The following is a 108892-nucleotide window of genomic DNA, read 5'->3' on the forward strand; positions in this document are numbered from 1 at the left end:
TGTAATTTGTGGGCCACAACAACACATACGCTGCGCAGCTGAAGCAAGTCTCCAGTCATGCATGGCCTGCTTCCTGCCTTAGTGTCTCTTTACCGCTTGGCTGGCTCGCCGCCCGGTGCCACAGGGCGCTATTTACCACCACGACCAACGTAAACCATTCATATTCACACAAACGGCCATGTCCCATCTATGCTGCCTTAGCTGATTTTCCTTGAGCTTTCTCTGTCAAATTCCTTTGTAGGAGTTGAGAGGCATGGGAGAGGCGGTACACTGCAAAAACATTATGCTGCTTTGCATTTCTAGCTATATCTGAATATTTTTGGGTCCATTTATGAGCGAGCCATTGAACCAGTTGAGCCATGTTAGTTATATAGCCTATAGCCTATAGCACCATTTCTTCTAACAGAAGGCTGTACTGTATTTGAGGGACGTGTTTTCTACTAACACCTCATAGGAACGGGTCATGGCAGTCCCAGTCCCAGTCCCAGTCCCAGTCCCAGTCCCAGTCTCCCCAGTCCCAGGGCCACATCTGTGGATCCTGGCCCACTCCCCTTGTTGTGGCTGAATGTTGACGGACATGAGTCGCACACAATCTGCGCTGGCTATGTTAATTCCCTCCTTCTTCCTTCACATATGCTACATTTGATCTGTCGGTTAGTGGGAACGTTTAGTCTGACCATCCTGCTGCTCCCAGTCTGTTCCTACAGCTAACAATAAGAACATTGCAGTAAGTTACGTTACACTGTTGCAAATGTTACCAAGTTTGTTGGACAGCCTGGACAGCTTAGACAGCTTGGCTTGCAGTGCAAAGGGCTGTTTTCACAGCTCTTTCTCACATATTCCCATAAACTCTGATGACCCACACATATTCTATTTAAAATTAAACTGCTCAAATGCCATAAGCTTCTGTCTGTTGAGTGAAAGTGCACAGGATCATTGGTAGGTCTACTTACTGTTCAACCTATTGTTTTATGTTTGTTCCTCTGTGTTTCTCCTTTCAGTAATAAAGCTCTGTGACGACCCTGTTCCTCATTCTTGTCAAACATTATAAAGCAAAACATAATGAGTCCCCTCCTCTCTCTCTCTCTCTCGCTCTCTCTCTCTCTCTCTCTCTCTCTCTCTCTCTCTCTCTCTCTTTCTTTCTCTCTCTCTTTCACTCCATCTCTCTCTCCCTCTCTCTCTCTCTCTCTCTCTCTCTCTCTCTCTCTCTCTCTCTCTCTCTCTCTCTCTCTCTCCCCATCTCTCTCTCTTTCTCTCTCTTTCACTCCATCTCTCTCTCTCTCTTGCATCTGTGAGGGTCATTGGCAGGAATAGAGGTCCTCACACAGTCATTCTAATGTTGTTCAATGTGCTGATCAAATGTGACCCAAACTGGTAACCCAAACATTGCTTGAGTCCCAAATGGAGCCTTATTCCCTTCATAGTGCACTACTTTTGATTGGGGACCATAGGGCTCTGGTCTGAAGTAGTGCTCTATATAGGGAATAGGGTGCCATTGCGCTGGGATACAATGAGGATAGGAAACTACCTGAATACCACGTGACACTCTTCATTTGACATGATCAACATGACAGCAAAAATACATTGGCAGTTGGTACATGCAGTACCAAATTCAAAGGTAGAAGGTACAATTGCATGGTGTGTGCATTGATTGTAAATGAGTAACTGACACCCTCTGCTGGACAACAACAGAAGCACAGGAGGAGTCATTACGTCACAACCACCACAACCCATTTATGCTCTGTTTGTTTGGGCTGCATAATGGTTCTAATAAAGATTTGATTCAGGCATCCATGTAGAGCTAATGTATATTTTTACCGACATTCATCCACCACTATCTTTAATCCTGGTTATGGAATGGGTGGAATTGGAAATAACTGGGTCTGATGTTATAATGTGGATTTCGCTAATTATTTCTGCTGCCTTGTTATCACTGACACATACATTGTCTCTACAGCTCTGGCAGTGTGGTGTGTAGAGGTGTGTAAAGTTGAATATCCTACTACAGAACCATTATATAGTATGTTTAGGGAGGTCATCCCAGCACCTGTGATCTTCCATTGGACCTTTTCTCAATCCAACTGCTCCAGCTGTTGGTCAAATCATGTCTTCAATCAATCATGTATCCCACAGCTAAGCTGGAGCAGGTGACAGGTGTCTCCATAACAACCCCTGTTCTATCACACCACAGTGACAGTTGGGACTCTGGGAGACTGGGACAGATCAAGAGCAATGTGGAGCATAGTGACGTCACCATCACTGTGTCTGTGTAATCCGGGGCGAGGATGACAAATTCATCAGTGGTTTTCTTACAGTAATTCACAAATCTTCTGATGCTGCCTGCTACTTCTAGAGATAGTTACATTGATTTAGCCCCTGTGAGGTTGTCTTTTACAGCTGCAATCTTGTGGCTCTGACAGAGACAATCCTTTGTTTAGAGGACTTATAAGGGGAGACGTACAGATGCAGTCTTTCCAGGACCGGCCTTCTCTCTGCTCTTACATGTGGACAACAGATAAATCATCGGATGTCACTGGATATCAAATACTGTGTCAAAGGACAAGCAGGAAAAGGTATGTGTTATTCCCTTTACACTGACTGTTGCTTTCCTCTACATACAATATGTGTTTGATTTTTTGGCTTTCTCTGTATTGAAATCATTCAAAACATCTTGTTGATGCAAATGAAGTTGATCTACAAACAGAAAAGCCATAGGGAAAATTAGAGTAATGTGATGTTGTTTCAGTAAGATTGATAGTAAAACATTTATTCGAAAAGTAAAGATATCCAAACATGATCAGGGTAGTATATTACTTAGTAAAAAGTTTACAGTAGAAGTCGGAAGTTTCATTAAAGAGTCATTAAAACTTGTTTTTCAACCACTCCACAAATTTCTTGTTAACAAACTATAGTTTTGGCAAGTCAGTTAGGACATCTACTTTGTGCATGACACAAGTAATTTTTCCAACAATTGTTTACAGACAAATTATTTCACTTATAATTCACAATTCCAGTGGGTCAGAAGTTTACATACACTAAGTTGACTGTGCCTTTAAACAGCTTGGAAAATTCCAGAAAATGATGTCATGGCTTTAGAAGCTTCTGATAGGCTAATTGACATCATTTGAGTCAATTGGAGGTGTACCTGTGGATGTATATCAAGACATACCTTCAAACTCAGTGCCTCTTTGCTTGACATCATGGGAAAATCAAAAGAAATCAGCCAAGACCTCAGAAAAAAAACTGTAGACGTCCACAAGTCTGGTTCATCCTTGGGAGCAATTTCCAAATGCCTGAAGGTACCACGTTCATCTGTACAAAGAATTGTACGCAAGTATAAACACCATGGGACCACACAGCCGTCCTACCGCTCAGGAATGAGACGAGTTCTGTCTCCTAGAGATTAAAGTACTTTGGTGCGAAAAGTGCAAATCAATCCCAGAACAACAGAAAAGGACCTTGTGAAGATGCTGGAGGAAACAGGGACGAAAGTATCTATATCCACAGTAAAACGAGTCCTAGATTGACATAACCTGAAAGGCCGCTCAGCAAGGAAGAAGCCACTGCTCCAAAACCGCCATAAAAAAGACAGACTACGGTTTGCAACTGCACATGGGGACGAAGATCGCACTTTTTGGAGAAATGTCCTCTGGTCTAATGAAACAAAAACGTATTGTGGGAAGCTTGTGGAAGGCTACCCGAAACATTTGACCCAAGTTAAACAATTTAAAGCCAATGCTACCAAATACTAATTGAGTGTATGTAAACTTCTGACCCACTGGGAATGTGATGAAATAAATAAAAGCTGAAATAAATCATTCTCTCTACTATTATTCTGACATTTCACATTCTTACAATAAAGTGGTGATCCTAACTGACCTAAGACAAGGAATTTTTACTAGGATTAAATTTCAGGAATTGTGAAAAACTGAGTTTAAATGTATTTGGCTAAGGTGTATGTAAACTTCAACTGTATATTTTATGGACTGTTACAATAATGTATATATTTTTATTGTCATTTAGCGGGGGAATCGAACCCACAACCCTGGCGTTGCAAACGCCATGCTCTACCAACTGAGCTACACGGGACTATGTACAGTGGGGAGAACAAATATTTGATACACTGCCGATTTTGCAGGTTTTCCTACTTACAAAGCATGTAGAGGTCTGTATCATAGGTGCACTTCAACTGTGAGAGACAGAATCTGAAACAAAAATCCAGAAAATCACATTGTATGATTTTTAAGTAATTAATTAGCATTTTATTGCATGACATAAGTATTTGATACATCAGAAAAGCAGAACTTAATATTTGGTACAGAAACCTATGTTTGCAATTACAGAGCTCATACGTTTCCTGTAGGTCTTGACCAGGTTTGCACACACTGCAGCAGGGATTTTGGCCCACTCCTCCATACAGACCTTCTCCAGATCCTTCAGGTTTCGGGGCTGTCGCTGGGCAATACGGACTTTCAGCTCCCTCCAAAGATTTTCTATTGGGTTCAGGTCTGGAGACTGGCTAGGCCACTCCAGGACCTTGAGATGCTTCTTACGGAGCCACTCCTTAGTTGCCCTGGCTGTGTGTTTTGGGTCGTTGCCATGCTGGAAGACCCAGCCACGACCCATCTTCAATGATCTTACTGAGGGAAGGAGGTTGTTGGCCAAGATCTCGCGATACATGGCGCCATCCATCCTCCCCTCAATACGGTGCAGTCGTCCTGTCCCCTTCGCAGAAAAGCATCCCCAAAGAATGATGTTTCCACCTCCATGCTTCACAGTTGTGATGGTGTTCTTGGGGCTGTACTCATCCTTCTTCTTCCTCCAAACACGGCGAGTGGAGTTTAGACCAAAAAGCTCTATTTTTGTCTCATCAGACCACATGACCTTCTCCCATTCCTCCTCTGGATCATCCAGATGGTCATTGGCAAACTTCAGATGGGCCTGGACATGCGCTGGCTTGAGCAGGGGGACCTTGCGTGCGCTGCAGGATTTTAATCCATGACGGCGTAATGTATTACTAATGGTTTTCTTTGAGACTGTGGTCCCAGCTCTCTTCAGGTCATTGACCAGGTCCTGCCATGTAGTTCTGGGCTGATCCCTCATGATCATTGATGCCCCACGAGGTGAGATCTTGCATGGAGCCCCAGACCGAGGGTGATTGATCGTCATCTTGAACTTCTTCCATTTTCTAATAATTGCGCCAACAGTTGTTGCCTTCTCACCAAGCTGCTTGCCTATTGTCCTGTAGCCCATCCCAGCCTTGTGCAGGTCTACAATTTTATCCCTGATGTCCTTACACAGCTCTCTGGTCTTGGCCATTGTGGAGAGGTTGGAGTCTGTTTGATTGAGTGTGTGGACAGGTGTCTTTTATACATGTAACGAGTTCAAACAGGTGCAGTTAATACAGGTAATGAGTGGAGAACAGGAGAGCTTCTTAAAGAAAAACTAACAGGTCTGTGAGAGCCGGAATTCTTACTGGTTGGTAGGTGATCAAATACTTATGTCATGCAATAAAATGCAAATGAATTACTTAAAAATCATACAATGTGATTTTCTGGATTTTTGTTTTAGATTCCGTCTCTCACAGTTGAAGTGTACCTATGATAAAAATGACAGAACTCTACATGCTTTGTAAGTAGGAAAACCTGCAAAATCGGCAGTGTATCAAATACTTGTTCTCCCCACTGTATATCAATTGAACACACTTACTTTGCATTAGGCATGTAACTAAATATGATCTATAATCTGTCCAGTCAGTCTTCTATAAGTATAGTGAACAAAAATATAAACGCAACATGTAAAGTGTTGGTCCCATGTTTCATGAGCTGAAATAAAAGATCCCAGAAATGTTCCATACACACAAAAAGCTTATTTATTTCAAATGTATTTCAAATTTGTTTACATCCCAGTTAGTGAGCATTTCTCCTTAGCCAAGATAATCCATCCACCTGACAAGTGTGGCATATCAAGAAGCTGTTTAAACAGCATGATCATTACACAGGTGCACCTTGTGCTGGGGACAATAAAAGGCCACTCTAAAATGTGTAATTTTGTCACACAACATAATGCCACAGATGTCTCAAGTTTTGAGGGAGCGTGAAATTGGCATGCTGACTGCAGGGCTGTCCATCAGAGCTGTTGCCAGAGAATTTAATGTTAATTTCTCTACCATATGCCGCCTCCCATGTTGTTTTAGAGAATTTGGCAGTATGTCCAACCGGCCTCACAACTGCAGACCACGTGTAACCACGCCAGCCCAGGACCTCCATATCTGGCTTCTTAATCTGCAGGATGGTCTGAGATCAGCCACCCAGACAGCTGATGAAACTGTGTGTTTGCACAACCGAATAATTTCTGCAGAAACCGTCTCAGGGAAGCTCATCTGCGTGCTCGTCGTCCTCGCCAGGGTCTTGACCTGACTGTAGTTCGGCGTCGTAACCGACTTCAATGGGCAAATGCTCTACTTCGATGGCCACTGGCACACTGGAGAAGTGTGCTCTTCATGGACGGATGAATCCCGATTTCAACTGTATTGGGCAGATGGCAGACAGCGTGTATGGCGTAGTGTGGGCAAGCGGTTTGCTGATGTCAACTTTGTGAACAGAGTGCCTCATGGTGGCGTTGGCGTATGGTATAGGCATGCATAAACTACGGACAACGTAAGGCATGCATAAGCCTGATCAACTCCATGCGAAGGAGGTGTCGCGCTGCATGAGGCAAACGTTGGTCACACCAGAAACTGACTTGTTTTCTGATCCACGCCCCTACCTTTTTTTAAAAGGTATTTGTAACCAACAGATGCATATCTGTATTCCCAGTCATGTGAAATCCATAGATTATGTCCTAATGATTTTATTTCAATTGACTGATTTCCTTATATGAACTGTAACTCAGAAATTGTTGCATGTTGCGTTTATATTTTTGTTCAGTGTACAATTTGTGGGGCGCTGCAGACTAAAGATCTGTTATATTGAAATATCAGGACTTTGTTTCCAGTCACAGACAGAATTATCCAGGTCAGGTCTTGCTGGAAAGTAAACTAGGGGCCAGAATGAAACTCAAACCCCTACACAACTCTGTCTAAATTCTCTTTCATAGCAGACACCTGATCTACAGTCATTAGATTATGTATGCCACTGAGCACTTGAGCAGACGCTATTATCTAAAGCAGGGTTTCCCAAACTCGGTCCTGGGTCCTGGTTATTTGAATCAGCTGTGTAGTACAGGGGCAAAAACCAAAACATCCACCCAGGGAGGGCCCTAGGACCGAGTTTGGGAAACCCTGATCTAAAGCAACTTACAGTTCAGTGAATACATACCTTTTTAGTAGGCTATGTGTGTATTTGATACACCCAGGAATTGAACCCACAGCCTTGTGGATGCTAGCGCCATGCACTTGCCAACTGAGGTACACAGGACAACAGATAAGTAGAGGAGAAGCTAGCTATCCACAAGCATCCATCATGAAGTAACAATTTCTGTCCTTCACATGGTGATCAGGAAAAGGCTTATGTGGATAAACTGAGATGTCAGATTAATGTAGATGGATGATTGATTGAAGGATAGATAATCAAACTAGGTTAGGGATTGGGTTGGAATTACTATAATCTTTCTCACTGCAGTTCAACAGGTTAATATCTGATTAATCAACTAGGCTACATAAAGTGAATATCATCTCACTCCCCTCCACCTCTGTAGACACCTGCTGTCCTTAAATCACATAACCCACACACTCATGCTTCGAAGAAGGAAGTGTCGCCTTATTCTCAGATGTTGCCCCAGTTTACAAGCAATCTCTTTAAAACCCCTCTCCTCTCCAGCCCCCTCTTCATCGGAGATGTGAATTATTGACAAGCTCCCCTTCTCACTCTCCTTCTCTCTCTCTCTCTCTCTCTCTCTCTCTCTCTCTCTCTCTCTCTCTCTCTCTCTCTCTCTCTCTCTCTCTCTCTCTCTCTCTCTCTCTCTCTCTCTCTCTCTCTCTCTCTCTCTCTCTCTCTCTCTCTCTCTCTCTCTCTCTCTCTCTCTCTCTCTCTCTCTCTGTCAACAGCAACAGCCCTGAACAATAGGGCCACCCGTCTGTCTGCCTTCTGAGGGGCATCTGGTCCTCTCTGTACGTTTTCCACCTGCCTCAGACAGGTTATTGATATAACAACAGTGGGGTGAATAAAGACAGATCTGCTGCTCCTCACACAGGTAAGGCATTCATGTTTTCTCTTTATTTTATTATGGCGAAATTGCCATATTTGGTCAAAATGGATGCTTTGTTGTAGACCGTTGTGTCAGGGGTAGCCTACCATCTGAACGTTAAGGGCTAAATTGCTGAACTCCATTACTCCAGTTCAAAAATGACTACATAAATAGACTGTCGTTGCTAGTGTACTTACAGCCTTACTACACAGGTACAACAACTTTATGTAAAGTGTTACCACACTTTCTCTGTCTCTTTTTTCCAGGTCTAAGGGGCCAAAATGCAGTACCTCTTTCATCTCCTTCTGTTGATGGAGATTTACTCCAAGTCTCACAGCACCCCGTGCGAGAAAGGCTGCGACTGTCGCGAGGAACTGAAACTCACCACTTGCACTAACGCCCTCTTAACCCAACTGCCCAACCACATCCCTCCTTACACAGAACACCTGGACCTATCTATGAACCTCCTAACCTTTATTCCGGAGAGTTCCTTCCAAATGGAACGCAAACTGAGGGTTCTGCTTATAAACGACAACAACATTAGCGCTGTGGCTGATGGGGCCTTCACCCAGCTAGAGTTCCTTCAAAAGTTGGACCTGAGTTGGAACAGGTAGTGGAGAGTTTTTCCTGGCCACTGTGCTCTTGTTGCTGTTTTTCTCTTCGAGGTCTTGGCCGGGTTACTGTAAAGCACTTTGTGACAACTGTTCATGTCAAAAGGGCTTTATCAATTCAATTTGATGGATGGATGGAGAGATTAATTGATTGATTTATTGATTGATTAAACAGGATCTCGTCCCTGAGCGAGAGCTTCTCCCTGGGCCTGAATGCTCTGAGGGAGCTGCAGCTGAGCCACAACCACCTGCACACCCTGGACAGCAGGAGCTTCATGCACTTGGATGGCCTACAGAGGCTCAACCTTACCGGCAACGCCATCCATAACATCCAGGTGAGGTTGTTTTTACTTTTATTGAACATCTAATAAGGTGATACATGACTTATACAATTATATTATTTTCTATTGTGTTCTATTTTGTTTTATTCTGTTGTGTTTTATTTTATTATATTCTATTGTGTTCTATTCTATTCCGTCCAGGTGAGGTCCTTCGGCTCCATGTCCACCTTGCGGCAGCTCCACCTGGAGGCCAACCATCTCATCTCCCTAAACAACGGGATGTTCTCCATGCTGAAGTCCCTGGAGGTCCTCAACCTGCAGGGGAACCAGATCAACAAGACCCAAGAGGGTGTCTTCACCCCCATGACCTCCCTGGCCCTGCTCAACCTGGCCCACAACCAGATGAGCACCATCTACTTCAAGACCTTCCTAAGCATCCACACCTATAGTACCCATATCCTGTTGGAAGGAAACCCCTGGAGCTGCAATTGTGACCTACAGAGAGTGTTCCATAAACTTAGAAGTGTTCAAAGACTGTTCTTGGATGATTACTATAATCTTAGCTGTAATGCTCCGACAGAACTAGCGAACTACAGGTTGATGGATGTGGATACGGAGCTGTGTATCGCCGAGATGGTTATTGTGCTGATTATCACGATCACCGTGGTGATAACAGTGTTGGTGGCCATCGTCATGGCGGAGAGGAAGAGAAAGAAGAAGAAGAAGAGGGGAAAACATTGGACGGAGCAAGGCAACTTGTCTGACTCAGATCACTAGGGATTGACTTCTTCTCGGCAACACAATCCTTTGATACACTTGTACAGTAACATTAAGAAAATATCTCTCAGAGACAGTTATTGACATATTTTAAAGGATATTTAGTAGGCTATTGTACAATTTCACCATGTATTTATTGTACACAAATGTATTTATCAATTACTCAATATGCACACTTTTTGCATTTGTAATAATACCAGAGTTTGTAGTGTTCTATTAGATACTTTGACATACAATATGAACAATACTACAGGTGTGAAACATGTTCAATTAAACGAATTTGAAAGGTGCACTAGCTGCATTGTATTCTGTCTATTTCCTTTATGATGTAGGAAATATAAATGTTATAGATTTTATAGATTTTTAGAAAGAATAACAATTGCACATCTTGCCTTTACACTTTGTTATAAACATGCTCTTATGCATTTACGGTAGTTGGTGTATGTTGAAGGGCAGCGGGACACTATTTGGGAGGTTGGGTTCACTTTAACAGATAGCAGAGACGTCACACGAAGCCCATCCTCTCGGCGTACCGAGTTCGGAGTTACCTTCTAGGCGAAATGGCCTGAACTAGGGTGTGGTTGTGGATCGGAATATTTGCACGAGTCTTTAAGGATATTACTTATGGTATATCATCTGTATCATGCATGCATAGGATAACAACGGAATAAGCTGTATTGTAAGCAATGCAGAAAGCGTTCGATTTCAGACTGAGAGACACAACTGCCACCGCCGAACCTGCGTAGTCATAGTTGAAAGAATAGGAACACCGACCGGTGACTTTTGCAGGTAAGATTGATGAGAAGAACATGGGCGTCCAAGCTCATATTCTCCAAGTTAAAGAGAAACTGCGCTAATTCACATTTTTGACGATTTTTGAAATGTTATCTAAAAATCTACAATCTAGATTTTTATGATCTACAATATTATGATTTAAGTGCGCTGTTTACCACTGCGTAAAGTAAACGTTGTACTTTTATGTCTTCAATTTGATGTGAACTGTTCAATATTTGTCAGTGAAACATACGTTTCGTTCATACTTCCGCATTGGACGGTGAAATGTATTTTTGTACGGGTTTCACCGGTTCTTCTGATTTTGACACACCCCACTCACGAGCAACATGAGTTCTTAGGTTGTAACAATGTTACTATATTTGTTACACACCGTGTGCAACTTGTTGACAGCCTAATCTTTATTGTAGCCAATTCTAGCCATGCTAAACATATTTACTGTAGAGCATAGTGTTTCAATATGCTTTGTGTTGTAGTCACGTCAGACAAAGATATATAGTTAAGCAAACTTTACTATGCATATTGTTAACCAGCACATCAAATACATGAAGTCAGTAAGTAACAAGTGGTTTCTGTTTCCTGTGTAACATCAATATGAGTAACATCAATATTGCTACACATAGACTGTATGTTTTCGATTATCATTGAAGCCTACTGTTAAGGTTACAGGAAACATGAATCTAACTTCCTGTCTTCCAGAGATGGCCGCAGACGACAAAGTGTTCATCCTGTCGGATGATGAAGAAGATCAGAAGAGGAAGTACGTCCAGGACGAACCCTTCAACACTCTTTCCCTGGAGCTTCAGAACGACCGAGAGCCAGGCTCCACTTCAGTGTCTGCTGCAGCATCAGCCACACAGTCTGCTCCAGAGACACCCATGGCCTCACCACTGAAAGACCTAGGCTGCTGTGAGAGGATGTGCCTTAGAGTCAACTCCCAGCTCCTCACCTCCAAGATTTTCTACTTCTTCTTCTATGCAGCCTACGGTTCCCTGCACCCACTCCTAGCCGTCTACTACAAGCAGCTAGGGATGTCGCCAAGCCGTAGTGGACTGTTGGTTGGGATCCGGTACTTTATAGAGTTCTGCAGTGCGCCATTCTGGGGAGTGGTGGCCGATCGTTTTAAGAAAGGGAAGCCATTGTTGCTTTTCTCTGTGCTGTGTTGGTTGGTGTTCAACTGTGGCATCGGCTTTGTCAAACCAGCTGCCATGATCTGTAAGGAGAAGGTGGGCGTCACCACTGTGGCCCCACCAATACTGCCCTTGACGACTATGACACCAATTAACGGCTCGCTACCGGACGTTTCCACCAATCTCACGAGGAGAAGTCGTCGGGATTTATTTCGAGGTTACTTTCCTAGCTTCCCTTTTGTTTTGAATGGCCTTGATTCTGGCTATAGCGTACGCCGCAGGTATAGGAGAGGTGCTGACAGCAATAGCACCCAATCCACAGTGGTGCCTTACAAGCAGAATAAAACAACAACCACTCGCACCCCCACCCGTGCCCAACCCAGTGTGGTGCCTAATGAGCAAGCCAATACCACTCAGCTTTTACCGAATACCACAACTATGCCACTGACCACTAAAAACCCCACCCATGTCCCTACCCATGCCCCCACCACCAATTCCACATTGGTGCCTCACGAGCAGGGCAATACCACTCAAGCTACACCAAATACTACAACAACAACTATGGCAACCACTACCACCACCCCTGCCCCCACCCAACCCAAAGAGTACATCATTGAGTACAACGAGGATCAGGTCGAGAGCATCTTTCTCCTGATCCTCTTGGTCATCATCGTGGGGGAGTTCTTCAGCGCGCCGGCGGTCACCATTGTGGACACGGTGACGTTACAGTACCTGGGGAAGCACCGGGACCGCTATGGCCTGCAGAGAATGTGGGGGTCCCTTGGCTGGGGCGTGACCATGCTGCTAGTGGGTATCTGGATAGACCACACCCACCTGACGCTGCTCATCGATGGCGTAGTCGGCTGCATCCTGCCCGAGTATAAGAACTATCAGGTAATGTATGACATTGAAAATGTGACAAATAATAAGCAATGGCTCGCTAAGGGCGACTTAGTTGATACGTAAATAGAAATATAGTTCATTAATTTGTTCATTTATTCACTCACTCATTCATACATTCACTCATTCTCTCTTTCATTCATTCCTTCCCCAGGTGGCCTTCATAGTGTTTGGAGTGATGATGGGTCTGGCTCTGGTGGTAGCAACACAATTCTACTTTGACCGGTAATAGGGGCAGACACAATTTAAATTATGTTTGAAACCCCATTTTAGCTTTATCTTAAATCAATGATTTTGTTAATTTACACTTCCTTTTAGTTTTTTTCTTTTATTCATCTATTTTATAGAATTGCTGTTTGTTTTTATTATCTTTCATTTAATTATTTTAATGTAAAGTGTGTGGTGATTTTAAATGATCTTTAAATGAAGTTGGATTTGATTTGACAGTGGGGACTACAGACAGGATGTGCCTCAGAGGCCCCAAGAGGTAGAGATACCGCAGGTAAATCAACTGGAAAATTAAAACTCACACTAACTGGAAATAGTATTTCTAATTTCTTTAGTAAATACTGCTTTAATATATTTTTTTATGATCATTTTTTATTTATTTTACACCTTTTTCACACAGGTAGACGGGAACGTGGCATCTCCAGAGGGGAGCGAGAGCTCCACCTCAGACCAGACCCCCATCACCCCAGAGTCCACCACCACCGAACAGCCTTTCTACTACAGTGACCTCCTCAGGCTGCTGTGTAGTGTCCAGTACAGCACGGTGCTGTTCGTGGCCTGGTTCATGGGCTTCGGTTACGGCTTTGTGTTCACCTTCCTGTATTGGCATCTAGAGGACCTGAAGGGGACCACCACGCTGTTTGGTGTGTGTTCGGTTCTGAGTCATGTGTCGGAGCTGGCTGCTTACTTCACCAGTCATAAGTTTATCGAACTGGTGGGACACATCAGGTAAGGATGGGGTTCTTGGTGGTGTTCTTGTTTTTGGGAGGGTGGTGGTGGAAGGGATATTGCATTATCCATCAATCTTCTAAAACAATATTTTACCAAAAACAGCAGCAACAACAACAACCGAAGCACACAGTATTTTCTGAAACTGAGGATTTCCACATTTGCTATCCCGTTTCACCACAACTAGACCTGCCGCATGTAAACAATCGTGTTCATTTAGAGTGCCTCTTGAACGTCACACAGACCTTGAGCGTATACTATAGTCAGACAAACAGACAGACCTAGCACAGAGCAGGGACATTTGAGAGTGTGGTGTTATGTTTAAGGAGAGACGCCCATCCCTCTGGCAGCTCTGTGTGACCTATGTCATTTTGACGCACAATTTTCAAACATTCTTCTCTAACATCTTGGGTGGTTATAACCCCGCAAGTAATACATTTACCTATTAGTGCAAAGGTCTCAGGAAGAATTTGTGCCAGTGCTTTTTGCCTCACCAGTTCAATGGGCACTGTACGCAAAGAGTCATACTAACTATGCCTAGTAGGGCATCTCTTTAGACCTTGGATGAGTGTTCTGCGATGGAATCCTAATTAACGCAACAAAAGACGCTCTAAGCCTGAAAAGCCTATACATTCTATACATCACCCTATTTTATCAGTTTGCCTCTTCTTAATAACCTTTGCTCAGAGTACCTAACCTCTGAAAATCTCATCACTAATTTCTTTCTTTCCTCCCTGTTTTCCTAACTTAGGGTCTTGTACATTGGCTTGGCATGTAACACAGCACGCTACCTGTACATTTCTTACTTGGAGAATGCATGGATAGTTCTGCCTATGGAGGTCTTACAAGGTAAGAAAGAGCAGGTCAGACAGTGACATTACTTCCTGTTGACATCTGACTGAGGAAGGTTCAAGTTTGAGTCTGTAGTTAAGGGTTGTGATATTGAGCCTCAGTAAAGTACATCTTAGGACAGGAATCTCTGTTATTTCAAGCAATCGCTACCTTATAAAACACCTTTTCCCATGCCAACTAAACAAGAATGGGATAAGATATCATTTTATAGGAATGTTAATATTGATTTAAAGTGAAAAGGCCATTAAAGTATCACATCAAAAACAATCATATTAAAAGACAGTATCACCAGAAGGAAATTGAATAAGGATATCCTGGTAATGTCATATGACTTGTTATCCCTGTTTGTCTTTCTGTGGTTACAGATGAGATATTATTTAAGAGCAGGTTGGATGGGTCTTGTCAAATACTGATTACATTGAGACACGATCACATGTATTTTTTTCTTTTTTTGTGGGAACACTTGGGAACAGACTTCCTAAATTAAACACATTTTTATTAAACACATTTTTAGTTGAATTCCTGGTGATTTTACAGTCTTTTTTTAACCAAAAACAATGCATAGTGCCAACTGTAGAGTTTGGTGGAGGAGGAATAATGGTCTTGGGCTGTTTTTCATGGTTCGGGCTAGGCCCCTTAGTTCCAGTGAAGGGAAATCTTAACGCTACAACATACAGTGACATTCTAGACGATTCTGTGATTCCAACTTTGTGGCAACAGTTTGGGTAAGGCCCTTTCCTGTTTCAGCATGACAATGCCCCCGTGCACAAAGCGAGGTCCATACAGAAATGGTTTGTCAAGATCGGTGTGGAAGAATTAGACTGGCCTGCACAGAGCCCTGACCTCAACCCCATCGAACACCTTTGGTATGAATTGGAACGCCGACTGCGAGCCAGGTCTACTCGTCCAACATCAGTGCCCGACCTCAGTAATGCTCTTGTGGCTGAATGGAAGCAAGTCCCCACAGCAATGTTCCAACATCTAGTGGAAAGCCATTACAGAAGAGTGGAGGCTGTTATGGCAGCAAAGGGGGGACCAACTCCATATTAATGCCCATGATCTTGGAATGAGATGTTCGACGAGCAGGTGTCCACATACTTTTGGTCATGTAGTGTATATAATGATTATCTTTATTTTGTTTACTAAAAACGCTTCATGACAATTTTTCTAGTAATAACTGATAATACCCTCAATAAATAAGTAAGAATAAGCTTGTTATTACTGGTCATAAATGATAAGCACTGTTAGCTTTGGTGCTATATATTCTTGCTGAGCTCTGTGTCTTAGGAGGGTTTTGCAGCCCACAAAGCAAAGTAAGATGACCATCACATGACTTCAGCATAAGGATTTGTATATCTATCTGACGTTTGAGTCTGTGGTCACGGAATGAGAAGTCTGACTGCCTGAATGATGATGAATGGAAGTCTAAGTGTCAACACCTCCTTATCCATAGGACTCAAATAAAAGAGGCAAGGTTTCCTGTTAGATTGTTTTTCAAATTTGTGCTAATATTACAAGACAGACTGCTTTTTCTTCTGTATGACATTAGTATCGAAAATAATGTATAACATTTAACATTTTTTGTCATTTTGCAGACACTCTCCAGAGACATTATCCAGAGCAACTTACAGGATCAATTAGGGTTGAGTGCCTTGCTCAAGGGCACAGATCTTTCACCTAGTCGACTCTGGGCTACAAACCAGCAACCTTTCGGTTACTTGCCCAATTCCCTTAACCGCTAGAAACTACACCACAATGCCCTACTTTGAAGAATAGTATTTATCCTTATAAACTGTGTAATGTTTAACACCTCCATCAATGTTTGTCCTCTGGCATCATTTACATTTTAGTCATTTAGCAGACACTCTTATCCAGAGTGACTTACAGTCGTGAGTGTAGACATTTTTTGACTTTTTTGTACTGGTCCCCCGTGGAAATCGAATCTACAACCCTGGCTTTGCAAGCGCCATGCTCTACCAACTGAGCAGCACACAGTATTTAAATGTTCTAACATTTGTTTTGTCTGTCTGTCTCTTTGTAATGTAGGTGTGACCCATGCGTCGGTTTGGGCTGCCTGTATCTCCTACCTGAGTGCCGCGGTGCCCCCAGCTCTGAGGACCTCTGCCCAGGGTATCCTCCAGGGTCTACACTTGGGACTGGGACGGGGCTGTGGGGCCATGGTGGGGGGCGTCTTCGTCAACTACTTTGGTACGGATGCAACAACAACAGCCCCTTTTGACAGTCCCATTTGAGTAGTGAAATTTAGCAACTCCTGCCATATAGCCATGTTTTTATATGTTAACATGATTTTGAGAACCAATGAGTTATACTGTTTATTACATATTTATAAACTACATACTGTATCCACTAATAATGAACTGTTTAAAAATTATGTATAAACCATTCATAACCCCATTAAATGACACCTTAATATAAAGTGCTACTATTTGGTTTGTTCTGTATCTGTAACGTGCATCTTTCTTTTTCCAGGAGCTGCAGAGACCTTCAGAGGGATTGGAATGGCTTCCCTGGTTATACTCCTCATCTTCTCCTTCATTCAATGTCTGACCGGACAGAACGAGGAAAAGGGTGAGGGAGGGGAGAGCACCTCAGTCCATATTTATTTAATAAACCCTGCATCAGTGCACTGTTTTAGGAATTTGTTCTGTATAGAACCAAAAAGGGTTTAATGGATTGCTCCATATGTTGCACAAAAAATTGTCTTTATAGAACTGCAAAGCACCATTATACTTAACAGTGTACCATACAATAATAACCTAAATTGTATTCCCCTCACTAGAGGACAGGATGCTAGCAGAGAACATTCCGGTTCCTTCCAGTCCGGTTCCCATCGCTACCATAGACTTGATGCAGAACCAGAGCCAGGTCAAAACAAAATTGTTGTGCTCATATGCTGCTTCTTTCAGCAAACCAGTTTCCCATTGTGGGACAATGAAGTGTACTATTAATACTACTAATTAATACTACTACTACCAGGTGGGTGTGACGGTGTCCCGCCCGGACCCTAGACCCCCGGCTAAGAAGACCAAGCACCAGGAGGAGCAGGAGGATGTTAACAGACCGGCCTGGGTGCTGAGTGGATCCCCCTGGGTCACCATAGCCTTCGCTGTCTGCCAGATCAGAGAGATGTACTGCATGACCAAGAATAGTCTACCCTCTGAGACACAGCCACTGCAGGTAGGATGATGAATGATAGTCCTCTTATAAAGATGTGTAAAATCTCAATGAGAACTCTTGTCCTCAGATGTGCGAATCGAAAGTTTATGAATTTCAAGCCAATTCATGTTTAAAAAATGTATAACCTTTAAAATATTTTATTTCAATGGGATTTATGTTTATGTCATATGATTAACAGTGACAATATGTGAATGATTTTTCCCACGCCTTCCTGTGAACTAAAGAAAGGTGAGGCCGTGTTTGTTCTTTGTGTGCACTGTAGAGGTGAATTCGACAGTGGTGAATGTGGTCAAATGTCCTATGTGCCTGTGTTTGGTCTCCTAGTTTAGTGCATGGTTTGGTTATATCTTTAGTGTATCCAAAACATTTTGTCATGATGGATTAGCCAATTATGTTATATTATCTTGTCTGTTGCCAGGAGCAAAATGATCAGAACTCTTCTGAATACCAGGCAGTGGAGACTGAACACAGCACAGAGCAACAGGAGTTCCCACACCACCATAACGGTTCCCCCAGCAGCGTACCTAGCAAGGCCCACCCCGCAGAGCACCCAGAATCCCAGCCCTCTTCCCTACCAGACCAGGGGAACTCTGTGGAGCACCCTGCCTTTTTACCTGTTAACTTTGAGGCTTCACATCAACTGTCTAGTACAAACCCTTTCCGGCAGTAGATTAAAGGCTTGAGTTGTTGAGTTTAGAAACGGAGCAGGTACTTAGTAGCGAAAGGGTAAGGGGCAGTAAGTACTACTCAACATCGATGACTGTGCTGTAAAAAGTACCAAATGATAAGCTTTCTGTGTGTGTGTCATCTGACATTGTGTAAATAGAATTTGATCTAGAAAGGGTCAAAAGGGATTGTTGCCTTCTAGAATGTAATGTATTTATTTCATCTGTCTTCCTGCACGAGCTTCTGACAATCATGTTATTATTTTGACTCTTGGGATGAAATTATATGTGTATACAATAAAAATTTATTTGTAGAGAAATCATTAACTTTCACTGCTTTTCTGGTGTTTCAATTATATTATAGCTGTCTATTCTTGCATGTTTTTAAAATTCCAAGAGTAGACACTTGGTGGCAGTAGTGTACCGTATTCAAGGACTAACCCTAAGCGTGTGTGTTGTGTGGAGGTTGAGGTCAGGGTGTGTTTGCTTTTGCTGCTGATGGGAGTGTATGGGAGGACAGTAATAGTGTTCTCCTCAGAAACTACACCACAATGCCATCTGCAACTTCCTTTGTCTCGGCAGAGAATAAGCTAATATCGGTGTTGATGGAAAAAGATGAACGAAATTAATTAATTGGACTGTTTCCCCCGAATCGTCTTTGTTTTGAACACAGCAAATAATGTCCTTCATTATTAGTGTAGGCCTACTCTAAATAAAGTGATTATACTACAAGTCTCAAGAGACAAGACTGACCGTGGCAGCTGTCTTATCCAATATTGTTAAGCCTGTTGTCTACATCTAAGGAATTAATCATTTGTACATTTTACCTTAAGGTTTTTCCATCAGCTGCACTCTATGAATCAGTTCATTTGAAAGTACTCTATGAATCAGTTCATTTCAAAGTACTCTATGAATCAGTTCATTTCAAAGTACTCTATGAATCAGTTCATTTCAAAGTACTCTATGAATCAGTTCATTTCAAAGTACTCTATAAATCGGTTCATTTCAAAGTCTAATAAAAAATGATGACATTCCCCTGTTCCTCAACGATCTTATTGAGGCATCACAAGTATAATACTTGTTTACTCTTGACCACACAGACTCGCACATACATTAGTCCGCTGCAATGCCTTATGGGTATGTATGGCTTTGCTGAAAGTGTTGAGTCATGGACTGGTCCTATTTATCCCTGTGGTGTGGACACTCCAACATGCTAGGACATGACAGGACCAGACAGCTGCCATGTTCAGTAGGGCATCATGGGATTGTTGTAGTACTGTAGCAGCATCCTTTTATTTATTTGCACAGTACACTGATAATGCTGCACTGATGAAATAGCTACACATGGTAATAATCATGCTGATCATTGGAATGATAGGTGTGATATTGTGTAGGCCTATGTGATATTTTAAAAACACTCCAGGATAGTACAACATGTGCTACATGCTATAGTGGAGAGGCAGTTAATTGATTATTGAAATATTCAGACTGTGTTGGTTTCTCTCTGGCTGTACCATTGATGCCCCCTCCCGCCGCTGAAGCTACACTGCCTCAACTCCTAGCCTTTCATCCGAAGCCAAATAGAGCGATTCAACATCCATCTCTACCATCAATTTAAATGTGTTGCTTGTTTTTAAGATTATTTTATTTAATGAAAAGCGCTATACAAGTTAAATAAATTATTATTTTTATTATTATTGTTATGTGTTTTGTGTATATTGTAGGCCTAGGACCTTTTGACAACATCTAGTAAATTAAAATGCCTGATGTCCAATGCATCTATACATAAGAGCACATACAGTCACCAGGGTCATCTTGTTAAGTTGATGGAAAACATTGTTTAAACGCAGTGAAAGAGATAGCCTAGGCCTACTAACTGAATGTGTCAAATTAGAGCACAGATTGTTGTTTCCCATTGCAAACAGTTTTGCTACGGTGTCTGTGTGCCCTACTGAGCACGACCCAGGATGTCCTGCAGAGTGAGAAAAAGTGCCTTGTATGACACAGTGAGAGGCTTTGTCTCTACCGTCATCAATACAACCATACATGACGCCTACAGGGCCAGCCTCTCCGTGGGCTGATCAGTACGGCCCACAGCCCACACCAGCCCCAGCCTTAGCCTGCAGGAGGCACAGCAGGGGAGCTCAGAGCCATGCTTACTCCCACCAATACCTTGTTGGGCTGCAAAGCCATAGGATCCAAGGAGCAAGGACAGTGTGGAAGAGTAGAATGACTCCCCAACCCACAGCCATTTAGGCCTAAGTAGTGGTTCATTGAGGTCTAAGCAGTTGATCTTTGACTTAACATTTCAGCACTTAAATAATTAGTACGTCAGTTTCTTGTCAAGTGCAGAGAGAGAGAAACGGACCCATCCCTTTGGATAAGTACTGTAAAGTACATATAAGGCAAACTAAGTTGCTGAGGTTTTGTGATTGAGTCAGGGACTTGTTTTGCGGGTGGGCGTGTGAGTGGGGGGATCCCTAATCCCTAGCGTCTGCAGTTGTTTTTCATGCCTGTTGGGTTGAGATCAAAAACTTAACGGCAATAATCATGCAAAATTGTCTGGCTTTCGCTTCAAAGAGAATATCAACATTAGTTTTACTAATTTTCTTGTTTGTATAGTTTGTTTCATCAGTTCTACTAGTTTTTATAAAGGGAACTGGGTTATATTTGATAGACTGAGGATACAATACAATGTCTCTGAAATAAATGATCATATTAAACTGTCATTTAAGAGCACAAGTCTAGATTTGGCATCTACGTGAGGTGATAGTTAGAAATGTCCCCCTGCGTTAGCAGATTGAGCTCCAACACCATCAGAGCTGGTGCACAGAAGGGGAAGATGGCGGAAGACCGCCAGAAGTGGAGAGCCTTTGTTGCTGCCCTATGAGCCAGCCCAGTCGTGATGGGGATAAGTGAGTGAGTGAGTACATTGGAGGATCATTTGACACACATTAGCATGGCTAGGGGTGGGTGGTGAGGGGGTCTCTGGAATCTGAGTGATCGTAGGCCCACCCACATGGGTAAAAACCCCTGGGTTTAGAAATGTAATCTCCTTTCATTATGACTCTGAGAAGCCCACAACGGACCCTGAGTGTGGGCCGATCAATCCTAGCCTGCCTCTGTGTTCGTCATTAGGTACTAGTTTGGCGCATCTGTGTTGTATCGACAGACCACTATTTACTGGGAAAACTCACAGTGAATTTTCAGCTGCTGCATTTATGAACATATAGCTGCACAAACAACATAGTGACATTGATTAAAAAATGTCCTGAAGATTATTGTACTAATACTACCACATCATTTCTAAGATTGCAGTACTTATCTATTTTTTTTCGGACAACCCCCACCCACACAAAAACACCCACACACATACTTCCTCCCACACACACAGCACACTCTGCCGCCCACACACACACTTCCGCCCACACTTAGCTCGCACACACATAAGACATAAGATGCTCATGGAGTCGAACACAAAAACACACACAAAGTAATGGGCTATACATTACATACTGCTTAGGGTTCACCTACAAATGTTATTTTTCACTCACTCACTAACACAAGTATGAAAGTAAACTATTCATTTTTATAGTGTAATAGTGTGAAATGCATAATGTCTTATAACGCCTGCATAATTGTTCATGTCTGTCAATATTGAATGTATCATATTCTAATTTATGCATAACAATTTCTGTGTTATTCATGTCCTTCATCTTAACCATTTTGAGACCAGGAAGCTTCCTTTGGTGTGTGGGGGGGTGTTATTACAGGGTAGGGTGAGGGGCTGACAAGCTCACACGTGCATGGGTGTCGGTGAAACGTGTTTGTAATTGGTACAACAGTGAAAATGTACAGAACACTTTTAAAAAGAACACTTATAGAAATCTGAAATACAGTACCGATAAAACTATTAGAGGCAAATGGAAAATATATATGTTATCTCATCTCTGAATGTGGACATATTCAATGGAAAATATATATGTTATCTCATCTCTAAAAGTGGACATATTCAATGGAAAATATATATGTTATCTCATCTTTAAAGTGGACATATTTCATGGAAAATGTAGCCCTGTAACAGGATGCATGGCAGCAATGCCGGGTGTATTCAGAGAGAGAGAGAGTGTGTGTGTGTGTGTGTGTGTGTGTGTGTGTGTGTGTGTGTGTGTGTACGTGTGTGTGCATGTGTGTGTATGTGTGTGCATGCTGCGTGGGCTGTGGCAGGTCAGAGCCGTCCACAGACAGGATTAAAGGAGTGGGTGTGCTGCTGGAAACTATCTGTTCTGAACTTACCTGTTCCCTGTTACCCTGGCCCTGCCTGGCTGTGTGGAAAACACATCATTAAAACCACACAACAGCTGCTCCTCTACTCTATCTGTGTCCCAAATGGCAACCTATTCCATATTCCCCATAGGGCTCTGGTCAAACGTAGTGCACTATATGGGGAATAGGGTGCCATTTGGGACGTATAATCTGACTCAATTACCTATCCTCATCATTAATCTTCTTCATAAAAGATAATGTAGTAAAGTACTGTAAATAGTATCTAGTCAGCTCTTTTCTCTGTTCTCTGGTCTCATAGCTTCACAAGGACGGGAAATACAGTGTATGCTCCTCTACTCAATTATCCTGATAATTCATATTCTTGGTTTAAAAAATGTAGCAGCTAAAGTAGTAGCCTAGCTCTGTAAATAGATACTCGTAATTATATTTTTTTGCAGCTGAAAAAAGTAGCTCTGCAAACATAGATAGTAGTTAGTTAGTGTACCATGCTTCTGAGTCTCTTTTCTCATGAGTACAAGAAATGTGCGCTGAGAGTTTGTTCAGGAGCAGTGTGTGTAGATTCTAGATATTCTAGATCTATTTTCCAGGATAAAAACAAAGGCTCATCATCTCCCTAAGGCTGTACTGTGTGCTGTGGCTGCATGGCCTACTTGCCAGAAATAGCTAATTGATACAGAAGCAGATTGAGTTATTTTAACAGTAAGCAGGAAGCTTTCTGTTGTGTCTCTAGAGAGAATAAGCCTTCCTCCTTTCTATAATTTTTGATAATAATGTGAAAATAAGAGTTCATATTCGCATGACAGTGAAGGACACAGAATGAACATCTTATTCTGTGAGTTGATTATGTGTATTGTAGACAGTCCACGCCCAATGTGAAATGGGCAATGCACACGTCTGAGAGTATATTTGGAAAGGGAGGAAAAAGGGCTGGTGCCAGCCGAAGATTTGTGTGGGTGTGTGTAAGTCCTTAGAGAAGGGTTTGTGGTTCCCATGCACACATAGGACAAAGTCCCCCTTCTCTCTCTGCCTATATTCCCCCTCACTGCCTCAATTCGGAGAGTAATCTGCTGGGTAAGACACAAGGAGACACTTAAGTGTCATGGCAAGAGACTGAAAATAAATGTTTGCATAGAAACACAAATTTGCATATACTAAAGTGTTTTATCCAAAGAGTGAAGAAATTAAAAGATCAAAGAACATAATTACATCATAGATGATTTGAGCCAATCCTTATTAGTCTATCTGAATGTCAATAGTTTCACTTCTGTACAGGCATATAGCCTATAGGACGTTTTAGGGTCTACTCTACTCGACTCACACAGTCCCAGTTGACCGACGCTGCCTGCCTCTGCCGCTGCTGAGATATGGTGCTTGGTATTCCATGCAGAAGCCTCCCACGCCCCTGTCCGCCCACGCCAGGATTTGCGTCACGCAGGCGCGTGGGAGTGAGCACTGTAGCAACCGCGGAATATCCCAATTGCAATAGCCGCCTCACACTCATCTAGTCTAGAGACGTTCAACACAATCGTATTTCTATTCAAGGAGGCGAAGAAGGGAAGGTAAACGTTGTCGAAGAACGCGAGGACTTTTTAGGCCAGAGAGCGCGTTTATTAGGAAATTAGAGCGCGTCTTTGGGATCTACGGATTTTTGTAAACAGTTTCTTCAGTTACAGTTTATGGCAGTTCAGGCTTAACTGTAGCTGATACATTGTAACAACTAGAAAAAGGAAACGAAAGGGGACCAACGTTCACCAGGTATGTAACAATTATAATACATCGTTGGAAGAAGTTATTGGGCTATGACAATAATGTAACAAGTTGTAGCCTTGATACAATGTTGCAGCACTGTTCTATTATTGCCGACAATTGGTATGTTTACTCATCTTCCTGATGTGGATTTACTTGCAAGACCGGTTTTGAGTTACATTGAATCTGGTGCTGTTTTACTGCATTTTGCATTTACCTTTTTACTTTTTGTGTGTTTTAAAACGAATGTATTTTATTTTCTATTTAGCTTGGTTGATTTGTGCAAATATTCCATGATCATATTGACTTGATTTGCCTATGTGATTGTGATGTCTTGAGTGCCTCTTGATTTGCACTGTTCTGTGGAAGGTTGAGTTTAATCAAGTTGCTTTGCATTTTGCCCTGAGGTTTTGACAGCAGTGGTTATAAAGTAGTTGTAGGACTGCAAGTGCAGACCTATCATGAACTGAGGAATAGTGGATTAGCAGGTGGTGTTTGTGCAGTTGTTTGCAAACACTCTCTGAATGCACATTGATGATAAACAATCAAATTATATTATTCACATAACTAAAGGTCGTTCAGCAATATTGAATTATTTGTGACATAGTCCTCTAACTTGCAAGAAATGGGTAGTTAACAATCCCATGGCTAAAGCAAGTGGAGCCTGTGTGTGTGAGAGAGAGAGGCCAGCTACACATGCTGCAAAGGAGGAGTGAGCCATGTGGTCCCATCAGCAACTAACAGGACTCTAACTGCTAACCGCCACTCTTCCTTCTGCAGCCCTAGTACTGCAGAACTTACAAAGGAAACTCAGACAGAGTGGAGGGAGTGCCTCTTCCTCTCTCAGTCAGTCAGCCAGTCAGTCAGTCACACACACAAACACACACACACACGCACACATACACACACACAGACAGACACACACACACCCCCACACCCCAAAACACACGCATGCACACACACACACACCAACACTCTCTGGTCGGGCAGAACCTCTTGCCTAACCCGTCTTGTGTTCTCTCTCCCAGGCATGGCGGCGGCGTTGCCCAGAACTCTGGGGGAGCTGCAGCTCTACCGAATCCTCCAGAGGGCCAACCTGCTGTATTACTACGAGGCCTTCATCCAGCAGGGAGGAGACGACGTGCAGCAGCTCTGTGAGGCCGGGGAGGAGGAATTCCTAGAGATTATGGCTTTGGTGGGCATGGCCAGCAAGCCCCTGCACGTCCGGAGGCTCCAGAAATCCCTGCGAGACTGGGTCACCAATCCAACGTTGTTTAATCAGCCCCTGACATCTGTACCGGTGTGTAGTATACCAGTCTATAAGTTACCCGAGGGGTCACCTACACCAGTCAGCGCGGAGCGAGGGGGTAACAGCAGCGCCCGTGGCGAGACCCATGGCAAGGTACCCAAAATCATGGCTGCGACATGTCTGGAACCAGGAAAGCTGGAAGTGGCCAAGGACAGAGTGTCAGGGGGATCTCCGCTGCAGAGCGGCAGCGAGGGGCGCTTCTGGTCGGGTCACAGTAACGACAGCGAACAGAGCCTCTCTCCGTCCGACCGGGGGTCTCCGTCATCCCCCCGAGAGGGTCTGGAGGCACTTGACGCTGCAGCTTTGCAGTCTGTCCTGGAGTGTGTGGACCGGATGACCCCGGCCCTGCCAAAGAGCGACCCCGCGGAGGTCAAAGAGCAGCTGAAGACCAATAAGAAACTTGCCAAGATGATTAGCCACATCTTTGATATGAGTGATGATGATCCAAGGAGAGAGGAGGAGATCAGGAAGTATAGCGCCATCTACGGACGCTTCGACTCGAAGAGGAGGGACGGCAAACAACTGACGCTTCATGAGGTAGGGATAAGAGATGGGATCCTTTTGCAGTACTAGGCTAGTATGCTCAGTGGCAGTGCAATACTAGTGACAAACCTCAGTTCCACAAATAAGAGGCGAAAACTACAAAAGGTAAATCACCTGAAGAAAATGTGTGTGCTTGCTTCAGCTGTCTAAAAGTAGGTCGGTAGTGGTAGACGTTACAACTGAAGAGTTCACTGACAGAATTGTGTATCTCCAGTTATAGTTGACAACATGACTTATTATCATCTGTGTTCTGTCTTTCAGCTGACAGTGAACGAAGCAGCAGCCCAGCTGTGTATGAGAGACATGGTACTACTGACCCGTAGAGACGAGCTGTTTGGTCTGGCCAGGCAGATCTCCAGAGAGGTGACCTACAAATACACCTACAGGACCAGCAAGTAAGAGCCACTGCACCTCACGCAACCTTGCTTGTTAGAGTTAGTAATGCTAAAGGAAGTTGGTAAGCATGGGTGACTTATTTACATGCTAAATACATTTTCTCCTCATGGTTATTACTATGTAACGAATGACTGTAATGTGTTCAATTTTTACGGAGACATATTTTTAAGTTATGTAAATTATCGTATGGTATCATTAATGTAATGTTCAGACTATGCTTTCCATATCTTTCAATGTTTCTCTGCAAACAAACTGAAGATAATGTATTGTCTTCTCCACTCTAGGTCTCGCTGCGGAGACAGAGATGAGCCGTCTCCTAAAAGAATAAAGACAGAGGAGAACTTCTTTGACATCCAGGAGGCTCTGCAGGCCATCCACATGAGACAGGGCATACTGAGGGAACAGCTAGCTTGCGCCAAGTCCAAAGGAGAGGAGATAGTTGGGAGAAACCTTCAGGTAACATGCTTGAAAAGTGGATTATAATATGTGAACATTACAGGAGACACGTTTATTTGACACTGTCATTTTTGGAGGCATGTTTTTGACACTACAATGTTACGTTACTGTAGCTAGCAGAAAAGAGTAGGAGCAGTTGCTAACGAACTGTAAATGTATTGTGTTTTAACAGGTGCAGTTGGACCGTCTGTTAGCCAGACAGATGGAGATCCTCCATGAGGCGGCGGTACAGGAGAGGTTACATGCTCTGGACTGGAGGATACCTGCAGGGGCTTTGAAGTACCTCAGTGAGCCTCCAGGCAACAACGGCACGTCGGTAGACAAAAGCACAGAGCACCAAGGTGATGATACTGTCTGTCTTCTGCAACTCTCTTTGTAGTATGCTCCTACATGAGTGTTATACTCATGCTCCAAATTCACAGCTCTGGGAACCACCATTTCCAGCCTTCAAATCTTATCTTATAAGTCAGGGAATCAGTTGATATCTTTTTTTCACACTTCTCAAAGTGAGGAGGAATCATAACTGTATTAAGCCTTAGCCATCCCTCAGGGACTCATCCCATTTTCATCCTTTTCTCACTCATCCTTTTCTCTCTCTCACGGCCCATGCTCCTGACAGCTCATTATATTCATGTTACCCATAATTATCCTCTCTCTGCTCCTGTCATTAACTCTCCCACGCCTGTTTACCTCCTCCGCCATGTTGCTGCCCAGGGGCGTCCCTCTCTCTCTCTCTCTCTCTCTCTCTCTCTCTCTCGCTCTCTCTCTCTCTCTCTCTCTCTCTCTCTCTCTCTCTCTCTCTCTCTCTCTCTCTCTCTCTCTCTCTCTCTCTCTCTCTCTCTCTCTCTCTCTCTATCTCTCTCTCTTTCTCTCTCTCTCATCCTGTCTCCTTCATAAGCTATTAAAAGCACCTTATTCAAGTTGAATAAGAAGAAGAGTATAAAAGTTTTTTTGGCACCGAGTGGCGTATAAACTTGGGCCCACAGCAAAATGTGCATCAGATCTCTCAAGATTTTGAGAGGCAGAATGTTAATGTCGTTTTCTGTGTCATCTAAGCAGCTTCTTGAATGATACAGTAACAGCAGTGCCAATGGAATTTATCCTGTATTATGGCAGTGTGTATCTCAATGGTTTATCCATGCCCTAATGTTTGTTTGTCTGTGTGTTTATGTGTGTTTTCAGACGAGCGACCAATGAACTTGCGGGTGGCCAGTAAGAGTGTGGCAGAGGGGGAGCTTCCCCTGGGGAAGCAGCTAGCCAATGAGCTCAAACGTTACCATAACAACCATAACACAGATGAGGCCAAAACACCAGCAACAGGTACAGCACCACTCATGCAAATTTATGTTCACTCTTGAGTCACATATGTGTAATCGTGTATTAATATACATACACACTACAAACAGTGAGTATTAGTAAGGGTCTGTTGCACGCACATACCTGCCTACATTCAAGCTACAGTATGAGTGTATATGATCAGAAAATACATGGTATGTTTTAATCTGATTATATTTTCTTTGTGTTGCATTTTACCTTAGAGAATGGATCCTCACATCAAGCGGCCAACCACACTGACAGGAAGACCATCAAATCAGAAACAGAGGATTCCACATAGTGCCTCCCATCCTTTGTCTGTTTCCTCATCCGGTTTTAGTAATAATTTACACTATTTACAGTAAGCATCTATCTCAGTCAAATCAATGGATACTAAAGCAAGCACAGCCACAGTAGAGCCTTAACAACCAACGTTGCCTCAAAAATAGCATTTATTTTCTTTAATTTTGTCTAAGGTTTTTGCCAAAGCGTCTAGACTAGAGCATAGATTCAGTTTTGGGGAAAACTGAACAGGACAGGGATGTCCTTTCACAGGATACCGTTCATGCTGTAAAGGTCTTTATGTATTTATTGATCGATTGTACATTATGTTATTTAAGAATGATGGGTACGAAAAGTAGTCTTGAATGACCATCCTGATCTCCTGAGCTTACATTCTGTTTCGCTACATGAATTTGAATGAAGTTACGTGAAACGAGAGCGCAGCGGTCAGGATGGTGGATCAGGCTATACGAAAAAGAACAACGAATAACATTTGTTGTATTCTTTTTACCCCAAGCTATTTTGGGCTTGTTGTGTTCGATTGGTGGGCAACTGATGTACTATAAAGAATACAGTAGGATTCTGTTTTAATCAGAGGTGAAAAGAAAGAGCTATCTGTAGAGGAGAAATTATAGTTTCGCTTCCTGCTAATGTATGTACTGTATGTATTTATGAGTGGTACTGTAAATTAAACTGAGGCTGCAGAATGTTTTGTGTATAGAACTCCAGTTAGAGTTCAGATCAGTGTTATGGGATAGGTCGGCCCAGGGACGGACTGGGACCAGAAATCAGCCTTGGCATTTTCTTACTTTGAGGCCCCAACACTGGCCCATTTCTATCCTCAAGGTCCCCATACCGGCCCATTTTTTCCGTTGAGGCCCCCATTAATAGCCAGATCATGATAATTGTGCGACAAAAAAAAATGACCAGCCCTCCTGGCATTTGCCCAAATGCCAGATGGCCAGTCTGCCCCTGGGTTGGCCTAGACATGGGATGGGGCCTACAGTATGTCAATCAAATCGAGTTTCCTGGATGAGTCTGTCAAACACATGGTTGCTCGATCCTTTACTGTAAGAATGTACATTTGGACCTCAACACAACATTAATTGAGTTACTCATTTTATTGAGTAGGGCCCCTGGTCTGTTATTAGGGCTGGGAATTGCCAAGGACCTCAAGATACAATATTATCAAGATACTTTGGTGCCGATACGATATGTATTGTGATTCGATACTGCAATTCTATTGCAATTCAATGTTCCAAACATATTGCTCACCATGTCTGCTGGAGAGGGTTAAGAGAGAGCCATGAAAAAAGGTGTTTTGATCAGTCATGTGAATAAAAGTGCTAAAAGCATGTTGGCTCACCATTTAAAAGGAAGATGGATAACAAGCTGTAGAAGGAATAATACTGGAGTTTTTGCACAGCTAACGAGCACAAAAATAATATTGCGATACAGCTAAAGAGCACAAAAACAATATTGCGATATTGTGCAAGATAATGTTGCGATATATTGTCAAAAATAATATCCCGATATGTAACTGTATCGATTTTTACCCCTATCACTATCTGTTATATTGTTGCACTCCAGAAAGTTGTGTTTTAATACATTTCTCACTGTAGGATTGACAGGGCCAATTCGGCCTGTAGTATTACAATAATATTAGCCTAATCCCAAAAGCAGGGTTTTGTCGGTGTAGTGTTGGTGTCAATCTCAATACAGTGTTTATGTGTGTAGAGCAAAAACCGAATAACTGTTGTTAGAGAAAACAAGTGTCTGGTATCATAAGATGTTAATGTTACTTAGCCTAGTAGTGTTAGATCCTACCAGTGTTTCAACTGTGACCACCAATGTATAATTCAAGATGTTCGTATGTTAGAGTTAGCTCTCAGATGGTTGTTTAATGTTGTGTTTCCAATGTGTAAATCTGTCTTGCTCTAGAGTCTGTTGGTATTTTTTGGGGTCCCCGCAGTCACAACAGTTTTGTAATTATAGTCTCTCTAGCTTATTAAGACTGCTACAAATGCAATACTTTTGTAAGTACTGTTTAAGTACTAAGTACATACTTTCTGGGCCCACTGTCTGTTCTATTCTGTGCTAGGTTACTTCTCCTGTCCTCTGTACTGGTTTAGTTTAATCAGTGTCATATAATGTTCACAGACCAATGCATGTCCAGCAGTGTGATAGATAGTCAAGATGTTAATAGTACATTGATTCATGTTCTTATCACTGTTATCGTAAGTGATCGAGTTAGTCTAGGCTTGCCTACACAGTAGATATGCACCTGTTTTTTAAACACTAATATATTTTTTTTGTTATACAGCACATAAACATAATTAAACTTTATTTTTTATGGTGGTTGTTTTTCTCATTCATGGTATTATATATATACGCCCCGTGTAGCTCAGTTGGTAGAGCATGGCGCTTGCAACGCCAGGGTTGTGGGTTCGATACCCATGGGGGGCCAGTATGAAAAATGTATGCACTCACTTAACTGTAAGTCGCTCTGGATAAGAGCGTCTGCTAAATGACTAAAATGTCAATGTAATGTCTGATCCAGAAAGAAGGAAAGTTATATTTTCTATGTTATCAGATTTAAAAAATATATTTTATATTCATCCATTATTATTATTATTATGTCCTGCGATAAAATAACAACATTTAGAAGAAAAAACGTTATTATTATTTTTTTTTACAGTTAAAATGTTGTATGGCAGAGAACCTACGCTGGTATTTATAAGGTATAATGAGCGCAGACAGACAGACTGAATGTGGTCCAGTCAACACTTTCTCTTCTTAAAAAAGAAAGGGATGATGAACCGCTGTCTGGGGTAATGCATTTGCATCAGCGTCATATTAAAACATTCGGAAACTGCCCGATGACTCTCTCTGCTCACTCTGACGCAGGTCCTTTTCATACTTCACATCTCTCTCTTTCGCTCTCTCTCCTCCCTCTCCGCCTCTCTCATCTCGCTCTCTTTCTCACACACACACGCACAGATTTTCTCCTGAGATCAGGTCAACTCATCACTGAACACCCACACGTGTAGATCCCTCCCTCCCATCCTCCCAGTCTCAGCCCTGTGTGATGGCCTCCCTGCCAATGCAAGTCACTGATGTGTTGCCATGGCAATAGTGATTGTAGGCGGCGGCACCACAGGCAGTGGGAGGGAGCTCAGCCCTGCTGCTAAACTGCGTGGGTGTGATCTGGTGAACGCGACATCACCCCCGTTTAACAAAGCATGAAACTAACAGTGTTTGAACAGAGGTGGGTATCAAGTGAATTATCCCCTCATATTCTACAATAGTGCAACTAATAAAGGATTAGTTAGTTATTTGTTTGTTTTTATTTTAACCGTTTTTATCAGATTGTAAAGTCCAGGAGGTTGCTTTGTTTAAAGGGATAGTTCAACCAAATTACAAAATGACACATTTGTTTCCTTACCCTGTAATCAGTCTACTGACAAGGTATGACAGCAAGCCATGCTTTGGTTTTATTTCAGCAGTGTTTCCCAAACTAGGGGTTGTGGCCCCATGTGGGGTCACCTAATTTGAAAATTAGGGTAGCGGGAGAAACTCTGAAATAAAATAAATTGGGCTTGGTTCATAGAACCGGGGTTACGCTAGATGCGTTGTAATAAACAGAGTGGTTTCTGTTTTCTTCCTACAAATGTGTTTCTATCTTTTGAACCGTTCACGCTACAAAATACTATTATCTTTCCCTCTACAATGCCCACAAACCAGAGTGGACAAGACCAGGCACTAAATCAGACTGGGGGAAAAAGAACATTATCAATGATAATGTTCTTTCCTACACAAAAGATCATGCAAAAGTATTGCCTGATGATCTTCTGAACTTCCCAATACCTTTCTGATGCATTTCAGTCACTTCAAGCCATACTTCCTTCAGATTGAAACACTGTCAAAAGAACTGTCAGACTGATTTGTAATAGACAGTCATAGCCCAAATTAAAAAAGTAAACATTGGCTGTTGATTACATCACTTTTTTCACATGGTGGGGTCGCATTTATTTATTTTTAATCCAAATTGGGTCACGGGCCAACATTGTTGGGAAACCCCTGGCTTACAGGGTAAGGAAACCAATATGTAATTTTGTAATTTGGGTGAACTATCCCATGACCTAATAGATGTTTTATTTTCTGCATGTATTCAGTTGTCAGTGCTGACCTGTGTTTGTCCTACTCTGCACCACCATTACAGTTTTTGGTGTATTTTTGTTTGTTTTTATGTTTCTATGAGAGAGCTTAGAGTTTGTGTAGAAGCTGGCATTTATGCTGTTTCACTCATTGGCTGCAATATACATGTTGTCCAGAAGGTGTCAGAATACAACCAAAAATGCTTTCATGAGCGAGATGAACGTTACAGTAAAAAGAAAATAATTTCAAAGGAGGGGTTTTAAACTTATAGAAAGATACATTCTTCCTCTCCTCTCTGAGCAATAAGAGGGAGTAATGCAGTGGGATGGTAGGCGTACAGCTGCCTGCACTGTCAAAGCGGGGAAAGGTTTGAGAAAGATTGGCCCATTTTATGCTCAGATTCAGTTAACTTCAGTGAAAAGCAGCTTGACTTTCTCTACAAACAAATGGAAGAATGGATTGAACTGGGCCTACATTGTTTATTCTGGTCATTGTACAAATGTGTTATACGGTGGACACTATACAAATAATTCCTACTGAATTGTACTTAACTGCAGTATAGTATTATGTCTATTCATGTAAGCATTGTTATTATGGACATTGGTATTGACCGTGACCTTTACCCTCCTGTGATGTCATTGCCCAGAGTCGGGGAAGTAAAACGGGACACTTCCTCATGTTAAGTTGGCTATATCTGTCACGACTTCAGCCGAGGCTGCCTCCCCTCCTTGTTCGGGCAGGTTTTGGCGTTCGGCGTCACCGGCTTACTAGCTACTGCCGATCCATTTATCATCACTCCATTTGTCTTGTCTTCAATCACACACACCTGGTACTTATTCCCTCATTAGTCATGGTATAAGTGTTCCCTCTGCTTCCTTTTTTTTTGGGGGGGGGGGGGGGGGGATAGATCAGCTTAATATTGCAGATAGATTGTAACTTCTATCAATGTAATTGTCTGCATCACTTCCAATCCCCCATGTTTTTTATATATATACTCCCCTTTATTACTTTTCAACCCCGCCATCCTTTCCCTACTTGGGGTAAATTCATTGTCTGTGTGGGTGATTGTTTATTGTGGAGGTTTGTGAAGCTCGGTGGAGCTTGTGTATTGTGTATCGACGGGAGTATTTTCCTGTGTGCCTTGTATTTTCCAGTGCGCCTGTTTTGTGCCCTGGAGTGTGTTTGACACATTTCTGCGTAAACCTGTATTTTGCGGATTAAAGCCTGTTATTCTGTGATTTACCCTTCTGCGCCTGAATTCTTCAACACCACCTCATCACAATATCGCTCTCAGTATTCTACCGTTTGTACATGGTTGCTGTACACCTTTATTTTCTAGTTTACAAGTAAAGGCAATTACCATTGAAACGTGTGGACATTCCTTTTCAAGTTACCACAAAATGCCACTCTGTCAACAAAACAAAGGAGATGATCGTGGACTTCAGGAAACAGCAGAAGGTGCACCCCCCTATCCACATTGACGGGCCTGCAGTGGATAATGTGGAAAGCTTCAAGTTCCTTGGCGTACACATCACTGACAAACTGAAATGGACCACCCACACAGACAGTGTGCTGAAGAAGGCGCAACAGAGCCTCTTCAACCTCAGGAGGCTAAAGAAATTTGGCTTGGCACCTAAAACCCTCACAAACTTTTACAGATGCACAATTGAGAGCATCCTGTCGGGCTGTATCACCGCCTGGTACGGCAACTGCACCACCCGCAACCGCAAGGCTCTCCAGAGGGTGGTGCGGTCTGCACAACACGTTACCGGGAGCAAACTACGCGCCCTCCAGGACACCTACAGCACCCGACGTCACAGGAAGGCCAAAAAGATAATCAAGGACATCAACCACCCGAGCCACTGCCTGTTCACCCCACTATCATCCAGAAGGCGAGGTCAGTACAGGTGCATCAAAGCTGGGACCAAGAGACTGAAAAACAGCTTCTATCTCAAGGCCATCAGACTGTTAAACAGCCATCACTAGCACATTAGAGGCTGCTGCCTATAGACATAGACTAGAAATCACTGGCCACTTTAAGAAATGGAACACTAGCCACTTTAATAATGTTTACATATCTTGCATTACTCATCTCATATGTATATACTGTATTCTATACTATTCTACTGTATTTTAGTCCATGCCGCTCTGACATCGCTCGTCCATATATGTATATATTCTTCATTCATTCTTTACTTAGATTTGTGTGTATTGGGTATATGTTGTGAAATTGTTAGATATTACTCGTTAGATAGTACTGCACTGTTGGAGCTAGAAGCACAAGCATTTCGCTACACCCGCAATTACATCTGCTAAACATGTGTATGTGACCAATACAATTTGATTGTATTTAGTTTAATGTCACATGATCAGTCAGACAGACATTACAGCAGAGAACTGACTACAGTTAACAGTATAACAAGTGAAGTAATTTCTGCTGATTTAAAAAAAAATGATCATGCATGTCAATCACTCTCCTTGGCATGGCATCTAGATAATCTGTTTCATTGTAAGAATATGCTAATAGCATTTATTTAGAGGGACTACCCATTTGAGTGGTATTAATTATTTGAGTGTGTATGGCTAGTTTTTTTCATCACTACACACGTCAATAAAACATCACAGGAAAATCATAATGGTATTGGGTAAATGCAATTACCGGTAGCCTACAATTCAATCACAAAAAATGCTGGTGTGTGTAGGCTACACGCCAACTGCCTACAAATAACCTAACGTTGCCAGGCATAAAATAAACCCCTGAAACTATATAGATCCCCCACCTTCTGGTCTTGACGATATTTAATTTTTTTAAACTGTGGGGGCAGTTTCTCTTCTGCACTGTTCCACCAATCCAGTAAATGTGGAGGAGAGATAGTGTCCCCTTGTTAATATTCCGGATGGAAACAACTTCAGAGCGCAACCTAGCAAATAGTCTGGCATGGTGGACACGTCATAATACCCACGAAACCTAGCGGTAAAACTCGGTAATGTTCCCAATCGTTTGTTTACCATGCATTTTTGCGTTTGGGATTTTAAAACTACTTCATATAAGGTCTGTGTTTCGTGTAGGTTTACCCAGGCGTGACGTTTTGATGGCCATGTAATTCTCTCTCGGACAAGGTGAGTTTTGTCAATATATTCACCTCAATTTAATTCAAAATGCTAATTAGCAACAGAGAAGACCTCAGCAAGAAGACTACAAATTCCTGCAGGAAGCTCCTGCACATCATCTCTAGTTGGCACTACCAGCTACCATTCACCAGCCCAATCCATTAATTTTTGTCCCCTTCCTTTGTCTTAGCTAGCCACTGACTACACTTTAGTTAGCAGAGCAGTATATCAAAACAATCATTTTGTTTTACTTAGCCAAGATAATTGTTTGTACAGTATGTCGACTTTGGTGTATATTTCAGACCTTATGGCATTTTTCAAGGATGCATTAAAGTACATTTTTCAAGTGCATTAAAAGGGGAGAAGACCACTAGAAGTCTGACCTTGTGGAGAAGTGCAGCTATAGGGAGGGGCAACTGTTATGTTATGCTATGTTTGAGCATCTTAGCAATACAGTGTGTCTTATACAGCTGTCAACATTCTACAAGGAAAGAGCCACTTAATCAATTATAAAATCATTAACCAGATTACCCTGGATATCAGACTTTGATGATTGATAACTCAGTTCTAGAATGTTGTCATTGATGAGAATTAATCCAAAAATCTATTGACATTCATTGTAGTTTCATGACCTGAGACAAATCTTCAAAGGCACAGTATTTATTTATTCGGAGTGGTACATGCATTCACACAGTCTTGGTTTAAAGGATCGTTTCCACTATATAATTGATACGTCAAGTGATAAAATCCCAAGTTAACAATTAAAAGTTTATGGAAAAACTGCAATTAAATATTCTACAGCTGTAATGTCATAAATCAAATCAAACTTTATTTATATAGCACATTTCTTACAACGAATGCATTTCAAGGTGTTCAGTCGTTGGATGGGTGTTGTCTGTAAAGTGGGGCCCAGATAACGAAGAGGAGAACGTCAAGGCGTTCAAAATGGCTACAGGGATGAATGTGCAGGAGTCAGGGTTTTGGGTCTTGGGGTCTGGGATCCTGGGTGCTTCACCGGATGGTCTGGTGGGCACCACAGCAGTGGTGGAGGTCAAGTGTCCCTATGGTGCAGGGATGTCGAAGGATTTATATATCAAGGAGGGAGGGTCTTACAGCCTCCGTGAGGTCCAAGAGCAGCTCCACATCACTGGAAGGGACACCTACTTCTTTGTTGTGTGGACCACTAAAGCCTCCATCCCCATTCAGGGTGACGACCTCTGGCAGACTCCTATTGCTCCTCCTGTTAGTACCTGTTTTCAGGGAAGCCAATGGTCCAAAAATATTCCACATACACACACTAGGCTCACTGAATGCCTTATATTACATACAAGTTTTGCTCAAAGCAGCCAACTAAAGTAATGTAGTACTTTATCATGGGCACACTGGAAATGTACATCTGTGATGTTCAAATAATTTCTTACCCTCTGTGTCTTACTTACTGAAGGCCCCAGTCATCCCTTCCTGTACCTGACATTGTTGAGAAACAAGTGAACAATGATTAAAGATCATACGCAAACAATAGGCATCTAGAATAGGTTATATTACATTCAAGTTTTGCTCAAAGCAGCCAACTAAAGTAATGTAGTTAACGTAAGTTCAATCATAAATGCTGGTCTGCGTGCATCTCCTCAGTTTCATTCAGTAATACAACACAATTCACATTGCATTTGATCATGGGCACAGTGGGAATTTATATCTGTGATGTTTAAATGAGGTTCTCTCTCACTCTGGGGGTAAGACATCACTTCCAGCAGATTTCCTTGCTGAGGGTGACGTTGATCATGCACTGCTTCTCGTGGGGTGAGCCTGATGTTCCGCATGTCATGACTCATGTCTAAAACATAGGGGAAAAGGGGACATAAAGTCAAAATTTCGATGCATCTACAAATCCAATGTCTTAAACAATATTGTATCATATTTGATGAGTTACTGACCTGTCCGTCCACAGGCTCGATGTGATGTAGTCTCCACAACTGGAAGCTCGTGCTCGGATCACACTGGCACAGGATGTCCATGCACCGGATGGTCTGAGGATGCACTCCTGTTGGACTGGAAAACAAAGTGACATTTGGTCAGTGGTGGGTATTTTTCAATGCTGTATCACCATCTTTATCTGGACAGAAAACGCATTGTTTATCATAACACAAACCCACCTTGGACAATGTGACAAGTGGTCCCGCAACACCCAATGTCTCATTGTTTGTTCTGGTTTCCCAATCAACAGTCTGGATCTTCCTCTTCTGCCATGGTGGATGATCTTTTCTTCTGCCATGGTGGATGATCTTCCTCTTCTGCCATGGTGGATGATCTTCCTCTTCTGCCATGGTGGATGAGCTACCTTTTTATGCTAAATACTGGGCCATTTCTCTTTCCTACCAGAAAATGGCAGCTGTAGACCTGAGTTTTGTAACTGGGTTTCCGGTCCGCCCATCTAAAAGACAAAAAAAAAAGTTCATTTTACTAGCTAACTAAGTTGATTACAAAAATGGTAACATCTATATTAAAATACCATAACCCACAGACTTGACTATAGTAACGGTAAAATAGACTGGGCTTTGGTCTATCTGCACTTCTAAAATCCTACTATGTGGATGGGACATTTCTGCTTGGATGGAGGAATTATCTGGAATTCTCAACAAGATGATCAGGACAGTCTAGGGTACTATTTGCCCAAAGAGGTGACTATTTCTCTATTTCTTGAACTGCATTGTTGGTTAAGGGCTTGTAAGTAAGGTCTACACCTGTTGTATTCGGTGCATGTGACAAATAAAATGTGATTTGATTTGATATTGCGATGAGCCGTCAAGACACGAACACTGTCACGTCACACATGGTCTCACACACACACACACACACACACACCTTGTTTGTTTAGTCTCTTGCTATTTATGGTCTCCTACCCTATCCCAGAAATTAGAAGAATAAACTCCATTTATTTTGTTCAACACAATGTGGACGTCAGGTCCCAAACAGAGTATGCGTGTTGAAAGATAGTGTCCCGTCCTACCAGGCTGCTGGCCTGGTGTAGGATCAGATAGGGCCAAGTGGTGAAATAGTGGTGAGGTTTTAATGGGTGTATGGGGTAGTTGGTAGGGCAATTTTTCTTCCCTTTTCCCCGTCCTTTTTCCCTTCTCCTTTTTGTGTCACAAAGTGTAATAAATTCACACTCTAGAACAATAGGTGGAAACACAGGGTTAGATACTGTATAGTAATAGAACTAGATTAATAGGGAGGCATCAGTACAGTAGGTGGCAGTGTATGCTCCTTTCAGTTGGTTGCAATCCTCCGGGTTAAGCGGGCAGTGTGACAAGAAGCAGTGCGGCTTGGCGGGGTCGTGTTTCGGAGGACACATGGCTCTCGACCTTCGCCTCTTCCGAGTCCGTACGGGAGTTGCAGAGATGGGGCAAGGCTAACTACCAATTGGATATCACGAAAAAGGGGTAAAAAGTCAAATAAATCACTAAAAGAAAACGTATGCCAGGGATGAGATGGTTGTGCCCCTTTTATCAGCAGGCAAACAAAACCCAGTTGTTACCAGGTTAGTGTAGTAGTATAATGAGGTGAAATCTATTAACTTATGCTTAATTCTCAGTAACTTTATTTTATAAAACCAGGACTTGCTGATCAGTTTTAGTGTTTTTTAAATTTACATTTGCCCAGTCCATGTTTGGGATATGTTGTTATCTGGGATACATTTTCCCTTATACATTTATTTTGTCACCAATATGTGATAGTACAAGACATTGTTCAATGAAATATTTTACACTAATTACAGGTACAGGAAACTCATGGCCTACTTCGATTGACTGTTCAGTCGTCGAGAGTGTTGGGCACACCACTATCGGGAGGAGCTGCCAACCCAAGGGAACGACACAAAAAACTTTGTGGAGGCAGCAATGCGGGTCCTTAAAGATAAAATCTTCCAGATTACGAAAACGTTGAATCGCCCTGCCTTATTTGACCTGCTGACATGCCACCTGGAGGCCTACTATGAGGCGGGGTAATTGAAGTTGCTCTTGGCCGCTGGAAAACGTTCCACCTCTCACATTTTCTGGCCCAGGAGAGCAACGTCAACCCATCTGACATCGAGCAGGTAACATAGTGATGAATACAGGTTTGTAATATTACACAAACCCATCATGTTGTCTTTTATTATTTGTTGTATCTTATAGCTTGCATTATACGTTGTCTATCATCTCTTCCCTAATGTCTGCCAGGTGAGGGAGAAGAAGTACAAGGTGAAGGGCACCACACCAGGCCAGACCTATACTGTGGACATGGAACTCTGCACTTGTCCAGTCGGGCACACAGGCGCTCCATGCAAGCAACAAGCTTCTGTGGTCCTGGTCCAGATATACAAATGTCTGTCCAGCAACTTCCTCCCTGAAGATAACAGAAGGTAAAATAGTGACTATTTTATTATTGTTGATGGTTAGACAATCATTTGTGAATATTTTATGTACTGAAGTTGATTTAAAATATATCTTACGGCAACAATACTTCTGGATTTCCTACAGCCACTGAGACAGCCAAGTCAGCCATTAGATGGTGCGAGAGCACATAAAACAGACAGATGACGAATATGAGGCAACAATACAGAATGTCATCTTTTATTTTAGGGTATTTCTATAGATATCTATTTGAGCATTTCACAATGAAAACACATGCAACTAGTTTGAAGAGTTTCAAATGGCCATTTGAAGAATTCATAAGCATCTGGACAAATTAGTGGTGTCACAGCCCAGCTCGTGACTGAAGGAGTAACGGGTTTGATGCAGTCCTTGATGAATTACCACAGCTATGTTACTTATTTGCTTTATGAAACGGTATTATAAAGAATATTTTTGTTTTATTATTCAATATATACAGTATACACTACCGGTCAAAAGTTTTAGAACACCTACTCATTCAAGGGTTTTTCTTTATTTTTACTATTTTCTACATTGTAGAATAATAGTGAAGACATCAAAACTATGAAATAACACATGGAATCATGTAGTAAGCAAAAAAGTGTTAAACAAATCAAAATATATTTTATAATCAGCTTCATGAAGTAGTCACCTGGAATGCATTTCAATTAACAGGTGTGCCTTCTTAAAAGTTAATTTGTGGAATTTCTTTCCTTCTTAATGCGTTTGAGCCAATCAGTTGAACAGTTCAAATAAGCAAAGACAAACAACAGTCCATCATTACTTTGTAAGACATGAAGGTCAGTCAATACAGAACATTTCAAGAACTTTGAAAGTTTCTTCAAGTGCAGTTGCTAAAACCATCAAGCGCTATGATGAAACTGGCTCTCATGAGGACCACTACAGGAATGGAAGACCCAGAGTTACCTCTGCTCCAGAGGATAAGTTCAGCCCAGCAGCCAAGAGAGCAGCTAGACATCCCGGCCCCATGATCCCCCGTCAGCCTACTGCAGTTGTCCATAGAGCGAGCAAGGTTTGATCGAAGAGGCATCTGACTGCTGGACGTCCCAAAACACGAACAGCGTTCCTCAGCACCCATACTGCTTAGACAAAAAGGCCTGCCAGGTTTGGGCATCACAAGTTGACCAAGTCTTTGGCAATGAATTGTTCACACCAGAAGAGAGGAGTTAGTTGTTAGTTTTTATGTGGTTGCTTCAAGTATTTATGGTGTTTGATGTTCTGCTGTCAAACTCCGACAGGAGAGCATGCATGGATGGATGTTCGTACTATCCGTTGAAGATAGGCATCCTAGTTTATTAACTGTATAACATTTAGCCACCTTGCGAGTTATTTGCCAACCTGTACCTGTGCGGCAACGCTTTCCCCACGTCTGGGGCCTTTCAGAACATGTGTGTATATATACAGTGGGGAGAACAAGTATTTGATACACTGCCGATTTAGCAGGTTTTCCTACTTACAAAGCATGTAGAGGTCTGTAATTTTTATCATAGGTACACTTCAACTGTGAGAGACGGAGTGAGATCGGCAGTGTATCAAATACTTGTTCTCCCCACTGTATAAGAAATCCCGCTATGCCCTCCGAACCATCAAACAGGCAAAGAGTCAATACAGGACTAAGATTGAATTGTACTACACCGGCTCCGACGCTCGTCGGATGTGGCAGGGCATGAAAACTATTACAGACTACGAAGGGAAGCACAGCCACAAGCTGCCCAGTTACAGAAGCCTACCAGACGAGCTAAATCACTTCTATGTTTGCTTTGAGGCAAGCAACACTGAAGCATGCATGAGAGCATCAGCTGTTCCGGATGACTATGTGATCACGCTCTCCGTAGCCGATGTGAGTAAGACTTTTAAGCAGGTCAACATTCACAAGGCCGCAGGGCCAGACGGATTACCAGGACGTGTACTCCGAGCATGCACTGACCAACTGGCAAGTGACTTCACTGACATTTTCAACATGTCCCTGACTGAGTCTGTAATACCAACATGTTTCAAGCAGACCACCATAGTCCCTGTGCCCAAGAACACTAAGGTAACCTGCCTAAATGACTACCGACCCGTAGCACTCACGTCTGTAGCCATGAAGTGCTTTGAAAGGCAGGTAATGGCTCACATCAACACCATTATCCCAGAAACCCTAGAACCACTCCAATTTGCATACCGCATACTGCACTCCACACTGCCCTTTCCCACCTGGACAAGAGGAACACCTACGTGAGAATGCTATTTATTGACTACAGCTCAGCGTTCAACACCATAGTGGCCTCAAGCTCATCACTAAGCTAAGGACCCTGGGACTAAACACCTCCCTCTGCAACTGGATCCTGGACTTCCTGACGGGTCGCCCCCAGGTGGTAAGGGTAGGTAACAACACATCTGCCACTCTGATCCTCAACACCGGGGCCCCTCAGGGGTGCGTGCTCAGTCCCCTCTTGTACTCTCTGTTCACCTATGACTGCGTGGCTAGGCACGACTCCAACACCATCATTAGGTTTGCCGACGACACAACCGTGGTAGGCCTGATCACCGACAACGGTGAGACAGCCTATAGGGAGGAGGTATGGCAACTGCTCGGCCTGCGACCGCAAGGCACTACAGAGGGTAGTGCGTACGGCCCAGTACATCACTGGGGCCAAGCTTCCTGCCATCCAGGACCTCTATACAAGGCGGTGTAAGAGGAAGGTCCTATAAATTGTGAAAGACTCCAGCCACCCTAGTCATAGACTGTTCTCTCTGCTACCGCACGGCAACCGGTAACGGAGCACCAAGTCTAGGTCCAAAAGGCTTCTTAACAGCTTCTACCCCCAAGCCATAAGACTCCTGAACAGCTAATCATGGCTACCCTGACTATTTGCACTGCCCCCCCCCCCCCCCCCCTTTTTTTACGCTGCTGCTACTCTGTATATTATCTATGCATAGTCACTTTAACTCTACCCACATACAAATTACCTCAACTAACCGGTGCCCCCGCACACTGACTCTGTACCGGTACCCCCTGTATATATACTGTTATTTTATTAAAGACAACTGGGAACTCGAAAAAACAAGTTCCAGTCATGACATCAGTGACCTTAAGGTCAGAAAGTCGGAGCTCCAGTAAGAGGCCAGAATTCCCGAGTTGGAATTCTGAGTTGGATGACCGTTCAAACCGATTTTCCCAGTCGTAGATAGTTTATTTTTTCTGGTGTTCCCAGTTGTCTTGAATGCACCCAAGTCAGATTTCCGAGTTGCTAGTTGTTTTGAACGCGGCATTAGCAAGGGAAATTTCAGAGTTCAGACTAGCACGTGAACGTGGCATAAGAACGTTCACGGCACACGCCTGCTTTTCTCCTGTCTTTTGAAGGCAGGAGCATGGCTGAGGCTCTCCGAATCTATCCAATCACCGCTCTCATGCTGTTAACCGATGCGGAAATATGTAGATTACCTGTATTAATGGCACCTGTTTGAACTTGTTATCAGTATAAAAGACACCTGTCCACAACCTCAGTCACACTCCAAACACCACTATGGCCAAGACCAAAGAGCTGTCAAAGGACACCAGAAACAAAATTGGAGACCTGCACCAGGCTGGGAAGACTGAATCTGCAATAGGTAAGCAGCTTGGTTTGAAGAAATCAACTGTGGGAGCAATTATTAGGAAAAGGAAGACATACAAGACCACTGATAATCTCCCTCGATCTGGGGCTCCACGCAAGATCTCACCCGTGGGGTCAAAATGATCACAAGAACGGTGAGCAAAAATCCCAGAACCACACGGGGGGACCTAGTGAATGACCTGCAGAGAGCTGGGACCAAAGTAACAAAGCCTACCATCAGTAACACACTACGCCGCCAGGGACTCAAATCCTGCAGTGGCAGACGTGTCCCCCTGCTTAAGCCAGTACATGTCCAGGCCCATCTGAAGTTTGCTAGAGTGCATTTGGATGATCCAGAAGAGGATTGGGAGAATGTCATATGGTCAGATGAAACCAAAATATAACTTTTTGGTAAAAACTCAACTCGTCGTGTTTGGAGGACAAAGAATGCTGAGTTGCATCCAAAGAACACCATACCTACTGTGAAGCATGGGGTGGAAACATCATGCTTTGGGGCTGTTTTTCTGCAAAGGGACCAGGACGACTGATCCGTGTAAAGGAAAGAATGAATGGGGCCATGTATCGTGAGATTTTGAGTGAAAACCTCCTTCCATCAGCAAGGGCATTGAAGATGAAACTTGGCTGGGTCTTTCAGCATGACAATGATCCCAAACACACCGCCCGGCCAACGAAGGAGTGGCTTCGTAAGAAGCATTTCAAGGTCCTGGAGTGGCCTAGCCAGTCTCCAGATCTCAACCCCATAGAAAATCTTTGGAGGGAGTTGAAAGTCCGTGTTGCCCAGCGACAGCCCCAAAACATCACTGCTCTAGAGAAGATCTGCATGGAGGAATGGGCCAAAATACCAGCAACAGTGTGTGAAAACCTTGTGAAGACTTACAGAAAACGTTTGACCTGTGTCATTGCCAACAAAGGGTATATAACAAAGTATTGAGAAACTTTTGTTATTGACCAAATACTTATTTTCCACCATAATTTGCAAATAAATTCATTAAAAATCCTACAATGTGATTTTCTGGAGAAAAAAAATCTCATTTTGTCTGTCATAGTTGACGTGTACCTATGATGAAAATTACAGGCCTCTCTCATCTTATTAAGTGGGAGAACTTGCACAATTGGTGGCTGACTAAATACTTTTTTCCCCCACTGTACCTATTTAGGCAATCCCTAGCTGCTGGGCTGCTCAGTCCTGGCCCTGGGTGTCTGCCGTACAGTTGGTTGACTCTCTGGCCTTGGCCTAACACACCTGAAACCAATAATGAATGTTTCGCTAAGATCCTAAAGCTGAGTGGGGTGTGTTGGGTTGGGGCACTGCAGGGCCTTGGACCCCTAGGGACAGGACGGGGTGGCCCAGCTATATTGTGTGCAAGTAAAAAGAGCTCTACAGTACTATTAGGCCTATGATATGAGTTATATGGAGGGTGTACTGTTTCTGTGTGTTTTTATACAACTTTTATAAAATATGGGAAGGAAGTTGTGTTGGGGAGAGAGTTGAGTTATTGACTAGACTGGTGGGGGTTGGGCATGCAGGTCGCTCAGGCTGGCTGTGCGGTCTGGCTGAAATTTGATAGAGGATGTCTTAATAAAGACAATCAAAAGTCTTTGTACTTTACTTGTAAGAGTTGTTCATTTGTTAGGCTATTTATTAAAGGTGCAACACAATATAATATTCATTATTTAATTAATTGATCTAGTTCAGTCTTATCAATCACTTAAACATATTTTAAAAGGATCCCTTACCTAGCATGATGACTGGGAATTTTTGCATGATGACTGTGCCCTTGCCTCCAAGACTTCACGGCAGAAGCACTGCTACTTGCAAGGACTTCTGTTGCCAGAAAATGTCCCGACCTCACAGGATCCTTCTGAGTAGGGACCTAATTAGAACAGAAAAGTAGTCTGATTTTAGTTTAATTTAAATGTCGTTATTGATAGTTATGGATTTTTTAAAAATATATAGGCCTACTTAACAAAACTATAAACGCAACATGTAAAGTGTTGATCCCATGTTTCATGACCTGAAATAAAAGATCCCAGAAATGTTCCATATGCACAAAAAGCTTATTTCTGAAATGTTGTGCACAAATTTGTTTACATCCATGTTAGTGAGCATTTCTCCTTTGCCAAGATTATCCATCCACCTGACAGGTGTGGCATATCAAGAAGCTGATTAAACAGCATGATAATTACACAGGTGCACCCTGTGCTGGGGAAAAATAAAGGCCACTCTAAAATTAGCAGTTTTGTCACACAACACAATGCCACAGATGTCTCAAGTTTTGAGAGAGCGTGCAATTGGCATGCTGACTGCAAAAATATCCACCAGAGCTATTGCCAGAAAATGTAATGTTAATTTCTCTACCATAAACCGTTTTAGAGAATTTGACAGTATGTCCAACCAGCCTCACAACCGCTGACCACGTGTAACCACGCCAGCCCAGGACCTCCACATCCAGCTTCTTCACCTGCGGGATTGTCTGAGACCAGCCACCTGGACAACTGATGAAACTGTGGGTTTGCACAACTGAAGAATATCTGCACAAACTGTCAGAAACCGTCTCAGGGAAGCTGCTCAGAGCATCTGCGTGCTCCTCGTTCTCACCAGGGTCTTGACCTGACTGCAGTTCGCTGTCGTAACTGACTTCAGTGGGCAAACGCTCACCTTCGATGGCCAGTGGCACACTGGAGAAGTGTGCTCTTCATGGATGAATCCCGATTTCAACTGTACCAGACGGCAGACAGCGTGTATAGCGTCATGTGGGCGAGTGGTTTGCTGACGTCAAGTTTGCGAACAGAATGCCCGATGGTGGCAGTGGGGTTATGGTATGGGCAGTCATAAGCTATGGACAACGAACACAACTGCATTTTATCGATGGCAACATGAATGCACAGAGATACCGTCACGAGATCCTGCGGCCCATTGTCGTGCCATTCATCCGCCACCATCATCTCATGTTACAGCATGATAATGCACTGCCCAATGTAGCAAGGATCTGTACACAATTCCTGGAAGCTGAAAATGTCCCAGTTATTCCACGGCCTGCATACTCACCAGACATGTCACCCATTGAGCCTGTTTGGATGCTCTGGATCAACGTGTACAACAACTTGTTCCTGTTCCTGCCGATATCCAGCAACTTCGCACAGCCATTGAAGAGGAGTGGGACAACATTCCACAGGCCACAATCAACAACCGGATCAACTCAATGCAAAGGAGATTTCACGCTGCATGAGGCAAATGGGGGTCACATACTCACTAGTATTCTGATCAAGTAAAATCTTTTGAAGTTGTTACATGTTGAGTTTATATTTTTGTTCAGTGTGTATATAGAGTATTATTTATTATTATTTATCTTTTTACCCCGCATTTTTTCCCATTTGGGATCTTTATTATCCACCTGCGCAGTAGGTGGCGGAATGCATATATAATTGTTGCGAACGCCATTATACCAAAGAAGAGGAAGAAGAACATCGCCAAAGACAGATCACAGCTTGACGTTATTGCGATGTGTTTCTGGTTTATGAGGACAAAGTTCTCTGTAGCATAGCTTGTTAGCTAGAGTAGCCTCAAATGTCATAGTAGTAACGTTAGCTAGCTAGCCGTCTTAAAACGAAGAAGATGTCAACAAGTGCTGTCACGACGTGCATCATCACTGCTGCTGTATGCAGCCTGTTGCTCGTTGCTCAAGGGCAGATGGACGATGAAGAATGGATTGATCCCTATGATATTTTGAACTACGACGCAAGCACAAAGACCATGAGAAAGCCTGCTGAGGTACAGTACAAGCAGCTATGCAATGCATGTTTCCGTGCCTTGACTCGGTGCCATAAATTGAAATTATTATCTTATTGTTGGAAGTAAAAGCCTAACTGTTGTTCATTAGTTTACTCATATTAGGGGAGGGGTGGGAAGGTTAGCAGAAAATAAAAAAGGAAATATATTTTTTAAAAATATGTATATGTACTGTACCAGTCAAAAGTTTGGACACACCTACTCATTCCAGGGTTTTTCTTTATTTTTACTATTTTCAACATTGTAGAATAATGGTGAGGACATCAAAACTATGAAATAACACGTGGAATCCTGTAGTTACCCAAAAAGTGTTAAACAAGTCAACATATTTTATATTTAAAAATTATTCAACGTAGCCACCCTTTGCCTTGATGACAGCTTTGCACACTCTTGGCATTCTCTCAACCAGCTTCATGAGGTAGTCACCTGGATGCATTTCAATTAACAGGTGTGCTTTGTCAAAAATGTATTTGTAGAATTTATTTCCTTCTCAATGAAGAACAGCTCTAATAAGCAAAGAGAAACAACAGGCCATCATTACTTTCAGACATGAAGGTCAGTCAATACGGAACATTTCAAGAACTTTGAACATTTCAGGCGCAAAAACCATCAAGCGCTATGATGAAACTGGCTCTCATGAGGACCGCCACAGGAAAGGAAGACCCACTTACCTCTGCTGCAGAGGATACGTTCATTAAGAGTTAACTGCACCTCAGATTGCAGCCCAAATAAATGCTTCACAGAGTTCAAGTAACAGACACATCTCAACATCAACTGTTCAGAGGAGACTGCGTGAATCAGGCCTTCGTGGTCGAATTGCTGCAAAGAAACCACTACTAAAGGACACCAATAAGAAGAAGAGACTTGCTTGGGCCAAGAAACATGAGCAATGGACATTTAGACCGGTGGAAATCTGTCCTTTGGTCTAATGAGTCCAAATTTGAGATTTTTGGTTCCAACCGCTGTGTCTTTGTGAGACGCAGAGTAGGTGAACGGATGATCTCCGCATGTGTGGTTCCCACCGTGAAGCATGGAGGAGGAGGTGTGATGGTGTTGGGGTGCTTTGCTGATTTATTTAGAATTCAAGGCACACTTAACCAGCATGACTACCACAGCGTTCTGCAGCGATACGCCATCCCATCTGGTTTGTGCTTAATGGGACTATCATTTGTTTTTCAACAGGACAATGACCCAAAACACACCTCAGGCAGTGTACGGGCTATTTGACCAAGAAGGAGAGTGATGGAGTGCTGCATCAGATGACCTGGCCTCCACAATCACCCAACCTCAACCCAATGGAGATGAGTTGGACCGCAGAGTGAAAGAAAAGCAGCCAACAAGTGCTCAGCATGTGGGAACTCCTTCAAGACTGTTGGAAAAGCATTCCAGGTGAAGCTGGTTGAGAGAATGCCAAGAGTGTGCAAAGCTGTCATCAAGGCAAAGGGTGGCTACTTTGAAGAATCTAAAATATATTTTGATTTGTTTAACACTTTTTTTTTTTTTTGGGTTCCTACATGATTTCATGTGTTATTTCATAGTTTTGATGTCTTAACTATTATTTTACAATGTAGAAAATAGTAAAAATAAAGAAAAACCCTGGAATGAGTAGGTGTGTCAACTTTTGACTGGTACTGTTTATAAATATATTTACAAAGAAATATGGGGGTTTGAAAATTATGCTGATAATTACATTGATGGAAGCTACAATCTATCTGCAATATTTAAGCTGATCTACCCCCCTTTTTTATCTTATTGTTTAGGGTATCCAATCAAAAACGCATATTTTGACCAATGGGTAAAATAATGTTAAAGCCTGCAATATGTAACTTTTTAGGTGACATGGACAAATTCACATAGAAATGTGTGTTATAGACCCTTTTCCAGTACGTGAAACACTGACGTCACGCACAGATGCGCGCGACTCTTGGCGGCAGTAAGAAAGCCATCGCCATCTGCGCCCATTCAACATAGCCTAGATTTAAGTTTTTATTACTTCTAATCAAAATAATGTTTTGGTGATTGTCATACGCTTACAATGTTTTTATTATCGATTGAACAGTCGCTAAGATTATATTTGGTTGTGATCTTTGCAAAATAACTATTTTGGATGCAGCAGTTGTTAGCTAGAATGCTAACGTTCATTGATATAGGCTGTAGCAAAAGCTAGCCAAAGAGCCATTTTACTGGTTGAAGTGTAAGTATAATGCAGTTGATTTTCGATGACACAAACATTATATTAAGCAGGAGCCTTCATCTTATTATAATCCAAAAGTAGTGTGAAAGGCACTAATAAGCAGCATGTTAAAAATAGGCTTTTTTTTGCTGGCGTTCTATAAGAACTCCCCCTTGTTATGCCACCAACGTGCGTGCATCGCCCTCGTGTTGCAATGTTTGTAAACACAGGAAGGGGTCTATAGATCGGCCATTCTCATTGAAAGCAAATCTAAGAAACGGTATGTTGTATGCGCACTTAAGTTTTGTTTTTTGCTCTTTTACTTTCGGATTTGTACACCAGCTTCAAACAGCTGAAAATACAATATTTTTGGTTATGGGAAATATATTTCACACTGTTTTTAATGGTACAATGATTATCTACACTAGACTTGCTTGTTTTGTCACAAACTGAAATGAAGCGAACTATTAGAATTTTACCAACTGGGAAATGGCAGAGCGATTTTCTGCGTAGTGCACCTTTTAAATGCAGAAGACACATTTCAGTTCAATGCATTCAGTTGTGCAACTGACTAGGTTTTCCCTTTCCGAGGTGTGGCCATTCCTCTTCTGACTGTGCTAGGTGAAGATTATAAGAGTACATGGCCATTAAGACCAGATCGTTCTTCAAGATGTTCATAGATGACCAGCAGGGTCAAATAATAATGTGGTTAAAGAGGGTGCAACAGGTCAGCACCTCAGGAGTAAATAAATGTCAATTGGCTTTTCATAGCCGAGCTTTCAGAAGTCGAGACAGCAGATCTGTTGACTCAGAGTGCTGAAATTTGGCACACATGCTCAGGGATATGATTCTAACTAACCCAAGTGATATCTCAGACACCACTGTGCCGATTTTGACAAAATTACCCTGACTGGCCCAAGGGGGCCGCTATAGTAATCAACTGAAATCCCACACTTTGAAGAAGCATATCTCCTGTCCTGTTTTGAGCATGAATTTTTATCACTAAATGGCCCAAAGGGGGGCGCCGCAACATTCGTGGGGGACAACATGTTTAATGTAGCCTTGTTTTGTTTTCTTTGTCATGTTTCCTATTGCAGCAGCAAGCTATTTGAACAAAATCAAATCAAATCAAATTTTATTGGCCACATGCGCCGAATACAACAGGTGCAGACATTACAGTGAAATGCTTACTTACAGCCCTTAACCAACAGTACATTTATTTTTTATAAAAAAAGTAGAATAAAACAAAAAAGTGTTGAGAAAAAAAGAGCAGAAGTAAAATAAAAGAACAGTAGGGAGGCTATATATACAGGGGGGTACCGGTGCAGAGTCAATGTGCAGGGGCACCGGCTAGTTGAAGTTGAAAATACAAACAAACATGTCGAATACACATTATTCTGGCCATCTCTTAAATGCTTATGACAGAATGGCGAGAAGGTGATATGTCACTTTCCTGATTTTTATTTAATTTTTCTTTACACAGGTTTCACAGCTGCCGTCATGCAACGCTGTGTTCAAGCAATTTCTCACCAAGCTTCTGAAGGAGATTGAAAAATTTGGCCTGGTATGTTTTGGCATTGTCTCATCTGGTATGAACACTAACAATCGATGCCCTAATGCTCTTTATGTAAAGGCCGGGGCTGCGGATCAGTATGTAACCATCCCGCAGGCCCCCCTGGATCTTTTTCCCCAGAGCTGATCGATCCGATTCACATTCTGCGCATGTTATTTTACACCCACCAAATGTTTTTACATAGCTGCTGCTCAACCTCTCCCTCCCTTCACATTTCTCTCTTTACTCACCCTCTTCTGAACTCTCAACCAATTTGATCGCCTTGATGATGTAGCCTACGTCTCTGCCTCATATTTCTGAATAACAGAAATAAAAACCCTGCAGCTATTTGAAACGAATATTCCGAAAAGAAATATATTTGTAAGCTAATTTGTGATGTAGGCTACAACCTTCTGTCTGTTATAGGCTAACTAAGGATATTGCAGTAGCACAAGCAGGGCACAGTCTACATTTACATTTACGTCATTTAGCAGACGCTCTTATCCAGAGCGACTTACAGTTAGTGCATACAATATTTGCAAATGCCATGCTCTACCAACTGAGCTACATCCCTGCCGGCCATTCCCTCCCCCCTCCCTGGACGACGCTGGGCCAATTGTGCGCCGCCCCATGGGTCTCCCGGTCGCGGCCAGCTACGACAGAGCCTAGATTCGAACCAGGATCTCTAGTGGCACAGCTAGCACTGCAATGCAGTGCTTTAGACCACTGCGCCACTCGGGAGGACACATTGCATTGGAGCAAAACAATCAGCGTTTTAACCACGTGTACATTTGTGATGATGTTTGCAATAGCCTCCTTTTACACCAGACAAAGATGTCCGAACATCGCCGTGTGGAGGAAGAAGAATGGAATTAGTCTTCAGCCTTTAATATCAAGCAAGCCTTTTGAATTCGAGAACAAAATCCTTAGTATTGCAAACAAAATTAATGATATTGAAAGCAATAAAATCACAAGTACTGAGAGCAAAATAAATAATATTGCAAGGAAATCATTTTGAAAGGCAAGAACAAATTAATTGTAAATGAATGCTAAAATATATATATTCAGTGAAACGGGTCCCTCTTTGCCTGCAATTTTTCCTATCTTTGGGTATGTTATTTGAATTTTGTTTTCACTGCCTAGTTTTTGCAGTTGCTAAGTTTTGGCACATTCATTCCATGTAGGTGGGGTTAAGAGGGAGCCTAAGATGATGCGTCTATTGGTCAACCGGTTTTGGAGTGACAGGTCAGCCTCACCCAATGATCCAGTTTGTTTACATCCTAGCTACATGTAGGTATGTTAGATAGGCTACCGTGCACCCGGATAACTTGCTAGCAACTATTTTTTTTACTGTATAAAGTAGCTTGAATTGCTAATTCCAGAAGTTAGATGTGTCGAATGTATCGCCTGAACTAATATCTTCAGCATCTAACTACAGTTTCTAAACCCAGAGGCCAACATCGCAAGACTTATGGGAACGCTTGCGAAGCAGTCCGGGGTTTGAGAAGTCTATGGGCTTGATATTGCAGCCGACAGTGCAGGCAACTGCCGACTGACTGATCTACAAGTCACCTTGCATCATAAATAACAACTCATTATTATTTGTAGATCAGTCAGTCACAATTTTCCCACAATACATCACTGTTTTTTTCATGCTCTCGAACACAGCCAATGAGAGTGGAAAAGGACAAATTGTGAAAAGAAAGTGGAAAATCTTAAGGCACAACCTGGATTAGAGCCAATGTCTTAAGTAGTTGAACATGTTATTACTCCAACCTTATGAAAGTGACACTGACGTGTTCCTGCGCATGAGCTTAGCTAGCCAATGTCGCCATGGTATTGCCTAGAAGTGTGATCGTGGATTTCTATTGGAGAAGCGGTTTCTGCCCATCTTCATACTGTACTGCTAACTAACAGGCTAAGAAGCTAGCTAGCAAGTTGATTCACACAAATTACTGTGGTCATTTCTAGATAGCTGCAGTGCAACATAACCAAAGCCAAAACCAACCTTTTGTAAACATAAATTTACAGTGCATTCTGGAAAGTATTCAGACCCCTTTTACTTTTTCCACACTTTGTTACGTTGCAGCCTTATTCTAAAATGGATTAAATAACATTTTCCCCTCATCCATCTACACACAATACCCCATAATGACAAAGCAAAAACAGGTTTTTAGAAAAACTGAAATTTCACATTTACATAAGTATTCAGACCCTTTACTCAGTACTTTGTTGAAGCACCTTTGGCAGTGATTACAGCCTTGAGTCTTCTTGGGTATGACGCTACAAGCTTGGCACACCTGTATTTGGGGAGTTTCTCCCATTCTTCTCTGCAGATCCTCTCAAGCTCTGTCAAGTTGGATGGGGAGCGTAGCTGCACAGCTATTTTCAGGTCTCCAGAGATGTTCGATCGGGTTCAAGCCTGGGCTCTGACTGGGCCACTCAAAGACATTCAGACACTTGTCCCGAAGCCACTCCTGCGTTGTCTTGGCTGTGTGCTTAGGGTCGTTGTCCTGTTGGAAGGTGAACCTTCGCCCCAGTCTGAGGTCCTGAGCGCTCTGGAGCAGGTTTTCATCAAGGATCTCTTTTGTACTTTGCTACGTTCATTTTTCCTCGATCCTGACTAGTTTCCCAGTCCCTGCCGCTAAAAACATCCCCACAGCATGATGCTGCTATCACCATGCTTCACCGTAGGGATGGTGCCAGGTTTCCTCCAGATGTGACTGTTTGCATTCAGCCCAAAGAGTTCAATGTTGGTTTCATCAGACCAAAGAATCTTGTGGTCAGAGTCCTTTAGGTGCCTTTTGGCAAACCCCAAGCAGGCTGTCATGTGCCTTTTACTGAGTGTCTTCCGTCTGGCCACTCTACAGAGATGTTTGTCCTTCTGGAAGGTTCTCCCATCTCCACAGAGGAACTATACCTCCCTGACAAAGGCCCTTCTCCCCCGATTGCTCAGTTTGGCCGGGCGGCCAGCTCTAGGAAGAGTCTTGGTGGTTCCAAGCTTCTTCCATTTAAGAATGATGGAGGCCACTGTGTTCTTGGGGACCTTCAATGCTGCAAAAATGTTTGCTACCCTTCCCCAGATCTGTGCCTCAACACAATCCTGTCTCAGAGCTCTACGGACAATTATTTCGACCTAATGGCTTGGTTTTTGCTCTGACGTGCACTGTCAACTGTGGGACCTTTATATAGACAGGTGTGTGCCTTTCCAAATCATGTCCAATCAGTTTAATTTACCACAGGTGGACACCAATCAAGTTGTAGAAACATTTAAGGATGATCAATGGAAACGGGATGCACCTGAGCTCAATTTCGAGTCTTATAGCAAAGGGTCTGAATACTTACAGTACCAGTCATACGTTTGGACACCTACTCATTCCAGGATTTTCCTTTATTTTTACTGTTTTCTACATTGTAGAATAATAGTGAAGACATCAAAACTATGAAATAACACATATGGAATCATGTAGTAACCAAAATATATTTTAGATTCTTCAAAGTAGCCACCCTTTGCCTTGATGACAGCTTTGCACACTCTTGGCATTCTCTCACCCAGCTTCATGAGGTAGTCACCTGGAATAACAATAATATTTAGAAGTGGTGTAAAGCTCACCGACATTGGACTCTGGAGCAGTGGAAACGCGTTCTCTGGAGTGATGAATCACGCTTCACCATCTGGCAGTCCGATGGACGAATCTGGGTTTGGTGGATGCCAGGAGAACGCTACCTGCTCCAATGAATAGCGTCAACTATTCAAACATAACATTTGGTGGAGGAGGGCAATTTTTTCCCATGGTTCGGGCTAGGCCCCTTTAGTTCCAGTGAAGGGAAATCTTAACTCTACAGCATACAATGACATTCTAGACGATTCTGTGCTTCCAACTTTGTGGCAACAGTTTGGGGAAGGCCCTTTCCTGTTTCAGCATGACAAAGCCCCGTGCACAAAGCGAGGTCCATACAGAAATGGTTTGTCGAGGTCGGTGTGGAAGAACTTGACTGGCCTCCACAGAGCCCTGACCTCAACCCCATCGAACACCTTTAGGATGAATTGGAACGCCGACCTCACTAATGCTCTTGTTGCTGAATGGAGGCAAGTCTCTGCAGCAGTGTTCCAACATCTAGTGGAAAGCCTTCCCAGAAGAGTGGAGGCTGTAATAGCAGCAAAGGGGGGGACCAACTCTATATTAATGCCCATGATTTTGGAATGAGATGTTCGATAAGCATGTGTCCACATACTTTTGGTGATGTAGTGTATATATTGCCAGTAACAATAACTCCATGTTGTGTATTTGTCAAATTTGAAGAGACAGAGTAGATGGACATAACCTTGCCGTAACATTCTTTGAGTTAGCCCTTGGTGAGACAGTCGACAAAGCTGTTTCTTGACTCAATACTGTTAAAGCTGCAAGACATGGGCATTATTGCATATACACAAGTTTTTCCTTGCTAGTGTCGACTGGAAAATGCAGAGGCATAAAGCAGATACGTTTTTAATTAGTTAATGGATTTGTCATGACGTAGCAATCAGTCTGCACAATTAACCATCACAAATTATTTTATTAAGGATATACCCCTTACTGTACACCTGGAGACCTGTGATAGAGACACTGTCCTACAGGTAACAGTTATTATTGTCCTCGTTCGTGTTCAAGAAACCGGTTACAATTTCCACAAAGTGTTTGACTCGTTTTCCTTGATAATGGTTTCCAACATAAGATTGGCAGAACTTCACTAAAGGGCAAGAACATTTCTGTATTGTAATTCTATTTGCAGAATACCTTAACATATGGCTGAACATATGGACATATGGCTGGTAACAAATTGTCACTGTAAACTTGACTGAACACAGTTCAGCAACAATGGATAAGTCTGCCTTCCTATTTCTCATCAGTACAGTTAGAAATATTTGTAGTAGTATTGGGGACAAAGTGATATTCCTTCTCGGCTTCTCTCAGCTATGGAGACAGGTCATCAGCCCTGAACCGCCTGTGAAAAAGGAGCACAAAATTAATTATCAAAAAGGTTAAAATGGGTGGAAACCTAACACAGATTATCAATGTACAACTAATGATCAGTGCACTAGTCACAATTCAATGACAGTTTTTTTTATTGTTCATGATATCTGTATACTCCGGTTTAGTGCATGTTGTCACACCCAACCATTAATTCACTCAATTTATCCAAGTATGGTCTTATTGTAGTTTTAATAGGTGTTATAGCACAGGTAGGGATGACAATTTACACACTGCTGCCCTTCTGGGCCAAGAATGAGGAACACTGAACTAGTGCACACTTTGGGAGGAAGAGTGACGAATCAGGACATGCAAACAGAAACTTGACTTGCAACAAACAAATGTAATTTACAAGAACTCTGTGGTGGAGGATGGGACTACAATGATAATATAATCAAATTTGAACTCTACCATGAACATTACCATACCGTACAGTAGCACCTAAACAAATTTGTAACTTCTATTAGCCCATAGAAACGCATTGAATAACAGATTCATACATGTCAAAAAATACATAAAAAATAAGTATGTTTTGAAGTGTCGGTCCTATATCTGAGAGACGTGGAATTACCCCTATACCAAAACGGAGAACACCATCCTGTTCGTGAGAGTCTCATCTTTCCATAGAGGGGTCACATTAATATGTGCAGCCCAAACCGTTCAGACGCAGATGTTTTTGTGAGAAGACTGATTTTCGGTCTCCTGGTCTGACAAATACTGCTTTAGCTTTGCCACCTTCCACTGCAGATGCGGAAGGCCGTCATGAGCGGATGCCGTTGTTTGAGACACAGCCCATGCAAAAAAACATCTCTAGGTTATTAAACAGACGGATTTTGATTGGGATTTTGTATTATGCTAATTAGATTTCCATGCGGACATCGACTCTAGGGGGTTAAAAAATAAATGATTTGTGCTGTCTGGAAAAAACAAAAAACATGAGAGGTTGAAATCCAAAATGGCCAATAACCTGCCCAGCTAGGCCTATCATAAAAGCGTCAAGACAAGTTAAAGTTATCACCAGTAGCCTATTTCCCAAATATTTTAATAGCCTAAGAAGTTGTCCAAAATGTGCCGCATTCAAAAAGAACAAGAATGAAATTTAGTCTATAGCCTAGGCTTAGGCTATTCTCAATCACAGCTTTATGAGAGATGGAACAAACAATATGCCCGTTAAGAAAGGAAGATGAGGCAATGCTGACGCTCTACCAGAAAGATTAGAAAAGATTTGCCTCCACTTAGCCTCTGCCCAGGCTTTCAACATTATCTTTTGTCATGATTCGTCCAGTTGTAGTATGTGGTTGTAGCGGAGGTATTTATAATAGGGGGCGATACCATCCTATACCACAAAGTTTTGAGTACATAATCACGATAGGATAAAGGTTGACATCGCCCAACCCTAGTTACCACCTTGTGATGTAATATGCTATCTGTAGATGCCAAATGCCTATACTTTGTACTATTTATTTTCTATTTCTTTCCAACCACTAGCCCAGTGATTTCCAGAATGATCTCTACTACGACGCCAAAGTAAGACTGTCTCGGCAAGCGTTGGCAGAGATCTGGACGCTTCTGGAGGGAATGGACAGCTGTAGAATGGGGGCTCTGGACGATGCCCTCAGCCAGATCCTGGTGGATCTCAAACCACAAGAATTCGAGGCCTCGAGATGGCACTTTGAGGACACCTTTGGTGTGGAGATCGACACAGTCATGAAGGTGATAATTTGTAGCAGAGGGGACTGTGATGCTCAAAATGAAGTGGATTTACAACCGTACACACCACATGTGGTTTGCCTAAAGGAATTGATGATTGATAGTTTGTAAAGTAGGCTACACGGGATTAAAATAACTTTTCTTTTTCTGTGAGGGAACTTATTTTCTGGACTTAGAAGTTCATACTGTAACGCATAAGATAGGACTAGCCTACACACAATCTACAGGACATATAAAAACAAAACTGCTCTCAATGGTGCTGGCTGGCATGTGTCTGATCTTTGCTTGAGGAGGCGAGTCCGATCTGCTCCACTGACTGACTGAGATGCGTATGAAGCTAACTTGCACATTTCTGTGTTCATCGATATGACTAAACCACTCTGATTCAGAGCACAGTCATTTACTGGACACTCAAGACAAACAGAACTGACACCACTCGTTGGCATTATAACGCCAGGAATAGTTCTCATTGTCATTGCAATTATTTAAGGAGCGACTGCCCCTAAAAAGCAACTTCTCATTTTGAAAATGGCCTATGTGGCATCAATATGAGCCAGAAACATATATTCTAGTGTCATCATTGACTACAAAGTGTAAATAGGATACATTTAGTCATAAAGTCATTCTCGTCCAAAACAGATTTGCAATTATAGGAAAGAATGGAATATCACGGAATGAAGGGTACCGTAACAGTTTTCCGTGGGTTGGGTTTATTATAATCCTGCCCACAGCTGACAGTACCCAAGTAATTTGGAGCGCAGCTGCATGCGACCTGATCGAATGTCAATTTGGTTTGACATCCAATATCCCTATGTGGCTAGTTGGGGACCATCAGTAAATTACACAATGTACCTGGGACAATATTTTAAAAGGTCAATAGCTCCACATTTTTACGACTTAACCTCAAACCATCTATAAATTGTAGAAATTCGTATACAAATATTGGAAGCATTTAATGAGACAACTAAAAGATGTGCAACAAATATTGTCCCAGAGATGGGCTATCCAAAGTCAAAGCAAATTTGCCACGGTTGCACACCAGCCAGCTGAAGCTAATTGACAAAATAATTTGGCTAACTCTTCCCACCTGCGAACACACGAGATATATATATATATATATATATATATATATATATATATGTGTATATATATATATATATACACATACAGTGGGGAGAACAAGTATTTGATACACTGCCGATTTTGCAGGTTTTCCTACTTACAAAGCATGTAGAGGTCTGTAATTTTTATCATAGGTACACTTCAACTGTGAGAGACGGAATCTAAAACAAAAATCCAGAAAATCACATTGTATGATTTTTAAGTAATTAATTTGCATTTTATTGCATGACATAAGTATTTGATACATCAGAAAAGCAGAACTTAATATTTGGCACAGAAACCTTTGTTTGCAATTACAGAGATCATACGTTTCCTGTAAGTCTTGACCAGGTTTGCACACACTGCAGCAGGGATTTTGGCCCACTCCTCCATACAGACCTTCTCCAGATCCTTCAGGTTTCGGGGCTGTCGCTGGGCAATATGGACTTTCAGCTCCCTCCAAAGATGTTCTATTGGGTTCAGGTCTGGAGACTGGCTAGGCCACTCCAGGACCTTGAGATGCTTCTTACGGAGCCACTCCTTAGTTGCCCTGGCTGTGTGTTTCGGGTCGTTGTCATGCTGGAAGACCCAGCCACGACCCATCTTCAATGCTCTTACTGAGGGAAGGAGGTTGTTGGCCAAGATCTCGCGATACATGGCCCCATCCATCCTCCCCTCAATACGGTGCAGTCGTCCTGTCCCCTTTGCAGAAAAGCATCCCCAAAGAATGATGTTTCCACCTCCATGCTTCACGGTTGGGATGGTGTTCTTGGGGTTGTACTCATCCTTCTTCTTCATCCAAACACGGCGAGTGGAGTTTAGACCAAAAAGCTATATTTTTGTCTCATCAGACCACATGACCTCCCATTCCTACTCTGGATCATCCAGATGGTCATTGGCAAACTTCAGACGGGCCTGGACATGCGCTGGCTTGAGCAAGGGGACCTTGCGTGCGCTGCAGGATTTTAATCCATGACGGCGTAGTGTGTTACGAATGGTTTTCTTTGAGACTGTGGTCCCAGCTCTCTTCAGGTCATTGACCAGGTCCTGCCGTGTAGTTCTGGGCTGATCCATCACCTTCCTCATGATCATTGATGCCCCACGAGGTGAGATCTTGCATGGAGCCCCAGACCGAGGGTGATTGACCGTGATCTTGAACTTCTTCCATTTTCTAATAATTGCGCCAACAGTTGTTGCCTTCTCACCAAGCTGCTTGCCTATTGTCCTGTAGCCCATCCCAGCCTTGTGCAGGTCTACAATTTTATCCCTGATGTCCTTACACAGCTGTCTGGTCTTGGCCATTGTGGAGAGGTTGGAGTCTGTTTGATTGAGTGTGTGGACAGGTGTCTTTTATACAGGTAACGAGTTCAAACAGGTGCAGTTAATACAGGTAATGAGTGGAGAACAGGAGGGCTTCTTAAAGAAAAACTAACAGGTCTGTGAGAGCCGGAATTCTTACTGGTTGGTAGGTGATCAAATACTTATGTCATGCAATAAAATGCAAATTAATTACTTAAAAATCCTACAATGTGATTTTCTGGATTTTTGTTTTAGATTCCGTCTCTCACAGTTGAAGTGTACCTATGATAAAAATTACAGACCTCTACATGCTTTGTAAGTAGGAAAACCAGCAAAATTGGCAGTGTATCAAATACTTGTTCTCCCCACTGTATATATATATTTTAATTTTTTTCACCTTTATTTAACCAGGTAAACCAGTTGAGAACAAGTTCTCATTTACAACTGCGACCTGGCCAAGATAAAGCAAAGCAGTGCGATAAAAACAACAACACAGAGTTACATATGGGGTAAAACAAAACAAAGTAAAAAATACAACAGAAATAAATATATATACAGTGTGTGCAAATGTAGCAAGTTATGGAGGTAAGGCAATAAATAGGCTATAGTGCAAAATAATTACAATTAGTATTAACACTGGAATGATAGATGTGCAAGAGATGATGTGCAAATAGAGATACTGGGGTACAAATGAGCAAAATAAATAACAATATAGGGATGAGGTAGTTGGGCGGGCTAATTTCAGATGGGCTGTGTACAGGTGCAGTGATCGGTAAGGTGCTCTGACAACTGATGCTTAAAGTTAGTGAGGGAGATAAGTGTCTCCAGCTTCAGAGATTTTTGCAATTTGTTCCAGTCATTGGCAGCAGAGAACTGGAAGGAATGGCGGCCAAAGGAGATGTTGGCTTTGGGGATGACCAGTGAGATATACCTGCTGGAGCGCATACTACGGGTGGGTGTTGCTATGGTGACCAATGAGCTAAGATAAGGCGGGGATTTGCCTAGCAGTGATTTATAGATGGCCTGGAGCCAGTGGGTTTGGCGACGAATATGTAGTGAGGACCAGCCAACAAGAGCGTACAGGTCACAGTGGTGGGTAGTATATGGGGCTTTGGAGACAAAACGGATGGCACTGTGATAGACTACATCCAATTTGCTGAGTAGAGTGTTGGAGGCTATTTTGTAAATGACATCGCCGAAGTCAAGGATCGGTAGGATAGTCAGTTTTACGAGGGCATGTTTGGCAGCATGAGTGAAGGAGGCTTTGTTGCGAAATAGGAAACCGATTCTAGATTTAACTTTGGATTGGAGATTCTTAATGTGAGTCTGGAAGGAGAGTTTACAGTCTAACCAGACACCTAGATATTTGTAGTTGTCCACATACTCTAGGTCAGACCCGTCGAGAGTAGTGATTCTAGTCGGGTGGGCGGGTGCAAGCAGCGTTCGGTTGAAGAGCATGCATTTAGTTTTACTAGTGTTTAAGAGCAGTTGGAGGCTACTGAAGGAGTGTTGTATGGCATTGAAGCTCGTTTGGAAGTTTGTTAACACAGTGTCCAATGAAGGGCCAGATGTATACAAAATGGTGTCGTCTGCGTAGAGGTGGATCTGAGAGTCACCAGCAGCAAGAGCGACGTCATTGATATACACAGAGAAAAGAGTCTGCCCAAGAATTGAACCCTGTGGCACCCCCATAGAGACTGCCATAGGTCCAGACAACAGGCCCTCCGATTTGACACATTGAACTCTATCTGAGAAGTAGTTGGTGAACCAGGCGAGGCAGTCATTTGAGAAACCAAGGCTATTTAGTCTGCCAATAAGAATGCGGTGGTTGACAGAGTCGAAAGCCTTGGCCAGGTCAATGAAAACGGCTGCACAGTACTGTCTATTATCGATCGCGGTTATAATATCGTTTAGGACCTTGAGCGTGGCTGAAGTGCACCCATGACCAGCTCGGAAACCGGATTGCATAGCGGAGAAGGTACGGTGGGATTCGAAATGGTCGGTGATCTGTTTTGTTAACTTGGCTTTCAAAAATGTTTGAAAGGCAGGGCAGGATGGATATGGGTCTGTAACAGTTTGGATCTAGAGTGTCACCCCCTTTGAAGAGGGGGATGACCGCGGCAGCTTTCCAATCTCTGGGGATCTCAGACGTTACGAAAGAGAGGTTGAACAGGCTAGTAATAGGGGTTGCGACAATTTCGGCGGCTAGTTTTAGAAAGACTTTAGTGGACTCCTTCCTGCCTTTACCCCAGATTGGTACAGAGGTGCCATGACTCTCCAGCACGATCTCTGTAAGATGTACTACGAAGTCCTCATGGTCAACCCAATCCTTCTCGTACCCCCAACTAAGGTAACCTGTAGTTGACAACCGGGGTTGGGAACAATTCTATTTCAATTCAGTCCATACAGGAAGTAAGTGCAAAGCCTTTGGTCTAGCGGTAATGCTCTAGGCACATAAACTGTCCCTACCGGAGACTAGGGTTCAAACCCCAACTCCAACCCTTAAATGCATCCCATCTCTCTGTATCCGTCTCTAGTTCTACCTGTCCAAATAAAGGAAACAATGAGAGTGAATCCTTCCTGCATTGACTGCACTGAAATGGATTGACCCTAACCCTGTTGACGACCAATAACCTGTGTAACATTTAGCCTATTTCCAATGGGACGCAGTGTGATAGTGTATTATTATATCTCTGTCTCTGAAGGAAATCACTATGACCATCACCAACTTCTTCACGGAAACTCAGAAGCACTTTGGCCAGAGGATCAGTGAGTTCCTCGTTGCCCTCAAGGACCTACCGGTCACCCTGCAGATCCCTGTGCTCTTCATCATCGTGCTTTCCATCCTGGTACACACACACACACTTGAAACACTGTCACAAGGGCTTGGGTAAATTCCATTTCAATTCAAACAATTCAGAAAGAGAATTGGTGTTGAAAAATCCTTAAGAAACTAAATGGCCCTTTTCAATTCTTGATTGAGAATTTCTATTTACTTCTGTATTGAAATGGAATGGAATTTAACCCATCCCTGACTATCACACAGCAGTCATACTAACTGTTTCCAGTTTTAGCCAGTTTCCTGAATGTCACTGAAGCAGTATATTCCTCCATCTTCCTCAGGTGTTTATGTACTGTAGCTGCCAGGCAGCCATCCGGCCCGGCATTACAAGACTGCTGCGCATCGGCAGGCCCAGGGACCCCCCTCCTCCAGCCGTGGACAAGCCCGAGCCCAAGGCCCATCTGAGAGGGACAAACCACGACCCACAGGCAGGGGGGGACGCCCCTCAATGCTCCCCTCCCAGATACGTGGAGACCCTGAGGAACGACGACCGGCTGTTTAGCAACGTCCAGGAAGAGATTCAGCAAGAACCAGTTGTAGCTGGGGCCACAACTGAAGGAAATGACTCACAAGAAGCTAAACCCTCTCCAGCTAAAGCCAAACCCAATGAGAGGGACGTGACGTCTGAATCTAAGGTGGCTACTGACTGGGAGGCTGAGCAGCTGGCCAAGAGGCAGCCCTCAACAACTACACAAGGGAATAATGTAAGTGGTTTGTGTTGATCTCGACTGAGTTATGGATGCAAAGGTGTTCCCTTATGAACCTGGGGGCTTATCAAAAGCAGCTTGTCATTCTAGGTTTTTAGCCTCTACACTGGAATTGTATACCGGAGGTCACTCCAGCAAGTGGTCTCGGCCGCAAGCTGCACAACAAATCCTTGAAAGTAGAACCAAACATAATTTGACACTTCAGAGCTGCAAGCCACAGAGGGGACCTGCCTCTAGCAGTGGAGGAAAATGTCGCTTAGGGTGGGGTTCCGGGGTCCCCCCCTGAGAAATTGTATGTAGAAGGACTAAGTTAAGCTGGTGACTTCTAAAAAGGACATTCTACTCCAAAATGAATTAAAATCTAAAATAGAATTTCCACCTACAGAAATGAGCCCAATAACATATTGGTAAAATTATTTTAACATATTGGACCATGCATATAGCCTATGCATGGTCCATATTATCAGGTATGCTATTAGCAATACGCATTATCACCTGTAGCCCAACTGATGCAGCATAATGGCTATAAATACATAGGCTAATGCATGGGGTTTCCTATCTGCTTTTACCATGGGCTTAATCCTTAGCTAGATCCCAAATGTGATATTTTAACTAGTTAGCATGTATTGATACATTTTATGTCCCCAGAAAATTGCATAAACACAGTGAATATAATGTAGGCCTACCTGTTAGGATAACTTGGGGTAAAACGCCACATGGGGTAACACACCCCCTCCTGTACTTCTCACAGAAACCCCTTCATGACACCATGCTCCTCGGAGCCAGATGCTGATGATGGGTAACCCTTTGCTGGGCAGCTGGCATTGAAACCCCCCATGCTAGGCGAAAGGAGTTCCAATGACGGGCGTTTAAAGTTATTATAGCTGGTGGTGGATGGTTGTCAAACAATCATTAACCAGCCTTCCTGATTTGAACTTTCGTAAACTACATTATGGATATTGGGAAATGATCTATGTTTATGGGTATACAGTCAGTAAGTCCTCTGTCCTTGTGTTTAAATGCCAACCACAGCACCTTACATGCGTTAATGGGATGATTCAGATTCTACATCAATTGGTAAATTGCAGATCCAGTGTTTTTTTTTTTTACCCCAATTTCCCTTTGCCATCTCTTTCATATGTTTTTAACACCACTGTGCTTTATTGTGCTTTTGTTTGCCTGCCTGGTCAATGTGCATGTACCCTCAACACATGATGATTGTGTATGTTGTGCGCAGTGATCCTGTCGGTAGTGGCAATGTTTTGTGGCAACTCACCATTCTCTTCTGAAATAATGTGAATGATGTTCTGTATGGTATTACCATAGACATATCCACATGTATAGGCAGGCGTACATCATTGGGTATTACTAATATACACTGAGTGTACAAAATATTATGAACACCTTCTCTTTCCATGACAACTGACCAGGTGAAAGCTATGATCCTTTATTGATGTCACTTGTTAAATACTCTTCAATCAGTGTAAATGAAGGGGAGAAGACAGGTTAAAGAAGGATTTTAAGCCTTGAGACAATTGATACATGGATTGTGTATGTGTGCCATTCATAGGGTGAATGGGTAAGACAAAATATTTAAGTGCATTTGAACGGGGTATGGTAGTAGGTGCCAGGCGCACTGTTTTTTGTCAAGAACTGCAAAGCTGCTGGGGGTGTTTGCACAACTCAATATTAGGAAGGTGTTCTTAATGTTTTGAACACATTGTTGGGATTATTTGTTTCTAAATATTGCTCTTTGCTTACTGTGCTTTGCAGACATTGGAGAAGTCATCAGAAGAGAAGATGGTGCATGGTGAAACTGATAGGGTGCCTGTACAAGAGACTGAACCAACGTCACTAGCACTATAGACAATGTTCTTGTCATTGACAGCAGTGCGCAATCTCCAATCCGTGAGTTGGATGCCTTAAGCCATATATGAAGATGCATTGTATTTTTTTTATCAAGATAATAAAGAATACTTTTTATTTCTTTTTTGAAAATGTCATGTTTTTCAGTTTACAATGTAGCAGTAGTGATTTTTGTCTCTAAAAAAAGCACAGTTTGTTGACATGTCTTACTTTAAATGTGTATGTTTTCGTTAGGGGTAGACCAGCTTTAATATTGCAGATTGTAGCTTCCATCAATGTAATTGTCTGCATCATTTTCAATCCCCCATATATTGTTTTGTGTGTGTGTGTGTGTGTGTATGTATATATATATATATATATATATATATATATATATATATATATATATATATATATATATATATATATATATATACATACATACATACATACATACATACATACATACATACATACATACATACATACATACATACATACATACATACATACATACATACATACATACATACATACATACATACATACATACATACATACATACATACATACATACATACACACACAGTACCAGTCAAAAGTTTGGACACACCTACTCATTCAAGGGTTTTTCTTTATTTTTACTATTTTCTACATTGTAGATTAATATTGAAGACAACAAAACTATGAAATAACACATGGAATCATGTAGTAACCAAAGAAGTGTTAAACAAATCAAAATATATTTTATATTTGAGATTCTTCAAAGTAGCCACCCTTTGCCTTGATGACAGCTTTGCACACTCTTGGCATTCTCTCAATGAGCTTCACCTGGAATACTTTTCCAACAGTCTTGAAGGAGTTCCCACATATGCTGAGCACTTGTTGGCTGCTTTTCCTTGACTCCAGCTTGTATATACTATATACATTTTACAGACACAATCTATTTTACAATTGTTATCTTTTGTTTGTTTTTACTACTATCCTTCTGCTACCGTCAACCCCTTCCATCTATTTCTGAAGACCATCCAGTTTGAATTCTATTTGCCATATATTTGTAACTGTTTCACACAAGTTCTGAACCTATATACATTTTACGGACACAGTATATTTTATATTAGTTATGGTATCAGTCCCACCCTTCAGCTCCACTCAACCCCTCCCATCTATCAACACCATCCATATTGGATTTCTATTTGCCATATTTTTCAACTGCTGTGATGTTTCACAAAAGTTCTAAACCTTTCTATTTTCATAGTTTCTACAGATTTTTAAATTAAATAAACATTTTTGCTAAAAGTATTATTATATTATTGATCGATTTGACTATGACTTTTCTAATGACCCAGTAGTGCTATCTGCAGAGTTGGCTCCAGGTAAATGTTGGAATTCTTCAGCCATTCCTGGACCTGTGACCCAAAAACAAGCTACATATGGACAGTACCAAAACAAATGATCTAATGATTCTGTCTCTTCGCAGCAAAATCTGCAGAGCTGGAATGGTTGTAGCCCCCATATATACACTGCTCAAAAAAATAAAGGGAACACTAAAATAACACATCCTAGATCTGAATGAATGAAATAATCTTATTAAATACTTTTTTCTTTACATAGTTGAATGTGCTGACAACAAAATCACACAAAAATGATCAATGGAAATCAAATTTATCAACCCATGGAGGTCTGGATTTGGAGTCACACTCAAAATTAAAGTGGAAAACCACACTACAGGCTGATCCATCTTTGATGTAATGTCCTTAAAACAAGTCAAAATGAGGCTCAGTAGTGTGTGTGGCCTCCACGTGCCTGTATGACCTCCCTACAACGCCTGGGCATGCTCCTGATGAGGTGGCGGATGGTCTCCTGAGGGATCTCCTCCCAGACCTGGACTAAAGCATTGTTTGCAATTACAGAGATCATACGTTTCCTGTAGGTCTTGACCAGGTTTGCACACACTGCAGCAGGGATTTTGGCCCACTCCTCCATACAGACCTAATCCAGATCCTTCAGGTTTCGGGGCTGTCACTGGGCAATACGGACTTTCAGCTCCCTCCAAAGATTTTCTATTGGGGTCAGGTCTGGAGACTGGCTAGGCCACTCCAGGACCTTGAGATGCTTCTTACGGAGCCACTCCTTAGTTGCCCTGGCTGTGTGTTTCGGGTCGTTGTCATGCTGGAAGACCCAGCCACGACCCATCTTCAATGCTCTTACTGAGGGAAGGAGGTTGTTGGCCAAGATCTCGCGATACATGGCGCCATCCATCCTCCCCTCAATACGGTGCAGTCGTCCTGTCCCATTTGCAGAAAAGCATCCCCAAAGAATGATGTTTCCACCTCCATGCTTCACGGTTGGGATGGTGTTCTTGGGGTTGTATTCATCCTTCTTCTTCCTCCAAACATGGCGAGTGGAGTTTAGACCAAAAAGCTCTATTTTTGTCTCATCAGACCACATGACCTTCTCCCATTCCTCCTCTGGATCATCCAGATGGTCATTGGCAAACTTCAGATGGGCCTGGACATGCGCTGGCTTGAGCAGGGGGACCTTGCGTGCGCTGCAGGATTTTAATCCATGATGGCGTAGTGTGTTACTAATGGTTTTCTTTGAGACTGTGGTCCCAGCTCTCTTCAGGTCATTGATCTCTGGAAGACTGAAACGGGTTTCCCTCAAGAATTTCCCTGTATTTAGCGCCATCCATCATTCCTTCAATTCTGACCAGTTTCCCAGTCCCTGCCGATGGAAAAACATCCCCACAGCATGATGCTGCCACCACCATGCTTCACTGTGGGGATGGTGTTCTCGGGGTGATGAGAGGTGTTGGGTTTGCGCCAGACATAACGTTTTCCTTGATGGCCAAAAAGCTCAATTTTAGTCTCATCTGACCAGAGTACCTTCTTCCATATGTTTGGGGAGTCTCCCACATGCCTTTTGGCGAACACCAAACGTGTTTGCTTATTTTTTTCTTTAAGTAATGGCTTTTTTCTGGCCACTCTTCCGTAAAGCCCAGCTCTGTGGAGTGTACAGCTTAAAGTGGTCCTATGGACAGATACTCCAGTCTACGCTGTGGAGCTTTGCAGCTCCTTCAGGGTTATCTTTGTTGCCTCTGATTAATGCCCTCGTTGAATGGTCTGTGAGTTTTGGTGGGCGGCCCTCTCTTGGCAGGTTTGTTGTGGTGCCATATTCTTTCAATTTTTTAATAATGGATTTAATGGTGCTCCGTGGGATGTTCAAAGTTTCTGATATTTTTTTATAACCCAACCCTGATCTGTACTTCTCCACAACTTTGTCCCTGACCTGTTTGGGGCTCCTTGGTCTTCATGGTGCCGCTTGCTTGGTGGTGCCCCTTGCTTAGTGGGGTTGCAGACTCTGGGGCCTTTCAGAACAGGTGTGTATATATATACTAAGATCATGTGACAGATCATGTGACACTTAGAATGCACACAGGTGGACTTTATTTAACTAATTATGTGACTTCTGAAGGTAGTTGGTTGCACCAGATCTTATTTAGGGGCTTCATATCAAATGGGGTGAATACATATGCACGCACCACTTTTCCGTTATTTTTTTTTTTTTGAAACAAGTTATTTTGTTTCATTTCACTTCACCAATTTGGACTATTTTGTATGTTCATTACATGAAATCCAAATAAAAGTATATTTAAATTGCAGGTTGTAACACTATATTTACATGACACTTCAGTCATTTAGCAGAAGCTCCCATCACATATCACTACATGACATAATGCAATGCATAATACAATGCAAAATACAACATTATATACAAAAATGTATGTGTCTCTTCACAGTCCCCATCATATCTGGTTTTTGAATCTGGTTTTATTGCTAGTTTTAGTTACCTGGGATGGCAGAGAGTTCTAGTGCCCTGGTGGCCTCTAACGAGCACGGCAGTGGAAGATATCTTGACAAGGTTAGCACAGGAGTACGGTGTTCAACAAACACACTAGCTGGTAAGTCATCACAAGACAAGGAAGCCTGATATCCTCTGATAAAAGGGATAGGTACTTTCCCTCTGGAGGGATAGGTACCTTCTGGCCAATGGTTATCCTATATTAGCCAGGATGACGGATACACAGCCTTGGAGGGCGAATTTCGCATTCTGACCCACAGGTCACAGGCTGTACACACAACTCACACAGAGTTTAGCTTACCCTCCAGGCACCTGGGAAGATGCAATCCGAAAAACAGGAGCAGCGGAGCAGTCAATTTGTGCAATACAGCTAAGCTAATTTTGAAGAAGAAATAAGAGGCAATGCGTGGTCTGATGAATGGTTTAATATGAACCACGGGCCCGTCCTCCCACGCGGTCACGTCACTGGCGTGACTTTGTTGTTTGTGATTATTACTCGACCTGTGAGGTCAATGGATATAATCCATACTTTCAACCATACTGACATGCTATCCGGAATCCTTGGGAAGTCCGTACCCCATTGAAGTTGACATTTTAAAGGTAAGTGTTAAGGTTAGGGTAAGGTAAGGGGTTAGGGTTTAGGGTAGGGACATCCAAAGGATACCGGATAGCACTGACCTTTATCTAACGCGCTTTAGTTAGCCTAAAGTCGATTTCAATGGTTTTCCAGTGTGTTTGTTGCAATTATTTATTGATGTGCATCAGTTGTAGCATGTTAATGTTAATATGTTTTATGGATTTAAAAAATAATAATTAAGCAATAAGGCAATATGGGGTGTGGTATATGGCCAATATACCACAAGGGTATATTCCAGCCAATCAGCATTCAGGGTTTGAACCACTCAGTTTTAATAGACAGCTATTAACCGACATTTTGGTTACTAAACAACTAATTGACAGACGTTGGTTCAATTATTTAAATTCCTTTTAGTTAAGGGTTTTTTGTGAGCCCAACACGCCATTTCTCTAGAGAGAAATCAAATCATTCACAAGAGAAATGAAGTCAATAACTATATGGGACGCTGGGCTGAAGGGAGTTGTAGTTTTCACTAAGAAAATATTCAACCTAGTTGAGCACAGAAACATGGTGTGGTAATTAAATACAATGAACATAATCACTTGTTGTATCGCCCACCAAGCAAGGAGTTTCTGTATGGAGGTCAATGAGAGAGTGTCGAATTTGGTCAACAACAAAAAATGAATGGCTTATTTGCTACACGTAGGACACGTGACATCCCGGCAACTTTGGAAGAAAAAAACACTTTATATCCGAGTTGTCTCATGGATTGAGGCTAGTAGCATAGCATTTTCGCCATTAAATACAGGCGGTTGACGTCAACAACCGTCATCGAATATTCAAAAATAAATTACAATAATTAGATGTATCCACCAATCCAAAGAAAGGATAGACAGCCCGCTGTGCCGATTTGTGGACAACGACTCCCATAGTTAGGGCGGCGGAGAGACGTGTATCTTGTCAGTATATTCATAATCATTGGTCATATTCACCTGGTATATTTGAAGCCATGATGCACGGGAAATTAGCATGAATGACAGCCAACAAGACCAGCCAATCTGAGGGTGATTTACGCGCTAACAGGAGCCAATAGGAGTCGAGTTGGGCGTGAATGAGAGGTTTTTGTCCACTAGAAAACATCTGAGAATCGTGACTCACTGACTGAACGGTTCTTCACGACCGAGACCCAACGCATTTGGAATATATTGCTTCATATTTATTCAATATCTAGCTAGCTTAGTTATAAACCGTTCCACTATTTAGCTTGATAGGATTGAAATGTTACATTTTCGGTCTTCGGTAGTGCTCAAGGAGTTGTTTCAATCCAACCTGAAGCGCCCTTTGACAGGTATCGCCAGAAAGTCATCACCATCAGTCGCGTATTGCTTTAGCACCGCCTGTACAGATGTCAGATCCGTGACCAAAGTAAAGTGTGTCCAGCATGCGGTTGGATGGAGAGCTACGCCATACACTACCAACACCCACGGAACTCGGAACCTCTCCACCAAGAGCCATAACGGTTCACCGCCAACGGACACCAAAAATGACACCGCCACCAGCAATGAAACCGCCACCAAGGAGGCAGCTGCGGAGAAGTGAGTACCGTTAGCTAGCCGGTACAGCTGATAAAGAATGAAATACAGTATCTTAAGCTATGCAATTATACTTACCTGTGGGGGAGTTCTTTACGTTCTATCCAGAATAATCACATGGACTGAGTCTAGCAAGCTAGATTGGTTTCTAATGAACTGCAATAAATTATACAGTCCTCATTTGTCTAGAGATGTTGTTAACCTGACCAGTGTGTCCTGATAGTTTCAGTTCTGAAGAGTCGATGAGACCCATATCACAACAGTCCTGCACACCTGTGCTGGCCTCATACAGCGTCTTTGCTTTTGGTGTTGATACAGCTAGGAGGATGCATGCATAGATAGGCCTCACGCCTCATAAAATTAATCAAGCAGAATAGCGTCTTCCAGGGAACTGTTGGTGAATTTCACATAAGCCCCCTTTATAAGCCTAGACCTATGTTCATTTAGTCATGCAGTCTAGTCTGTGTGGTGAAGGTTATGCATTAATTTGGGATGTTATGAAATGATAATGTCTATAAAACAGCACTGTTATAATATAATAATAATAATATTATTATAACAGTAAGAGCCTATAATAACATGACTATAGAACAGTTCATATCTGGCAGGAATAATTGTAAAGTCAGGTACACTCCTTCAGGCCTTAGTCTATATCAGAAAGGGATTTTCATTCTCCCCAGAGATAGAGACCTGATTGCCTGTAGTGTTCAGTCAATGACACCTGGAGGTCACCTGGAGGTCGGTCATCAAGCAGTGTTTTTATTGTTTGCTAGAGAAAGCTCTCTCCGTCTGTTCTCTCTGTTATAAGTGTCATTCTACTTGAATACTGAACAGCCTCTCTCATTCTATAGTGTCTTGGTGGCTATATAGCATGGTAATAATGGCATGATAATAACAGTTGTTGGGTGTTTCAACAACTTGTATGTTTTGGACACATCTTGTCATTGGAAATCTCCATTTGAGTTGGCATATCATGAATATCTTATCAGATAGTGAGTATTTGTTCTCATCGTGTTAGGCCAGCTGATAAGGTAGACTATTTATGTACTGCCAAAGGCAACTGTCCAATATTAGTTCTGTCCATGGTGACAGGGACCACTTTGCTATTTAAAAAGACCTGGGTAAAGGGTAGGCTATTGAATGTCCATTATGAGCAAATAATTTGATCAAATCTACTCTCAGCCAATCTTGCAGAGTCAGACACTTTAGAATCCTGGAAGTCTATTACCATGGAGACCGTCTCAGATCTGGCACTGCAGACTGGGCAGAGTGGTGCTTGCTGCATCAGAATGGGTAGAATGGCATTTTGGATCTAGTGTGACAGTCAGTGGGGATTTGGGAATGGGGATGGCTGTCATCTAGGGGGCTACCATTTTGGAATTATAATGGATGTGGCTTTACATAGGCTACAGTGTATTATCCTGATGACCATCTCTTTGACAATGGATCTGTTTCCTAGCATTAAGGCCTAGCTTTAATAGGCTGGGTGGGATTTTAGGCTTGGAGGGATCTTACATCCAATTTAGATGTGAAATCATTAGGCCATACCAACTAGCCTGATTGGGGTAATGCAAGTTTATTGCATAATTTCTCACTTCAAAAACTGACATGACTCGCCTAACAATTCCCTGCTGCCAAAGCCTGCCCATCCCCTTGTGCAGCTGTCACACTTGGGCATTGCTACTATTGCCCCAGTCGGTGGCTTTAATTTGAGCATCATGTCATAGTCACCAATAACTCTTTGACCCTGGGAGAGCTGGTACAGCGAACAGTAATACAATAGCCCCAGACAAGAACGAGAAGAGTGTTCTCTCTCTAGACCCAGTTTCTAATCATACATAACATTTGATGGCTCAATTTGATTCATTCTCCCACAGAGGTTTGCAGGTATCCTATCCTAATCCTACTCACTCAACGTTGTGCTGTGATTGGAGTCCCTCTAATGAGTAAAACAAAATAGTCACATGATAATGGGGACAGGAACTCCTGAGTTTACTCATGCATTTTACTGCAGACAGATGTAGAGACGCCCTAGGCTATTAATGCTGCCAGGAATAGGCTCACTCTCTCTGTCACATCCATTAAGTTTGCTTTTTACCAGAACACAAATGCATCTACTGGTAATGATATGCCTCATTGCCCACAGCTGAGCAGGCACCCTTCTTGTTTTATCCATGGTCAATTTGCTTTAGCTGTTGTCAACCAGCTGTCGTACATTATTGACAACAACAACATCCTCCGTCAGGGTAGGTTCAGTCACAGGTACACAAACATTAGGCCTAGTCAGTCCAAATGGGTCCTCTGCTGGAAGGTAGCCTAGGTAGGCCTATAGCTTTGTGCCTAGAAAGGAATTATCAATACACAGTCTATAGGCCTAAGCCTATTGGTCCATTTGAAGGTTTTTCCTTTTCTGGTTTTGCATTGTATCTGTTTTAAAGTACCATCACCAAAGCTGTTTTTTCTGTTCCTGGGTTGCATTGTGTTAGCGTGTGCAGCTGCAGCATATTGTGAGTGAATAGAGATGGAGTCCTTCAGACTGCCCTGACTCAGATTGATTTTTGTGGTTCCCTCCTGTCAACAGACTATGATCAATGCACTTTGGACCAATTTGCAGTGACATCTTGGAGGCGGTGAAACCAGGCTGATAAATTGGGTCGAATAAAAATGGTAGCCATAAGGACTCAATCAAGTCGGTTAATGTTTGTGTCAGGCGCAAACATATTAATCAGAGCTCTGCCTTGAAGTTGCGAGCATTTAGGCCTATGACCATGTTAATAATGTCATCTCAAGAATTGCAGGCTAGCCCACATAAATAATTATATTTTGCATTGATTGTTCATTTAATTTGGTCACTGTTGAAGTAGTCACGCTGCCTTGTTCTTACTTATTGAACTCAATTGAACTCCAGTGTATAAATAGCACAGTAGATGTGTGTAACACACTGACTGTAGGCTAGGCTTGGCAGCTTTCCCAAGTATTAATGAGGATCAGTGACACCAAGTCATAGCCTCTGGTCACCAGAAACTATGGCCAGGGATACCAAGCACTCTTTGCAGGAGAGACCCAAAAGTGGGGCAGGCAGCGTGCTGTTGTAGGCTGAGGGCTAGGCTATGTGGCGGGCTCCGTGCAGGGCTTCTGATGAGGCACACTCTCTACATGCTGCACACAGTTGACCTCACAAAGCTGCAGGGAGATAGAGGAGAGGAGTGGGGGGAGCGGGGAGAGGAAGGAGGGGAGCGGGGAGAGGAGAGGAGAGGAGAGGAGAGGAGAGGAGAGGAGAGGAGAGGAGAGGAGAGGAGAGGAGAGGAGAGGAGGCCAGCTAAGGCTGAGTGAGAATTAATTAACGGAGCATAATCAGCACCAGTCCAGATGTTTCACACCTGCTAATAGCCTGTCTGTTTGGACTTCCTATTATCCTGGGGTGAGGGCAAGGGCTTGGAGACATGAAGCACAGAGGGTGATGTCCATATGGGCAGTTTGGAACACAACATACGTCCTCAGTTTAATGATTTGTTTTACAGTGTTCTTTGCTGGAAGGGAATAAAGATTTTTTTCGGTTCTGCCATGCCATGGTTTTCACTGTTGTTGTGCAGTGTTGGACGTGGCCTAAATATTGAATGTGTATGTTAATCCATGAATCAGTGTGTCTATCAGTAGGCCTATCTGCCACTGAGTTTGTTCTAATGCCACTCACTTACTCTTCATATTTTCTCTCCTTTTTCGTTTCATCCACTTGCTTTGCCTTGGTGTGTAAGTATATGTCTCAATTTATATATTCATTTTCGTGTAGATGTACTGTAGTGTTTCCAGGCTAAGCCTTGCGGCTGCTGAGTGCTCTCTCTTCATTTCTCTACCTCGAAATGTCCTCAGCCTCTACAAGCGACTGCGCTTGACTTCCCCAGCTGCCCCCACTGACTGTTTGTTCTAGCATTCCTCTCTGGCAGGCATCAGCCATCCAGAAATGACTCCAGAAATGGACCAATGACCACAATCAAATAGGCCTTATCAAAACATTTGACATGGAAATGATAAAGAATCATAATCATTCAAGAATAGGACTCAAAACTAACGAATACGGCTTAAACAACCCCCAAAATGGAAGAGATCCTATTAAACAACAACAGCAACAACAACAACAAACTGAAAGACATGCAGTGTCCGGAGTCTGAGTCATTCCTGGGTAGCTGATGAGTGGATTTGACCCTCTACCTCTATTAAAGCCCTTCATCATTTTTGAAACGTTGTGACGTCTTCTTAATCGCTAGGGCAGGCTACGGAGCTGGGTTACTATAGCTCTATTGCCTGTCTGTCCCATGATGCATTGCGGGACTGACTAAGCCTGAGCTCCCACCCACCTCCTTCAGAGATCCGATTTGGTGTATGGTGAATCATTATGAAATACATACACCTCGTTTTAGGCCTAACTACAGTATTTGTCCTATCTATCTACCTCTAACATACTGTACTAACTCTTCTCTCCCAGAGTGAGTGGAACGGATTTGGAGCTGCTATGCATAATACCAGTCAGTAAATAGGGTGATGACTCACCTCAAGCCCCCGGGCATTAGCTAAAACTTGACACTATAATTTGTAACTGATATGCATGTATTTAAATTGACATGAAACCAACAAAGCTTACCTTATTTATGTTTGAAGATCCTTGCAAACAAGATATTGTCTGTTCAAATTCTCTGAACTCTCCTTGAACCATTCAAGTGACATTCTAACTGAACCTATCTGACTGGTGTTTTGGAAGCAGTGTTCAAACCCTTTCCTTAAAGCTGGGACTGTAACGCCAAATACTCACCTCCTCTCCTCTACAGTATTATAGCTAGTTAACCCTGGCCCCCTGCTGCAGTTCCCAATTGCCTTTAGAGAACCTTGGCCGTTACTCACTCACTGTATGTTTGTGTGTGTGTGTGTGTGTGTGTGTGTGTGTGTGTGTGTCAGGAGAAGGAAGGCAGGCATCCTGCCCAGTCTGGAGGATCTGCTATTCTATACCATCGCCGGGGGCGCTGAAAAAATCCCAGCTCACAAATTCACCACAGTGAGTGTCAGGCCAGAGCCAACCAGGCAGCCACATGGTTGGGCCAGCTGGATGGTAGTATAGCAATGGTGCCTGCTGTGTCATGGTTACTGCCACAGCCTTATACTGTATATCTGAATATAAGGCTTGTTACTACTCTGGCTGTACCAGGAAGCAATAGTTCACTCATGTCTGGCCCCTTGCTTGGGCTGACATTCATAGAATTAGATTCTTGTTAGATTAGAATTCATTCTATTTCTATGGTGAAATGTTGATCTCCCGCTATCTGGCATGGAAGAGCAGTTTATTCAATAGGCCTTATTAGTCTTGACATTTACATTGGATCCCTCCAAAAATATAGCGTAATATACCATTAAATTGTCAAGTTATAACCTTGTTATAAGCATGACATTAAACATAATAAACATGTTGTAAACATGTAATACATATGATAATCGTCAGCCCCCTGACATGAACCATGCTTTCTGCAGGCGCTGAAAGCCACAGGGCTTCGGACCGGAGACCCCCGGCTGAAGGAATGTATGGAGAACCTGAAAGTCATCATGAAGACCACCTCAGACGGAAACCTGGACCGACACCTCTTCAAGAAGTAAGACACTCTAGAGCTGGGATGTAGAACAAGTTAGTTCTAGTTCCAGAACCCTCTAGACCTAGAACAGAAGGCTTTAGTGGTCATTTGATATGTCAAGCACTGTTTGTAATTTAGTTATTTGTGTGCCTCCTTTATTTGAACACAGTTCATGTAGGCCATAACTTATTCAGGTTCCTTAGAAGCATTTGGACATTTCAATGCATTCCAAGTCATGAATGATTCATCATCTTTCAGGCTTTATAAGGAAGCATAAGGAAGCCTAGTCCTTTCAGATTGTCAAGGTCATATCAATCCCATTAATTTTAACATATCCTTGTTACAAAAATAATAAATGGCAATTTGTCAAGAGACTCATCTCTACGATCACAAGAACTGTCATTTCCAGATCAGCTGATATTTGCTTCTTCATTAAAGTAGTTCAACAAAAAGATTGTTCCTATTTACAACTCTAGGACATACCATGTGACATAGCACACATAGCCCAGTGACCGCTTGAGAAACCACTCTGTAGGCAAGCCCCCCTGCAGGATACAGATCATAAGACAACACACTAGGAGCTACACAAACATGCTAGGAGGAGCTGCAGTAGATTTGACTGGAAGCCATCTGGGAGGAAACTATTTATAGGCAAGAGAAGCCTATACAGTAAACACACCAGTGGGCGCATACAGTAGCAGAGATAGGAGAGGGTAAATAGATATCTGATTTCATACAGTAGCAGGGATAGGAGAGGGTAAATAGATATCTGATTTCATACAGTAGCAGGGATAGGAGAGGGTAAATAGATATCTGATTTCATACAGTAGCAGGGATAGGACAGGGTAAATAGATATCTGATTTCATACAGTAGCAGAGATAGGAGAGGGTAAATAGATATCTGATTTCATACAGTAGCAGAGATAGGACAGGGTAAATAGATATCTGATTTCATACAGTAGTAGGGATAGGACAGGGTAAATAGATATCTGATTTCATACAGTAGCAGAGATAGGAGAGGGTAAATAGATATCTGATTTCATACAGTAGCAGAGATAGGAGAGGGTAAATAGATATCTGATTTCATACAGTAGCAGAGATAGGACAGGGTAAATAGATATCTGATTTCATACAGTAGTAGGGATAGGACAGGGTAAATAGATATCTGATTTCATACAGTAGCAGAGATAGGAGAGGGTAAATAGATATCTGATTTCATACAGTAGCAGAGATAGGAGAGGGTAAATAGATATCTGATTTCATACAGTAGAAGAGATAGGAGAGGGTAAATAGATATCTGATTTCATACAGTAGCAGAGATAGGAGAGGGTAAATATATATCTGATTTCATACAGTAGCAGGGATAGGACAGGGTAAATAGATATATGATTTCATACAGTAGCAGAGATAGGAGAGGGTAAATAGATATCTGATTTCATACAGTAGCAGGGATAGGAGAGGGTAAATAGATATCTGATTTCATACAGTAGCAGGGTAAATAGATATCTGATTTCATACAGTAGCAGGGATAGGACAGGGTAAATAGATATCTGATTTCATACAGTAGCAGGGATAGGAGAGGGTAAATAGATATCTGATTTCATACAGTAGCAGGGTAAATAGATATCTGATTTCATACAGTAGCAGGGATAGGACAGGATAAATAGATAGCTGATTTCATACAGTAGCAGGGATAGGACAGGGTAAATAGATATCTGATTTCATACAGTAGCAGGGATAGTACAGGGTAAATAGATATCTGATTTCATACAGTAGCAGGGTAAATATATATCTGATTTCATACAGTAGCAGAGATAGGAGAGGGTAAATATATATATCTGATTTCATACAGTAGTAGGGATAGGACAGGGTAAATAGATATCTGATTTCATACAGTAGCAGAGATAGGAGAGGGTAAATATATATCTGATTTCATACAGTAGCAGGGATAGGACAGGGTAAATAGATATCTGATTTCATACAGTAGCAGAGATAGGAGAGGGTAAATAGATATCTGATTTCATATAACATCTTATACAAATCTATGAGCTAATTCCTCACAGTTATCTATTCCCTGTATCATGTGTACAATAACAATGTAGTAATATATGCCATTTAGCGACTTGCATGCGTAGAGTTTCGTATGGATGGCCCCAGCAGGTATTAAACCTGCAACCCTGGCGTTGCAAGTGCCATGCTCTACCAACTGAAGCACACAGGACTCTGTGTGTTACACTAGTCATAAGGAGACTCTGGTACCTAACATAAACACCACCGTCTCCTTTTCTCTTCCAGGTGTGTCCAGAGCAACATCGTGCTGCTTACCCAGGCCTTCAGGAAGAAGTTTGTTATCCCCGACTTTGTGTCCTTCGCCTCCGAAATCGACGCGCTCTATGAGAATGCCAAAAACCTGGGAGGGGGACAGGTGGGTGAGGGAGAGGCCCCGGGGTCAGTGAGACGGCATGGTGATGGTGGTGATGATCATTTCCTGTTTAAATGCCCATGGGGACTGGTAAGTGTTGAAATGTTGTTGCCTTGTGTTTTGTTTTGTTGTGTAGGTGGCTGACTACATTCCCCAGCTGGCAAGGTTCAGCCCGGACCTCTGGGCCGTGTCCATATGCACTGTGGATGGACAAAGGTACAGTAGCTATAGTCATGTTTAACAAGTAGTAAACATGTAGTAACCTACATTTGTATTTCTATAACCAAGATGGAGCACTTCCTTGACTTACAGTATAGTGTTCCTGTCAAACTGTTATAGCATTCCTGTTCCTGTCACTGACATTGTGACAATGTCAATGACAATGTCACACATTGTAAAGTAGCTCATTAGTTACCCTACATAATGAGGCATTCATTCGTATTGTTGCAATTTTCCTCTGCTTATTGCTTTTATCTCCTGGTTCCCCCACTCATCCCCTCTCTCCATCCCTTCTTTAGACACACAGCAGGTGACACCAAAGTCCCGTTCTGCCTGCAGTCGTGTGTAAAGCCGCTGAAGTATGCCATCGCCGTGCACGACCACGGGACAGATTATGTGCACCGTTTCATCGGCAAGGAGCCCAGCGGCCTGCGCTTCAACAAACTATTCCTTAACGAGGAAGGTGAGGGACGCACGTATAGAGATATAAAATACTAGAGTGGCTGGTGTCATAAAACCTACAGAGCTCCAGAATGAGATTCTGTATTTCTATGGTCGCAGGCAGCACCAGTCTGTCTGGAGCTCCACTGCTCACTGTGTGGATGTTCATTTCACACGCAGAACTGACAACAGAGGTGTTAGTTACGATGCAGTGCTGCTCAGGTGGTCCTATTTTACTTCAAACCTAGCATACCCCTGTGAAAAGATAATGTCCTTTCATAGAATCATTTATATTTTGTATACATACATTGGACAAGGCAGTTGTCCGGGTTGATTAATAGATAGAAAGTAGTCCCTCTGGGTGGGTTGTCATGTGATTCAGTGAAAGGTGATCCAGCCTGTGGTGCAGTCTGTTGCCATGGTAATGTTATGTAATCTTAATGAGAGGTGTTGGTGCAGCCGGATAGAATCAGTACATAGGCTCTCAATGTCCATACGCTCTACTCAATCTGCAATAGTCTACATAGACCTAGAGAATAACAACAACTTCATGTATACTCCTGAGTGGCGCAGTGGTCTAAGGCACTGCATCACAGTGCAAACTGTGCCACTAGAGATCCTGGTTCGAATCCAGGCTCTGTCGCAGCCGGCCGCGACCGGGAGACCCATGGGGCGGCGCACAATTGGCCCAGCGTCGTCCAGGGTAGGGGAGGGAATGGCCGGCAGGGATGTAGCTCAGTTGATAGAGCATGGCGTTTGCAACGCCAGGGTTGTGGGTTCGATTCCCACGGGGGGGCAAGTATAAAAAAAATATATATGTATTCACTAACTGTAAGTCGCTCTGGATAAGAGCGTCTGCTAAATGACTAAAATGTAAATGTAAAAAATGTATCATATCTTTGATAAGATCCTAGTTTAAAGCTGGAATCCGTACTTGGTGAAACTGCCACGTTAGCTTGCGATATTACAACAACAAATACGTTTTTTTCCCTCTGACAAATTTGCACATCGTTGCACGCTCGATAGAACAGCAAAGTATGCAATGCGATTTATTTTTCTTTTTTCACAATGCTGGATGCTCCTCTCCTCCGTTTCATCAACAAAACAAAAGCAATAACAACTGTGCTGCCGTGAACAGTGTCAATGTTTCACCTTCTGCGGATTTCAGCTTTAAGTATAAAGCACATACAGAAGCTATCTGGAGAGCAGCAGTTGTCAAGCTCTCTCAAATCAAGCCTTATCTTTTTCAAATCAAATCAAGGCAATGCAACTCATTGCTCTGATTGCTGTGTTGGTTGGTAAATGATGCTATCTAGCTCTGTAGATTGTGACTCAGGTTTAGTACAGGGTTTCAGTAAATCCCAGGTCGGTTTTGGTTTTGATGTACTCTCTCCTATTGGCCATGTTATCTAATCAGTTTAGGCAACCTGCTAGCAGTGGTAGGAATGTTGTTGTTTCCTGGTTTTTGTGTGTGATTGCATAAGAAGATTAAAGGGTGTAGGGGATAGGGAAGGGGAAGTGGCGTAACACAACAGACCTACAGTGCAGCTAGTACTGAGCAGTGAGTTCATGGCTATGTACCTCAATATCACTAGTATGCTCTCTAGATTACAAAGGCAGCTGTGGTCCCATTAGCATTCATTCATTATCCATCTGATTGTTATTCTGCTAATTTCCTCACTTCAAGTTCAAAGTTACATGATCATTGGGCATATTTGCTTCGAACATTGAATGTGTTGAGTAAGGGCGGCAGGTAGCTTAGTGGTTAAGAGCGTAGTGCCAGTAACCAAAAGGTTGCTGGTTCTAATCCCCGAGCCGACTAGGTGAAAAATCTGTCAATGTGCCCTTGAGCAAGGCACTTAACCCTAATTGCTCCTGTAAGCCGCTCTGGATAAGAGCGTCTGCTAAATGACTAAAATGTAAATGTAATGTGTGGTGATTGTGAAGAAAATGTAACCTTGCTGTGTATGAATGTATACTCTGTCCACTGCATCTGTAAACATGTTATAATGTAATATACACTGATTTCCACAGATAAACCACATAACCCTATGGTTAACGCCGGCGCTATTGTGTGCACGTCCCTCCTAAAGGTAAATAACATTTGAATTTCAGATAATAATGTATGTTTTTTGAGGGGGAAACATTTGTTTAAAAAAAGAAACGTCGAACCATGCCATTGTTCAGTACAGTGGGTAGTTGTACCAATGCTAGGTTACATAATACGTTAGTTCAGTTCTGGACGTAGCTCGTCACCTCTGGAGTGACAAAGTTGTATTGAATTACATTCTAAATACATTTAAAAACAGGGGGGACTTCATTGCTTTAGCCAGATTACCAGCCTGCACTGTACTGTATATGGAGAGATTAAGACTAGATAATTCAGCTGAAAGGGGATTTGTTTGGTGAAAGCATCAGTGAGCTGCCTGCCTTTCAGTTATGCACATAGCCCATACAGTACACACAAGGCTGAGTTTGTGTGAGACAGCGCTAGCGTGTCAGATTGGTCTAACCAGCCCAGCCATACATTTAATCATGGGTAAAACTGCTTTGATATATGAATGAAAGATCAAAATGTGGGTGTGTTCTGTGCATCCGTCGTCTGCTTAAATCTTATGTCTGTGACCAGGCAGAGGCAAAGCCATGCTGGCTGGCTATTGGCTGAGAGGAGTAGAACATCTTTGCTATTGGCTATTAGTCAGGAAGTGCTGTTAGAAATAGCTTACTGTATGGGAGCAGTGCTCCCTCTGCTGCTGAAACTGTGATGAATTATCTGTGTGTTTATTATGAGATATTGTAGGGTAAAACACATTCACCTCCAATGCGTTGTAGGTGCCTCGCTGAAGACTAGAACCAAGAGGGGACACATACATGTATGTTGTGTGCATAAGTCTTCTGTAGTGTTGTTACTACATAACCCACCACCAGCCCATGTATCATATCCACACGAGGAACTACGTTTGTTTCATACTAAACTTTCAACAATCACATACCGTAAACTAAGCTAATGATACAAACTCTGTCCAAATGACTTCTCTTTCACCTTCAATGTATTCAGAGAAATAATACTTTTAGCTATTCTCTCTTAGCTCTTTAGATCTTCTTTCTCTGCAGAAATGAGGTTACATCTCCAATAATTAGTGGCTGCAACCTGTTGCAGGTACCTTTTTCTTACTGTATGTAGCCAAAGCCCATATATATATAGCTGTAGGGGCTAGTTTAACAGCACAACTGTCTGTCTTAGATGAAGACAGTGTAGGCACTACATTACCACCTTCAAAACAAGACTAGCACTTTGTTCCATATTTCAACGTAACATGGCATATGGACCCAGATAGATGAGGCTTGGCTACTCATCAATCTCAACCACAACCAAGCCAAGTTACTGAATGAAGCCTTGAGTTTTCTGGTTTGATTTGGGGTTGAACTCTGATGGAAAGGTGCTGTATGATTATCCTGTCTAAGAGTTTGTAGGAATAACACCTATAAGGAATAACAACTCTATAAGGAGTAATTAATGTTAACATTTTATTTTATTGATACTTGTGTCATACTGTACACTATGTACTCAATATGGTACATAGTACAGTACACAAAAGATTACACCTAGTGATATACAGATGTAGGATTTTAATTTGAGCCAGTTTGCTACAGCATGAATATAATCCTGCAACAACAGGAAATGTGAATTATTATGTGAATTATATAATTAATGGACATTTTTTGTAGGGGTTGATACATTTTTCGTTATGGCAAATCAAGTCTTGACATTTTAAAGTGAAAATAAATTACAAAATGTAGAAGCCTTTTTAAACCTTGAATACACTACAAGTTTGCATTTCCTGCTGTGAGTGATCAAATTAAGATCCTACATTTGTAGCCTATCAGTAATTTGGTTATTTGGATAGCACTCATTTGACTTGACAGGGTAATGATGTGGTATCTTTCTGCTTAAATCTTCATTATAACTTTAAACCAATCACTGTAACGGTTGCTAATGGTGGGCTCAATAATCAATCCACTGATTGGATGCCCCCACATTCTAATCTAATCTATTCAGTAATGTAGACCAGATCTGTCTCTCAAAATGTGGTTTCCCTATGGTAGATCTGGGACTAAACTATGGGAATGTTGTAATGTATTTTTGAAGCCTCGTTTGTGGTTTATTTGTTGTTGCATATTTTACAGCATTAAGATCTGTGGGAAATTATGACCACTGCCACAGGTCAATGACGTTGGTAAATGTTTTCTTTAAATTATTGAACAACACCTGGATTTGTTATAATAATTTGTCACCTCCATTTTACAAACGGTTTACAAACTGCTTATAACCTGATAATAAACAGAAAGGCAAGGATCCTAAAATATGTTTTTCAAAATTGTGATAGTACAAACGTGCCATTTTGTTTTGGATTGATTTTGTGTTTTATTGTTTGAATGTATTTAACTGATTTATTTGCCCTATTTGTATTATTAGAGTTAAATATAAAGTTTCCTTTCTGTAGTACCTCCTCTCCTCAGCTCACACTACATATCCCAGAAGTCAGTGTGTTCTACAATATTAAGTGATGACATCACTAATTAATCTGCACATATAGATCCATAACCTTCTACAACACACAGGATCAGCCACACACTAGCATACATCACATCACTAACTTTCAACAGACACTTAGACCCCTACAGTACATAGGCTACTTACACTACTACAGATTAACTTCACGTATACCTGTCTATGCAGAATTGCAGATATAAGGAATTGTATTTACCTGTGGTGCATTTTATCCCCATAACAGTCTGGTAGAATGGGCTACACATTGTTTTGCCTATTGTCTTTTGGTAGATTATTTTCTCATTTGAAAACCCTCGACTCTTTGATTAATGATTCATTTAGTCTCCTTCATATCCAACTAGCTAGTTGCCCACTAATCCTAAATATTTGTAATATTAGGACTAAACTTATTTTCTTTAGGGTACATACAGTTTTTTAAATAATGATTATTGCTAGATTTTGTAATGATATTGGTAATTTGATCTAGGAATAATTTGAATATGTCATAAGGTATTCCCACTAGCTAGGTGATATACTATATATCAAATTTGATAGTATGTGATTTTCTGTTTCTCTTTTAGCAAGGGGCAAGCAACGCTGAGAAATTTGATTACGTAAGTAACGCTACCCAGTTCTTTTATGTTTAGCCCTACGCTGCGCTGACTATTTGAGATGATCATCTTTGTAATGATGGGTATACTTTGTGACCTTTGGACTTTGTATTGCAGGTCATGAACTTCATGAACAAGCTGGCAGGAAACGAGTATGTGGGTTTCAGCAATGCCACGTGAGTTCTCAAGAGGAAGAACTGGGGTTGTGGTTTGGTTCAGCACCTTGGCTCACCACCATTGGCCAGGTGCCATGCCTTAGTAATCATCAATGTTGTTTTCATCACTAGATTTTTTAGTATGATTATCAGTTTCAATCAGTACTGTATTCTGCTTTAGAATAACCACCACAAAAACAACAACCATAGTGATAAATCTCGATCTCAACAACATCAAAAACCATAGCCACAGGAAGTAGTGGTGCTGAGGGTGCTGCAGCACCCCCTGAAAAGTTGCTAAAAGAAAATAACGTCAAAGAATGTAATAACATTAATAAAAGTAGTGCACTGGGCCTTTACTAGTCCTGTATTATCAGACCGATATAGCCGTCAGTAGTGCGGGCAAAACAATGATGTTGCACCGCCGCCGCCCCCACCCCCAAACTACTTCCTGTGGCTATGTCAACAACACAAATAGCTTTACTGGTTTGGGAAGTAGAATTGGAACCAAATTGGAATTGAACTTGAAACAGAACAGCTAACTAACAACACAACTCTCTTTGCACCCAGATTCCAGTCAGAGAGGGAGTCTGGGGATCGGAACTTTGCTATCGGCTACTATCTGAAGGAGAAGAAGGTTGGTGACAGCTGAAACAAGCACACACATTTTACATCAGTCAAATGTACCTTTTCTAGATCACTTGGACATTTTTACTAGGCATTTACTAGGCATTGTCTGACTGTCAAATCAAATCACTGTTGTTTCTTTCTAGTGCTTTCCAGAAGGGACAGACATGACTTCCATTTTAGACCTCTACTTCCAGGTGAGTATTTGTATTTGGCAGCAGCTACTCCAAACACATTAAGACACTTACATCACACATAAAACAAAAGATAAAACAGTACATCATATAACATTATTACACCACTACATATCTACAATACAAAATGTATAATACCACCATACAACAATATTACAATGTACGTGTGTGTGCTAGCGTTTGTGTGCATATGCGTGTGTCTCTTCACAGTCCCCGCTGTTCCATAAGGTGTATTTTTATATGTTTTTTAAAATCTGATTCTACTGCTTGCATCAGTTACCTGATGTGGAATAGAGTTCCATGTAGTCATGGCTCTATGTAGTACTGTGCACCTCCCATAGTCTGTTCTGGACTTGGGGATTGTGAAGAGATCTCTGGTGGCATGTCTGGGCTCTGCATGGGTGTCCGACAGCTCGGTTCATTCAGCTTGTCAACACTTCTTACAAAAACAAGTAGTGATGAAGTCAATTTCTCCTCCACTTTGAGCCATGAGAGATTGACATGCATATCATTAATGTTAGCTCTCCGTGTACATTTAAGGGCCAACCGTGCTGCCCTGTTTGTGGCACCTGACCACACAACTGAACAGTAGTTAGGGCCTGTATGACCTGCCTTGTTGATAATGTTGTTAAGAAGGCAAAGGAGCGCTTTATTATGGACAGACTTCTCCCCATCTTAGCTACTGTTATATCAAAAGGTTTTGACCCTGACAGTTTACAATCAGGATTACTCCAAGCAGTTTAGTCACCTCAACTTGCTACATTTCCATATTATTCATTTCAAGATTTAGTTGAGGTTTAGGGTTTAGTGAATGATTTGTCCCAAATACAATGCTTTTAGTTTTTTAAATATTTAGGACTAACTTATTCCTTGCCACCCATTCTGAAACTAACTGCAGCTCTTTGTTAAGTGTCGCAGTGATTTCACTCACTTTATTAGCTGACGTGTATAGTGTATAGTCATCCGCATACATAGACACACTGGCGCTGATGACAGTGTAGGTATACATGGTAAATTGGTGTTGGCATCGAGTGAGCATTTTTTCTTCAACATGGTTCAAGTTTGAAGCTGTATCATTTCAATGGGCTTTAGTGGAGAAACATCCTGTTTGTGTTTTTCTCTCTCTGTTAGCTGTTATTCCCTATTGTATATTAAAAGTATTCTATTCTACTCTAGCTGTGCTCCATCGAGGTGACCTGTGAAAGCGCTAGCGTCATGGCGGCCACCCTGGCCAACGGCGGCTTCTGTCCAATCACAGGCGAGCGCGTGCTGGGCCCGGAGGCGGTACGGAACACCCTGAGCCTCATGCACTCCTGCGGCATGTATGACTTCTCGGGACAGTTCGCTTTCCACGTGAGTCTCCAAGTTCCTTCCCTCAATACTTGCATTTGTTGATTTGACAGGGACCATGTACAACAGACTTTGCACCAGATTTGAGTTACAATACTAATTTGCAGTCCCCTAATTTTCCTTCCCCCTAGTTTAGCGTTGTTTCCTACTGTCTGTTTGGCCTGTTTTTGGCCTGCTGTTCTTTGTCGTTGTTCCCACTGTGTCTCCAATCTTTCACCATTTAAGCATTACACATTACACTGCAGTAGGTCTTCCACTTCATGATGTTTGTCCATCCACTGCTGTTCATTTATGCTGATATGTTTTGACACTGTTGTCTGCACTCCCTGTTAACCTCTTCCTCTATGCTGTCTGGCAGGTTGGACTTCCAGCTAAGTCAGGCGTGGCAGGGGGCATCCTGCTGGTGGTGCCCAACGTCATGGGTATCATGTGCTGGTCTCCGCCGCTGGACAAGCTGGGTAACAGTGTACGAGGCATCCAGTTCTGCACGGTACGAGAAACTGATAGCTTTCACTCTGTTGTCTCTCTTTCAATGATCTAATTGATTGATTGATGAAAACCAGCAGAAAGCCTGACAGTGATTGTTCTGTTCCAGGATCTGGTGTCCCTTTGCAACTTCCACAACTACGACAACCTGAAGCATTTTGTCAAGAAGCTGGATCCTCGCAGGGAGGGCGGAGACCAGAGGGTGAGTCGGGTTTTACTGGGAGCCTCTCTCTCCTTCTCCTGTCTTTTTCTACTTCCTTATGTTCAACAAGGTGCCTTCATGTATATGTAGTCAACCTATTCCCTCGAAAAGGCTGTCGTTGGACTGAGTGTTTTTTAAAGCAATAGTGCCATCCACTGGAAGATACTGATAGTGCTAAAGGAAAGTGGTTGACAGGCAAACTGATGCAAACTGCCTCTCTTTGTCTTTCAGGTGAAGTCGGTCATCAATCTTCTCTTTGCTGCGTACACTGGCGATGTGTCTGCACTGAGGAGGTACACAGCACTGCATTATCTCCATATTGGCCAATAAGCCCTTAAAAATAAGCTATGAAAGGAAATATGTCATGTTTTGACATCTTTGGAGAGTAAATGCCAAATCTGTCCCTGTGTCAGACAGAGACCTTGTAAGGTTTCCCTGTGTGTCTACATGGGGACTAGAGGTGGCGTGTGCTATTTTGGCTGCTGTAAAGTACTCATCCCTGTCCTTCTGTGGAATGTGTCCAGGTTTGCTCTGTCTTCCATGGACATGGAGCAGAGGGACTATGACTCCAGGACGGCCCTCCATGTGGCAGCAGCAGAAGGACATGTGGAGGTGGTCAAGTTCCTGTTGGAGGCATGTAGGGTCAACCCTGTTCCCAAAGACAGGTGAGCTTAGAATCAATGGCCCCAAAGACCACCCAGTGTCTGTCAATGTAGATGAGATCCAATGTCTCCAATGGACAAGAAGACATATTTTCAACCAGTGTCTGTCTGTAACCAGTTTTCCATCCAACTTTTTTATGTGAGTAAAGTACGTCGGATAAGAAATGTCCCGACAGGCTGGATGGAAACAGCAAATTTGTCGGTAAACTTTCCAAATGTCGACAAAATAAAATACGCTAGACAAGATGGGATATTTTTGTCTCTAAAATGTATTATGCAAGAAATGGTGGTGGAAACGCTTTTATGCGCAAATATTTATATAATAACCATCATATAGATGTAAACTTGGAGTCACACAATGATATGTTATGTGGTCCTCCCACTACGACTTGGGAAAGCATGCAGTTTATTAGTCTACAGGTGAAATAAGTTATGATGAACTTCACAGGGGGGTAAAAGTATTTTATTTAGCAGATTTGAGAATATTCGCATTAATATCTGTCGCCAATTAGATGAAAACCTAGATAATATAAAATGTGTCCATTTAAGAGCAGTGTTTACCATGTCTCTTGTCTGTTCCATCAAGGTGGGGTAACACACCGATGGAAGAGGCAGTGCACTTTGGACACCACGATGTTGTGACCATGCTCCAGGACTACAATAACAAGTACAGTCCACCGGGGGGCGCCACTGAGGACAAAGAGAAGGAGATATCGGAGAAGAACATTGACGGCCTATTATGAGCCAACTAATACTCTTATTTATTCATAGAAATTAAATAACTAGAACGGATGTTCCCATTGAAATTATATATGTGATCTGAGAGGCTTGGTCCTTCCCAGTCATTCTATTTCTATGGCCCCATTAACTATCTGGAAGATTTACTGTAAGTGTGTGGTCCCTTTGTCACGTCAGTGGTAGGTCACGTATACTGTTGATAATACTGTATTGTTGATTTTGTATAAAAGTATTGTATTTCTGTATTTTCAAAGACGACAATGTGTCCCAAAAATATATTTTGACTGACTTTTACCCAGATGTTTTTTGTTTTTTTGGTTGTTTCCTTTTTTATGTCGTACTGTTCACTCTGCGCAACTCTCCCTCTGTGTGTGTCGGCACTATGTGGAATGTATTTTCTACATTTAAGTGCACAAAACATTTCTCTTTATGTACAACAGTGTGTAAAACCTGAACGTATGCATAAGATAACGTGCAGATTTATGTAATGTGTGTATATCCCTGAAATTAAGATAATATCTGAGGTAGATGGATTCAGTGTAAATACTATTTATCTGTAGTGAAATCAAGTGACTCTCTCACTGGCACAGCTTTTGAAGAAAATTGATAAAGTCCACACGCTGTGCAGTTAGGCTTAAGTTTGGCTATATTGATGAGGCTGAATGCGTTATATAAACTTTACCACATGTTCACAGATCTAGGTAGCCTGGTCACAAATCTGTTTGTGCTGTATATGACACTGGCTATACAGTTGGCTATACAGCCCAGACAGATCTGGGACCAGGCTATCTATGGTTTAGGACCTCTGGTCTTTTGATTTAGGCCTAGTAGCTTCATATGAATTGAAAGTATGGCATTATGTGGAGTGAGTTTTGTTTTGCTGGTTTGCTATTTGATAGCTAGACATTTTTGCAAATTTTTCTTCAAAATGACAAAAGTTGTTTTTTCTTGATTGTTCTATAGTCTTATTTAAATTTTGAGTAGAAAGGGGTTTATTTATTTAAGTGTCAGCCAAAGCTGTTGTGTACGTTTGCTCCACCTGATAACAAAGTCAAGTCGGCAACTTTAAAAAAGAGAACATATCATAAGTGAGCCGCCTAATGCCCTGCAGAAGGTGTGGAGCCATGGCACAAAACCCACAGTCTGAGTTTCTCAGGAGCAATACAATACAATTCAACCAGCAGCCATGTGCTCTTTACAGACAGGTTTCCCACCTATGCTAATTCAAATTTTAGGGCAAAACATAAAACCCTTCAAAACATTGATTTATCACTTCATGGATACAGCAGTGTCAATGGCATTACTATCATGTCTTACCACACAAGTTTACTTATTTGTCAGCTATATGGTTTTACATGGATTTTATCTTCAGTTATAGACAGTTATTGACAGTGCATTACACTTTAATGAATGTTTTTAGTTCGGAACAACTCCACAATGGTGGACTTTAAATCTTGCCATACTCACCCAAAAGCCTATTTTGGGTAGAGATAAAATAGTTGTCATTATAGGCCTATATGAAAGCAGAACACTAAGACTATCCTACACATAACTAATGGAGCACTTTTTATGCTGATACGCACATTGATTGTTTAACTGTTTAGAGTGTAAAATAAACGTATAAGCGTATACTTGAAAAGTCAGGTTGTTTTGGTGAGAACTAGTCTGTTTGTGTGTATATATGTTTGTGTCATTGACTATGGGAGGGACAGCAACTACAAATCTGGTAATGACAGAGGGCATTGCATTCAAAATCTCAAGCCCTACACTATTGTACTAAAAGTACTCAGGCAACATACTTGTGATTTGATGAATGAATATGATATTGTTATTGAATAACTCATCTCAAGTGTTTAGTGTTGCTTTCATTGGATTTGACTTGACTTTGTATCCCCAGTCCCTGTTGCACAAGAAGCCTCGTATGTATGAGTGTTTATTGTTCATCTGTGTAGGTGCAGGTCAACTTCAACATTAACTAATTATTTTGAATGTACCACAGGTGTATACTGATGTCATCAGTTTGTTTGTTTTCATTCAAGTATATCTGCTTCAGCTGTGTGTTGCAGGCAATGGAGATATATTTATTTCAATGATCAAACAATAAATAAAGATACAACTTTAAAGATGGATGTTATCGCCCTTTACTCCCACTGTATATTCTTGAATATAGGGATCTTCATTAATTAATTTCATGAATGTTACAGTAGTTAAGTGCTCTATGTTTATACACATGTTACGGATACAGGTATCCTGTGTCCTGTGTTTTCCTCTCCTTCTGCCCTAATCACAGGTGTCCTGTATGTTCCTGATTGGTGGTCGTTGAGATGTCTGCTGATTGCTAAGGTGGACCAATCAGTGAACATTCCTCTGCATTGCACCACCTGTTGCTGGTTTTTCAATCACACATCCCATTATATAAAAACCAGTCAGTTATGTTTGTTGATAGAGAAAAGACTGTTTCCGTCTGTGAGTATGGATACTGTGGTATCCTGTGTATTGTGTACTCACTAAGTTTGGTTACTCTGTTTGGTAATTTTGTTAGAGACTATTTCCGTATGTGAGTATGGATACTGTGGTATCCTGTGTATTGTGTACTCACTAATTTGCTGATTACTCTGTTTGGTAACTTTGTGTGTTTCTGGGAAAAGGGGAGTTTAAGCTAGTTGCCCTTGGGCGTACATTGCCCGTAGGAAGAAATCTGTCTAAAAACACTAGTTAGACCTGAGCGGACCACCCACTGTATTTTTGTATGAGTAGCAGTAGCTTAGCGGTTCTTGAGGCAGGCAAGATCAGTTTAGGGGTGTTTTACACTATTGTTTCATTTCTTGTGTCCTGCTCAGCCCTTTTTCCCAAACCTTTACCGTGTGTTCAGCAATAAACCATTTATGTTTGACGGTAGTTCATGGTTGTTGTGTAGTTTTTGTTCTCACTGTTCCATGTCACACTCCTAATTTGCATGAATTATGTTACGGGTCTCATGTCCATCCACCCTAGACGTTTAGAGCCACGGGGTTCGTAACATAAAGTGGGGGCTCGTCTGGGATATATCTCATTGATACTCATGCAAATTAGTTAGTGTCTGGTTCAGTGTTGAGCTTGGCAGCTGTAACTACCTGTTTTTTTTTGTGTGTTCAGTAGTCGACGTCTCGTGTTGCTAGTTTAGGATGGCTACTTTTGAGTTGGATGCATTTTTGGAAAACCCTACGTGGGAGATTTTTGAGAATTGCCGTAGAGTGGATCTACAGGCTTTGGCTGACCACTTTTCTGTACCCATACCGAGGGGTTTAGTGAAAGCAGAAGTTAGGGAAGTAGTGTTAGCGATATTATTGAACGAGCGAGTGCTTGAGTTACCGCCGCCTGACCCTGCTGCTCCTGTAGGGGATGTGGTTGCTGTTCCTGTAAGCCCATCAGTGTCTGAGGACGAGGCTAAGGCTCCAGCCACATTGCCCCGTTATGACCCACTCTCCCCACTGACTGACAGTGATGCCAGGATCGATGTCCGCTCGACACGGCTCCAAATGGAGGCGGAAGAGCGGGCACAAATCAGGCAAGACAAGCTGGAGATGCGTAAAATGGAGCTAGAGGCAGAACAGGAGACGCGTAAGCTAGAGGCAGAACAGGAGACACGTAAGCTAGAGGCAGAACTGGAGACGCGTAGGCTTGATCAAGAACTGAAGACGCGTAGGCTTGATCAAGAACTGGAGACGCGTAAGATGGAACTGGAGGTGCGTAAAATGGAACTGGAGGCAGAAACAGCGAGGTTAGTCTCTGCTCATACTATGCCTGCTAGTGAGCCATCCTCACCAGCTGTGTCGGCTGCTACGTTTGATATTAGTAGGCAGATCACCTTGGTACCTGTGTTCAGGGAGTCAGAGGTTGATTCCTATTTCAGTGTTTTTGAACGTATAGCGGTAGCATTGAAATGGCCCGAAGAGGTATGGTGCCTATTACTTCAGTGTAAACTAACAGGTAAAGCCCAAGAGGTTCTGGCAGCGCTACCTCTTGAAGACAGTTTGAATTATGATGTGGTCAAAGCTACTGTTCTTCGTGCCTATGAGCTTGTTCCTGAGGCATATCGCCAGAGATTTAGGTCTCATAAAAAGTATCCTACTCAGACTTATGTGGAGTTTGCTAGAGACAAAGGAAATCTGTTTGACAAATGGCACAGTGCTAGTAAGGTAACTGATTTTAACTCTCTATGGGAGTTAATCTTGTTAGAAGAGTTTAAAAATTGCTTACCGGAACGCATTGTAGTTTATCTGAACGAACAGAAAGTATCCTCACTGTCGGAAGCGTCTGTATTGGCAGACGAGTTTGTGTTGACGCATAAGAGCGTGTTTTCGGCTCGTACGGAGAGCAGGGCTGCAGGGTTGCTAACTTTTAGTCCTAGTCGACCAGCAGTACATCCAGCACGCCCAAAAGATGTGCGTCACTGTTTCTATTGTCATAAGGTGGGACATTTGGTTAGTGATTGCTTTTTGCTTAAACGCAAACAGGGGATGCCTCAGCACGCCAGGCTGCCAACGGGTGTTGGGCTGATTCGTACGGTTGTAAGGCCGGAATCAAGACAGAGGCCTCATAGTGAATGTGGTTTGAAAGTCCCTGTCCCAGATCACAGTTATGAACCGTTCATTTTTGAGGGGTTTGTTTCTATATCAGATGACGAAGCGTCTCAGCGTCCAGTTAGAATCCTCAGAGATACTGGTGCGGCGCAGTCGTTCATATTAGCTGATGTGTTGCCCTTGTCTAATAATACATATTGTGGTTCCAGTGTGTTAGTACAAGGAATTGAAATGGGATTTGTCCCAGTGCCATTGCACTTTGTGAACGTACACTCTGAGTTAGTCAGTGGATTGTTCAGAGTGGGCGTACGTCCTATGTTGCCAGTAAAAGGTGTGACATTTATAATGGGCAACGATATTGCCGGAGGAAAGGTGATACCCGTATTGGAGGTATTGGATAAAAGTGACCAGTCTCTCTCCGAGGAGCTGGCACAGGGTTATCCAGATGTGTTCCCCGCTTGTGCTGTCACACGTGCTCAAGCACGACAAGTGGGTGAAGTGATAGATTTGTCGAACACGATTCTATTCAGAGAGTGTGACCCAGAGGATAGTTCGGGTACTACCTCTGGTAAGCTGGTGCAGTCTGACCAACAGTCCAGAGAAAGGAAGAAGGATGTGGAACTTGTTGCTGAGGCAACACAGTTACCAGTTACTCGTGAGCAGCTGATCGCTAACCAACAGGTTGACAGTAGCCTGGCTAAATGTTTTTCTAGTGTTGTCTCAGAGGAGGAGCTAAAGAAGAAAAACATGGCATACTTCATTGATGGTAATCTCCTCATGCGTAAATGGACATCCCATGTTGACGCTGGCGGAGATTGGAATGCTGTTTACCAAATAGTGATTCCTACAGCCTTTCGACAAAATGTTTTATCCCTCGCTCATGATCACCAGTGGTCCGGACATCTGGGAGTCACCAAGACTTATGATCGAGTTTTGCGACATTTATTTTGGCCTGGTTTAAAACAAGATGTGGCTCAGTTCTGTCGGACTTGCCACACCTGTCAAGTAATTGGGAAACCGAACCAGGTTATTTCCCCCGCGCCTCTTTGTCCCATACCGGCCATAGGTGAACCATTCGAACATGTGTTGGTTGATTGTGTTGGACCATTACCAAAAACAAAATCTGGTAACCAGTTTATGTTGACAATTATGTGTGTGGCCACCAGGTACCCAGAGGCCATTCCTCTGCGAAGGATTACTGCTCCGGTGGTGAGTAAAGCGTTGATCAAATTCTTCTCAACTTTTGGGTTACCTAAGGTGATACAAACTGATCAGGGTACGAATTTCCTTTCTAAACTTTTCAAACAAGTGTTAAAATCCTTGTCAGTTACACACCGTGTGTCAAGCGCATATCACCCAGAGTCTCAGGGTGCGCTTGAACGTTGGCATCAGACACTGAAGTCTATGCTCCGTAAATATTGCTTGGAATCTGAGAAAGATTGGGACGAGGGAGTTCCTCTAGTTTTGTTTGCTGTCCGTGAGACAGTACAGGAATCCCTAGGGTTCAGCCCAGCTGAACTGATGTTTGGACACACCATGAGAGGACCTATGAAAGTCCTTAAGGATCAGTTTTTGTCACAAGAGTTGTGTGTGAAAGAAAATGTGTTGGACTACGTTAGTCGCTTTCGTGAGCGCCTACATGTGCCTGTGCTCTAGCAAAGGAAGCGCTGTCTTCCTCACAGAAACGGATGAAACGACACTATGACACACAGGCTGTTTCTCGTTCACTGCAGCCAGGTGACCAAGTTCTTGTATTGTTGCCTGTGCCAGGAGCGTCATTGTCAGCACGTTTCTCTGGTCCTTATGTCATTGAAAAGAAACTAAGTGAAACTGACTACGTGATACAGACTCCTGATAGAAAACGCCAATCTCGTGTGTGCCACGTTAACATGTTGAAGACATACCACACCAGACCCGTCACTCAGATAGACAGTCCAGAGAAACTGGCCGAGTCGGCTGTCTCTATTGCTGCTACGGCTGTAGTGGGAGGTCATGTTAATGATGTGGACGGAGATGGTTTGGAGTTGCGCAATACTCAGCAGCAGTGTGCTAGATTGCCCAATTCAGAGATGCTGCTGTCTCTCCCGTCAAGCCTGATTCATTTAACGGACAGACAGTCAGATGATATTGTGAGACTATTACACAGCTTTCCATGTCTTTTTAATGATGTTCCTACATGCACAAATGTGTTAGAACATGACATTAATGTTGGAAACGCTGCACCTATCAAGCAACATGCTTATCGTGTCAACGTCTCTAAGAGACAGATAATGAGGGATGAGGTCGGTTATTTGCTGGAGAATAACCTGGCTATGCCAAGTTCAAGTCCTTGGAGTTCTCCGTGCATTCTGGTTCCTAAACCTGATGGGACATCCAGATTATGTACGGACTATCGGAAGGTCAATGCTGTCACAGTGCCCGACTCGTTCCCGTTACCCAGACTGGATGACTGTATTGATACTGTTGGTGCTGCTACTTATGTAACCAAACTAGATCTTCTAAAAGGTTACTGGCAGGTGCCGTTAACCGCACGTGCCTCCGACATCTCTGCCTTTGTGAACCCAGATCACTTCCTACATTATGCTGTTATGGCATTTGGGATGCGGAACGCACCAGCCACTTTCCAACGCCTGGTTAACACAGTATTGGCTGGAGTTCCTAATTGTAGTGCTTACCTTGATGATCTGGTAATTTATTCAACGGAGTGGTCTGATCATGTTAACACTCTAAGGGTAGTGTGTGAACGTCTAGCCACCGCTTCTCTAACCCTGAACTTAGCAAAGTGCGAGTTTGGGAAGGCCACTGTTACTTATCTCGGTAAACAGGTCGGCCATGGTCAGGTGCGCCCTGTAGATGCCAAGGTCTCAGCTATAAATGCATTTCCCGCACCTACCACCAGAAGAGAGCTACGCCGTTTTTTAGGGATGGTTGGCTACTACCGTAGTTTCTGTAAAAATTTCTCTGCGGTAGTTGCTCCATTAACGGATTTGCTCAGTCCGGCGAGAAAATTTTTATGGTCTGAAGATTGTCGTACTGCTTTCAACACTGCTAAAGCACTCTTATGTAGTACTCCTGTTCTTGCTGCGCCAGATTTTGAACGACCGTTTAAACTGGAGGTAGATGCAAGTGCCAGAGGTGCTGGTGCTGTTCTACTGCAGCAGGACCAGAGTGGAGTGGACCATCCTGTCTGTTATTTTTCACGGAAATTTAACAAATGTCAGACAAACTATTCCACCATTGAACAAGAAGCTCTAGCTTTGTTGTTAGCTCTGCAGTACTTTGAAGTTTATGTTGGTTCCAGTGCATTACCAGTGATAGTGTATACTGACCATAACCCCTTAGTTTTTCTCCACCGGATGTACAACCAGAACGAACGCCTTATGCGTTGGGCACTTGTCGTGCAAAATTATAATTTGGAGATCCGCCACAAAAAGGGGTTGGATAATGTGTTGGCAGATGCTTTGTCTCGTGTTTAATGATCTAGGTTTTTTTTGTTATCCCGGCAGGATGATTTGTGAATTTGGGTGTTGTGATAGTACGTGTGTCGCAAACCATTGTGGTTTGCTCTTTTAAGGGTGGGAGTGTTACGGATACAGGTATCCTGTGTCCTGTGTTTTCCTCTCCTTCTGCCCTAATCACAGGTGTCCTGTATGTTCCTGATTGGTGGTCGTTGAGATGTCTGCTGATTGCTAAGGTGGACCAATCAGTGAACATTCCTCTGCATTGCAACACCTGTTGCTGGTTTTTCAATCACACATCTCATTATATAAAAACCAGTCAGTTATGTTTGTTGATAGAGAAAAGACTGTTTCCGTCTGTGAGTATGGATACTGTGGTATCCTGTGTATTGTGTACTCACTAAGTTTGGTTACTCTGTTTGGTAATTTTGTTAGAGACTATTTCCGTATGTGAGTATGGATACTGTGGTATCCTGTGTATTGTGTACTCACTAATTTGCTGATTACTCTGTTTGGTAACTTTGTGTGTTTCTGGGAAAAGGGGAGTTTAAGCTAGTTGCCCTTGGGCGTACATTGCCCGTAGGAAGAAATCTGTCTAAAAACACTAGTTAGACCTGAGCGGACCACCCACTGTATTTTTGTATGAGTAGCAGTAGCTTAGCGGTTCTTGAGGCAGGCAAGATCAGTTTAGGGGTGTTTTACACTATTGTTTCATTTCTTGTGTCCTGCTCAGCCCTTTTTCCCAAACCTTTACCGTGTGTTCAGCAATAAACCATTTATGTTTGACGGTAGTTCATGGTTGTTGTGTAGTTTTTGTTCTCACTGTTCCATGTCACACTCCTAATTTGCATGAATTATGTTACGGGTCTCATGTCCATCCACCCTAGACGTTTAGAGCCACGGGGTTCGTAACAACATTATCACCAAATTAACACCAAAGTATTAATTGTTTCCAGTACAGTGAGTACTACATTATTATTTCTACTGTAATTGTATTGACAGCGCCGGTATATCATTTCATATATTTAAACTTGTGTGAGGGAAAATGTTATTGTCTGAAGAGATAGCCTTGAATTGTACACAGCATCTCCTCTCACTTTATCTTGGTTCGTGCAGGTGACTGTGACCTCCTCCTCAGACCAATTGCAATACGCCCAGAACATTGCTCTGGGAACCAAAAGGAGTATCTCAGTTTCAAGGTCCCAGCTTTGAGAGAAGAAGACTCGTCAGTCACATGCAGGAACCAACATTAATAATGAATAATGTAAATCATGCTTATATGACTTGTTTGTGTAGCAGTATATAAGGACAGAAAGGGAATACCCTTTTTAGAGAGTTTTCATCAAGCTTGCATTGAGTTTGTGAACCTCTCCAGTAAAGATTGATTTATTTACATTGAGTTTGAGTTCTTAGTTGTGAATTTCCACTACAATTCTGGCGTCACCGAACAGGATGTTTGATTTTCTCGATGTGATCCATCAGTGAAGGTCTGAGAGGGAACACCGGTGGCACATTCTTGGGAAGTTCCTGTCTCACTAAAAGAGGACTAGGACCTGCCCGTAACAGACCATCACTCTGGGACGCATCTGGGAGGAAACACAACATCTACGAAACCTAGAAGGACAACTCAACTGATTTCAGTAAGTCAATTTAAATGAATTTGTAAAATTAAAATCAGTACCAGTCAAACGTTTGGACACACCTACTCATTCAAGGGTTTTTCTTTATTTGTACTATTTTCTACATTGTTGAATAATAGTGAAGACATCAAAACTATGAAATAACACATGGAATCATGTAGTAACCAAAAAAGTGTTATACAAATCAAGATAGAATTTAGATTTTAGATTCTTCAAAGTAGCCACCCTTTGCCGTGATGACAGCTTTGCACACTCTTGGCATTCTCTCAACCAGCTTCACCTGGAATGCTTTTCCAACAGTCTTGAAGGAGTTCCCACATATGCTGAGCACTTGTTGGCTGCTTTTCCTTCACTCTGCGGTCCAACTCATCCCAAACCATCTCAATTGGGTTGAGGCCAGGTCGTCTGATGCAGCAATCCATCACTCTCCTTCTTGGTAAAATAGCACTTACACAGCCTGGAGATGTGTTGGGTCATTGTCCTGTTGAAAAACAAATGATAGTCCCACTAAGCGCAAACCAGATGGGATGGCGTATCGCTGCAGAATGCTGTGGTAGCCATGCTGGTTAAGTGTGCCTTGAATTCTAAATAAATCACAGACAGTGTCACCAGCAAAGTACCCCCACACCATCACATCTCCTCCTCCATGCTTCACTGAGGAATCAGCCCAGAACTACACGGGAGGATGTTGTCAATGATCTCAAGGCAGCTGGGACCATAGTCACCAAGAAAACAATTGGTAACACACTACGCCGTGAAGGACTGAAATCCTGCAGCGCCCGCAAGGTCCCTCTGCTCAAGAAAGCACATATACAGGCCCGTCTGAAGTTGGCCAATGAACATCTGAATGATTCAGAGGAGAACTGGGTGAAAGTGTTGTGGTCAGATGAGACCAAAATCGAGCTCTTTGGCATCAACTCAACTCGCCGTGTTTGGAGGAGGAGGAATGCTGCCTATGACCCCAAGAACACCATCCCCACCGTCAAACATGGAGGTGGAAACATTATGCTTTGGGGGTGTTTTTCTGCTAAGGGGACAGGACAACTTCACCGCATCAAAGGGACGATGGACGGGGCCATGTACCTTCCCTCAGTCAGGGCATTGAAAATGGGTCTTGGATGAGTATTCCAGCATGACAATAACCCAAAACACACGGCCAAGGCAACAAAGGAGTGGCTCAAGAAGAAGCACATTAAGGTCCTGGAGTGGCCTAGCCAGTCTCCAGACCTTAATCCCATAGAAAATCTCTGGAGGGAGCTGAAGGTTCGAGTTGCCAAACGTCAGCCTTGAAACCTTAATGACTTGGCGAAGATCTGCAAAGAGGAGTGGGACAAAATCCCTCCTGAGATGTGTGCAAACCTGGTGGCCAACTACAAGAAACATCTGACCTCTGTGATTGCCAACAAGGGTTTTGCCACCAAGTACTAAGTCGTGTTTTGCAGAGGGGTCAAATACTTATTTTCCTCATTAAAATGCAAATCAATTTATAACATTTTTGACATGCATTTTTATGGATTTTTTTGTTGTTATTCTGTCTCTCACTGTTCAAATAAACCTACCATTAAAATTATATACTGATCATGTCTTTGTCAGTGGGCAAACGTACAAAATCAGCAGGGGATCAAATACTTTTTTCCCTCACTGTAGATAGAGACTATATACTCTAGAGAAACCTTTGAAGATACATATGTATGCATAGGAGGTAATGACAAGAGAATCGTTGAACATGCATAAGGAGTAATACGTGTGTTTGAGAATAGTACTAAGTGAATGTGAATGTGAGTATTGTGTGATTGACTAATTGACTGAACAGGGGTTTAGCACTGGTGTGAGAGTTGTGTGAGTGTGGGATGACGTGTTAAGCTGGAAGTTTTTTTAAATAAGTATGGACATGGGCATAGTCATGGTTCATGACCTATACCAGCTTTCCTACTGACAGGAGGGTTTTGTTCAGGAGAGTAGCATGTGTGTTTACCACCAGAATAGTGTCCTGGAGAGACTTTCCCACATGTTGCAACCTGAGTGCCTGTGATTTCATCTGTTGCTGGATAAGTGGCATCTCTTCAGTAATCTCCCTAACATTTCTTTTGACTGTGGCTAGACTGACTGCGTTGACAGCAGTGCTGCCTAGAGCAAATAGTGACCCTACGGCTGCACCTATCGAGAGTAGAGCCCCGACAAATAGTTTTTCTCGCATGGGTTCTGCTAATTCTGACTGGGTGACTGTGAACTTCTGGAGTTGGGCCAACATATGGGCAGTGTCTAGCTGGGCATGCTTAACTGCCTGGGTGGTCCAGTCAGCCCCGGCCCAACTCAAATGTGCCGCAGGTGGAATGTGTTTACGGTACACGTTCTTTGCATCTAGGCGGACGTACACCCTCTGCGGTTATACTCTGCAGTTGGTTATAAGGAGTCCTGGATCATCACGGAGCACGATTCCCGTAGAGGGTCCGCTCGTGAATACATCTGCTGGATTGGTTTTGACCAGGGCGCAGAGTGTCAGGATCAGCCAAAGGAACTCCATCCTACAAAAACGCATAATTAGAGATTTTGTCTGATTATTTCAGTTATATATATTTTTTTTTATAAACTAAAATGTTTTGACAACAAATTTAGCTGATTTTCCTATTTCGAACAGTCCAACATCAACAATGGCAACGAAACGTATATCTTGTAGCTGGGAAGAGAAGAAAATATGTTAGGTGCAACGTACTGATTTCCTGGAAGGGATCAGCTAAGGATACTTAAGAATTTTCTTAGTACCTCTGATTTGCTAGGTTTCTATCTATTCGGTGCTGGCTTGCATCCCTTCTCTTCCCATGGGGGGAGTGTACAACTTGATTTGGTTCCTGTGGACCCACTTGAACGTGGTGTTTTGTCGACCTTCTGATTTGAAAAGCCACAGGTGAACATTTTACCACAATCTCGTGTGGCCTCGTCCAGTGAGGCAGGAACTTTGTCGCAACGCCCACGGGTTTGGTGTATACGTAGTACCACAGCTTATCCCCGACCTCGAACACCTGGTGTGAGGCCTTTTTGTCGTAGTGCTTCTTGTCACCTTCTGCACTTCTTTCCAACTTTCCTTGAGCGTACGCAAAGGTAGTCTGGAGGTTGGCTCGCAAGTCCGTCATGTATTGGTGAGCTGTGTAGGCGGTGGCTGCGGCGACATCTCCTGGTTGGTACAGGAGATGCAGTGGAAGCGTCATTTGCCGGCCCGTCATCATCTCGAATGGTGTTATTCCCGTAGACCCGTTGCGTGTGGCTCTGATCGCCATCAGTACCAGTGGGAGTTTGAGGTCCCAATCTTTGTGGTTGGTTGCCACATATTTCCTCAGGATCCTGACGATTGTCTGGTTGCTCCTTTCTGCCCTGCCGGAGCTCCTAGGGTGGTACGCGATGTGGAGTTTAGCTTTGAATCCCAGGAGCCACCACAGTTCGGTCATTACAGCAGCCGAAAAATGGGTTCCTCTGTCGCTGTCCACGGTTTCTCCTGGCAGGCAGAAACAACTGAAAATGTGGTTGAGTAAAAGAACGGCCGTGGATTCTGCTGTGTTATTGGGTGCGGGCAGGCACTCCACACACTTTGTGAATGCGCAAGTCACTGTGAGGAGATACTTGTTGCCTCTTGCCGACCTGGCAACTGGGCTGACCCAGTCGATCTGGATCGAGCTCCAAGGGTAAGACTGCAAGGGTGCTCTGTGAAGTGGCTTTGAGGGTTGAAACTGGCAGCAAACTAGACACCCCCTCACGTATTGTGCCACGTCTTGTTCCATGTGAGGCCAGTGGGCCACCTGTCGCAATGTTTCACATGTTGCCTTGATCGCCCTATGGCCCCCACATGGCTCGTCGTGGGCATGAGCGATCATTATCCCCCTCTGTGTTTTAGGAACCACCCACCTTTGAGTGGCGTCGGTTTCTGAAACATAAACCAGTAGGTCATCTACAAGAGTGAGGTGCTGTTTAGTTGCGTACAGCGAATGCAAATCGTGTGAGCCTTTCAAAGCCAGCTCGGCACTGGGTGATTGACAGGATCAGACAAGAAAGCCATCAAAGTGGCGAGGGACTCATCTTGGTGTTGCATTGCTACCAGGTCACCATTCAAGAATGAATGAGTTAGCAACACATTACGTTTGTGCGAAGAGGATTCTTGCGGTGCTACATGGCTACGCGTTACTGCAGACACCAAGGTCACCTCTTTGATCATTGCGTCCCGAGCATCGAACAGCCAAGGAGTGCCGTGAATTGCACCAGATTTCGCCATGCTGTCAGCATGGTCGTTGCCAAGTTTGTCACGACCAGGTTATTTGGAGTGTCCCTTGACTTTCTTCCAATACACCTGTATGTCGTGTTTGGTTATGAGGTCATCGCAGGCTAGAATGAGCTCTTTGTTTTTCACTTCTTTGCCACTTGAAGTAGTCATGTGCTTTTGTTTCCAAAATGGCAAGTGGCATAAGAAGGTGAGTCTGGCATAGTTTGAATCGGTGCAGATTGCCAGTTCTGACAAGTCGTGTTTTACCGCAGTTTGCAGTGTGATAAGTACGCCAGCTACTTCTGCGAACTGGCTGGTCTTGTTGCCTAGCTGAAATTGAAGCGGTTTGCACGGAATGTCGTTGTGCCATACCAGTCCCACACCAGCTTGCAAGTGGTCTAGCTGACGGTAAGAACAGCCATCCACAAATGCCATTCGCATGCCAAGACACACGTTCTCTTCGAAGTAGTGATGGTTTGATGGCAACAGCGGAGCTACATCAAACGGGGGTGGTGCGATGTCGGTGTCGTCGTCGCCGCAGCGTTGACACACCGCCAAAGCTCCACCCAAAGGCAGGTTTTTCGCTTTTGCGTAATGACAACAACATCATGGCTCTGTAGCGTCATGAGCCAAGCCGCTATCCTGCTGTTGTGTACAGCACCCTCACGGATTCTTTGGCTTTTCAGAAAAGTCACTGGCTGGTGACATGTTTTTATGATCACCTTTTGTCCACTGACATAACAGTTGAAGTGCTTGACCGCCCAGACTGTCGACAGCAGCACTTTTTCGCAGTCTGAGTACTTGTGTTCAGCAGGGTTGAGTGTTTTGCTCGCGTAAGCAACCACACGTCTGTCTTGGTCATATTTTTGTCACAGACTGTATGTGGGAGGTTTGCGACAACCAGTAGGTAGTGAGATACTTCCTTGGTTCCGATGCGGAGTGAAAGCGCACATACTCCTAAAGCGGTGAGTGTTGTCTGGGGAGTTGTTCCCAGTGGGAATCTGAATGTTTTCGGAACAAGGGGGTGGCAGTGAGCCGCTTTTGAAATGTCGTTGAACATTTCAGATTGCATATTTTTCCCACCAGGTTGCCAGTATGGCATCCTCAATCATTGTGCTGTTTAGGCACACGCCACCTATCAGTGGAGGGCGGTACGTGTCGGCTGGTGATTCACCCAAGCCACACAGGAAAACCCCATGTTCGGTTAATTTCCAAGTTGAACTTGTCACCCTATCATTTGCCACACATGGCGGACTCATGACCAAGTTCACCGGGGGTACGTCAGTTGATGACGTCAAACCCTCGTCGTTGTACAATGTATTGCATGTATTCTTCGATGAAGGCGGTGGGGTCAACAGAGATTGCGTAGTTATTTGGGACCAGACTTGGTTGGTTTTCCAATCCATCAGTGGTACCAAACAATCAATTCAATCTATCCCAATCAGCATCTGTTCAGTGTCAATGGTAGTCACGTACACTGGGTGGATAAGTGACACGCCTTTGAAGGTCAGTTTTAGTAGGAGACGCTTGGTTAAAGGCGAGGTAGCCCGAGTGAAACCTCGAAGTGTAGTGTCGCAGCGTTCTGTTTTTAACCAACGTTTTGCTGGGTCCACTGCGCTTTTGAGTTCATCCAGCAATGTTTGAGATATGAGGGAAATAGTCTAACCTGAATCTATCAGTGCATCAGATGTCAAACAGTCCTCTAAGACTGCTATGAGGTATGGCCTGTTCGAGTTGGTTTTGCTGGTCATATCCCCAACAAAGAGGGGTGGGTTGGAAGAACGGAGCTGTGGGTTATCCGTGTCGATTTCCAAGACAGATAACCCGCCTTCATGACCCAGTGGGTCCTCTATCGGAATGGGAGAGGAATCAACCGTTGCGACGCTGCTTACCTTGTGCGTCTCCACATCTGTATCAGAGTCTATGAACAAAAGCCGTGGGCTTGTTTTTTGATCGAGCAGGCCCTGGATAGGGTTTGGAGTGAGTGCTGGGGTAATTTGATCATTCACGTCCTCGCAAATGGTGTTAATTTCTGCGGACCTGTTGTTCGGCGAGTCCACGCCTAGTCATGGCGACTTATCTTTGTCCTGTTTGTCAAATTTGTCTCGCTCCTGTAGTTCTCTTAGCAGAGCTTGTCGAGAGTATTGGTGTATGCATCGGTGTTCATTGAACCCTTTGTCACCCTTGTTACTCTTGTACCATGACCCTTTTTGTGGGTTGGGTGCAGGAATGTGGCGGCCATGTTGATTGTTACGGTACCGGTTTGGTTGGGAACGTTCGGTATAGTTAGTTTTACCGCTAAGGTTATTGGTTTGGTTGTTTCGTGGTAGGTACTGTTTTGTGTGTCATCACTCACCGCTCCTATCCTTGATTCCGAACCCTCTAACTGGAGTGAGTACTCCTGCTCAATATTGAAAACCGAGACGTCAGGGCTCTTGGAGCGGCTCACTTTTGAAGACTCAAAAGCTTTGCTTGCAAGCGCTCTAAGTTCTGAGGTTGGTAAACTTACATCGGCCGTAGGGCCCAAGTAGTTAATGAAGGTGGGATACATGTTTGACAGAAAAATGTGTTTGAATGGTAGTAGCTCTTCCATTACTATTTCATTGAGTAAGCCAAAGTAAGCTGAACGAAGCCTATGATAGTATGCTTGTGGGTGTTCTCTTGGCGCTTGTTTGACACTGTTAGCCAGCATGCTGTCGTGTTTGCGAGTCGCAGAACCACTGTATTCTATTCTTAAAGTTGTGGCAACTTTCGTGTTGTCGTTTTGAATGGAATGTTGTTGTAGGCGGATGAACCTAGTCACGTGTCTATTCAACGTTCGCTTCAACAGGTAAAGCCGGTTAGTCTCTGTAGCGTTCGGGTAGCCATCCAACGCGTCATCTAGGTCCGCTAGGAACGTCTCAGTGTCGTTCGGCTTCCCTGGGGCGGGGTCAAAGGTGCGGAAGGTCTTGATGATCTTATCAAGGCATTCCGTGCCTAGTGCACGGGGAGGTTTTGCATCATCCTGTGGGTAAGAATTGGCTGAAAGGCCAAGAGGAGAAACCAAGCCTTGGTCTGGTTGGCGAGGAGGCACCATATTACTCTGTACCAAACGGCCAAGAGGAAAAGACTGAGGGACACCTGAGAAAGATAAAGGCTGAAACCTTCTGTCGTCTTCACTCCTTTGTGTAACAAACTCCAGTTGCGAGCTTGGTTGTTTGGCTGGGTAGTCACGCTGAAGCGCGTGACTGGTTCGGAGTTCCTCTAGACGGTACCTAAGGGTGGAATTTTGCTGCATCGCTGAGTCCACTTGGGCTCCTAGAGTATTTATTTCAGACATGTGAGTATCGCACTTGCTACTTATCTGTCATGGTTTGCAGGGAAAGGTTTTGAGTCTGTAGCGAGAGATTCAGTGATGAGATATTCTCTGCTTGCTTAGAGTTCAATTTTTCCACCTTCCTCACCTGGGTTTTCTCATCATTTATTTGATCAGTGACTTCAATGAGAGCTGCTGTTTTTTCATCCAACTTGGACATTGTGTTCTTTAACTGATCGTCTGTGGTTTGCAGCTTTTGGACTAGAACCTTATTGCTTTGAGTGGTGTCATTCAATCCTGCTTGCAGGGTATCAAGTTGCTTGTCCCTGGTTTTAAGTAGGTTGTCAAATTGATCTAGTTTTGTGTGGACTTCGTCATATTTAGTTTCGGCTAAATGGAGTTGTTCCTGTAGGAGACGATTTTGTTAAAGAGTTTGTTCTCCAAGTTCACCGTCATAAGTTTTTGCCAGATCTTTTAATTGATCCTTCTCAAATGCAGCCCCTCTGCTAGCAGTATCTTGTCTTTGTCAGCTTTTGTCATTAGCTTCCTAGTTCTCTCCACCTGTCCCTTCTTCAACAGTTTCTTGCTTGTGCTTCTGTTGAGCACAGCGGTATTGGACCAATGTCCATCTCTGCTGGTAGGCATAGTTCAGGGCTAAACTGGAGAGAACCTTTACAAGGCCTGTGCCTGCTGGCCTATTTTGGAGGGCGTCGGTCGCGATTTCTGCAGTTTTTTTGCTTATGGCATTGTGATCTAACATTCTCAACCCTTCGGCATAGTTTAGATTTGCATTGCTGCTGAGGTCAGCGATCAATCTTTCTGTGGGTGAGGGTTCACTTATTAGCGGGAGAATGGATGGCACCCCCTCTGATAGCTTGCTCATTTTGATGACTATTAGTTGTTTAAACTTATGTAACATTTTGGGTTTTGAGTCGTTGGAAGCTGCAAAAACAGACATCAATGAATCATCAATACTGGATCGGTAATGTGGTAGTTGACTTTTAATGAACTTGCAAAAGCAATTTTAATTGATTAATCAATGTTATTGATTGATCATACCTGTATAGGCTATCTGGGAATTCAACTTTAATTAAGCTGATAGCATTGTTGTATCTAGGTTAATATGGAAAAGTTTAAATTGTCGCCTTTGTTGAACCAAATCAATCTGGATCTTATCTAAATGATCAACCTGAAAAGGTATGTTCGGCAATTTAACTTATTAAATTGAATGAGACAATGATATCCAATCATTTGAGATTTGCTGGATATCCTAAGTGTAACCAGTAGTTCAAATGTGAGTATACATTCCCCACCAGGGTCACTTATCCCTACGGGCTGGAACCACATGGGATTCCCGTGAAGGAGTTGG

General features: G+C 42.7%; 5 protein-coding genes across 6 annotated transcripts; all 5 read left to right on the forward strand.

Moving 5' to 3' along the window:
• Positions 1–8468: 8468 nt before the first annotated feature.
• Positions 8469–9856, forward strand: LOC311112088 (uncharacterized protein; the record flags this gene model as incomplete). The annotated part of the gene is made up of 3 exons (XM_084155067.1): positions 8469–8797; positions 8974–9133; positions 9281–9856. 3 exons carry the CDS (start codon positions 8469–8471, stop codon positions 9854–9856), a joined length of 1065 nt encoding a protein of 354 aa, XP_084011193.1.
• Positions 9857–10390: 534 nt separating this feature from the next.
• LOC311112403 (major facilitator superfamily domain-containing protein 6-A-like) lies at positions 10391–19103 on the forward strand. The gene is made up of 11 exons (XM_084155512.1): positions 10391–10645; positions 11348–12672; positions 12833–12903; positions 13126–13180; positions 13307–13635; positions 14387–14484; positions 16534–16695; positions 16978–17076; positions 17288–17373; positions 17485–17685; positions 18104–19103. The coding sequence occupies exons 2-11, from the start codon at positions 11350–11352 to the stop codon at positions 18353–18355; spliced, it is 2676 nt and encodes an 891-aa protein (XP_084011638.1). The 5' UTR covers positions 10391–10645; positions 11348–11349; the 3' UTR covers positions 18356–19103.
• A 4988-nt stretch (positions 19104–24091) lies between these two features.
• Positions 24092–31041, forward strand: LOC311112405 (NGFI-A-binding protein 1-like). The gene is made up of 7 exons (XM_084155514.1): positions 24092–24392; positions 25412–26229; positions 26497–26630; positions 26916–27087; positions 27260–27428; positions 28270–28407; positions 28626–31041. The coding sequence occupies exons 2-7, from the start codon at positions 25414–25416 to the stop codon at positions 28700–28702; spliced, it is 1506 nt and encodes a 501-aa protein (XP_084011640.1). The 5' UTR covers positions 24092–24392; positions 25412–25413; the 3' UTR covers positions 28703–31041.
• A 16396-nt stretch (positions 31042–47437) lies between these two features.
• On the forward strand, positions 47438–66154 carry LOC311112406 (chloride channel CLIC-like protein 1). Of its 2 annotated transcripts, XM_084155515.1 has the most exons (6): positions 47438–47753; positions 51428–51508; positions 57997–58221; positions 63324–63467; positions 63742–64164; positions 65941–66154. In XM_084155515.1, the coding sequence occupies exons 1-6, from the start codon at positions 47598–47600 to the stop codon at positions 66031–66033; spliced, it is 1122 nt and encodes a 373-aa protein (XP_084011641.1). In that variant the 5' UTR covers positions 47438–47597; the 3' UTR covers positions 66034–66154. The 2 variants fall into 2 exon arrangements, with proteins under 2 accessions (XP_084011641.1, XP_084011642.1); XM_084155516.1 differs by lacking the exon at positions 51428–51508 and having other exon boundaries at positions 47468–47753.
• A 5437-nt stretch (positions 66155–71591) lies between these two features.
• On the forward strand, positions 71592–92439 carry LOC311112404 (glutaminase kidney isoform, mitochondrial-like). The gene is made up of 17 exons (XM_084155513.1): positions 71592–72048; positions 76996–77092; positions 77563–77681; positions 79956–80085; positions 80219–80298; positions 80601–80764; positions 82777–82835; positions 85876–85908; positions 86023–86081; positions 86631–86697; positions 86834–86884; positions 88058–88234; positions 88590–88721; positions 88827–88919; positions 89151–89212; positions 89444–89584; positions 90168–92439. The coding sequence occupies exons 1-17, from the start codon at positions 71732–71734 to the stop codon at positions 90322–90324; spliced, it is 1938 nt and encodes a 645-aa protein (XP_084011639.1). The 5' UTR covers positions 71592–71731; the 3' UTR covers positions 90325–92439.
• The last annotated feature ends 16453 nt before the right edge of the window (positions 92440–108892 follow it).

This window comes from Coregonus lavaretus (genome assembly GCF_964263955.1).
Source record: "Coregonus lavaretus genome assembly, chromosome: 38".
NCBI lineage: Eukaryota > Metazoa > Chordata > Actinopteri > Salmoniformes > Salmonidae > Coregonus > Coregonus lavaretus.

Excerpts from the sequence above, each read along its gene's own strand:
- LOC311112405 (XM_084155514.1), top strand. The coding sequence starts at position 25,414 with ATGGCGGCGGCGTTGCCCAGAACTCTGGGGGAGCTGCAGCTCTACCGA. Across the intron at positions 26,230-26,496 it reads AACAACTGACGCTTCATGAG|CTGACAGTGAACGAAGCAGC; the intron begins GTAGGGATAAGA and ends TCTGTCTTTCAG. Across the intron at positions 27,088-27,259 it reads TAGTTGGGAGAAACCTTCAG|GTGCAGTTGGACCGTCTGTT; the intron begins GTAACATGCTTG and ends GTGTTTTAACAG.
- LOC311112406 (XM_084155515.1), top strand. The coding sequence starts at position 47,598 with ATGTCAACAAGTGCTGTCACGACGTGCATCATCACTGCTGCTGTATGC. Across the intron at positions 51,509-57,996 it reads AGATTGAAAAATTTGGCCTG|CCCAGTGATTTCCAGAATGA; the intron begins GTATGTTTTGGC and ends TCCAACCACTAG. Across the intron at positions 63,468-63,741 it reads TCATCGTGCTTTCCATCCTG|GTGTTTATGTACTGTAGCTG; the intron begins GTACACACACAC and ends CATCTTCCTCAG.
- LOC311112404 (XM_084155513.1), top strand. The coding sequence starts at position 71,732 with ATGTTACATTTTCGGTCTTCGGTAGTGCTCAAGGAGTTGTTTCAATCC. Across the intron at positions 85,909-86,022 it reads ACGCTGAGAAATTTGATTAC|GTCATGAACTTCATGAACAA; the intron begins GTAAGTAACGCT and ends TTTGTATTGCAG. Across the intron at positions 89,585-90,167 it reads AACCCTGTTCCCAAAGACAG|GTGGGGTAACACACCGATGG; the intron begins GTGAGCTTAGAA and ends TGTTCCATCAAG.
- LOC311112403 (XM_084155512.1), top strand. The coding sequence starts at position 11,350 with ATGGCCGCAGACGACAAAGTGTTCATCCTGTCGGATGATGAAGAAGAT. Across the intron at positions 12,904-13,125 it reads ACACAATTCTACTTTGACCG|TGGGGACTACAGACAGGATG; the intron begins GTAATAGGGGCA and ends TTGATTTGACAG. Across the intron at positions 13,636-14,386 it reads GAACTGGTGGGACACATCAG|GGTCTTGTACATTGGCTTGG; the intron begins GTAAGGATGGGG and ends TTCCTAACTTAG.